This window comes from Manis javanica, chromosome 8 (assembly GCF_040802235.1).
Source record: "Manis javanica isolate MJ-LG chromosome 8, MJ_LKY, whole genome shotgun sequence".
Classification (NCBI taxonomy): Eukaryota; Metazoa; Chordata; class Mammalia; order Pholidota; family Manidae; genus Manis; species Manis javanica.
In genome coordinates, this window is record NC_133163.1 from 11,944,811 (window position 1) to 12,055,463 (window position 110,653).

A 110,653-nucleotide genomic window follows, 5' to 3' on the forward strand; every position below is an offset into this window, starting at 1 on the left:
GAAACAGAGGCACAGAAATGTCCACAGCTACCCTGATAGTCTTGCTTCAAAGCCCATGGCTGACTTACCCCAGCTGTGCCTCAAGAATAGCCAGAATGGCTCTTAGGCCACAGCAAGCCTTAGCCACGTTACTGAGCTAGGTACTGTTTACCCGATGTCCACCTTTACCACCCCTTCAAAGGGAAGAGACACCCAGTGGGACAGAAGGTCGGAGCTTCAGCCTCCCCAGCTCGTCCAGTTAGAAACCCTCAGGTTCCCCAGTGTTCTTGTGCTGGATCTGCCCCCATGAACAACTCCTTTCCCCAGGCCACATGCCAGCCTGGTCCCTCCAGGATCCTTACCAGCTCCAGCAGTGCACCTCCTCCAGACAGAGAACTCAGGGGCAGGCTGTGCAGAATGCTCGCAGCTAGGCCCCAGGTCCTACAAGGCAGGGCCTTGACGTCTGGGGAAGAGTCCGCAGTGAGTGGGTGTCCTCAGGCTGGTTCCAGGGAACAGCCTCCCGGCTGATGGTAGAGAGCGGAAACAACAGATGACTCCGTTTTCTGTTACACAGATCATTTCAGCCCACACGATAGCCCCAAGAGGTAAATACGTGACCATTTTTCATCAGCACTAAGGCCCTCCATGAAGAAAAGGGGAAAATGCCACTGGTGAGCGTTTGATGCACAATTTCAAGACTCATCCCACTTTCAGAGGTGTTAAGTGTGAGAACATGTGCTTCTTGGAATGGATGAAATGTGAGTCCCCATTTTACAGGTGCAGAAACCATGACCTTGGTGTACACTATGCACTCAAGGACGCATGGAAAATGAGGGCAAGTGGTTTTGACACACGTTCTGACAAGGAACCCTGCATGCTTCCCACCACATGGCCCTCCTCCCTGAGAAGCGTGCAAGTAGAGGAGTAGGAGGGCCCGCCTTGCAGGCAGGGCCGCAGGTAGATAGGAGGTGTTTACTGTCCATCAGACATTGCCTTGAGCCCCGCTTGGGATCCTAGTTGCAGTGAACTCAGAGAGCAGACAGGAGGGCTTGTTGCTGGGCAGCAGGAATGCTGGAAGGGCAGGGATGAAAGAAAGGACCAAGCCCCAGTGTGGGGAGAGAAGGAGAGTGGAGACCCCCATTCCCAACCCTCCTACTTATCAGCTGGGAAGGCCCTGTCCTGCTTTTCTCTTTGCAAGATCTACAGAAGACTGCGTTGGAGGGGTGAGCAGGCTAAGTTCAACAAGCCTTGTCCTTTTTCTTCAGATTTACTCTAAAGAGGTGTACTATGTCTAGCTGTGACCCTGGCTTCCCTAGGGTCCCTCAGTGATGGAGAGAAAAGGGCAGAGCGGGATGGAGCGGGGGAAAGACGGGGGAGAGCGGCAGGCAAGGAGGCTCCGGGGAGGCCCCGCTGGAGGCCTAACCCAGCTCCCCAGGTCCTGCCAGTCCCGTCTTCATATATGTAACCAAAAACATCCTATCTCCTGAGATTCAATATCTAAAGAATTTTCCAGATCAAGCGCCAGCAAATTCTGACCCAACCTAAACCCTCCTTCTTTCTAGTACTTCGTCACTTCCTCTTTCGATAGGAAACTTTCAGAAATCCAAACTCAACTGGCTCTCCTCTCCTCAGGGCCGGGTTAGGGCTTTTCTTGCAAGAAAAAAAGAAAGTTTGAAAAAGGAATGTGGTGTCCTATTTTGAAAACCAAGGGGAAAGAAAAAGAAAAAAGAAAAAATATCTCTGATCTGGCAACATTTCCATTCTACTTACAATTCCCCAAAGACTCTTGATTTGAGAGAACAGTTAAAACTAAGAATCATTTAGCTGAAGAGTTGTACAGCATTTTGATATTCAAAGGGCTTGTCTGTCTGTCCTTCTTGATCCCACTGACCCTATGATGTAAGCAGAGCAAGTATTATCTACAGTTCGCACTCAGAAAAGCCTAGGTTTAGAGAAAAATGAAAACAACCTAACACTTGTGTGGTTCTCATGATTTTTGTTCTAATGGGGTAGGCGCTCTTTAGTCAGAAAATTTCAAGTTTTAGAAAAACCAGCTCAAACTAGTTTGAACAAACAAACCAAAAAAGGGAATTCACTGGATCATATAAGAAATTCAAGGGGTGGGTTCAGTAGACCTCAAACAGTATCATCATAACTCACTCCCCTCTCTTTCCACCCCTGCTTCTGTTTCCACCTTTAGCTTTATTCTGTGTGTGCTTCATTCTCAAGCAGATTATCCCCCAAGAAGTAGCAAAGAAGCAAAAATGACCACCTCCACCCCCCAGGATTAGATCCCACCAGGGTAGCGGCCCAGTGGAAAGCAAAGTCCTTTCCCACAAGTGTTTCAGTAAGTCTGCTGCTGGGCCTCTCTACCCTGGCCAGAGTCACATTCCCAACTCAGAATCAATCGCTGTGGCTGGAGAATGGTCATTTCCCTTCCAGGCAAATAACATGAGAGCCAGAGGGGTGGGTCCCTCCACGGAAAACCAGGTGCTAACCACAGAAGGGAATGGTCGCTGGGTAGGCAAAAACTACAGAAGTCTATTGCATTCACCATTCTCATTATTCAGTTGGGAAAACTGAAGCAGAGAGGCATGGTCCTGGATCCCAAAGCCAGATCTCAGACTTCAGATCCCGCAGCCTGTTTGCACATAGGTGGAGAGAAATCCATTAACATGCCTTAAAATGGTTAAACTGACAACCTGCTGTTTGGCTCTAAACTTCTACGCATCGTTAGAAATACCCATTCTACCCTGTTTCACGTTGTCTTCCCCCACCTCCCCTGAAAAGCCACAGCGTTGAATTCCCAGGTACACAGTAAGTCAACAGTCAAGCCTCCTCGTGTTCTTTCTTGGGGTTTGCTGGAAGGCCAAGGGAAGGCCATCCAGCCCGCAGCCTCCACTTCTCTTTGCCTTGGCCCTGCCCCATCTGGCTCCCTGGCCAGGAGGAGGTGCTCAATAGTGCTCCCCCGCATCCCCCTTTCTCTGCATCACCCTGCTCTTGGGCACACCTCTCTAATCCATACAGTTCTGACCTATTTGAGAGACTGCTGTGTCTATGTTCCCAAACATATAGCTAGTCGATGCCAGGGACTGTGATTTCCCTTCTCCCTCACGTCAACCAGCCCAGCACCTTGCATACAGTCAGTTTTCAGTGAATGATTCTGACTTGCAATAGCCCCATTTTTGGGGTGACTTGAGGGTTAACATTCATGAGACAGAGAGAGCACAGTGCAACACAGGCATTACTTATTTCTATTTCTAAATTTTCTGATCACAGATTATTCCAGAAGCCACAGACTGTTCCAGAGTGGATGGGAGCAATTTCGTATTACATAGGGCATGAATTCGTCTTAGGGTCATTTTCCTAATCAAAGCATCTTTCAGTTGTTTTAGTGTATTTTTTGGAAAAAAAATTCCAAATGGTGTCCTTTCTTAGCCTAGTTCCTCACAATAAAAAAAAAAAGCCTCTTTTAACCTTTCTTTCCATTCTTTGGGATTCTTATTTTTTCTAAAGATACAGATAAATTAATGCATTTCATTTCCCTCAAATTTTAATATGCTTTCTTTAGATTCTGTCCCCTACTTCAGGGTGACAATAGTTGGACTACACAGGACAGTAAAGATGTATCATCTCCATTGCTCTTTATCTGACTTCTATGTCTAAGGAACAGCTCATCTGCTTAGGTTATTTTGCAGAAGAAAGGGGAATTAATGTTTCCTGACACCCTACATGAGTTTTCAAAAATCTGTGGGATGGTGAGTTTTAATAACTCCAGCTAATTACCCTTTTTAAGATTAGAGGTTAGGTCGAAGCCTTTAAGTTTACCATCATTGAAAATTATTAATAAAATCTATTTATTATTAAGAAATTGTGGTTTCAATATGAAGATACCTCCAGGGTTCAACCATTTATCCAAGAAAGGTTTTCCCCAGTTCAGGTTTGAGGAGATCTATAGTAAATCCATCCAACAAAGGAGTGGTGGTTGCAAGTGCTGAATATTGTGAGTGAGTGGCTTTCCCCTTTGCTGAGAACAGTGGGCTGAATTAATGTAGTATTTGCTTTCTCCCTACGGGGTTATATAATGATAATGAGGAAGGGGAGGCCATGTAGAGGAAGAGAGCCACAGGGACCCAGAAAGCCATTCATTTGCTAGGTCATGCTTTTATTACCTATTCCCCAGTGTCTTGCATCTAAAAAATAGCATGTCATGCCCTAAGCACCACAACATATTTGACTTGGATGACTTAGAATCATAATGTAGAAAAGGACCTTGTACATTATGCAGACTAACCTCACCCCAGGTCCATTTAACAGACAAATAAACTGAGGATCAGAAAGGACCAGAGACTTGGCAGAAGTCCCACAGTAAGTAGCAGTACCAAGCCTCCCAAATCTCCAGTGTTCTTCCTACAGACACTCACCTACTCTCACCACACTCTCCAACAATTTTGGGTGACCAAGGTTGGACAAGACCCAGAATACTAGGGCCAAACCAGGTGTACATGCTCTTAAACGTCTCACCTGAAGCCGTATTTGATATCAGAACTTGTCCAGACTTTACAATCTTTAAAGGATTTAATGGGTCATAGATACAAATGAGATGGGCATTGATGGAACTAACATTGAGCTGTCTACAGAGACAGGAGTCTACTCGTTGAAAGGGTGGACAATGGGAGGGCCATGAAAGCCATGGGCATTCCCTGCAGCCTGCTCCACCGCCCTCCTCGCTTCTCTCCCATCACCTCCTCTGCTGCCGCTCTGCAGTTCTACTGTACACCGGCACTGAAGTTTGCTGAGGAAAGGAGAGTGAGAATTTTCATGTGACATCCAAAACAGTTGCCTTTCAGACTTAGTACTCTCTGAGGCAAGACAAGAATTAGTAAAATTCATGAACTGAACAATGGGAAAAAATCTCTAAAGCAGAGCTGGATTCGAATCTTCCCTTAGTCATTTGCATATACGGTTTTACAAAAATGAAGTCATACCAACTTGTCATTTTAATGTAACATATCTTTCTAAGTCAATATATAGTCTGTCAATCAAAAAATTATAAAATAAGTGCTACCCTCCACTAATAAATCTCCTTCTACTAACAAATCTCCTGGATGTCTAAAAATTTTTTAATTTTAAAATTAAATAGGTGCTAAAAATCCTGTGGTATGAAGACACCATAATTAACTCAACTACTCCGTGTTCATGGATGTCCAGTGTTAAATCAGGTTTGCTATTGAAAAAAAAAATCAGTAATAAAATGCCTAGCCAGGTGCCTGTGATACAGTACCTCCAAATCAGGATCCCTTTCTTCCTCAGTTATTGGTGCCTTCATGACCAGAAAGAGAATTAGAATGGAAGTCAAGGTCAGCAACTGCAAAGCCCCGCTCATTTTGTGCATCTCTGCTTGCTGAGCTCATGGTTTTCCTTCACTTCTGAATGTGCATTTGACATAGTACTTTCCCTACTTTACCTCAAAGGTGGAGATCTCAAAATGTTAAATCTGTCTGGGGCAGTTCTACAGGCAGCAGAAAAATGCTCCCCAAGTGGGGCAGGTGAGGCAGTGTCTTGCCGTGAAAGCATTTAAAAGAGGGGAAGATCACATGGTTCTAGATTAAATACCAGCTTTAGCTGACATTGTTGTCATTTTGAAAAGGGCAGGATGAAACCCTGGAACATACAGACAGATGCTAGTTTCAATCCAATGGACAGAAATACGGAGGTTTCCTTCTCTGAAAGATAGAAAATAATGCTTGTTTTCTGAATACCTTCACATTCACACAACTGATCACTGAGTATCTATTTGTTGAATACTCCCTTCCTGAATACCTATTTATTGCAGCATTAGCACCAGTCTGTGTTTGGAGTCACTCTTTTGAAGTCTAATATATCCTAGTCCAAGAGTGTGGACTTTGGAATACTCAGAAATCTGAATTTGTATCCTGGGTCTAGTTCTCATTTACTAGTGATTGACACCTAGTAAAAAAAGTCTGAGCCTGAGTCTTCACTTCCTCAAATATAAAGTGAGGATGACTTATTAGATCTGGTATAGGCTGCCATGAGGATTAAATAAAAGTAATGCAGGGCAAGTGTGTGATACACCGTGTGTTCAGTATTAGTCCTTTACATTCTGGATCAGCAACTAAATAGAAACATTTTTCCCTCCCTCGTGTATTAAATACTGTATAACCTGCCTTATTACTACAATTTATTTCTGTCATCCATCAAGTTCCATAGGATCACCAATACAACTTAATCGATTAGCTAAACATGCTAATCTCGCCCTCACTTTTCAGGAAACCAAAGGCATGGAATGAAGAATTCGCCCAAGACTTAAGCATGGGTACTTCTTAGGGTGGCTACTGGAGGCTGATGCCTATGGATGAGTTTGAATAGTTGCCACAATAGTTCTGCCTTTTCCCACTGTGAAACATATCTTTAATAATAACTAGCAATAAGGTAATGATGAGTATGGCAGTTCCTAAAAATCTTTTTAAAAATTTTTGTTCTGGCTCCCCTGAGATGGTCGGGATCAAATGTGGTCTCCCAAAATTTTGAGAGAGACAAGCCCTATAGAGGAAGAAGAAAAAAAAAGCAAAAGGAAAAATAAATGTAGATGATTCACATATAAGATGCTGGCATTGGAAGCAAATCCTTGGTACAGTTGGTGGTGGGTAGATAACTGATGTTCTCATTTAGCTGCCCAATGCTGAAGACATTGAACGCCTCTTCTCCAAAGAAAGTGGATTTGTTTTTTGTTTTTTTTAATTGAGTACATAAAGCCAGGTCACTGAAGAACACAGCAATTTACTTGATCGTCAGCTTCTTAGGTGACTTTAGTAATCCTTAGCTCATTCCTTTTAAGGTACACTCTTTTCCAAAAATGAGCCCTATTGCACACTCCAGCCCATATCCTTAGTACCTATGCACTACGGTTTCCAGGCCATTTAACAAGGTGATTACTCTCGTCTGGCCCTCAGATATTAACGTCCTTAAAAAGTGGCATTTTGCCTTCTTGCAACTATGTGCTAGCATCATCACCACCATAATGCATGAGTTCATGAATAAATCTGTATTTCAGGTTATAGAGAAAAACTGGAACCCATCCAACAACTGGGAAGAGCTAAATAAATAATGATACAACTGTAAGAGGAGGTATTTGTAGCCATTAAAAGATGTTTATAAACATGGGAAAATTTTCTCTCAAGGCACAATGAAAAGTTATATACTTTTCAATTACATACATATTTCAATGAAAAAAGATGGAAATAAGGCCAACATACTATAAGTACTATATTTAGTATAGGGCTTTTTCCTGTTTTCTTTATACTTTCTACCCTCTAAAGTTCCTATAATATTCATTTATTACTTATTAGAGAGGATTAAGAAAAGGGGGGGGAAGAGATTGAGAGAAAAATGTTTACTGAATGATGGGCTCTAAGCAAGGTCTTACCAGCAGAAGGAAACAGGACCATCACCACCTTTATTTTAAACATCCCAGGAGTAACTGGAGTCCATTAATTTATTAGTAATGTGGCCCTAAGTCATTACCTTGTTTGGCAGCCAACTTTATATTCAGCTTATAGTCCAATAAAACACTTTTTTTTTAAAGATAGGCTTCTAGGCATTTTCTCTGCATTATATATTTGTGCCATGGGTTTAGAAAGGCAGGTGACCTTGCATTTTCTTAGATTTTATCCATTGTCCAAATTGTGGGGATCCCTGTAGATACTAATTCTGTCTTTTCATACAAGAGCTACCTCTTCCAATGGCAATCATTTGCAAATTTTCTTAACTTGCCACCAATATCTTCAGCCAGAAAATTGATAAAAATGTCAAGTCAGGTTAAGGTGAGGTCAGAGTGTACTAATTCAGACTAGCACATATCCATCAATGAGCCTTTAGAAATAGCTTTGGAAGGGTTAGAAACCCACTTGGCTATACCTTAACCCAACTCCTATCTCTCCCTCTTATCCATAAAGACTTTATGGGAAAATGTTTAGACAGCTTTTTGGAACCAATGTAGAAGCATTCCTGGATAAATAAGATGCTCATGCAACCTGTGAAATTTCTTATTTTTTTGCCCAAGGGATGCCTGTTTTCTGTAACTCTATGGGGAACAGCAAAAAAGCAGCAATAAAGATGAGAAAAGACTCAGTATCTCTAGATTACCACTTTGACCAAATGAGAGTTTGCTACATTTAAATTGGCTTATAAAATGTCTAAAATTAAAAATGTCTTAGATCTACATTAGGTCATATGGTATAAATTCCACTGTTTTAGAGGAAACTGTAATACACAGAAGTTAAAGGCCTCTTGTCTAGAACTAAAAGGGTAAACATACATCTTTTTGTAGATCAAGCGGCACAGTAAATGAGCCCAATTCACTACAATCACTGTGTGATTCTGAGTAAACCACTTAGATCCCACCCCCAGATCCTGCTTTGTCAAAATAGAGGTGATGACAGCCTTTAGGGTTGAAATGAGTAAATGAGGCGATGTATGTGCAAGTAGTGCTGAATTACTAACATGTGTTGAGGGGCTTACTATGTGCTTTACATGGTTCATGTCATTTAATCTCATGTGACCCTAGGAAGTGGTCAATAACCATCCCCATATATTTGTAGTGCTGATATAAAGTAACTGAATCTACACTGAAAGTGGTGGCCTTGGACTCTGAAGTCCTTGACTCAAGAGCCTGTGCTCTTTAACTGCTGCAGCTCCTACTGAGTAGGTATTTGTTGTGTTTTTGCCTCCCAGTATCCATTCTCCCAACCTGTGGTAATAGCCCCTCAAATTCTGTGAAGACTCCCTATCTGCGTTGTGGTAAGACTGACAATCATGGTACCCACCCCTCATCAGAGAGTCAGCATGTAACAAAAGCCACGCAAATGATGGGTTTCTCTTGTGACTTTGTATGTTGAGGGACCCAAATTACATTAATTCCCTTAGTGGTGCCTTGAAAAACTGCCACCTGGATCTCAAGTTATCTAGGGTTACTGTCGGAATAAACTTCCTTTTTTCCTAAGTTAGCCAGAGATGGCTTATTTTGCTCAAAACTAAAGAACTTTAACTGATAATATATCAAAACGGGTACACACTGTAATGACTAAGAACTGGAGAACTAATGATGGACCTTAAGCTTCAGTTTCCTTACCCATAAAAAGGAGTAGTAACAGGGCCCATTCTACCCACAATCACTGTGATTAGATGGGACAATGCCTGTGAAGTACTCGGCACAGTACTTCATAGAAACAGAAAACACTCAGTATCAGCTACTAGAGCTAGGGGTTCAGTTATTTTAAAAAACCACCTGAGCAATTATTCTCATTAGGTGAAACAAATCTATAAAACAGAAATAATTGTGGCCACTGACTCCATTTTCCCACAAGTAGGAAGAAGTTCTCATAATTATTATACAGGTTCCCACACTTGTTACATAACCGGACTCTATCCTGAGCTTACTAAGGGAATCATTTGTCCAGAGGTATGATATTATTCCTCCCACTACAAATTGTTAGGATTGAAGACTGCTGACTGTTTGATAAAAGAACACCTCAATAAAGTGAACCTGGTCCTGACACTCCTAAGACAAGAGTTAAGGGGGTGGATGATCCAAATGATGAACTGACAGGCAACATTTTTTACAAGGACGTTATAAAATAGTATTAACACAGAATTTAACATCTTTAACTGCCAGCGTGTTTAAGCTTAAAGAGCATTTTGGATTATGAATGCTACTGTGTGGCGTCCTTCCACCACACCCATTATTCCCCTCAAGACTGGGTTTCCACCTTCCTTTTCATACTCCCCTCCACTAACCCCACTCCTCAGGGACCATTACTTTGCCTGGCTTTACTAGAGTACAAAGTAATAAGGAAAATATTGTAACAAAAAAACCAAGACAAACACCCAAATACTATACAGTCTTATTCAAAGTAGAAACCTCTGGAATCTATGTTTATTGCTACAGCACCACGTAAACTGGAACAGAACGCCTTTTTGTGGCACTGCCATCTGAGCCAAAGGTGTCCTCTTTAAATACCTACTAGAGGGTTCAGTTGGCAGGTGCTGCCATAGATTGGGGAACGGAAGGAAACTCAGTCCTTGTAGCAGCCGCACACAGAGGGCTTGGAGCAAAGCAGCCAGTCCACGGTCAGGAGGCTGGGTAGTCACAGGGGGAGTGAACAAAAAGTGAACATACTGAGGATTGTGGGAGCCCCATTTTTTTACCATAGGTTAAAGGAGGTACAAAACTGGAAAGAAAGAAGACTAGAATGAACTTTTTAGACTAGAAGTGGAGTTGGGTATCAGAGTGAACTTGTGTTTTATATTAATACAGACGGGGGAATGAGGACACAAGCACAGATGTAGTTCCTACTTGCCCACTGAAAAGACCTCGGAGCAACGACACCATAGTGGCAATGAGCACACTAGCACCCAGATGTCGGTTCTAAATACCATTCTCCACTAAAGTGAAACAAGACTTTTTGGAGAAACGGTTGAATCTAGGCCTGGGGTTGTGGGAAAACACAAGATGGAACCTGGAACATCACATGGTGTCTGAGAGTAAAGAGTGCTCAGTCCCATGGGCACGTGCACCATTGTGGAAAATAGCCAGAAGTTCCTTGAAAAATTAAAACTAGAATTACCATATGACCCAGCAATCCCACTGGATATATATCCAAAAGGACTAAAGTCAGGATCTCAAAGAGATATTTGCACACCCAATGTTCAGTGCAGCATGATTCACAACAACGAAGTGGTGGGTGCAACCAAATGCCCATCAACAGATGAATGGATTAAAAAACGTAGCATTTCCATACAACAAAATACCATGCAGCCTTAAAAAGGAAGGAAATCCTGTCATATGCTACAACATGGATGAACCCTGAGGACATTACGTAAAGTGAAAGAAGCCAGTCACAAAAGAACAAATACTGTATGACTCCACTGATTATCTAGTCAACATCATAGGAACAGCAAGTGGTACAAAGATGGCTACCAGGGGCTGGAGTGATGAGGAGTGAGGGCAGGCAGTGGGGGGGTCAGTGTTCAGTGGGTATAGTTGCAGTGTCGTAAGATGAAAAATTCTAGAAATCTGTTGCACAACAACGTGAATATACTTAACACTCCTGAACTGTATGCTTAAAAATGGTTATGACGGTACAATTGTTATGTGTTTTTACCACGATTAAAAAAGAACTTGAGAACCTGTCACATGAACACAGAAGCCAGTTTGGAGGTGCTCCTCACAGCCAATCTAGGACAACTGCAGCATCAAAATAAATCATGACAGTTTGTAGATTATAGAACAGAATCCGTATTCCATACTGACATAAATAACAAATGAATAAATGAATGAGGGAGAAGAGAAAGTGCTCACACTAATGCCAATTAAATGCAGAAGCAATAGTGTATTTACAAAATCACCATTTGGCAATAACTGACTCAGACAAGAATCATCAATGAATCCTAAAACTAGAAGATGAAAATTTATAAAGAATAGGATATCGATATAGTCTCAAGTAGCTCCCCACAAAATACTTACTTCTCATTAATTAATACAAAATATTCATTAACTTCACAGAAGCCTTACAGACATAACCATAAAAAATAAACATCACCACCAATGGGAAAAACTGATGTTACGACTGCCTCCTGATGATAATGCAGAGAACAGTTTCCCTTCTCTGGTGGTGTTCCTGTCAGAACTTCAACCCTGAATCTAATCAGGAGCAAACATCAAACAACCCAAAGTAAGGGTCATCCTACAAAGTGGCCAGCAGTCTTAAAACAGGTTGAGGTTATAAAAAAACAAGGAAAAACTGAGGAAGTGCTTCAGATCGAAGAAGACTGAAGGGAAAACATAACTCAATGCATGCATTGTTCTGGACCAAACCAAACAGGAACATGTTACTGAAAGGACATTTCTGGAGAAATCAGTAACATCTGAATGGGCTTTGTGGATTAAATGATAGAATTTTAACAAGGTTGGTTTCCTGATTTTGATGGAAGTACTGTAGTTAGGCAGGAGAGTCCTTATTTTCAACAAATACATATTGAAATGTTGAGGGCTAATGGGACATCATAACCACCGCACTGATGAACAAATACTTAAAAAAATATTATGTCTATGTAGATGGAATGATAAGGTAAGTGTGGCAAACGTTCAAGAGAATCTAGGGGAAGGATATACAGGATCTTTTCAAATGTTCTTCTACCACTTCTGTCAGTTTAAAGTTATTTCAAAATAAGTTTAAAAAACCAAGTGTTCTTTCAGCTATTAGGAATTTATTATACTGGCTTTTGTACTACCAGAAAAATCTCTGTTCAGTGGTTTCATTATCTTAGGTAAAACTATTCAAAGGAACAGTTGAAATAAATGAGAGAAACTTTCCTTAATGGCCAATAAAATAGATGATAAAATTCTGCTCAATAGTTAAAAATGCACAATGCACTGAATCTTCCTCATTAAACATTCTTCTTTCTTCCTGCAATAGTTTGCTTCCTTGAAAAAAAATCACAAATATCAGATACTGAAAAATCTTAGGAATATGAATCCTGTACATTAAGGAAAGTTAGCTTTTTCTTGTAACTGACAAGGGATTTACATAAATTCACTGGAGACTTATGTCCTTTGATACTTAATTATGAAAAAATATAACCTGAACCATGACTTACCGATGATTTTGGAAATTAGAGTATCTTTATGATTTCTGGTATATTTGACTACTTTTAATTACAGTCTAATGTTGAATAATTTTTTATTCAACCACTACTTATCTCCTTTGCCTTGAGTGGTAATCTGTTCATTGATATGAAAAGGACAATACCCTTGTGATAAAACTCTAAGAAACCTACAACTAAAGAAAAGTACAGAAGGTGACATTTACCCTTTCTCTCCACCTTTCCTGGCCATCACATAAAATGGAAGTTCTCTCTCATGCCATTTATCTCAAGTAACAGTTGCCAAGTGCCCTTCTTAGAGCACAGAAGCTGAATGTATTACCCTAAGCAAAGTAACATAACTAAGGAACTAAGCAGCCAGCAGTGCAGGAAGAAAAAAAGTTGGAATTTACAGCTTAAAATCTCAGAATGATATGGCTGAGAGGGACTGTAGAATCTTGTTCCACACACATTTTAGTATTGAATGGATTCCACAAGCATTCTACATTCATTTGTTTAGTAATGAATTTAGTACTGAATGATGGATTCTATGAGGCTGGGTTCCAATTCCAACTCTTTCTCTGACTAGCTACGTGGCTCTCAAGCAAATTCCTTCCCTTCCATAGGCTCATTCATTCAATACTAAAATAAATGTGTTGAACTAGATGAATATTACAGTCCCTTCTCAGTCATAGCATTTTAAGATTTTAAGTTGTGAAGTTCATCCTCTTTTTCCCCCGTGGTAGCTTTTTTGCGGAAACTGGTCAGCTGATATGGAAACATGAGGGAACCAGAATAGCAAAAATAATCCTGAAACAGAACAAAATTAGAGGACTCATACTTGCTGATTTCAAAACGTAATACAAAGTTACAATAATCAAGACAATGCAGTACTGACATAAGGACAGAATATACAGAATATTGAAATAGAATTCTGAGTCCAAGAACAAACTCACTGTTTAAGGGCAACTGATTTTTGATAAAGGTGGTAAGAAAATTTGATGAGAAAATAAAGTCTTTTCAACAAACAATGCTGGGACAACTGGATATCCACATGCAAAAGAATAAAATTGGACCCCCTACCTTATATCATATATAAAAAATTAAGTAAAAATGGATCAAAGACTTAAAAATAAGAGCTAAAATTGTAAAACTCTTAGGGAAAAAACAGATAAAATCTTTGTGACCTTGGATGAAGCAATGGTTTCTAAGATACGACAACAATAACACAGGAACCAAAGGCAAAAAACAGGTAAATCAGACTTTATCAAAATGAAAACTTTTGTGTTTCAAAGGACACTATCAAGAAAGAGAATAAACACATGGAATGGGAGAAAATATTTTTAAATCATAACTGATAAGGATTTACTATCCAGGTTATGTTTAAGAAACTCTTATAATTCAACAATAAAAAGATAAATTACCCAACTCAAATACAGGCAAAGGATCTAACAGATATTTCTCCAAAGAAACGGCCAATAAGGACAGAAAAGATTTTCAACATCATTAGTCATTAGGGAAATGCAAATCAAAACCACAATGAAATACTTTTCACACACACTAGGATGCTTAAAATAAAGATGGTGAGTAAGAAGCGTTGCCAAGGACATGGAGAAATTGGAACCCTCATACACTGCTAGGGGGAATGTAGAATAGTGCAACCCTTTTGGAAAACATTGTGGCACTTTCTCAAAAGGTTACACAGAGTTACCATATGATCCAGCAACTCTACTCTTCAGTATAAGTCCATGAAACCTGCAAACATATGTCCATATAAAAGACTTGTACACGATGTTCGCAGCAGCATTATTCACAATAACCAAAAAGTGGAAAGAACCCAAATGTCCACCAACTGATAAATAGATAAACAAAATGTGGTATAGCTACATAATGGAATATTACTCAGCCATATAAAGAATACTGATATATGCTACAGCACTAATGGATCTTGAAAATATATAAAGTGAAAGAAGTCATACAAAAGGCAATATATTATATGCTTCTATTTTTATAAAATATCCAAAATGGGCAAATTAATAGAAACAGGAAATAGATTAATGGTTGCCTGGAGCTAGGAAGAAGAGAGAATGGGGAGTGACTGCTAATGGGTACATAGTTTCTTTTTTGGAGTGATGACAGTATTCTGGAATTAGATAGTGGGTTGCACAACTCAGTAAATATACTAAAAAAACAATGAACTATACCTTTTAAAAGACTGAATTTTATGGTATGTGAATCAGATCTCAACTTTTAAAAACGGCAATGACCTTCTTTAGAAAATTTTTTTCCTCACTTATGCTTCAGACCACCTACTGGTTCAGAAAAGTCTGCAGTGATATATGACATTTATAAGCCCACTACAACAGATACCATAGCAAAATTTATTTTTAATCAAATTATTTACAGCTATCAGCTGACAGTCCACTTATATTTATTTTGCTTCTAAATAGTAAAGATCTGAAAGTTCCTCTGAATTTATGATTTATCCCATAGTCCTTTTTTAAACTTACATTTTTCTTAAGCAACTGAAGCTAAACAAATGCCTTTATTTAGAAATTTTAGTGATATTGTCATTTAGAAAACAGAGAAAAGCATTGCACCTGCAATGACATTAGTTAGCACAGCCATCTTGTTGAAGTACTTTAAGATTTAATTCCTGTTCATAGTTCATAGGCTATTCAAGAAACAATTTTTCAGTATCGGTATTACAATGCAGTATGTATCACCAGATGCTTTAAGCCATGAAACAAATGCAGACTTTCTTTCTCTTGGAATACAAATAGGATTCTAGATTTACTCTATTCAGTAATGAGAGTTTCAGTGAAATTTCTTCAAAGCTCTACAAAGAAAACATTTTCTCTAACTTCATTTTCCATAACATTGTTTTGTATGCCTAGTTTTCAGCATCGGAAGGCTGTAAACTTTGCCTTAGCCCTATAATCCACAATAAAAGCTTTGTAAGCATCTGGAAAAGAATGAAATATTAATTCTAGTCTGATATCACTGGGTTGTAGTATACATGGTTCCATTTAAGTTAAACAAAAAGACTGATCGTCCTAAAAATGCTAAGTGTTAAAAACAGGGCTTAAATATTTAAGACATAAACATCAAGGACTGCCATCATTCAGCTATATTCTAAAAAAACATCAACAGATTCCAATAGGGTGACATGATTTTCATTTTTAAGTTCAATGAAGGTTGCATATATTCAGTTTTTACTCTCACAGAAGTGGTTTATACTGTATAAGGGCTGCTAGCCTCAAGAAAATTATGAACACAGAAAAGATGACTTTATCCAACTTCAGTATTATTTTTGTACAAATGTGTATAAAATCTAACTACTGCTTGGACAATCTAAGGGGAGAGCAAGCCTAAGAGGTGAAAACACTTATACTTTTAATTAAATTATGCCGTTACCTTATAAAAGGTGAGGTCCAACATTTGTTTCCTTAATCAACAGCACCAAACAGTTTCCAATACGGTACCCTAGCTGAGAGTCAAGATGCATCTAAAATGTATGAAGAACTAATAAGACTAACACATCACGAAGTTATGTCTATTCATATGTGGTTTATAATTCAAACTGACGAACAGATCTTCATAAAACAAGAAATAGAAATAAAAACTCATTTCTGAACCAAATGTGCACTATGTCACAGTAGAGTAAATCGCTAGGACATAGGGGCATGGAGTAGATATGCTCCATGTGAAGACAACTGCATATTAGAATTGAAAAGAAGAGTTGTATCACATACTCTTTGTTCTTTAAATAGATAAGCCTCAAAAAAATGTTTTATGTTTTTTTTACAGCACATCTTTTGCAAATAATTCTCACTTTTCATTCCAGAAAATTTTTTAAAGTTTGCAAGAAGTCATGCAAACATATTTCTCTAAGGCCATGAACTGGTTTCCTAAATTGCATTGCTTTATTCAAGTAAAAAGCCCTTCTGTAAGGGGTCTGTAAAGGGGACCTGTCACCTTCAACTCTTGGGCCTGTGCCCTTGTCAGGGGCTTCAGTGCTCTGAAAAAGCCCAAAGGTACATATGCTCATTTGAGCATTAGCAAAATGGTCTTTATTTACATTTTTTAAAAATCTAGCACATGTTAAATTATTTTGGAAATTCTTTTTGTATGTTACAAAACAGAAAAACAAAAGGTTAGAATAAGATAATCCTTTTTTCTTAGAAAGGTCAAACAGGTATTTCCTGACATCAAGTCCTTCATACAATGGCATACTGTTCATATAAAAGGTCTCTTATCCTATAAAAATCTTGACAAAGGCATCCTTCTAATCCAATGCGTCCAGTTTCCGTCTAGAAACCAAGTTAAAAAAAAAAGTTATTTAGTACATTTTCTACTCATTAATATGCAGACATAATAACTAAAATATATTAACGAGATTATTTTATGATTGGTCCAGAAATGGGTTGCTCTGATTCACAGAATATGGATATAACATTCAAGTCATGAATTTTATAGACATGCCAGGATTCAAATAATAAAGTTTATAATAAAATTGTATCATTTCTTTGAGTCACTTTTACAAGCCTTCAAGGTCATCATTATGAATATAAATTACTGATCTTCAGTTTGTGAGATTACCAATCCAGAATTACAGTATTCGAAATGACAAAACATCAGAAGCATTTGCTCAGTTCAGTCCTTATTAAAAACATACTTACTCTACGGACTGCTACTTGATTGTTGCAAACAAGTACACCTCCTACAAATTCAGCTTGAATCCCCTCCCGTAAAAGAACTTGTTTGAAGTCTGACAGTCTTGGTTCATTCATAAAAACTGATTGATGTCCAGGAACCTTAGATAAGGTTAAAGGGGAAAGAATAACTTCAAAAAAACCCACGAGACACACAGTTGTATAGAATAAAGTGAAATAACACATGATATTGAAGATATTTTCTATTACTCTGTGACGTCCTTTGACAGATTATTTTAAGAGTGGGTTATCACATTCCAAGTTGTTATTCTGGATTTTACCTCATTATTTAACATTACAAAGCCCTTCACATTTTCTGAATGTTTCAAAAATCAATTTTGTTAGTCATACCTCCTAATAACATAGAGACTTTGGTAATGTTATGCTCTTCAGTCACGCACTTGCCTGAGGAGGTCACCTAGAGTGCCAGTAGGTAGAACTGAACCAAAAATTCATTTTCCAGATCCTCTGCTTAGTTCAGAGGATAATTCTCTGATGCTACTTTCACTTTTCCTCGCCACTTCAGGCAAATGCAATGGATGCCATGGGCTTCAGAATCATAAAGGCAAGTGGTTCAACTTAATGCCGCTACTCTGAAATTGCTTGGAAGAGTGCTAGCTCTTCAAAAGAAAAAGATTCTAATTCTTCCTCCTAATTTCAAGAGTAGTACTAGAAGGGGATCCAGTGATAGAGGCTGTCTCTCTAGTTGGTACTACACCGACAGGCTTGAAGACATCACGTGACATGCAGGCAGGACTCCTAAGTTTTAGTATCACAGTAAGTTAATCACCTGCAATCTTTGCCAATTAACTAGATATCTCCTGAGAACATCTATATCTAGACTAGAATTACATCTATACTTAATAAAAGATTTATAATCATATCAAAACCAAATGAGATTTAAACTGAAATTGACAACAAAAATGGAATATAAGAGTAAGATGTTCTTAGAAAAGTATAAATTTCATGATTGAAAGCAGGTAGGTGATCCTCACAGATCATCAAACTTAGTATTTAAAGACCCATACTGAAGAAACAAATCATGAAACAATTACGTATCTTACAAATTTGCTAAAAGTTTCCTTTAAACCGTTATTCCCTAGCTGTATAGGACACACACACACACACACACACACACATGCACACACATAAACATCTTAAGTAATCTTCTTAAAAACTCTGAAGGGCTACATGACCCATATTTTAAATGGTTAAACACAAAAAAGGAAAATTCGAAGGATGAAAAATTAAGGGAGAGAGAAGCAGCACAGGTTTGTTTGTTTTTTTTACCTCATGAGGTGGCAAGGGTTCCAAAGTAGGAATGACCTCACTTTCTTCACCTGTTTCTTTCTCGTCATCTCCAAACAGACTTTTCATGGCCTTCTGTTGTGCTATGACGCTAGAATCTGAAGGAGCGTCCACTGGCATTTCTGAGTCTTCTCCATCATCCTTTAGTTCTCCTTCTTCTAAAATAACTCCTGTGTCTACTTTAGAGACCCTCATGTCTAAGACACCATCTATCCAAGCTAACTCGGCATCTTTGGCCTTACAAAACTGAAGGGAGCTGACAAGTGAGTCTTTTAATCTCACCTAGATTGATACAAAGGGGAGGGAGAGAAATAAAACCCAAAGAGCATAAATTAACAAACAAAACCTACTAGTATCATCTTCAAACTCCAGTAATGTATATTAAAATTTGAAAATCTTTCACTCATCTGATCTTCACCATGACCAGTAATGACCTAATGCCCTCTAAGACCATTAGGGCCCTTGTCTACTTTGCAAAGTAAAGGTTCTTAACCCTGACAGCACATTGGGATCACATGGCTATTTTGTGTGTATGTGTGTGTGTGTCAAAGAAATCCTTTATTTCTTGTTTTCTGGACAGTACCAAATGCATAACATCTTGTCTGAAGGATAACTTACACAACTGAACGGGCCTGAAATCTATCTTAGCAATTACATAGGTCTATAGTTTTTTTTATTTTTATTTTTTATTAAGGTATGATTGATACACACTCTCATGAAGGTTTCACATGAAAAAACAATGTGTTTACGACATTCACCCACACCACCAAGTCCCTACCCATACCCCAATGCAGTCACTGTCCATCAGTGCAGCAAGATGCCACAGATCCACTATGTCCCTTCTCTGTGCTACACTGTTCTCCCCGTGATCCCCCACACCATGTGTACTAAACATAATACCCCTCAGTCCCCTTCTCCCTCCCTCCCACCTGTCCTCCCACACCCCTCCCCTTTGGTAACCACTAGTTCATTCTTGGAGTCTCTGAGTCTGCTGTCATTTTGTTCCTTCAGTTTTGCTTCATGGTTATACTCCACAATGAGGGAAATCATTTGGCATTTGTCTTTCTCTGCCTGGCTTATTTCACTGAGCATAATGTCCTCCAGCTCCATCAATGTGGTTGCAAATGGTAGGATTTGTTCCTTTCTCTTATGGCTGAATAGTATTCCATTGTGTATATGTACCACATCTTCTTTATCCATTCATCTACTGATAGACACTTAGGTTGCTTCCATATCTTGGCTATTGTAAAAAGTGCTGTGATAAACATAGGGGTGCATATGTCTTTTTGAATCTGAGAAGTTGTATTCTTTGGGTATATTCCGAGAAGTGGGATTCTGGGGTCAAATGGTATTTCTATTTTGAGTTTTTTGAGGAACCTCCATATTGCTTTCCACAATGGTTGAACTAGCTTACATTCCCACCAGCAGTGTAGGAGGGTTCCCCTTTCTCTGCATCCTCGCCAGCATTTGTTGTTCTTAGTCTTTTTGATGCTGGCCATCCTTACTGGTGTGAGGTGATGTCTCATTGTGGTTTTAATTTGCATTTCCCTGATGATTAGTGATGTGGAGCATCTTTTCATGTGCCTGTTGGCCATCTGAATTTCTTCTTTGGAGAACTGTCTCTTCATATCCTCTGCCCATTTGTTAATCAGGTTATTTGCTTTTTGGGTGTTGAGGTGTGTAAGTTCTTTATATATTTTGGATGTTAACCCCTTGTCGGATATGTCATTTACAAATATATTCTCCCATACTGTAGGATGCCTTTTCATTTTGTTGATGATGTCCTTTGTCACATGGCTTTTTTTAAAAAGAAAAAAATTACTGCCACGGTCCACCTCTAGTGGTTCTAACTGGCAGGACTAAGGTCAGAGCATTGAGGGCCCCTGATGCCCCCAAAGCTGACCGGGTGATTCTCATGTGCAGCTGAGGCTGAGAACTACAGATAAGTTTCATCCTCTAGTCCTGCTGCTGCTGCTTGAGTCCTGAGCTGCTCGTGACGTCCTCGACACACCATGCGGTTTCATACATCCATGTTCTTGGGATGCTGCTTCCTCCTGCTCTGCCCAGAATGATTTTTCTGCCTGGTGAATTCCAATCCATTTTTTCCAAATAAATGTTGACACCACCCCTTCCTTAACTGATATCCCCTTCCACTAATGGGTAAGAGTTCATCTCTGTGCTATTCCTGTTTTCTCTAACTACCTCCACTTTTTTAAATTAGGAATAGAATCTGGACATCTGTGAATTTTTTTTTTTAATTTTTGAATTCTTCAGTACTCACTATTCCCCTCACCTCTGTACTTCTGCAAACGTTCCCTCTGCCTTGGAACACCCTCCTTCTCTTTCCTACCCGATGTACCACCATGACAACCTGGCTAAACACCTCTTAGGATTTGGCTTTGTGATTACTTTCTCTGGGAAATCTCTAAACCTCCAAGTTTGGGTTGGGAATTCCCTCTTTATACTCTCAAAACACCCTGTATTTTCTCTATCAGAGGTATAACATATGATAACTGCCATTTCCTTGTTATAAGCCCCATACACTACAAGATCTGCTTATCTTTTTTTTTTTTGGTATCACTAATCTACAATTACATGAGCAACATTATGGTTACTAGACTCGCCCCATCATCAAGTCCCCACCACATACCCATTACAGTCACTGTCCATCAGCATAGTAAGATGCTATGGAATCACTACTTGTCTTCTCTGTGTTGTACAACCCTCCCCGTGCGCCCCACTACATTGTGTCTGCTAATAGTAATGCCCCTTTTTTCCCCTTATCCCTCGCTTCCCACCCATCCTCCCCAGTCCCTTTCCCTTTGGCAACTGTTAGTCCATTCTTGGGTTCTGTGATTCTGCTGCTGTTTTGTTCCTTCAGTTTTTTTCTTTGTTCTTATACTCCACAGATGAGAGAAATCATTTGATAATTGTCTTTCTCCACCTGGCTTATTTCACTAAGCATAATACTCTCTAACTCCATACATGTTGCTGCAAATGGTAGGATTTGTTTTCTTCTTATGGCTGAATAATATTCCATTGTGTATATGTACATCTTCTTTATCCATTCATCTACTGATGGACACTTAAGCTGCTTCCATTTCTTGGCTATTGTGAATAGTGCTGTGATAAACATAGGGGTGCATCTGTCTTTTTCAAACTGGGCTGCTGCATTCTTAGGGTAAATTCCTAGGAGTGGAATTCCTGGGTCAAATGGTATTTCTATTTTGAGCTTTTTGAGGAATCTCTATGCTGCTTTCCACAATGGTTGAACTAGTTTACATTCCCACCAGCAGTGTAGGAGGGTTCCCCTTTCTCCACAACCTCACCAACATTTGTTGTTGTTTGTCTTTTGGATGGTGGCCATCCTTTCTGGTGTGAGGTGATATCTCATTGTGGTTTTAATTTGCATTTCCCTGATGATTAGTGATGTGGAGCATCTTTTCATGTGCCTATTGGCCATCTGAATTTCTTCTTTGGAGAACTGTCTCTTCATATCCTCTGCCCATTTTTTAATTGGATTATTTGCTTTTTGTTTGTTGAGGTGTGTGAGCTCTTTATATATTTTGGATATCAACCCTTTATCAGATCTGTCATTTATCAAATATTCTTCCATATTGTAGGATGCCTTTTTGTTCTATTGATGGTGTCCTTTGCTGTACAGAAGCTTTTCAGCTTGATGTAGTCCCACTTGTTAATTTTTGCTTTTGTTTCCCTTGCCCAGGGAGATATGTTCATGAAGAAGTCGCTCATGTTTATGTCCAAGAGATTTTTGCCTATGCTTTTTTCTAAGAGTTTTATGGTTTCATAACTTACATTCAGGTCTTTGATCCATTTTGAATTTACTTTTGTGTATGGGGTTAGACAGTGATCCAGTTTCATGCTCTTACATGTAGCTATCCAGTTTTGCCAAGATCTGCTTATCTCATAAGGCGAGGGACCATGTCTGCCTTACTCACCCCTGTATTCCTAATGCATCTGTCCTAACCTGCAACAGAAAGCACTTATTTCATGTCCCAGATGCCAGCATACTTACCTGGTAGATGTGAGTCTCACTAGTGGCATCGACTGTCTCATGCAGCTTTGGCATATACACTTTAATATCTTTCCCACCAAATGCACGGCAGCACTCTGCAAGATCCTGACTGGCCTCCGGTGGTCCATGGACAATAATCAACTGTCGTGGCTTCATCTGATTAATGATCTTTTTAATGGAATCCCCATCAGAGCGTCCTTCATAGTCTATGTAAGTAACCCTAGCTCTGTAATTACACATGATTATTCAAGCTTACTTTTCTGGTAAATTAATTCTACAACTAAGCTTATAATGGCTTTTATCATCAGGAAAGAAATGTGTACCATACATAAAATGAGGATTTGAGGAATACACATGTTACACTGTTAGTATGTTATTTCGGGGACAGAGATGATGGATTATTTAATAGATATTATTAGAAAAAATGGCTCACTACCTAAAGAAAAATAAAATTGGACCCTGACCTAATGCCATACATCTTAGCAGGTAAGGAAAAGCCATAAGAGAGATATGCAAGGGTCTAAATTTAACAGAATAACATATAAGACTTATCTTTGTGACCAGGGACAGGGAGGATTTAAAAACCTCAAAGACCATAGTGGTAAATATTTTCTAATTTCATTACATTCAAAATTAAAGATTTATTAAAATGAAGTAGACCAGGGATAACTCTTACAAACAAAACAGAAAGAGAAGGAACATTTGCACTGTCTAAAACCAACCAGGGATAATATCCAGAATATGCAATGAACTCCTACAAACCAGTAACAAAAGGGGAGCAAGCCCTAAAGAAAAATACACAAAGGAAAACAAAGAAAACAAGCATTTGAAGAGAGAATCGAATTTAAGCAGACTTACACCTATTAGACTGGAAAACATCATTATAGAGTCAGATAATGCCAAATGTTATGAGGAAACAGGGATGAAGAAACCTCCTGCCCTGCTAGTGAAAATACAAAATGATGCAGCTATACTGGAGAGAATTTTGTGATAATGTTAATATGCATTACTTAGACATTAGGCTCAAGAATATATACTAAATGATATCACTGGACAAAGAAACCACTTTGCTCTCTAATGACTTAAAAAAATTCCAAAATAATTATTTATTAACTGTACTAAGATAAGGAAAAAATGGTTTCACAATTACTTCAGATCACAATAGCATTAAGATGTTAAGGCACTAGAGATGTTGAAGTCAAGGGATGTATTTTATGAAACAACCACTTGGAAAAATTATACTTGTGAACTGCACAAGTTCACCTGTGACTAGACTACTAAAAAGACCAGATAGAATGTTTCTTCACATATATGTACAATTTAATGTTTAACCCCCTCCTCACTACTAAATCAATTACTTTGGCATTCAAATATCACTAATAAACAGAAAATATCACCCTACTTTACAAATCTTCACAAATTTTAAAAGCACACTTACTAAAGGATATTCAGAAATTCATGTTTGAAACAATATAAATTATATAGTTCAAGTGCTTGAAATTTTATCTTGTAATCTATTTTCAAAATGTAATGAAAGTACTTACTTTATTTCAATAGACTCTGTGGCAGATATACACTTTGTAGGAACATCAGATAAATCCTGATCCATCGGTTCATCTCCATTTGTCAAGCCAGATTCTAATTTACTTTTTTCTTCTTCAGTAGCTTGAAGTTCTGGCACTAAGAAATCCTCTGGTCTAAATAGTAAGTCTCCAATTAGAAGTAATAACAAAAAAGCCAATATCATGTAACACATACAATAGGTAGATGGCATAGTTCTGGACTCCTCATGTATCTCAAGACTTAAATATACATTCAATCCAAAGTCAGTGCAGTTTCGTAATATCAGTCATCAGCTTACTGCACATATTATGTTCTTCATGACTATTAAAGGATGCTCTTTAAAACACACCATGTAGTCTAGTGAGAAGGCCTTAAACAGATCATTAGATTTTAGTAGCTATCAAAAGTACTAATACAACCTGGCCCTGCACTTGCTTCAATAACTCTTTTTCTGAATTTCTATGCTTTCCCTTGCCAATTTTCAGTTCTTATAAATCTCAAGGCCTCTGATTTCCCTAAGATCCCCAATTACTCCATCCCTGCCCAAAGAAAGCAGATGACTCTCCCTCTGCACATTACCAAGAAGACTGAGATACAAAATTATTAGCTCCCTCAAAAGCCTTCATCTATATTTCAACAAAGTGAACACAACTATCTTCCCATTTTTACTCTCAATCAGAGAGAGTTGTATGTTAAATTAAAAAACAAACTTTTAAAAATGCTCTAATCAGATGTGGTACATATACAGAATGGAATATTATTCAGCCATAAAAAGAAAAGAAATCCTGCCATTTACAGCAATATGCATTGATCCAGAGGGTATTAAGCTCAGTGAAATAAGCCAGGTGGAGAAGGACAAATACTAAATGATTTCTCTCATTTGTGGAGTATTAAAAAAAAGCAAAACAGAAGGAACAAAACAGCAGTAGACTCACAGACACAGAGAAGGGACTAGTGGTTACCAAACAGGAGGGGTCAGGGAGGGTAGGTGGGGAGGGAGAAGGGGATTAAGGGGCACTATACTTCGCAATCACAACATAGGTAGGTCACTGGGATTATAGTACAGCACAGAGAATACAATTCATGACTCTATAACATTACACTACGTTGCTAGACAGTGACTGCAATGGAGGGGGTAAGGCCTTGATAATATGGGTGAATGCTGAACCACTGTGTTGTGTAGTGTATATGAAACCATCATAAGACTGTGCATCAATGATACTTTAATAAAAAACAAAAAGTTCTAACCTCCTATAATTGTCTAGGCCTCAGCCCCAAATCCACACTCCTGAAAATCCAGGCCTTTGTTACCCAAAACCGTGATTGCTGCAGCAGCTTCTCAGCCCCTGGAATCCAGTATCTCCTATGTCATTATAGCAGTAGCAGTGGCAGCCACTTTTAAGTACATTTACCATGAGTCAGGTTCTATGCTCAGTGGCTTAAAAACACTACCAAGTTTAATTCTTCTTCCCATTTTTTCAGACAAGGAAATTGAAGCTAAAAAACACTGTCCCTGTGCTAAACACATTGGCCACTAACTAAGTAGAATCGTAAACAAACTGACCAGTGCTATTCAGATTGTTACTTTTCCTCTCTTCTAGAAGGCCAAGTAGACAGTGGGATTTTCCTAATTAAGTCCAAGAATGACCTAAGTCCACTATAAGCTCAAGACTGCATTTTGGAAGTACACAGACAGTACAAGAGAAGGACCTAAGCGTTGGGGAGGCAAGAAAGAAACAGGGAAGTTTCTGGTAGTTTGTGAGGCCAGATTCAACAACCTGGAAACTGGAAGGGAAAACACATATAAGGGCATGACATGAAAAAGCTGAACAGAAGGAAACTGAGAACGCTGGTACCACCAAGAGTGGAGAACGCATACTGCCATTACAGAAATACAAAGAAATGGACCAGAAAAGTAGAGAAAACCAGATCATGAAGGACATCATGTGCTTAGACTGTGCTAAGACATTTGACATTCACCCAGAAAGCAACAGGAACGCTGAAGGATCTTTACGTAGGCTAGTAATGTTTACGAATTTGTGATTAGAACATGAGCTATCAGTCGTTTTTCCAATAGTGAGTACAGAGTTCGTAGATTTTCCAGTTCCCCTCAAGCTATCTCATACTTCTCCTGTAACTAAAACATGTATGCAACACTGTTTGTGGTATAACCTATTTCCCGAACTTAACACAATCACCATCCATCAAAAATTCTTCCTATCCTGTGCCTTTCTTCAATGCATGTCTCTTACTTCTCTTTTTAAGTGGGGAAAAAAGTCTTGATCATCTTCTTAAACGTTTCACATACTTAAGTAATAAAAGTACCAGTTTTCCTAAAATGTTAGTTCTCTAGCTGTTCCTCAACCTTTCTATTTTTAAGTTTCAAACTACAGGTCTCCTCTATCTATCAAGCTGAGGAATTGATAAACTGACAAAGTACATGATACCCAGAAAGGGCAAGTTTACTGAGCTCAAACAATACAGTTAGTTATACACAAAACACATAGGCTAAGCTGTAAGAAAAGAAAGCTTGGTTTGCTCACATACTTGATAATTTCTCCATATTCATCCCATTTGATTCTTTCTTCTGGGGCAGGAAACATAGGATAGGACTTTTTAGCCTGTTTGAAGAAACTCCCTTTACGACTCCCTTCACCTTTCATCATCAGGTCATGCTTAGTTTTATGAGCCGATGGCTGGTCAATATCTTCTTCAACGTCACTCTCATCACTGGAATCTATATCTGCCCTAAGAGGATTTTGGAATAGATTAAGGTCATAAAGACCCAAAAAGATTTTTAATGCTTATAAAATTAACTGAACTGATTCAACAGTAATATAGTAATCAGTATTACTAGATTGATATTTTATAAAACACAGCATTAACTGTCAGTTAATAAATATATATTAATATTAGGACTGAAAGAATTTGGCATTCTAGCACCATTTGAAAGATGCTAACAAAAGCAATGAAGTTAAAAGAAAACTCAAGCATTTTCATTTCAACATTTTTGTCTTAGAAAGTTTTTTTCAAATTACATATATAAACTTCTCATATGTCTGAAAATAACTCACTCTTTTGACTGCTCAAGTTTTTTAGCAGCTTCTTTTTTTAGTTTCTCTTTTTCCAAGTATTCTTCAAGTTCTTTCCCTTCAAGCTTCACACGCTTCCTTAACTAAAGAAAAATAACAGACGAAAGAAAATATTATATAAATTTTTTTTTTGGTTACAGCAATGGGGTGTGAGATATGCCACATCTCTAAACTAATTCATCATCTTTAAATTTTCCTCTGAAATTATTCATTTCCATTATATGCAGTTACAGATCCTATTTAGATTAGTACTAAAATTGAGCTGTCACATATCTGGGATAAGTTTAATTTAAATCAAACTGGTTAAAAATCACCAAACAGGAAAACAAAATACAGATGATTTGTAGTGAGGTCTACACATGATGTAAAACTCAGAAGTCATAAAGGAAAGATGGATCAACATGGCAACATAAAAAAAAAACTCTTTGACATTTTAAATCTCATAAATTAAGAGAAATGGAGAGAGTGATTTGTAGTACTATGTGATTATCAGTAGCTACTTTTTCCTAAGTGCTCTTTCAAACAAGTAAAGAAAAAAATCAACAAATCAAAAAGAAAATAAACATTTAAGCAATTGACAAAACCGAAAACAGTAACAACAGCTATCAAAAGATGTCTAGCTTCACTAGTAATTTTTGAACAAGGCAAAAATTTTTAATGCCATACTATTTTTTAATCTGAGATTGGCAATGCTAATTACTATATGGAGAAAGGATACCTTCAACCACTATCTAAAAGAAAATTAGCACTATGTTAGAAGGCAATTTTGTCAACATCCAAACATGAAAATGTGCTTGTCATTTGACACAGCATTTCTACTTCTAGGGATTTATCCTTCTGCAATGATTACACAAATATGAGGGGGCAGGAAGGACATTGCAGCAACTTTTGTAACAGTAAAAAGGTGGATACAATTTTAAATCGATTAACATAGAATAATGAAATCAGAAAGTCTCAAACTTTTTGATCTCAGGACTGCCTTAGACTCAAAATTACTGAGAACACTGTTTTCTTTTTGTAGGTTACAGGTATTACTATTTACCATATCAGAAATTAGAAGTGAGAAATTTTTAGAATATTTATCTGTTCATTAAAAAATAAAATGATTACATGGTAACATTAGCATTTTTTTATAAAAGATAGTTGTATTTTCTCCAAAGTGGAAAAAAAAATTAGCAGGAATTATGGCATTACTTTATATTTTGCAAGTCTCTATAATGCCTATAGCTCAATATGACAGTTGGATTCTCACACCTGCTTCTGCTTTCAATCTCTTGCAAGATGCTGCTTTGGTTAAAGTACATGAAGAGACTCCAGCCTCATACAAATAAATGTACAGATGGAAAAGGGAAAAATATTTAAATAGGCTTTTCATGAATATTCTTTCTTAATATTGAATTACAACTCAAAAAGTAGTGTTTCTTAAAGGTTAGTTGTAACATGGAATCTGAAACCATACCAGTAACTTTTTGTACTCTTATTAAATTTATTGATTTATCTTATACTTTGAATGGATGTTTTATTTGTGCATTATTTCATAACTACATGCATTGGTCATTTGGAAGTATTGGTTCACCAAGTTATACAGATCTTACAAATGTTGACAATATTTAAATAATCACATTTACAAATATCACCATCAATCCCATCAGCAAAGTCTTAAGTTGTCAATCTGATAGTGATGGGTATAAATTTTCCAAAATGCTAATTTTCACTTGAAAATCTGAATTTTATCAGATTTAAGTAACAAATGCTATGAATTGTTTTCTTAGAATGACAAGTTCAATTTATTCACTTTTGAGAAAACATCTGCAAAATATTCAGGTTAGAATAACTATGTCATTATTTCAAGTAAAGGTGGTATTCTAAGGAAAAAAAGTGGCTAGTTTAACACACAACTCAATTATACAAGTGGTTTCCTTTGAGACAAACATACGTCAGTATACAACACCAAGAGGTTTATGCATATTTCCCATCTTGCCACCCAGACTATTTAAAAAACATTTTACTTGTAAGATTTAACGAAATTAATTACTTCCACTGCTTCAACAAGAACATTCTTAAGTGAAATTGACATTTTTGGAACTACAAGTGCATGGTGATGAAAATGCAGTGACTACTAGGACAATGTGGGGCCACTGTTGATTTATGCTAAGGCACCGGCACTTTACCCACCATTGCTTTCACTCAGCAATACAAATTAGGCATGGTGAAAAAGCAAATAACATCCTATTATTATTACGAAAAATAGTTTTGACCTTGTAGACTGCCTGAAAGGGTCTTAGGGACTTCCCCAGGGGCCCTCACATGATACTGTTGAGAACCACTTGATTAAATAATCACAGCACATATGTGCAGTGTATTATAAAAACACTAAAAAGTATTCATTTATTCAAAAATACTTGAATCTCTATGATATATCAAGTACTATGTAAGGTGAATGTGTATCTACTTACACTGTTCAAACTATGTGGAAAATTTGGTCCCATTTCTTTGAAAAAAAAAAATCATATGGCTATTTGCCTGTGACTAGGAAAAAAAATATCCAACATTCATTCTCTAAAAAATGTCAACAGTCATGACAACTAAATGCAATGTGTAATCCTGGATGGGATCCCAAACAAAACATGAAAGGGAAATCAGAGGCGGTTGGGGCAACCAGCAAAAGTTGAATGGGGGTGAGTGGATGAAATGGTAGTCTAGTATCGGTGCTTATTTCCATATGTCAATAGATGTACCATGGTTTCCAGGAGTGTCCTTGTCTTCAGGTAACAAACACTGCTTGCTGTGTTTAGAAGTAATGATGGAATATCTGCAGCCTCCTTCCAAAGAGTTGAGAAAAAATATCTAATATTGTGGTTGTGTGTACATAGAGAAGTGATAAGGCAAATCCAGTGAAATGTTAACAACTTGGGAATCTGGGTATCCTATTTTTACTTCAAAATTATTTCAAAATAAGAAGTAACAACAAGAACAAAATTAAACCAAAATCAAGTGATTCTACTATATAAAATAAATTAGTGATTTACATGTTTTTTTCTGGCATCCCACACATGCCTCATAGCTAACTTGAAAGTAAATTCCATTTAGAAAAGTGTCATTATGTTCCTGTGTTAGCAACTTAAACAGATTCCTACCTACAAATAAATTTTAACACATTTACCCCTTGATTTAGTTTATGCTTGTTGCATTAATAAATTTTGCTCTCCATTTTTTAAGATATATCCATTTTATATTTAAGACATCTAAAAGTAATGGCTATACTCAGAGACAGATTTCTAGAATAATCAACCCTAAGATATTTTCCTTCCTACCACTGTATTACATCCAGAGATTTGGAGATTGTGGTTAAGTATGACCACAGGAGTGGACAGCATTATCATGGGAAGGGATGGCTAAGGTGGAGTAAAGGAAAAGATCATTAAGAAATAAGGAACTAAGGGAGCCAAGGAATTGGACAGATCATATACATGGATGCTAAAGTCATCAAGGAAGCAGCCCTGAGTATGAGTATACAGAAAGACGATGAACAAGCATCTAAAGTCAACAAGAATCAGTAAATGTCAGAAATAAGGAGAGGTTGCTGTATTGTCAAGTCTGATGGCATGAACTACAGAGGGAAAACAAATGGCTTGAAAGCTGTAATACAGAAAAAGGACACGTACCTCACCCAAAGTCCATGAAATGTGGAAGAGAAAAAAGAAGCAAAGGAATACCTACTTCAAAGGGCAAGGAAAAATGTGAACCTTTCAGAGAGATTGAGAGTTTGTGTGACACACACACACACACACACACACACACACACACACACACACACACTCACACTCACAAACCTACCTCTTCTGGGTATCATGGAAGGGTTTCAGCTCCAGAATGAGAATTTCCAGTTTAAGGAAGTCTGCAATTTGTGCTGTTAAAGTCTCTCTACTGTTATTCTGATAGCGATCTTGTTTTATTTTTGGTCACCAGTTTTTATAAACATCATGCATAATGTATCCCCCAAACAGTTTTATGATAAAGTTCACCTACAAACACTTACCTCTATTTCTGTAATTTTTTCAGAAGGATTATCAATTAAGAAACGCGCTAAAGTCCCAGGAGTAGTTCTGTAAGTTAGAATGATTGAGTTTTTAGGGTCCTGACACCACTGAATAAAGAGATCCCTTGAAAATCCACATTCCAAGTCAGGCTGGCTGGCAAGCACGACTTTAGGGCTAGGCACTCGAGCCAAGTCAGAAAGACCGTGACAGAGAGAGAGATGGCGAAACTGAAATGGATTATTTCTTTTGTCTTCAAAACATCTCATCAATTTATCACTCATCCATTCTACCTAATATGGGGGGGAAGGTGACAACAATTAGAAAATACTGTTTTGTAACTTCAATGTATTCTACAATAGTCAAGGAGTTGAAGTTTTATCTTGCTTTAAGTCTTTTTCCTACCAGTAGTTGCTTAAATTTGTACCATTTTGACAAGCAGCTTATTTTCTGTTTCTGTTTCCCACTAGATCCTCCCATCCCAATGCTCATCTCATTCTGCATAATGTTTCAGTTCTAAGTCACCTTAAATCTTATTGAGAAGGCAGCGTCTAAGTTCTAAATGAATGTTACCTCAGAGGTTGCTTTTTCAAGGAAAAAGAGCTTTAAAGGAAGAGAAAAATGAATTGTACCATTTATATCCCATGAGGTAGGTTCTACTTTTGTCCCCACTTTACAGACTGTGATGCTGAGCATTTGAGAAACAATTTGCCTAATCTATAAAATGGGGACAGAACAGAACTACTTCATAGAGTATATAAGGATTTGATGAATGCATGTAAACATACAGAACAGTAAGTGGTTAGCTTTTATCTTTATTATTATTGTTATTATTTGCATTATAACCATCAACCTCTTCAACAGGAAAATAAATACAAAGAGCAATTAAGACCTTGTTTTCCGAAAGCCTAATCTTTGTAGCAAACTTCTTTATTACAAATGATAATATAAAAACAAACCTGGGACTTAGAAAACTCCACCACATTATAACTGACATTATTTAGGAGTGCCAATGAGTAAACACCCAATCCCGCATCTTTAGTTCTCCAAATTTGATCAAGGAGTTGAGCAAGTTCCAAAACTCTGCCTGCAGTGTCCACTGCTATTAGTACATTTCCATCACCTCGAAGTGTTTCCAGGACATTTGCTAGAAAACAGGAATTTAAAATCTCTATACAACATTACAATACTTTGTTACAAAATTAAAGGTAATTTTATCTTCATGTTTTTACTATAGACTTTAACTTATACATAAGCAATTACTAGGCCAAGTACAAAATAAAAAAATTTGACTCAGGTTATTACAACTACTCTTTATGCTATGAATATATCCCCACAAGATGCAAAAATAATGCCATTAACTCAATTTTTTTCATTGAAAAATTATAAATCTATGATTTTCAACCTTTTTCACCCACAGTATACATAGAAAATGGTATCTGTACAGTACATTGGGAAAATTGGGTGAGCATGCCAAATTCAACTAGCCTGAGGTTTGCAGGTCACTCTGATCTCACCTGTCCACCCCAGTGAACTTTAAAATAAATAATTCCCACATTATGGGACACACACACACATCTGTACATTATATTCATACACATGAATTTTGTATGTATGCATGCCTGTAAAATAAAATATAGATTATATTCCTTCTTCCAACAAAGGTATCTTTATAAATAGATTTCCATGCTCTAGATGAAAATCTGCTTGGAAATATTTAGTAAAACCAAACTTTAACAAAAACAAGAACTGAGAACCTTAAAGGTAGTGTAACAGCACAAGAGTTGTATTTTTTAAGCAGATAGATGAAGGCAGTGGTTTTAAAGATGTTTAAAAGTAGAATCCAATTTTCCCTGTTGAAATCCCATGTAGCTTATAAAAAAAAGAATACAAAGTAAAGCAGCTCAAGCCAAAGCAGAAACCCCAGGGATACCCCAAGGGCACCTCTTCTGAGCCAAGACTACAAGATTAGAATGTAAAACCAGGGGCCTATTTGTACCTTCATTTATCTCCTATGCTCATTTTTCTTTTAGAACATAAATGTTTTTCTATTAGATTTATAAGAGCTCTTTATATATTTTGGTGTCCCCTAGACATACACCAGTAGGAGCCAGGGAGACCTAGCTATGTGCTGAGTGGCAGGGAGAAGCCAATCTTTATATCTATCCCACAAAAGCTAAATTCAAACCAACTAAAGCATTTTTTTGTACAAAATATTTATACGGCTACGTAATATTTTTTCAAAAATACTAGTTAGCCAATCACTTAGGACAAGAAAAGTGTTAAACGAAACAGAAGAAACAGTAATTCCTACTACCATGCACTTGCACAGCTCTTTAATCAGGATATTATATAATACATACTCAGAAGTTGCTCATCTCTCTGTTTTCTCCTCGGCTGCACATATGTAGCATTAAATGAATCTGTGATAAGTAGGGAGGGTCGGCTTAGCATTTCCAGGGAACATCCATTTAAGTGACTATAACAAAGTTGAAGAAGAATATTTAATATCACTTCAAATAAATAATAGCTTATCTCACCTAAAATATAAGGGTTTTTTCCTGTTGATCATTGATAAAATCTAGCAAATTCAGAAAGAATGAAAGAAAAGATCTCCCAGAATACCATCACTCAGAGAAAATGATATATTTTGTTGTACACCCTAAGCATATAAATTTTTCCATGCATATATCTGGTTATGTATTTTACAAAGAGTATGCCTACATACTCAGTTCTATTTCCTAGTTTTCCCCATGACATTAAAATTGTTTTCTAAATCTAATTTTTAACAAATGTAACAGCTTTCTATTGTGTCTGTACTATATTTATTACCTTTATTGATATTTACTTTTTTTGCCATTATAAAAAAAATCCTCTCAAGAACATTTTTGCAAAAAGCTTCAAGTGCATTTCTGATTGTTTCTTAGATCACATTCCTAGAAATGTATTTACTGTAATATTACAATATTGCTAAACGGCTCTCCAGAAAGGTTTAACAGAAAGATCTCCCCTTTCCAAAAAGATTCCACCCAACTTACTAACTCACTAAATATTTCCAGAAGAATACTACCATTTAAAAATAATTTTAATAGTATTTAATTTAAAAAATCATTATCATTTAAATTTTCTCTTTTTTGACTTTGTAACTTTGGTCCATTTTGCAACAAGTGTCTTTTTGATTAATACCTGGTCTCTGGTTAACTTGCTACAAATACCTTCCCTTAGTTTTACTGGTGTTTCAATCTATCATTTCAGTGATTGTGAACCCTTCTCTAAGGAAATCTATCAAAGTTTCCATTTGTAACTTGGTCCATTGCCTTAAGCTTATGGTCTTTTCCAAGCCAAGAGTCTGGATTCACCAATAATGTTTTGTTTTCTATTTAATTCTCAATTCATCCAAAATTTGTTATGCGGTAAAAAAGACACAAACTGACATTCTTCCCAAAATGTTTGAATTTACTTAAATACCGTCTACTCAAATATCCATCCTTTCTTCATTAACCTGTTAGTGTAAAAGGCTAGTGTACAATTAATCTGTTAGTATAAGAGCTTAGTATAAAATTCAATTTATTAGTCTTAAATATTTTTTAATGTAAGACACAATAGATCTTGAGGCTACTTTTATCTAATAAAACACAGCTATGAACTTAACATACAGAATTATCAAAGTCTATGTGAGATTAAACACCATGATTTTACAGTAATGCTGTGAGTACAAAATAAAGTATTTAAAATTATAGTTACTGTGTCCCCTTTTAAAGGGTGTCTGATTTTAAATATAGTTATGTTACACTGTAATTCCTGACTGTGCCACAAAATTCAAAAGTAGAAAGACACAAAAGAATAAAAATCCACCCACAAAGTTTCTTGAAATAGCAGGTCAAAAGCATATAAAATATAACTTGATGTACAAAAATGATTCCCTTTACAACATCTTCAGGGAGGTATTGGTTTTATAGAGTGGATATTTACAAGTAAATTTGTAAATATCTTTTATCACCTGAGTCAAACTTTTCCCTAACAACACAAATAATTATGCAATTTTGAAAACATTCACTATTTGATGTTTTTAAATTGCTCCACATTTGTGGTTAAAAAAATAACTGTTTCTAATTTTCCCTCTAAAGAAAGAAAGAACATTTTGATTAACTTTTGTCTTGCTGTACCTACATCTCCCTCTTGTGGTTAAAGTCAACTGCATAAACAATCTCTTCTTCTCCATCCTTGACTATTTTCCATATTGTTCCACCTATCATATGACCAGCTGGCAGAGGTGTGATAGACAAGCCATGTCCTTTACCTATATTAACAAGATAATGACAACACTCAGATTTTTTTTTACAACCCTAAAGAAAGGTTATTTATTTGTAAGATAACAGTTGCAATGACACAAAATTCAAAAATAAAAAGACACAGTGATGACTGTAATGGGGTTTGTGGGGGGGACTTGGGGTAGGGGAGAGCCTAGTAAACATAATGTTCTTCAAAAAAATAAAAATATATATAAGAAAAAAAAATTAAACTAAGGTACACTTACCAAGACAAAAAAAAAAAAAGTCACACAGTGAAAATACAAGTCTCACTCTCCTGTTCCCCAGCTATTTATTCCATTCCCTCGGTAAAGACGAAACACTCCCGTCACTTTATTATAAATTATCACAGATATATTTGTGATTATAAACAGAAATATATACAGATTGGACACTATTACTTACTGTGAAATAATAAATTTTAATATTTATACCATATACACAACTATCCAGTGTCTCCATTCTGGCTAACCTCTAAACTGACAGAACATTTCAAACTGCATTATAGTAAAAAAATTTATCTATAGAAAAATTAAGAACAAGCAAAACTGTTTGAAACCACTGTTAATTTCTGGCTACATCTTCAGAGTCCATTGTTGCCCCATTTTTTTAGTTCAAAGGTTCATATTTGTGAAACCATTAATCCAAATCTCTCTATACTTGATAAATATATGCTTAATATATGCCTTCCAGACCTAATTAAATAATAAACTTTTTACTGTCCTATTCCAGAATTCAGTTTCTATTACATTGCCAAAGCACTTCATTTCCCCCAGCCCCTCATCCACTACACTTAGTCATCTGGGCCTCTTCATCTCCTCACCCTAACTGCACTCCTAGGAGGGTCTGGCCACACTACCTTAGTGCATTAGACAGTGAACAATATGAATAAGTCTTCCCCAAGTGAAATGTGACAAGGCCTGAACTATTAACATTTTTATTAGTATTAATATTTAGACTGGCATATTTTCATATCTAAACGACTTGGTGGAAGTGTAGAGTTCCATATCAGAAAATAGTAATTTTTTATTCTTCAGACCATGGTGCCTAAAATTTTTACTACAAATTCCCCTTGCACTTTTCAGTAGGTTTAACCCTACCAATCCAATTGTTTACTACTAGAAACGTTTTTTACCTTTCAAGTTCACAATCTGAGAGAATTTTAACTGTTGTATTTTATCAAAGGCTGCATCCACATCATCTAATGTAAAGAGTGTGAAATCTTCTGTATTGTGTCGAGACTAAAAGAGTAACACAAATAAAAGGTTAAAAATTATCACTGCAGGAGTATAAAAAGTTTTCTTTAATTGCTTAAGTTACCTGATAAAGATCATACATGAACATCTGTCCCATTTTATAAACAGGGATGGTTGCATAGATAGCACAGTTCAGACCCAACTTTCCAACAGCATACGGGAGGGCACCCAGATGGAGAGGGTCGGGGTGAGAAAGCAGTACTGCATCTATCTGGTGAACGTGCCTACGAGAACACAACCAGAAGGACAACTTCTCAGACCTTGCTTTTAAGGTTAAAGGCAGGATACTCAAAATTAATTAGCCAATTCTGATTCCACTGCGTCTTCTGAATTGAAGAGTAGGCTGGGGTTAAAGAACAAAACTAAGAGCTAAAATTATGGTATGTAGGAATTCAATGATTACTACCTCTGTCCTGCATATGTATCAAAATGATGGTATACATTGCATGCAATTATATGATATCTAGATACATTTTAAAAAGAAGAGAAAGTAATAGACATCACACAAGCTAATTTCATGTGGCTACCTTGTGTATTAGAACTTAGCTTGGAATATCAGAAATTGTTAAGGACAGCATATTTAAACAGCCACTTATTTATTATGGGTTTTTGCCTCAGCTTTTTAACATGGGGACTGAGAGCACATTCATTATAGTAAAATGTCAATCAATGAAGCACATGCTCTGACAAAAGAAATGAACTAGAAAAAAATTTTTTTGCTGCAAGTTCTAAGTTTTTAAAATGTTTGAGTTCTCGTTGCTTCCATAATTCATTCAGTACTGCAAACATAACTGAATTTTTCTTTGATGTACAAGTATCCTTTTATAACTCATGGTCATCAATCTGAGTACTAATTCTCAATGTCTAGCATCAAAAGATAAAGATAGTAAGCTAATGTGATCTGACTGCACAACTTTCACATGGGAGGTTATTCCTTTCTTCAAATTCTTATAAACGTAATCTTTCCTAAAATAAGGGTGCAAAAATTTTTACTGAGATTCACTGGTCAAGTAACAATTAACTTAAGATTTTGCTGAACTTCAATAAATACAATTTATAAAGCAATCAAAACTTTATAAGTGATAAGGGTCACTATCTGACTCTTGGGCCTAAGTAAAATTACATGTTTTACTATAAATTAGAGGAAAAAAACAAACATCAAAACAGTATGACAGTATAGAAAAGAGAAACTAATTTAATAAAAGTCTAGAAATATGAAAAGTAACTTACTTCCTCAGGGAATCTATAATATCCATAGAAAAGTGCTCATCCCAGCCACAGTCCAACAAAAACCTAAACTCATCAACTTGTAGAAGATAACAAAGAGCAGACTCTTCTTGAACCCCAGAGAGGGTAGTTAATTTGATAATGGATGTCATATTTTTGGTCCAATAACAACAATCCAAAGTTTCTTTCAAAAGAGATAAAAACATGTAATTAAACATAAAAGTAGAACCTAACATACATCATAGATAAATTAACTAAAGTTAAATATTTCCAAGTGGGCAGAAATTCCATAAACATGTAAAGCAAACATTTTAAGGACACATTTCCATCATCATAAGGTTTGAAAGTACAAACATGATCTTACATACTCTTGTTTACAAGTGAGTCTTTCACGGGCTCTGCAGTGTGGCTGAATAAAAAGTAGTAGACTTTAGAATCACAGTCCTAGATGTGAATCTACTCCTACATGATTCTGGGCAAACTAACCTTTCTTCACTTATGCATCCCAGTCTGTAGAACATGAATATTAATATGTACATAAAAAAGATGTTGGAAGATTTCAAATAAGGTATAAAATTACCTAGAAGAGAGACTATTAAGTTCCTCAATAAATAAATGTATACTGAGTTAATGAACCCATCATCAAGGTGAATTTGCTCCCCTGTATTTTGCTCTGTGATGGCAGTGATTACACCGCAGTACAATTCTTCATTTATATGTCTTTCTCTGTTAGACCAGTCATCCTTGAGAATCTGATAAAAAAGTATAGATCCTTCCTTTTCCCCTCCAGTCCTCAAAAAAACAAAACAAATAGGCTCATTATGTATATATATATATATATATACGCAGAAATTCACATACTTTTCAGAGGCGTTAATGTTAAGAACCCTTAAACTAGAATGTGAGCAACTAAAGAATAGGGGTAGGATCTTATGCTTGCAATTCCTAAAAGGAACTTAATGCAAAATAGGTACTCAAGATATACTGGATGGTTTTCTTTTGGGATGCCTACTACATATTATTTCAAGAAGATATAACATGAACACATATACTGGGGTTTAGGACTTAGAACTGAGTGCTATTAAACAGATATAATAAAAAAAATTCACTAGCAAAATAAGGTTACACAGCAACACTTCATATCTTAGCTCCTTAAAATAGATTGGCATTCCCTGTCTAACTAGGCAAGTAGACAAGGTCACTGCATACCTGACGATCTCTGGCCATCTGCCCCAGGTAATATCACAGACTAAGGCAAACTGCCCATCTTTCATGACAGATTTTCAGGAGGCCAATCCCACCACATCTCCCATCCTTGTTCTCCTCAGTCACAGCCAAAGATCCAAGACTGCTGCGTTATCCCCTATTATTGTGTCTCTCTCCTAGTTGGACCCAGTCTCCTAGCTCTTCTCCCTCCCAAACCCTTCCAGCTTGCCCTCTGGAACTCTGATTATACTCATCTGTAACTCTAACCTCTTGCTTGAAGGTTCTCTTCACCTGCTTATCTTCAAGGAAACCTGGCTTTTCTCAAACGACATGGTTTCTACCACAGTCTTTTCTTCTCTTGTGTTCCCTGTACCTCAAAAGCAGGAAGTCAGCCTTCCTTGCTCCTCACTAGGGCTTCTAACCCATGTTTTCCCCTTCCTCCTTCAGGTACTCCAGTCCTGTTAAAGCTCATGCCACCCAGCTAGCACACTATAAGTGCCCCCATTTCCTGCTCGTTGCTGGCATCTATTAATCTGACCTCATTCAAGGACTTTAGTTGCTAATTCAGTCTTCCTCTCAGTAACTGCAATCCTGACCTCACAGTTTCTTGATTTTCTCAACTCCACTCACTTTCACTTCACTTCAGCCACCCATCACCAGGTCATACCCTAGACCTCATCACTACCAATTAGCTGTGCCACTGTCAAAATTTCACTTGCAAGCACCTCTCTCACTGCCACCCTACTTACTCTAATATTCCCACTGCAAAAATCCTATCTCTAATCCGCTGACCACGTTTTATCTATTCATGACCCCCTCTGGTCTCCATTCATGTCCTAACTACCAATCCTTGGTCCACCATGATTATTTTGCAAACACTCTCAAGTATCTTGCTGCTCTAGTCCTTCTCTGTCCTAGTCTGGCAAAACCCCAATCAATGACTTCGCCTATTCCATCAGCTGAATGTTGCTAGAGGAAAAAAAACAACTATACAACTCTTTAAATTCATTGCCAAAGATCTTAAACAGAAACTAGGTGCTACCTATGAATCCTGTTTCTCTTAGTAAGCTGACTCTGCATCTCTGTGACTATTATTTCACATCTCTTCTGCTCAAGCATCATGCAGTCCTTCCCTCCACCCTATTCTTGGCTGATTATCTCACCTCATTCTTCAATTAGAAAATAAAAGTCATCAGGCATTAACTCCTCATTTTTCCAATGCCATGTCTATTAACCTATTTGCATGTACACTGTTATGTCTCCTATTGTACGGAATACAGAGCCGTGTTCTCATCTAAGACTACTCCCCAGGTGTGCTCTGGGTCCCATTCTCATTTCCCTTCTGCGGGACTCAACCTATTCACTCATTCCCTCCTTTCTCTGCATCATCAATGTATCACTGATTGACCATTCCTATTAGCATACAAAAATACTATAGAATCCCCCAACTTAAAATAAGCCTCTCTTAATTCTACAATGCCCTGCAACCACATCATTTCTCTGCTTCCCTTCACAGCAAAATTTCTCAGAATACTTGTCCACAAATGTGTCCCCCCTTTCTCACTTCCCATTCACACTACCAAATCCGGCAACTTTCTCCACTGTACCACTGAAAGAGCGTTCATCAAGGTCACTGACAAACCTCCATACAACTTAAGCCAATGGACATTTCTCTGGCCTCAACTTACCAGAAATCGAAACAGCATTTGATAAAATTAACTGCTCCATCCTCCCTGAAACACCCTCCTCCCCCTGCTTCTGTGTCAACCCTCTCCTGGTTTTCCTTGTATCTAACCGGCCACTCCTCAATCTCCTTTGTTGTTTACTGGTTCTTCTAAATGTGGCAGTGCTTTTAAGCAGGATATTCTTTTTAGGTAATCTCATCCAGTTCCACAGCTGTAAATATCATCTGGCCTTGGATGCATCATCCTTGATTCCTTCCCTTGGTTTTCCACATTAAATCCATCAGTAAGTACTGCATTTTTACCTCCATTACATTTCTCAAATTCCCTTCCATCTCCAGTCACCAAGATCTCTAGTCTGTGTATTTTCTCTGCATGAAATTTATTCTCAGAGATGGTTTTCTGACCACCGTGAAGTCCTTCCCTACCTCCATTACACGCGATGACACCATTCTACTTCACTCAAAACACTCAGTGCTTCTACACTGGCTGTTTATTTACTTGCTCTGCCTGACCCCTTCTCTCCTAACCCACACACTAGAATATGGACTCTGTTGGAAAAAATGACCTTGTCTATTTTGATCACAGTTATATTCCACTGCCTCCACCGTGCCCAACACATAGTGATGGTCAATAAATGCTTCGTAAGTGAGTGAAGCATGGCTAGTTTTGAATGAGCTTAGTGCCCTTATCACACCATTAACAGTTACCTATTTACATGCACTTCCTCTTGGTTTGGGGAGCTCTCCCAGTGCAGGACTAGGCTGATCCATTTTGGCATCCTCACTGTATTAGCACATGTCTTGCCCACTGTGGTTGTTCAATAAATAGTTGTCAAAACAAGTTAAACTTTAAAATATATTGACTTAGCATATTCCCATTTGTAAGGTATGAGATGTACAAACATATTAATTCTTTACTGATGAAAAAATGTTCGTAAGTACACTTTTGGAAAGGATCTAAGGAATTCTGCCTGCTAAAAAGCTTCCTGCACCAAAATTATATTAGTGACCTAATAAAAACTCTTTTTCTACTCAAAGCTACCCTAACTTCCACTTTATTTAGAGAATAAAGTGAAAATACAAACTATCTTGCAGATAGAATTGAATGAGTTCACGTTAAAATTTTTTGCAGAACCAGTTTCAGTGGATGAAAAGGTATTTTTCTTACAATTGCTTGTAACATACTGAAGTTGTGTCTTTCATTAGCCATTCATTACTTACTGATATCTCAGTTGTATACAGGATGAAACACCATGAATTCAACGGAAGAGTTCTTTATATATCTGAAAAATAAAGAAGTAAGTCTCATGAATGTGGTATGATTTACTTCTGTTTTTAATCATGGTGGTTAACTTCTGTGTCTTGCTTTAAGATGAACACCTTGAGCAGAAGCAAGAAGTATAATACATGGTCCTTTTTAAAAAAAGAAACTTGTCATAATTTTAGGAATCTTAAGCTCACATAACAGAAATAGGTATAATAAAAAACAAAAATAAATAATAATGTACCAAACTGGTTATTAACAGGGACTGAAAATATGCACTTTAGGAAATAAGATTTTTTAATTGACATCGGCTTCTATTACTGAGAATCCTAAGAGGTGGGATATTAAATTACTTGTTAAGGATTGGTAGAACCTGGGCAGAGAGACACAATGACTATTCAAAGTATTTCAAAACGGGAATAACATGATCAAAGGCACAAAACAAAAACTTACACAGTACCAGTGATAAAACTAGACTGGCACACTTTCATGTAGCCAAAAATGCAAAAAAAAAAAAAAGGCTAATGAATAGAAAAGGGCCAGATAAAGGTCTTGGAAACTTTGGACCTAATTCTACAGGCAACAGAGAAATATTTTAAGATTCATTATCAAGTAAGATGATGACGTGATACAGGCAATTCTGTATTTTAGGAAAATCAGCTGATATGTATAATTGATAAGATATAGAAAGTGGAGATAAAAAAGGAGATTTAGCAGACCACTTCCTCCTTTCAACTTCGCTGTTTCTATTTTGAGACTCAATTCCTTTAGCCTCAAATATGCTTTATGACTGCAACATGAATTGGTTAGTCATTATCTAAGTAGCCAAAGTTTAAAACTACATGTTCAATTCCTTCCTTTACTTCTTGCATGGTCTGCTAGCAACTCTTATTTTCCCCTCAGAATGCCTTGCTCATCTGGTGCTCCCTTTCCATTCCTTCTTCCAGCACCTTGATGCAGGGCCTCATTACTTTACAACTGGGTTTCTCTGCCTCCAGCCTTTCCTCCCTTCATCTCAACCTAATTATTCCTGCGAGGTTAATGTACAGAAATATCCCTGCGCATATTATCCCTCGCTCAGAAGTCTCTGAAGGCATCTGCTTGAAAAACACAAAAAACAAAAACCTGAATGCTTAAATGGCAACAGAAGATGCCAGGAAACTGTGCTAACATCTCCGTTGGCCATCATCCGAAGGCCCTCCTCACTAACTCCTCTATCATTAGCCTGGACGGCAGGAGCTCTCTCCAACAAAAACATAAGGCAAGCCGCAAATGTAACTGGGAATTTTTCATAGCCCCACTGAAAAGCTTTACAGGGGAAATTAATTTCAACATATTTTATTTAACCCAACATATCCAAAATATTACTTCAACACATAATTATTTTAAAACTGAGACATTTTGCTTTTTCATAAAGTCTTTGAAAACCCGTGTACATTTTATATACACAGCACATCTCAATTCAATCAAACCACAATTTCAAGCATTCAACAGCGACGTATAACCTGTGCCTACTGTAAAAGCATGGGTCTAGACTCTAAAATCAATGCTTTGGACTGTAGAGTATTGGGCTCTGCTGCTCCTGAAGTGTGGGTTGGCACCATTCTATTTGTATGTACATGTTTTGATTTTAATGGTATCACCAACCGTTTAGTCTCATCAACTAAAAACTCCTCTGAAGTCACTGTCCACAAAATTGGCTACCACCACCAGAATCCTACTTGGCATTTCCGGCTAACATCCTTTACTATCCTACCTCAACGGAGGCTCTCATTACCTTACCTGAATGACTGCAATTTCCTCTCATCTAGTTTTCCTGTTCCAGGTCGGTCCTTCATACAACTGTCAGAGAGACTATCCTAAAAGACACATTACTCCTGGCCTCTTCCTGGTGTAAGGTATGCACTGGCTTCCTGCTAACTACTGATTGAGCAAAATCTAAACTCCTTAGCTGGGTATCAACCTGTCTCTTGCCTCACCAACCACTTGCACTGCCTGCTCAAGCGCCACCTATTTTCCCACTCTCCCTAAGTATGCTGAAACTTCTCAAGTCTCCACATCCCTGTACTGCATGGGAGAATGACTCTCTCACGAGTCTAGTACATTCCTTTTGACCCTTCAGGACACAGTTCAAACATTTTCTCCTTTACAAAACTTCTTTGGTGTCCTCAGGCAGTTTTCACCTAGCACAAATTGGGCAGAATACTACTTGTTGAATAGATGTTGAATGTATAAGCTAAGCTAAGAGTAAAAGCCATCATATTTGCATCGTCAATACCAAGCATAACCACCCAATGCAACATAAATATGTACTGAACAAAGGACTGAACCCTACCTATTCCGTAAATCCCTTCAGGGCGGTTATTCTGATCCATAGTACTGCATTTCCATTATCACAATTGTTCTCTCAATAATGACCTTGTATGTTTATGACAACTAAGGGGAACTATGCAAAATCCAAGAGCAAACGAAGGAGTCTGAGTTGGCCCTCGAGCCGAGTGCGAGAAGTTCCTGCCTGGTCAGTTCAGGCAGAGCAGCGGTTCCCTAACAAGATAAAAGGGGTTGTAAGATAAAAAACTAGGGGATGGCCAATTGGTAAATTAGGTTCGCCTGGTCACAGGAGGTCAGACTTGCCGGGGCTGTCTAGTCTGACCTCCTATTCACTGAACAGCAAGTAAAACAGAGTGATGGTGGGCGCTCGAGGGCGAAAGGGGCTGGGGGGCGGGAGGCGCGGAGCGCCGAGACTATTTTAATAAAGCAGAGTGATATCTTACAGGTTTTTGGAGTCGATATAAAAGGACGCCTGCTTTGTGCCCACTGCTTCATGGCCTCGTGGTCTCTACCCCCAAACGATGGGAAGACCGCGATCAAGGAGGCTGGGAACACAGCAGTCACGAGGCCAGGGAGCCAGGGCTGGCGTCAGATCAGCTCCTCCAGCGCCAAGAGACTGAAAGGGCAGCGGAAACAGCAAAAAGGAGGGAAGGCGAGCACGGGAGTACGTCGTACGGACTGCCACCACACCGGGAGCGCGGGACCCGGGAAGAAGTCACTTCTCCTTCCCGCTCGGAGAACTTGTCAGGACCGACCGGGGCAGTCACTCCCGAAGTCCGGCAGCACGCCCCCGGCGGAGGCTGGGTGGGAGCTGGGGCCAGGCTCCCCCTGAGCGCCGAGCGCGCCCCTCCCCCGTCCGAAGGCTCGCTCCTTTCCTCCGCCCTCACTTGCCTCGTCAGTACGCCCCCAACGCCGTCCACTGCCCTTTCCAAACCCTAGCCGAGTCCAGGTTCTAGAGCGAGAGAAGCTGGTGCTCGCTCAGCGGCAGCCGTGACAATCAGCCAACCGAAGTTCCTCAATGGTGGCCGCCATTTTGAAACCGGAGGGGCACGGCGGAGGCGGGGAAGACCCGGGGTGATACCATCTCGGGGGGAGAAGACGAAGCTCTAGGAAGGAGATGAGGGTTACACCAACAAATTTCGTCATCTGGGGCCGAAGCTTTATTTTAAATAGTGTCTGACGTGTGAAAGCTAAAATAAATATGAGCAGAGTCAAATGTGACAGGGAAAAAGCTGGATGGTGTTCCGGCGCCACCCCTCTCTTCGAACGGGCGCGGCGAATGGTGGGTTCCGAGGCCGCAGCTTCCGCCGGCGTCGGGGGCTGGGCTCGCAGCTGCCCTTGGTCTTCGGGTCGTGGTCGGTGCCGAAGCCGTAGGTGGGTCCAGGGCTCGGGGCGGCCGAGGCGCCGCCGGTTACCACTGTGCAGGCGGGGAGGGTCCATCTCTTGGAAGGCCCTCGGCGGTGGCGGGGAGTGAGGACGAAGGGGGAGGATGTCTGGGCCGGAGCGTCCTGCTTCCCGAAGCTTCCTTGCGAGGGAGACGGGAAACAGGCGTAAGGGTATCTCCCCGTGGACCGCTGGCTCAGGTTTCCCGCTTGGCGGCTTTTGGAAAGGGTACTCGAGGGCTGTCATACTAGAAAACGTCTTTAGATGTCACCCAGTGACCACCCTCTGGCCGGACTGGAGAGGGTTCCAGCTGGGATCAACTCCTAGGCCGAAGCCGGAAGGGGCTGCTGCTCCGCGAGCATCTCGGATTCGTCCACGTTTGTCTTCTGGGTCCTCGCTGCTCAGCATTTGAAGCCAGCCTTGCTCTCGACTAAATCTCTTGAGCTGGCAGTTCCTCAAATTAGGCACTTTTTAAAAAGCGCTTGGTTTCTAGGATGCATTATGTCATTAAGACACGGTTCCAGACCTCAAGGAGTCCAGTTTTTCCCTGCGTCCAGCGCTGTTTTTTCATAGGTTAAACAGACACTCTTTGAGGAATACAAAGAAAGTGCTCTGGGAACCAGGGAGTAGAACTTCTGTAAATGTTCATCTGTGTTTTTCCAACGTGAATTCAGAATGACTTACAAAAATACAAAATACAGCTTTCTTTTTAGAAGTTAAGCAAAAAATTGGGTTGAAGAAAAAGTAGTGTTAGGAAAAATCCGATAAAGCCAGGAGTGAGGTTATTCTAAATGTGTACCTCTGTAGATACTGTAAGAGACAGGAAAGCACAAAGAGTTTGGGACCAAGGAGCCCGGCTGCCTTGAGTATTAATCCCAGCTCTGCCACTTACTACATCTGTGACCTTAGGCAAGTTGGTCGTCCTGCATTTCCGCATCTGAAAAAAATATGCCCCTATATTGGGGACATTGGTTAATTCATGTACAATATTGTGAAGATTATAGTTGATTATGAAAAGCATGCCAGACAGTGCTACAAGAGTCAGCTTTTTCTAATGGTAGGCAAAAAAACTTCAACATTTTGGTGTCAAGGTTTTCATAATCAGTTATGTGATTCCTTGAGTCCATAAGATAAACAGTTTGGTTTTCTTTTCAGGAGTACTGTAGCTACTCCGTTCTGAAGTAAATGAAAAGTTTTTCTTGAGTCTTCATAGAAAGACACTAATAATGTGAACATCGCCTTCTGGGCACCCATGTGAATGTCATCCTTTTCCAAACCTAGGCTTATTGCACTGGCGCCTGTCCCAGGTCCTCACTGCCCGTTGCCCATCAAATAAATACCCCTATGTTAAACAAGAGCCTGTTGACACTCTCTCTCCTAATCCATTCTTCTAGGAAATCATTCTACCTCACTTGTTATGTCTGTAAATCTGTCCTCCCTGGTCATCCACTTGAAATGAAATACATAGGACAAATTATGTTCTGTGCCTCTGTTTCCAAAGTCAGTTAAATATAAATTGTACAATTATAATATGAAATGCCTCTGGGACTAAGATTTGTCATTAATCAGGCTTCCATCATAGTGGTTGAATCCCGCTTGACTCTGAATGTACAGAATCCTTTTATCTATTAGTCCCACTGTCTTTACCTGTAGAGTCTCTGAAGGAACCTATATGCAGCAGGAGCCTCAGGGGCTTGTCTCATCACAAAATTACCTTAGCTGATGGCCCTTTGAATGGGTGCCAACGGTTATGGCTTATAGCTCACAGGTGGCCATGGGACTATTTGGAACAATCTTGGACTGAGAGTCAGCGAGTACTTTGTTGTTGGTTAAATACAAACAGTATCTAACACTTGGACTGAGGGTCAGACTTGACACCTCTTAAGAAATTTGAGTCTGTTAAGAACAGATGGCAGAATAGATGGCCACTGGACTTCCTTCCACAAATATCTATATTGTCTCGTATTTTGCAGTCCTCTCAAAGTTACGTTATTTGATTAAGGCATGCATTGTTATTCCCAAACTTGGTTCAAGTTTATAAAACAAGTAGCTAACTTGGTGGGCACTTGGTCAGATTGACAAAAAGTACCTGTTTATCAGAAAGTACTTACAGATCTAAATGCAAGTAATGTCACTTAAGAAAGGCATTTTCTTAAGTGAATGCCTTAAGAGAACTGCCATCTTTTAGGACATAAGGTAAAATTGGTTACATTTACATCTATATAAATACATATTCAAGACTGATTTGGATCAAATCAGCTGAGGTGTTCTTTCAACTACAGATTTTTCCAGTGCAAGGACTGGAGGGAGTTGTAGTTTGAAAAAGGCTCTCCAGGTGATTTTAATGTGTGGTCAAGTTTGAGAATTCCAGCTGTAGACAGTGGAGTAAAACTTAAAACTAATTGGTGACAGATTGTAAGTAATATATTTTAAATATCTCATTTACTAACGTTTTCCAGTCAACAATACTCAGACTGAACCTGCTGTGTGTAATATGACACTTTATGAAATAGTAGTGTATAGTAATTCTGTGGCTTTCTAAGGCCATTTCCTAACCCAGTGCCTTTAGAAAGTGAATGATTAAAGTTTGAGAATGAAGGAATTAGAATGTGTAAGTGTTAAGAACCAGTGTCTCAGAAGGAGAGGCAAGAATCTAGTCTACATAATCCTAGTACAATTTAGTGCTAAGCACTTTTGTTGAGAGTAATGAATTCTCTTTTTAGGATGTTGTCTTTTCAGCCATTGTATATGATTTATTCATTTTAGATTGCTGTGCACATAGATATATTTTGAGTTCATCTTTAGGTACAAACTTACAGAAAACTGACAAACCATGTTTTTATTGAACTAGTGTAAATTTATTGTATATATGGTTACTTATATTCTTCCTCCTCTGCCTTTTGGAAACTCTTAGAACTTGAAAGCTCTTAAGTACCATAAATATTTAAGGGAGAGGTCTCTTAGAGAGGCATTTAATATGATAGAAAGATCCAGATCTTTGAAGCTAAGCTGAGTTTGAATTCCAGCTCTACACTTAATGCCTATTTGATTTAGCTCTTATCTGTACAATTAGGATAATCATAATTATATTGTATGTACTACATGCATATTTCATATCATACATATATAAATAGGTTGGTTCTGTTATCTAGTAGTCATTCTATAAAAGTTCCTTCCTCCACATCTTTTATAGAGTCATTTTATTATAGAGTCACATAATTCAGATTTATTGTGACATTGATTACAGTTTTTTTTTAATTTCTCTCATATCTTCTCATTTCCTTTCAAAAATTAGTTTCAGCTTTGTGCAGTGGCAGTATAATAGCCAGTGAGGTTTATCCGAAGCATGATTATTACTAATAGAAAAATTAGTTTTCAATAATTTTAGCTTTAAAGAATTATGCTTCTGGCAAGATAGTATTGTATCTGTTTTAGCATTGTGAGAGGTTCTAAAAATATTTTACACATATATAGGTTTTAAATCAATAGGAGGGTGTAAATACGCAGCTATTGCAGGTAGAGCTTATCATTTATATATAATCTTATGAAGGTTTCACATGAGCAACATTGTGGTTACTACATTCACCCGTATTATCAAGTCTCCCTCACACACCTCATTGCAGTCACTGTCCATCAGCCTAGTAAAATGTTATAGAGTCATTACTTGTCTTTGTACCATACTGCCTTCTCCATAACCCCCCTACATTATGTGTGCTAATCATAATGCCCCTTAATCCTCTTCTCCCACCCTCCCCACCTCCTTCCCTTTGTTAACTGCTAGTCTCTTGTAGTGTGTGAATCTGCTGCTGTTTTGTTCCTTCAGCTTTGCTTTGTTGTTATACTCCACAAACGAGGGAAATCATTTGGTACTTGTCTTTCTCTGTGCAGGTAGAACTTTATACTCTCCATTTGTCTATAGTATGTTGTACCAGATCACTGGTGGAGCTAGAAAAAAGTTAAACTGACTTTACCGCCAGTGTAATTTTTATATTAATCATCATGTATAAAAATAATCCTAAGTAGATTTTAAGTAGCATACTACATTGTGATGGCAAGCAAATTTGAAGAAGCTTATTATGCTTTTAACATCTATCTCCTCACCTATAACTAGGGTTATCTTGCTGTTTGAGATGCAATTTAAAAAACATTATTGTACCAAAAAATAAAAAAGATATTACTGATAACCTTTTTTTTTTTTTTTTTTAGCACTAAAGATGAACTTAATTCAGATTGTGCGTGACCACTGGGTACATATACTTGTTCCTATGGGATTTGTTGTTGGATGTTATCTAGACAGAAAGAATGATGAAAAGCTAACTGCCTTCCGAAACAAGAGTGTATTATTTAAAAGGTTAGATTGTGCATTTTTTTAAACCCATAATTGGCTGGCTCTTGGAAGTATTCTTAGTATCATATGTGCCAAAAAAAACCAATGGGTAACCCTTTCACCCCCCACCCCACCCCTTTAAATTATACTATTTTGTAGTCTTGTTGTTTCTTTAATTCTTGGATAGAACTGTATGATTACCTTTGGAATGTAAACAAGTCTTTCATTTATGAGCAGGCTATTTCAGATCTTTGAAAGTTGTCGCCCCCCAACCCTTTCTAAACATTTTTTTTCAATTCAGGCTCCATTTTAATAATAGGAACAAAAGTTTTAAACTAGCTCACCGAAGTGTACTCTCTATATAACTTTCACTTAATCATAACCACTGTCTTACTTAAGCCATGGTATAGCTGAAATAAATGCTACTAATGGTGACGTGGTGCTGTGTTCTTAGCAACACTGCCTAACAGCTTTAGACTTAGTGGTTGAGTGATAAGAAAAGTAATTGTTGAGTGACCATGGCAGCTGCCTTGTCCCATTATCTCTGGAGATGACTCCTTTGGCAGCAGAGGGTTGAGAGTTAGCAGGATAAGGTATTGGTGTATCTGCCACTGTGTGTATAGCTGTGTAAGAAGAAGCTCAAGGGACAAGAGACTTGAGTACCAGCTACAGGCAGTAAAGGAGGTTTATAGTCAGGGGTTTCAAGAAAGATAGTATGAGCTGGAAAAGGTTTAGAAAACATTAAATGAACTCATGAAGAGGATAGTATCTTTCATATAGAGTAAGAAATTATAGTTCTGGAAAAATGAGGAGATGGTAAATGTTTGAAATGAGAATAGGATGAGTATATTGAATTTAATACAACAATTTTTAGTGAATCAGTTTAATAGAATATAAAATACTGAATTCATATTCTTCTAACCTTCTTTTCATCCCCTCAGAAAAATTGAATTCACTCTCCTTTACTTCCTTTTTCCTTTCCACACAGGGAATTGAGACCCAATGAAGAAGTCACCTGGAAGTAAAGGCTGTGATTAAATTGCAGAATGTTAACATTTTTTAAATTATGAGAGAAATAAAAACATACTCATTAATTTGAAGTGTGATTCTTTTTATGCTGAAGTAATATTTCACATCAAGTAACAGACACACTTAGCTGAAAAAATACTTATTGGGTACCTGATTGTGTACAGTTATGTTAAATTTACAATTAGCATTTAGTTTTTTTTTTTTCTTATTTCAGAACACAATTCTATTAAGTCATATAGACAATTTTTTCCTCTACCTTTTTTGGAAAAATTTCAAACCATGTGCTTCAAAGGAGCTTTAAAAGGGTAACAATTTTAATGACCTTGGGTTTGACTAAGATTTCTTAAATATAACACAAAGCATGAACTAGTTTTAAAAATCAAATTGTACCTTACTGAAATTAAAAACTTTGGCTTTTCAAAAAAATGGTTAAGAAAGTGAAAATGCAGCCCCAGACTGGGAGAAAATATTTGCAATACATATACACAACAAAGAACTTGCATCTAGAATGTGTAAACAACTCTTAATAAGACAACCCAAATTTTTAAATGAGCAAAAAAGGTTTTAATAGTTGACCAAGAAAGATACAAGGATGGCAAATAAACACATGAAAAGATGTTCAACATCAGTAGTCATTAGGAAAGTACAAATTAAAACCACAATGAATACCACTACACTCCTATTAAAAATGGTTAAAATTTAAAAGACTGATCTTACCAAGTGTTGACAAGGGTATAGAGCAACTGGAACTCACTGTTGGCAGGAATGTAAAGTAGCTACCATTTGTACTACTTTGGAAATGAGTTTAGCAGAGGCAAGGTACACATTCTACTCAAGTATTTATCCAAGAGAAATGAAAGCATGTGTTCACACAAAGACTTCCACATGAATGTTCATAGCAGTTGTATTTATAATAGGAAAAGTAGAGATAACCCAAGTGTATCAACAAATGAGTAAATTGTGTTAAATCCATATACTAGAATACTACTTAGCAATAAAAAGAAATGATGTATTGATACCTTGATGAATTTCAAATTATCTTGAATGAAAAGCCAAAGAACACATACTATATGATTCCATTTATATAAAAGATTAGAAATTGCGAACTATAGTAACAGCAGTTCTGTGGTTGCAATCTCACTTAACAAAATTTCAATGAAGTAAAATACTGGAAAGTTGAGTTACTCAAAATGACTGGACGTCTACTGGAAGTGCATCCAAATGGTCTACTCCAGGAACTCTTTCTTGATTAGCTTAGTAACCTTCAGAATTGTAACTTTTCTGTGTCAATCAGTCAGAATTTATGCATTTATTCACTGCTTTGTACCAACCTTGATGATAAGACTAAGACTCCTCTGACCCTAAAAAGCTCATAGTCTAGCAGCAAAGAAAAGTAAGTCCAGTATGGTGTGATGAATGCATTAATATATAAGCATGGGATGGTGTAAAGGACTTTGCCTCAGAGGACTTCCTGGAAATCAAGGGAAGTAGCTGGTGTGACTAGAGTCTGATGTAACAAGTAGGGGGAATTCAGGAAGACAAAGCTGGTTATGCTTGGTCCAGATCCCAAGGTGCTTTTTAAGCCAGCAATGAGAAGGCAATGAGAAACCACAAAGAATTTTTAGTAGAGTAGGATTTGTGTAATACTTAAAAATCCTCCCAATATAAAGCTCTGTGATGGTAGGACTGTGTGATGGTTATGCCAGTGTCTGACACATAGTAGAACTCTTGGTTAATTGACAGAAAAATGAAATTTGCATTTTGGGAGATAATTGACAGCACTGAGAATTGAACAAAATGAAAGTGGAAACAGACCAATTCAGAGACCCTCCAAATGGACTACACAAGAAACCAAGAGGGCTTGAACTAAGCAGTAGCAATAAAGAAAGGGGAGAGAGGAATGAATACACAGCATTTGAGAACTGCTTGAAAGAAGGTGGAGGTGGAAGCATTGCAGGAAAGAATCAAGAATGATTCCCAGACACCTGGCTTCATTTATTTGAAAGACGTCAACTACCAGATACACAAAAAATAAGATACAGCCCTACCATGAAGACATTCATAGGATACTAGTGGACATCTATGATTAAGCTAACATGATACTGAGTAAAAGGCATCATGTATGACAGAGGAAAGTATGGGAGCTCAGAGGAGAGATGGACTTCTAAATTGGAGAGAAGGGAATGTTTCCTGGAGAGTATGATCATTGAGTTTGCAAGGACAGAACGAGGTATCTTACAAATACCAAGTGGAGTTACCAGAATAAGGAATGCAGCAAATCTAACACCCAAATCACACATAACTTCAGTGACAAAGCCAAAATCAGAATTTGTATTCTGACTCCCAGGCACTGATCTTTTTGCTTTAGGATGCTTGCTATTAGTCACATGCTCAATAGGTTGGAAAGGCCTAATAAAAGATTACAATTAATTTGACATCATTAAATATTGCCAGGCACTGTTCTAGGTGACAAGGATTTAACAGTGAACAGAACAGCGAGGTCCTTTGAGGTAGTGTACATCCTAGTAAGCAATTCATCACTGTAGAGAGTTGAATTATGTCCTTCCAAAAATTAAGTCCACCTAGACCAGAAACCTTATTTGGAAATAGAATCTTTGCCAATGCCATTCAAGTTTTCAATGTGAAATCACCCTAGATTAGGATGAGATGTAAATCCAATCACTGGTATCTTGTAAAAGAGGAGATGACACAGATGTAGAAGGAAGAAGGCCATGATAAAGATAGAAGCAGAGATTGGGGTTACACAGCCAAAAACCAACTAACACTTGGAGCCACCAGCAGCTGGAAGTAAGGAAGAATTATGCCCTAGAGACTTTGGAGCATAGCCCTGCGAACACCTTGGTTTCAGACTTCTGGCCCCAAGATTGCTGAGAGAATAAACTTCTGTTGTTTCAAGCCATGATGTTCATAGTAATTTGCTACAACAGCCCTACGAAATGAATACAATCACATATTTTTTCTGAATAAGTAATACATTGATATAGCCCAAAAATCAAGGAATAAAATGAAAAGTCTCTCCCATCCCTGTCTCTTATTTGCCTAGGTCCCTTCCCATCTCAAACAGGTAATTTCTGGTTTTCCCATATGTTCCTCTAGTAATACACACACACACAAAAAAAAATATGTTTCTCTACAGGGACACACTTTCTTTAAGAAAATAAATCAGAAAAGCTGGTTTCATGTTTTTTCACTTCACAAGACAATGATTTGTTTCCCCCGTTAGGCCACAGTTAACAGACTTCCGCAGCAGGACTGTGGACTGTGCACGGAGATGTTCAATAAATAGTAACCAAGTCCTCCCGTGGAGCACCTGGCCCTCACTGTCAGTCTCTGTTCTCTTACCTCCTGCTAGCCCTTCCGTTCCTCTGAGTTTGCACTCGCCATTGGGCTCCCGTAACCCAGTTTAGTGGACTCTTGTAAGTCCTTATGTTGCTGGACCTCTTGGCAGCAACTGATCTTGACTGCTCCTTGAAACATTCCCTTCCCAGGACTCCCATAATGTTACTTTCCTGCTTTTCCTCCCTTGTCCTCTACTATTTTCTTTCTACTCTAAAGGTTTTGCACTAGATCCTCTTCTCAATCTCTTGATTTTCCCCTAGATGATTTTATTCACTCCTGTGGTTTCAGTTACCTTTTTTATGCCAACAACTTCCCTTTCTACAGCAAAACCAAGCCTCCTGAACTCCAGGCCATTACTCAATATAATTACTTGCTGTCTCACAGGTTATTTCAGATTCAAAATCTTTGATATAGAAACTTTTCCCAAAACCTCACTCCCCCCTCATTATTACCTATCTCAGGTGACTTTATCATTCTTGCCACAGTAACTGCCCAAGGCAGAAACCCAGAAGTCAACCCTAACACTTCTGTATCCTTCACTCCCCATGCTCTCACCAAGTTCTGTGGAGTCCCCTATGCTTAATTATACCTTAAAATAGTGTTCTCTCTCCATCTCCTCGTCACTACTCTGGTCCAAACACCATTATCTCTCAAGATTTCTTCAACAGTAGTGCTCTCTTCTGTGGCAGAGTGATCATTCCAAAATGCAAATCTGATCATGTTGCTTTCATTTTTAAAGACTTCATATGGCTCACCCCTGCCTTTAAGAAGCACTCCTTCCTTAACGTGCAAGACCTGGTCCTACCGTATTCCTTCAGCTTCACTTTACTGGACTTCTCACTTCCTCTACTAATGTTTCCTCTTCGGGGACGTAACGCACTAGTAGCAGGTGTCTGGTTTGGGCCCCAGCACAGTAACTTACTAGTTGCTTTGGACACAGTGCTACTCTTAAACTCTATGCCTCAGTTCCCTCATGCATAAAATACAGATAATAACAATACTTACATCAAAGGTTGCTGTATTAAATTCCTTAATATATGCAAAGTACTTAAAAGTATACCTGTCTTACAGTAAGCCCTAGCTAAAACATTAACATTTTTACACAAGTGCTAGGTATTGGGGGATGAATAATGCTTTTTTTTAATGAGGCTTTCAGTAGGAGAGGAAGAAAATGATATTAAGTAATTATATGTAGATATGCTAAATGGAAAGTACAAAGTAACGTGGAAAACAAGAAGAACGAAGAACCCAGCGAGTCCTTATTCAGACCCCCAGAAGCCTAAGAATCCATAGCAATGGGTGGGCAGCAGAAGAGATCCTCCATGCGCCAGGGGGCGCTGCAGCACCTCCAGCTTGCCAGAGGAAAAGAGCCGGGAGGACGCTCCACAAAGGTCCCGCGTTCCCTCGTCAACCACCCCGACGCTCACTCGCTCTTCGCTCCACGTGGCTCTTTTCCTAGGGGGTGATTGGTCTGCGCGAGCCGACCCGAGGCGGGGCGGGGCGGGGCAGGGTGGGCGGAGGGGGGTGGGGCCGAGGGGCGGATCTGGAGGGGGCTGACTCGGCGCGGGCCCGTGGGCTCCAGACAAATAAACATGGAGTCCATCTTCCACGAGAAAGTGAGTGCGTTCGGAGGGGAGCTGTCTGCGGCGCGGTGGCGGGCGTGGGGTGCGGTGTAGCCGCCTTCCGGAGGGCTGGGTGGGGCCCGAGTCGCCCCCCTCCCGGCGGGAAGAGCTTTACCCGGAGGGGAGTTTTCACCAACAACCCCCCAATTCCCCGGACCCTCAGCCCCAGAGGCCCGTGCCCGAGGCGCCCGAGGAGCCCAGGGCCCGGCACCTTGCGGGGGCGGGGAGGGCGTGAGGGCAGGGCCCCGGGAGCCTCCCGGCGCGGGAAAGGGGGTGGCACCGAGTGGGTTAGCTTTGCGCTGCTCCACCTTCCGTGGGATTCCTCTGCAGTCCCTTCCCCCCCACGGCCTCTAGGGTCTAGCTAGTCACCTCTCGGACACCTCCTTTGACCCTTCCCAGCTCAATCCATCTCACTCCCCCAGTCCTACCTTCGGCAGAATTAAGTTTTACTTCTGTGGGCTCTTCAGTTCTGTATTGCAGTCTCCCATACACTGAGGTCTGTGAGGCTGTGTTCAAGTCCTCCTGCCCTAGGTCCGTGAGCCCCTCAAGTGCAGGGACCTTGGCTGGTACCATGCAGGGCCTGACACTTGGGGAAGTTAGTTAGGTAACCCCGTGCGCTCCTAAACAGGGAAGTCGTCACAAGAGTTTTTGTTATGGGATGTTACGGTTTCGTTTCTTTAGGTAGTTGCATCTTTCTGGATCTGGAGGCCAAGCTTTCTTATTCAGTATTAAGACTGGACTGGAATTACTTTGTGCGGTCGCCTAGTCTGTTTTGATTCTTAGATGACCACGAACTCGAAGATACTATTTGTGGCCTGTGAAGAAACTCGTCTTTTCTCACGTACAATTAATCAAGTCATTTGGGCGTGAGTGAAACCTTCCTCAAGACAACTTTGCCACGACATGTGATGTTTCATAATACAGTAGTTCCATGTTTAGAAAAGGTTACGGGTGAGGCTATTTAGTAAGAGCACAAGGGTTTTGTTAAATACTAATAAATGATTGTCCATTTAAAAATTAACGCATCTGACAAATAAAGCAATCAAAGGAAAAAGGCAGGATATACATCTAAACAAATTGTTAAATAGAATGCTTTTCTTTACGGAAAACATTTCAGAAAGTTTGGGCACTAGAATAGACTGATTTTTATATGTGGGGGAGAAGGATTCCCATAGTTAACACTAATCTTCTGACTTGATTGACATAATTTATGAATCTTGGACAAGACAAATTTAGTTGCTTGGCTAAGGAGGTTGGATGAAGAGAACCCTGCCCTTACATATCTTTATTACTAATTTCCAAAAGTTTTGGTATAGAACCAGATGCTTCAACACCCCTTTTGAGAATTACATATATTTTAACAATATTGACTGTTACCTAGTTTGGATAGATTTCAGTGAAGGTAACTACTAAACCACGAGATCAAAAGAAGCTGGACTCTATCCTAATGAAAATCTTACCCATAGGAAGTCACTCAATCATCAGCATGTGTGAAAGCTTAAAGATACTTCAGGAATACATTTACACCCTTATCATCAATTTATATGTACTTCTTGAAGGAAGACTTTTTAAGTTCTTCAGGCATATTTAAAGACTATGCAAAGTGCCTATAACCATAGGGCCCATTGTTAAATCTTGTATGCAGTCCATTCTGGGAATATTAGGCTTTATATGCCATTTTCCAGTATACTCTTCCTTCCCCATATTCATTTAACCCCTGCTTAAGTCCTGGGTTTGGAGAGCCAGGAAACAAACTCTGGCCCTAAGGAAGCTATGTATGTGGAATACCTGCCTACAAAGGGCCTTGCGTCCAATTTGTCTTGGAATGTTGGTTTCCCCATTTTCAGAGTTGCCAATTCAGTGTCCTTTGTTAGGTCAGAATATCAATTTAACAGGTGTTCAGTGATCTATCCCCAGTGCCTAGGATAGTGTCTACCACATAGTGCTCAATAAATACTTGAATGAATCAAGAGTTCCTTGAGCACCAAAGATATGTATAGAGTGTTCATCTAAAGTAAACGATCTTTATGTAAACATTTTAGGTCATATATGATATCTCACATGTTCTTGTTTATGTGTTTTTCCCAGCCATCTAAAAATGTAAAAACCATTGTTAGCTATTGAAGCAGGTTGCATTTGATCCATGGGCTAAAGTTTGCAACCTCAAAATTATACCCTAATACTGAATGGCCACTAACTGCTTAGTTTTTTTGTGTATTGTCTGTAATTCTGTTCCTGCTTTCTGTCTATTTGTCATCACTTCTGTTGCAGACCTTTGCTCCTGGTGCTGTCACTGTGCCATCTGATTCGGTACTTTTAATGTAATGTAAACTGAGAATGATAACCAAACTTGTTGGGATTATATTTTAAATTACTGAAAATACTGAAAAGATCCTAAGTGTTGACTTTATGACATTCATTATGCCCTTCAGTGATTGCTGGTTCTCAGCCATCTTCGGAACATTTGAGGTTTAGGACTAACCAAATTTCACAAAAGTGGCTCAAGGAAGTGGTAATAGCACAGACCTGAAACCTCTGGCTGGATTTGAATCCCAGCTCTCTGTCATTTACTACCTGTATGATGCTGGGCAAGTTAGTATCTCTTCTCTGGTTTCCTCCTCTCTGTGTGGCCTCACAGTTAGAAGTGCTTAGAATGCCACCTGCTGGGCAAGTTAGTATCTCTTCTCTGGTTTCCTCCTCTCTGTGTGGCCTCACAGAAGTGCTTAGAATGCCACCTAGCACATGGTGTTATAGAAGTGCTGGCCATGGTTGTTACTCAGATGCTTGTGTTTGCTTCTGCTTGTTCTCATAATGAGGGGTGGGACCTTGTGATCGCTGAGAGGAAATGAGGCAGTGCTGCTCTGTTGATCGTGGCCCCAGCGACGCCATTTCTGAGCACGCCCTTAGGTTTATGCCTGGTTTCTGGTGTAGTCAGTAGTGTCACTGGGAATTTGAAGTAGTTGCAGGTTGGTTCTGAAGACTTTGAGGACAATGAGGGAATGATTTGGTTGCAGTTACCCTTTGTGATTTTGTAAAACATCTTGGAAAAACGGAAGATTCAATTTGTTCATCCTTTGATCCCAATACAATGAAGTCTGGGCCTTAACTCATGGAATATCAGTACCACTGAACTTGGACTACAGCAAAGTGAACTTCTATCCAACTTTGGTTAAAGCTTGATGAGAAAGAGGTAGCTGGGAGTTGGGGAGCATAATCTTAGGTGGGGCCATTGTAAAATTTTGGGGATCTGTGTTGAATCTGATTCATCTTATGACTTTAAAAAGTGGTTGTAAATTCCTTAATATTCTTTCCTATGTAACAATACAGTTTTACTTAGGCAAGGTTGATTTTAAGGGCTTATTTTTCATGTTAAACTAATTTTTATAGAGAAAAATATTACATAAAATATTTGGATCCATTACTTCTCTATATGGCATTAAATATGGTGACCATAGCTTGAGAGCCCCAAACTGAGACATGTAGCCTGACAGCTGGGCAGAAATTTGCATTAGAACTGTTCCCAGAAAAATCCGTATCTGGTACCATATTAGGCAGCTCTCAATGTGTAGAATAGCTGTATCTTAAGACATTTAACTGTATCTCAACAAAGGTTTTTTTTGTATCATTAATTTACAGTTACATGAGGAACATTATGTTTACTAGACTCCACCCTTCACCAAGTCCCCCCCAAAAACCCCATTACAGTCACTCACTGTCCATCAGTGTAGTAAGATTCTGTAGAGTCACTACTTGTCTTCTCTGTGTTGCACAGCCCTCCCTGTGCCTCCCCCCACATTATACCTGCTAATCATAATGACCTCTTGCTTTCCCCCCACCCCCCTTCTCCCTCCCTTCCCACCCATCCTCCCCAGTCCCTTTCCTATTGGTAACTGTTAGTCCATTCTTGGGTTCTGTGATTCTGCAGATGTTTTTTTCCTTCAGTTTTTGCTTTGTTGTTATACTCCACACATGAGTGAAATCATTTGGTACTTGTCTTTCTCCACCTGGCTTATTTCACTGAGCATAATACCCTCTAGCTCCATAGATGTTGTTGCAAATGGTAGAATTTGTTTTTTACTGTATTGTAAACTGAGAATGATAACCAAACTTGTTGGAGTTATATTTTCCCAGATATGGAGATGATCATATGGCTGAATAATATTCCATTGTGTATATGTACCACATCTTCTTTATCCATTCATCTACTGATGGACACTCAGGTTGCTTCCATTTCTTGGCTATTGTGAATAGTGCTGTGATAAACATAGGGGTGCATCTGTCTTTTTCAAACTGGGCTGCTGTATTCTCAGGGTAAATTCCTAGAAGTGGAATTTCTGGGTCAAATGGTATTTCTATTATGAGCTTTTTTGAGGAACCTCCATACTGCTTTCCACAATGGTTGAACTAATTTACATTCCCACCATCAGTGTTGGAGGGTTCCCCTTTCTCCACAACCTCACCAACATTTGTTGTTGTTTGTCTTTTGGATGGTGGCGATCCTTCCTGGTGTGCAGTGATATCTCATTGTGGTGTTAATTTGCATTTCTCTGTTGACTAGCAATGTGGAGCATCTTTTCATGTATCTGTTGGCCATCTGAATTTCTTCCTTGGAGAACTGTCTGTTCAGCTCCTCTGCCCATTTTTTTATTGGATTATTTGCTTTTTGTTTGTTGAGGTGCGTGAGCTCTTTATATATTTTGGATGTCAACCCTTTATCGGATCTGTCATTTATGAATATATTCTCCCATACTGTAGGATGTCTTTTTGTTCTGTTGATGGTGTCCTTTGCTGTACAGAAGCTTTTCAGCTTAATATTGTCCCACTTGTTCATTTTTGCTTTTGTTTTCCTTGCCCGTTCATGAAGAAGTTGCTCATGTTTATGTCTAAGAGATTTTTATGGTTTCATGACTTACGTTCAGGTCTTTGATCCATTTCGAATTTACTTTTGTGTATGGGGTTAGACAATGATCCAGTTTCATTCTCTTACATGTAGCTGTCCAGTTTTGCCAACACCAATTGTTGAAGAGGCTGTCATTTCCCCATTGTATGTCCATGGCTCCTTTATTGTATATTAATTGACCATGTATGTTTGGGTTTATGTCTGGAGTCTCTATTCTGTCCCACTGGTCTGTGGGTCTGTTCTTGTGCCAGTACCAAATTGTCTTGATTACTGTGGCTTTGTAGTAGAGCTTGAAGTTGGGGAGCAAGATCCCCCCCACTTTATTATTCCTTCTCAGGATTGCTGTGGCTATTTGGGGTCTTTGGAGGTTCCATATGAATTTTAGAACTATTTGTTCCAGTTTGTTAAAGAATGCTGTTGGTAATTTGATAGGGATTGTATTGAATCTGTAGATTGCTTTGGGCAGGATGGCAATTTTGACAATATTAATTCTTCGTAGCCAAGAGAGCATGGGATGAGTTTCCATTTGTTAGTGTCCTCATTAATTTCTCTTAAGAGTATCTTGTAGTTTTCAGGGTATAATAGGTCTTTCACTTCCTTGGTTAGCTTTATTCCTAGGTATTTTATTCTTTTTGATGCAATTGTGAATGAAATTGTTTTCCTGATTTCTCTTTCTGTTAGTTCATTGTTGGTGTACAGGAAAGCCACAGGTTTCTGTGTATTAATTTTGTATCCTGCAACTTTGCTGAATTCCAGTATTGGTTCTAGTAGTTTTGGAGTGGAGTCTTTAGGGTTTTTTATGTACAATATCATGTCATCTGCAAATAGTGACAGTTTGACTTCTTCTTTACCAATCTGGATGCCTTGTATTTCATTGTTTTGTCTGATTGCCGTGGCTAGGAGCTCCACTATTATGTTGAATAACAGTGGGGAGAGTGGACATCCTGTCTTGTTCCTGATCTTAGAGGAAAAGCTTTCAGCTTCTCGCTGTTAAATATGATGTTGGCTGTGGGTTTATCATATATGGCCTTTATTATGTTGAGCTACTTGCCCTCTATAACCGTTTTGTTGAAAGTTTTTATCATGAATGGGTCTTGAATTTTGTCAAATGGTTTTTCAGCATCTATGGAGATGATCATGTGGTTTTTGTCCTTTTTGTTTATGTGGTGGATGATGTTGATGGATTTTCAAATGTTGTACCATCCTTGCATACCTGAGATGATTCCCAGTTGGTCATGGTGTATGATCCTTTTGATGTATTTTTGAATTCCATTTGCTAATATTTTGTTGAGTATTTTTGCATCTATGTTCATCAGGGATATTGGTCTGTAATTTTCTTTTTTTGTGGTGTCTTTGCCTGGTTTTGGTATTAAGGTGATGCTGGCTTCATAGAATGAGTTTGGGAGTATTCCCTCCTCTTCTATTTTTGGAAAACTTTAAGGAGAATGAGTATCATGTCTTCTCTATATGTCTGATAAAATTCAGAGTTGAGCCATCTGGCCCAGGGGTTTTGCTCTTTGGTAGTTTTTTGATTACCGCTTCAATTTAGTTGCTGGTAATTGGTCTGTTTAGATATTCTATTTCTTTCCTGGTCAGTCTTGGAATGTTGTATTTTTCTAGGAAGTTTTCCATTTCTTCTAGGTTTTCCAGCTTGTTAGTATATAGGTTTTCATAGTATTCTCTAATAATTCTTTGTATTTCTGTAGGGTCCGTCATGATTTTCCTTTCTCGTTTCTGATTCTGTTGATGGGTGTTGATTCTCTTTTTCTCTTAATACGTCTGGCTAGAGGCTTATCTATTTTGTTTATTTTCTCAAAGAACCAGTTCTTGGTTTCATTGATTTTTTTTCTATTGTTTTGTTCTTCTCAATTTTATTTATTTATTCTCTGATCTTTATTATGTCCCTTCTTCTGCTGACTTTAGGCCTCATTTGTTCTTCTTTTTCCAATTTCAATAATTGTGACTTTTGACTATTCATTTGGGATTGTTCTTCCTTCTTTAAATAGGCCTGGATTGCTATATACTCTCCTCTTAGAACTGCTTTTGCTGCATCCCGCAGAAGTTGGGGCTTTGTGCTGTTGTCATTTGTCTCCATATACTGCTTGATATCTATTTTAATTTGGTCGTTGATCCATTGATTATTTAGGAGCATGTTGTTACGCCTCCATGTGTTTGTGAGCCTTTTTGCTTTCTTTGTACAATTTATTTCTAGTTTTATCCCTTTGTGATCCAAGAAGTTGGTTTTTAGGATTTCATTCTTTTGAATTTACTGAAGCTCTTTTTGTGGCCTAGTATGTGGTCTATTCTGGAAAATGTTCCATGTGCACTTCAGAAGAATATGTATCCTGCTGCTTTTGGGTGTAGAGTTCTGCACATGTCTATTAGGTCCATCTGTTCTAGTGTGTTGTTCAGTGCCTCTGTGTCCTTACTTATTTTCTGTCTGGTGGATCTGTCCTTTGGAGTGAATGGTGTGTTGAGGTCTCTTAAAATGTGTGCATTGCATTCTATTTCCCCCTTTAATTCTGTTAGTATTTGTTTCACATATGTTGGTGCTCCTGTATTGGGTGCATATATATTTATAATGGTTATATCCTCTTGTTGGACTGAGCCCTTTATCATTATATAGTGGCCTTCTTTATCTCTTGTTACTTTCTTTGTTTTGAAGTCTATTTTGTCTGATATTAGTACTGCAACCCCTGCTTTCTTCTCGCTGTTGTTTGCCTGAAATATCTTTTTCCATCCCTTGACTTTTAGTCTGTGTATGTCTTTTGGTTTGAGCTGAGTCTCTTGTAAGCAGCATAGAGATGGGTCTTGCTTTTTTATCCATTCATTACTCTGTGTCTTTTAAATGGTGCATTCAGTCCATTTACATTTAGGGTGATTATTGAAAGATATGTACTTATTGCCATTACAGGCTTTATATTCGTCATTACCAAAGGTTCAAGGTTAGCTTCTTTACTATCTAACTGTCTAACTTAACTCATTTTTGAGCTATTATAAACACTGTCTGATGATTCTTTATTTCTCTCCCTTCTTATTCCTCCTCCTCCATTCTGTATATGTTAGGTGTTTTATTCTGTGCTCTTTTGTGTTTCCTTTGACTGCTTTTGTGATTAGTTGATTTTATTTTTTGCCTTTAGTTAGTATTTGGTTGGTCTGCTTTCTTTGCTGTGATTGTATTTTCTCTGGTGATATCTGTTTAGCCTTATGAGGGCTTCCATCTAGAGCAGTCCCTCTAAAATACCCTGTAGAGGTGGTTTGTGGGAGGCAAATTCCCTTAACTTTTCCTTGTCTGGGAATTGTTTAATCCCTCCTTCGTACTTAAATGCTAATCGTGCTGGATACGGCATCCTTGGTTCACGGCCCTTTGGTTTCATTACATTAAATATATCATGCCATTCTCTTCTGGCCTGAAAGGTTTCTGTTGAGAAGTCTGATGATAGTGTGATGGCTTTTCCTTTGTAGGTGACCTTTTTTCTTTCTCTGACTGCCTTTAATACTCTGTCCTTGTCCTTGATCTTTGCCATTTTAATTATTATGTGTCTTGGTGTTGTCCTCCTTGGGTCTCTTGTGTTGGGAGTTCTGTGTGCTTCCATCTGGTGGATCTGAGAGAGTATTTCCTCCCCCAGTTTGGGGAAGTTTTCAGCAAATATTTGTTCAAATACACTTTCTATCCCTTTTTCTCTGTCTTCTTCTGTTACCCTTATAATGCGAATATTGTTCCGTTTGGATTGGTCACACAGTTCTCTTAATATTCTTTCATTCCTGGAGATCCTTTTATCTCTCTCTGCCTCAGCTCTTCTGTGTTCCTGTTCTCTGATTTCTATTCCAGTAACGGCCTCTTGCAACTCATCCAGTCTGCTCTTAAGTCCTTCCAGAGATTGTTTTATTTCTGTATTCTCCCTCCCAACTTTATCTGTTAGCTCTTGCATATTTCTCTGCAGGTCCATCAGCATGATTATGACCTTTATTTTGAATTCTTTTTCAGGAAGATTGGTTAAATCTATCTCCTCAGGCTCCTTCTCAGGGGTTGTCTGTGTGATTCTGGTCTTGATCAAATTGTTCTGCCTTTTCATGGCGATAGAGGTAGTCATGGGCATTTGATGCATGTGTCAGCTAGGAGAACTAAGTTCCTTCTTGCTTGCTTGTCGCCTTCCTTTCCTGTGAGAACAGCGACCCCTAGCAGCTTGTGCTGGGCAGCTGCGCGCCGACGGGGCTTCTGAGTCTGGCCCGGGCCGCTGCGGAGGAGGCTGTGGGCAGTTGCTGTGGGCGTGGCCGCTCTCCGGCTGCTCCTCTGCTATGGCGGGACCGCGCCGGAGGGGAAATGGACAGGAGGCTGTTTATTGCTGTGAGGGGCCTCAGAGCTGTGCTGCCTCCCAGAGGGTTAGAGTGCCTGTAGTTCCTGGGGATTCCCAGCTGCTGGGTTGAGTGTGCCAGGATGCTTCTGTGAGGCCCCTGTCCTTTTAAGACTTTCAAAAAGCACTTGCTTTTCTTTTGTCCCAGGGGTGCCGGCTGCAGGGACCCACTCGCAGATTTTACTGTTCCATTTCCCTAATATCCAGCACACCACACACTGTGTGTCTGCGCTCCTGGTATGGATGACTAGGGTTGTGTATTTAGCAGTCCTGGGCTCCCACTCCCTTCCTGCTCCAAGTCCTTTCCTCCCACTGGGGAGCTGGTGTGGGGGGGTGTGCTCAGATCCCACCCGGCTGCGGCTTGTATCTTACCCCCTTCGTGAGGTGCTGGGTTCTTGCAGGTGTGTATGTAGTCTGGCTGTTGTACTGTATCTTCTGGTCTTTTAGGAATAGTTGTATTTGTTGTATTTTCAAAAATATATATGGTTTTGGGAGGAGATTTCTGCTGCCCTACCTATGCTGCCATCTTGACCCCTCCCCAGATTCAGCAAAGGCTTTTTTGTTGTTTGAATTTTTTATTAAGTATAACACAAGTAGGAGCACACAAATCATAATAGGACAGCTCAACGACATCTCACAAAGTGAATGGGCATATGTAAATAATGCTTAGATCAAGTAGCAGAACATTTCCCTATATCCTGTTAGCCCCCTATGCCCTTTTTCAGATACTAACTCACCCTCCACCCCATCTCCACTCCTGTGCAATCCTGAATTCTAACATCATAGATAAGTTTTGCCCATTTTTCTGTCCTTGTTAATGGAATTGTACAGTATGAGCTCTTTTGAGTCTTTCACTTCACATTGAAAGATTGATCCATATTATTACAGGTAGTTTAATTCATTCCCATTGTTACGTAGTATTCCTTTGTGATATAACATAATTCATCCATTTTACTCTGAAGGGCATTTGGGTAGTTTCCAGTCTGGGTGTCATTATGATTAGTGCTTCTGTGAACATTGTTATACATGTCTTCTGATGAATGTATGTTTGCATTTCTGTTGTTTGCATTATCTACGTAGCAGTGGAATTGCCAGATCATAGGGTGGCTATATGTTAAGCTTAAGTAGCTACTCCATACAGTTTTCCAAAGTGGTTATATTAATTTGTACTTCCACCAGTAGCCTATGATTGTTTTATGTCTCTAATCCTCTGCAATGTTTTAGCCATTCTGGAGAGTGTGTAGTAATATTTAAAATATTAAATAGTAAAAAAATGTGGTTTTAATATACTCTTTCCTGATGGGCTGCGAAGTTGAACACCGTTTGTGTATTTTAGCCATCTGGCTATCCTGTTGTGAATACTTGTTTCTCTTACCTGTTTTTCAGTAGTATATAAATAGGATGTTTGTGTAGCCCTTCTGCTATTCATTGAGAATTGGCTTCTGCCAGTAGGAATACTGTAGAAGGAAAAAGAGTTGAAAACAAGACCTCTCTCACCATTGTGGCAGTGACTTGAGTGACAGCTGGTGTCTTCTTTAGCTTCAGGCAAATTACTCCATACCGAAATTTGAAGATAAACCTATATCAGCCCTGTGTCACACTCAGACTGTCTCAATGCTGCCTTTCTATGGCATTATATACATATACCCTATATCTTTTCAGCAGTGGAATTTTCTTGCTTGAAAACTAATTCATCAGGAAAACTTGCCAAGTATTGCTCTTAGGGGTCACCATCTATTGTGTAATATAGCCCAGAACAAATTGCACAAAGTCAGACAGGCTAGGTTAAGGAATAGACTTTTTTGGGGAAAGGGAAAACTTAGAGGGCCAGGGTTAGCAGGAGAAGAAAGTGTTCTTACATCTACCATCATCCCACAGAAAGGCAAACTTGGTGTTGATATTCACAGGGAAGGGTCTCATTATTCATTCAATTGTATTCTATTGAAAATGGGTACAAGACCCTTGAGTCTCCATTTTTACAGGTCAGGCATGGGAAAGTAGCACTGTTGTGGGGAGAGGGGTAAAAAGCAGGCTGCTTGGTGCCAGGCAGCCTGGATTTGGATTTAGGGTATCAGTTGTATGAGAAAGTCACCTGCCCAGCTGCTGCAGACCCTGAATTCCGTGTGAAGTTGTACTCCCACCCTCCCACCCCGCTATGAATGGACGCCAGTGATCCCATGGGGAGCTGAGCTTCCATGCAGCCCCTTGCTGGCTTGTCCGGAAATGAGCTCCAGTGGTGGTTTTTGGACACTTTGGCTGACTGTACCACCCTGCGCATACGTTATCTGTGAGGTTCCCTGAAGAGAATTTTGGCACTGTAGTTACAAATCTTCCTTAGCATCAAACAGATTTTTTCTTACCTATATCAGTTCTTGATTTTCATTTGTTTTCTTCATTTGGATTTGAATTCCATGAACAAGCATTTAGATCGGGTCAAGATTATTGTGTTAACAGAGCAAACGTTCTAGGGATTAAAATTCCCTTTCAGCATTAGTAATTTGCCATGGAATCTCCAAAGATGTGTTTATTTTGGTACGTACTATGAGGGAGACTAAGTGTTTTTACAGAATAGTTTTTAGTAAAATAGGAGATTTTGTATATTTGATAGATGCTAGATAATGTTTAAAATACATGATTCTTAAAGGCTGTGTTAAGATAACAATTAAATTCCTGTTTAGGGGATGATGCTGTACAAAATCTGTTTAACAAATCACATTTGAATCTTTGTTTTGGAAATACCAGCAAGAAGGCTCACTCTGTGCTCAGCATTGCTTGAATAATCTGTTGCAAGGAGAATATTTCAGCCCTGTGGAATTATCTTCAATTGCACATCAGCTTGATGAAGAAGAGAGGATGAGGATGGCAGAAGGAGGAGTTACCAGTGAAGACTATCGCACGTTTTTACAGGTATTGGTTTTAAACTTACAGAGTCATGTTTTTAAAAAAATGTGGATATTGCTGAGAAAAGAATGAACTATTCCTACGGGGATCTGACTTGTTAATTATAACTTTGCTCTTGGGAAATGCACAGGATGTTATTTTAAATATGCACACTAATGACAATTTTATCCTTCTCTCCCCACCCTCAACCTCCACCTCAATTACCTGTCCAAATTCCACAGCAGCCTTCTGGAAATATGGATGACAGTGGTTTTTTCTCTATTCAAGTAAGTAGTGACAAGCATGTACAAAGTGTTGTTTATGTCCCAGGCACTGTTAAGCTGAGTATCTTTTCACAGCCTTTCATAGTCACTGTCATGATGTAACCTTCAGAAATTCCTCCAATAGACTGTGTGTCTAACAGAGTAAGACTATAGAGTGCTAGATTTTCATATAGATAAATATGAAAGTTAGGATTATAAAATCTTCAATTTAGAGTAAAGCTTTTTGAAAAGAGAGTATTTAACTTGCATTTTGTGCTAATAACCAGGTAGTTCCAGTAAGTCAGTGTTTTCAACTTACTATCTCTTGTGTAAATTTGACACAGTGCAACACCTCACTACCTTCCATTTAAATCAGCTTACCTGGATTGGATTGGATTACTATGGTCTATGGCTTTATTTATTTTTTCTTTTTTTAAACTTTTAGCTCCTCTTGAATTCTATGAATGAGTGTACTTGTGGAATTCTTTTATCTTACCTGTGGGTCTTTTATTCTGTTTGTAACACTTCAGAGGGGTATCCAGAGTTCTTTCAGAACCTCTTTTGAGGGATCTGTTTCTGCGAATTCTCTGTGTGCATTCCCCTTGTCCTGCCACCTGGACTTCCCATTCACCAGTGTTTCCACCCAGTGCTTCACTGTGGACATTGTGGGTAACAGGCCCGTATTAGAGGCCCGAGCCAAGTCCCTACTTGCTGTTTCCCAGCTGTGTGGTGCTGCCGTTGGTGCCAATGCACTTCCCTGCCACACTGCATTCACTATTGTCTGCTAGGACCTGGCTTGGTTGCTGTGTTGGGGGCTGTCTTAGAGGCTAGATAGTGAATTTTCAGAAATTTCCCTTTTTTTCCAGTTTGAATTGAAATAATCAGATTTATCTTTTGTTTTGTTTTTTTTCCACAAAGTACAAACTCGTGATAATAGAAGTTTAAAATCTATGAAAGCTTCAGTTTAAATCTCCAGAAAGAACTCTTTTTAAAAGACATAAAATCATTTTAATGACGGATCACTTAGTGAATAGAATATAACTTTTCTAAAGCAGGACCCATAGCAACCAAATTATCGCATGTAGTGGACTAGTTACTGGATAGGATGGATATAACTCTTGGTTTTTGAGGCAGTTTTATCTAGGAGTTGTGTAATTCTCCAGAATGTTGCAGAAACCTAGTGGAAAAAGTACTGTTAATGCTATTTGTGTGTTATTTATGGATTTAGTGATGTATCTGTACACACACACACACTTTTAAAACAATAGCCTTCTGGAGAATTTATATATGAAATACAATTGTTCATTCAACCAACATGGCTACACTACTTAAATTTGGAATTGAAGGGTTTTGCTCATGAAAAGTTGCTATTATTTTAACAGGTGATAAGCAATGCCCTGAAAGTTTGGGGTTTAGAACTAATCCTGTTCAACAGTCCGGAGTACCAGAGGCTCAGAGTCGATCCCATGTAAGATTTCATTTTGCTTTTCTTACATTTCCTAAATTTGATTTTTAAAGTTATAATTTTTCAAAGAAGGAAAATATGTTTTGAATGCTTTTGTTTTGGTGTTCCCTGTTTCATTCCCTCAGATTTTCCTATTTCACCTTTTGTGGATGTCCATGAACATCTGCCTACTGAGCCTTTCTGACACCTCAGTGTCTGGCAGACATAGCTGATCCTTGAATGGCGTGAGATGCCATCATTTTTGCATGGCATCGCTAATCTGCAGAAAGAGGCATACTGTTTTGTAATTTTTTAAAAGTCAGTGATACTTAACTGTAAACATCCTGAATGATAACTTTGTATAATATTTGCCATTGGACAAACTAAATGAATATGAGTACTGTTTCAAATTAATATTGTGTATGTACTTTTTTCATTTTCTAGAAATGAAAGATCATTTATATGCAATTATAAAGAACACTGGTTTACAGTTAGAAAATTAGGAAAACAGGTAATGTTTCTTCTTCCCTTTTTTTCCTCATTCTGCACTCCATTTGCAACTAAAATGTAAGGAATTCATGCCTTGAATTCACCAGTAATGTGTGTTATGGCATGATTTTGATCTTGGTAGGTAGAAATTTGCTATTTTAAAAGATAGTATTAGTTTCCTTTAGAGGTTTATTTGTGACAATCATAAACAATTTAACTGTATTATAAGGAAAATTCTTTAGTTAAGACAATACAAGCATGGCTACTTTTAAGTGGTTTGTATGTTAAAGAAATTCTGTCAGTAAACCATTACTTTTACAGATTTGTATTTATCACAGTAGTGTCACACAACCTGAAATAGTGTCCACCATGAATAAAAGTTTTCAACTGTGTTTGCTTTAGCATAACAAGATTTTTCACATTCCAAAATGCCATGTAATATATACATCTACACAATATGATTGCCATTAAAAAAAAACATGGAATATGTCTTAAGCAATCCTTTCTTTTTTATTTATTAAAGTATCATTGATATACAGTCATATGTTGGTTTTAAATATACAACACAGTGCTTCAACAGTTATTCATATTATTAAATCCTCACCCCCTCTAATGCAGTTACTATCTATCAGTGTAGTAAGATTTACAGAATTGTTGGCTGTATATTCTCCATGCTGTACTACCATCCCCATGACCAACTTACATTGTGATGAACCTTTCTTAAGATCAAGAAATGTAGCTAAACTGTTATTTTTAGAAATAATTGCCAGTTATCTTTGTATACATAGTACCATTTTGAAACAGAATTCTTTAAAATCTTTTTTATTATAATTTTGAATCTTTAAAGGAGAGTTACTGAAAATGGCTAATACAGTAAAAAGAAGTGAACTATTGATACACATAACATGGATAAATGTCAAAATGATTATGCTGAATGAAAGAAGGTAGACACAGGCTACTACATGCTGTATGGCTCTCCATTTATATAGAAGTCTAGAAAATGAAAACTAGTCACAGTGACAAAACAGATGGAGGAGCAGTAGTTGCCCTGGGAGGAGGAGACAAAGACTGAAAGGATTATAAGGGGTATGGGAAACTTGGCAGTGGGGAATATGGTCACTCTTTTGGTTTTGGTGATGGTTTCATGGGAGTATACTTAAGTTAGAACTTTTCAAATAATACTCTTTAAATATGTGCAGTTTATTATATGTCAATTATACCTCAATGGAGCTGTTTTCAAAACTAAAATAATAAAAAGCAAAAAAAAATGAAATCAAGAAAGAATACATTGAATTAAATCTATAAAAAGTAAATCAAAACCCAAAACCTGCTATTATATTTTAATTCAGCTGCCTAGGCCTTCATCTTAGATAGTTATTTCTTATGTCCCTCCTGAGGAGCTGAGATCAAGTAGGAAGGTGTGGTGCAGTACAGACTGACCCAAGTAGGAATCAACTCAGCAGTAAAACCAGGGCAGGACTTTGCTGAGATGATTTAAACTCTGGGTTTTATTTATAGCTTTAAAAAATCATGACCAAGTGTTTGCAGATGATATGATATGGTACATAAAAAACCCTAAAGAATCCACTCCAAAACTACTAGATCTAATATGTGAATTGAGCAAAGTTGCAGGATACAAAATTAATACACAGAAATCTGTTGCATTCCTATACACTAATGATGAAGTAGCAGAAAGAGAAATCAGGAAAACAATTCCATTCACAATTGCATCAAAAAGAATAAAATACCTAGGAATAAACCTAACCAAGGAAGTGAAAGACTTATACTCTGAAAACAAAAGACACTCATGAGAGAAATTAAAGAAAAAAACCAATAAATGGAAACACATCCCGTGCTCATGGATTGGAAGAATTAATATTGTCAAAATGGCCATCCTGCCTAAAGCAATCTACAGATTCAATGCAATCCCTATCAAAATACCAACAGCATTCTTCAATGAACAAGAGCAAATAGTTCTAAAATTCATACGGGACCATAAAAGACCCCGAATGCCCAAAGCAATCCTGAGAAGGAAGAATAAAGCAGGGGGCTATTACGTTCCCCAACTTTAAGTTCTACTGCAAAGCTACAATAATCAAGACAATTGGTACTGGCACAAGAACAGACCCACAGACCAATGGAACAGGCTAGAGAGCCCAGATATAAACCCAAGCATATATGGTCAATTAATATCCAATAAAGGAGCCATGGATATGCAATGGGGGAATGACAGCCTCTTCAACAACTGGTGTTGACAAAACTGGACAGCTACATGTGAGAGAATGAAACTGGATTATTGTCTAACCCCATACACAAAAGTAAACTCAAAATGGATCAAAGACCTGAATGTAAGTCATAGGCAAAAATCTCTTGAATATAAACATGAGCAACTTTTTACTGAATGCATCTCCTCAAGCAAGGGAAACAATAAAAAATGAACACATGGGATTACATCATGCTAAAAAGCTTCTGTACAGCAAAGAACACCATCAGCAGAACAAAAAGTCATCCTACAGTATGGGAGAATGTATTTGTAAATGACATATCTGACAAGAGGTTAACATCCAAAATATATAAAGAACTCACATGCCTCAATACCCAAAAAAGCAAATAACCCGCTTAACAAATGGACACAGGATATGAACAGACACTTCTCCAAAGAAGAAATTCAATGGCCAACAAGCACATGAAAAGATGCTCCACATCGCTAATTATCAGGGAAATGCAAATTATAACCACAGTGAAATATCATCTCACACCAGTTTGGATGGCCAACATAGAAAAGACTAGGAGCAACAAGTGCTCATGAGGATGTGAGAGGGGGAACCCTCCTACACTGCTGGTGGGAATGTACACTAGTTCAACCACTGTGGAAAGCAATATGGAGGTTCCTCAAAAAACTCAAAGTAGAAATAACATTTGACCCAAGGAATTTCACTTCTAGGAATTTATCAAGAGAATGTAGGATCCCAGTTTCAAGAAGACATATGCACCACTATGTTTATCGCAGCACTATTTACAACAGCCAAGAAATGGAAGCAACCTAAGTGCCCATCAGTAGATGAATGGAAAAAGAAGATGTGGTACATATACACAATGAAATATTATTCAGGCACAAGAAGAAAACAAGTCCTACCATTTGCAACAACATGGAGGGAACTAGAAGGTATTATGCTCAGTGAAATAAGCCAGGCAGAGAAAGACAAGTACCAAATGATTGCACTCATCTGTGGAGCATAAGAACAAAGCAAAAACTGAAGAAACAAAACAGCAGCAGACTCACAGAACCCAAGAATGGACAGTTACCAAAGGGAAAGGGACTGGGGAGGGTGGGTGGGAAGGGAGGGAGAAGGCGAATAAAGGCATTAACATTAGCACACATAACGTAGGTGGGGCACGGGGAAGGCAGTATAGCACAGAGAAGACAAGTAGTGACTCTATAGCATCTTACTACGCTGATGGACAGTGACTAATGGGCTATTTGGTGGGGACTTGATAATGGGGGGAATCTAGTAACTACAATGTTGCCCATGTGGTTTTATATTAATTATACCAATATAAAAAAGAAATCAAAACCAAGTATTTGTCTGTATAAAGTAATCACTGGAGATGTTTAAGATCTAATGTCATAGATTCCAAAAGTTCCTTTGTATTTGATTTGCATAGAAACTTACTATTTTGAAAGTTTTTGAAATTTTAGTTCTTCAAAATAGAAACTTCACATTTTAAATTACCTTATCTTTGGCAAATATAGGAAATGTCAAACTTTGTCTTATCTTTGGCTCAAATTCATACTTCTGTTTAAAATTGTAGTTTTTACTGTAGACTCTTTTGTCTGAGGTCCCTGTGTAATGAAAAAGATGACTGAAAAAAACATTATCATCTCTGTCAAAATCCAGGAAAAGTAGTTGCTCATGATGCTGACAGTAATTTTTGAAACTTTCAAATCTTGTGAGTTAAATTAGGACTCCTATGTAGTTGTGACTAAGTGATGTTAATTACATGCAGTAGTGGCTTTGGGACCTTTTTGAAATGAGTTGGTGAGTACATACTCCTTTCCTAGAATGTCTGCCTTTCTCACAATTGAAATCTCTTGACCAAAACTTAGCAGTCACATCAATATAATGTGATTAGATTAGAGTTTACTGATACTTTGAGGGGGGAAAAAAAGAATTTTTGCTATCAATAAGACACTTTTGTGTAGTCATTATCTATCAATGTATTTTGGGGGGAGGGATTTCCAGTTATGGCTCAAGGCCAACTTTTATTTTTATAAAAGCAATTAGTAATAATAAATCTACAGCATTCTATTTCAGGTTTTTAAGATCACATTATTTAATTACTTTAAAATGCACTTTGACATGTTTCCAGTATTTAGACAGTTTTACTAAGTTTAGATGGGTTATATCTTTCCTTATTATGTGATATTTTAGTTGTAATGTACACTAACTTAAACATTGACAATTTTTTTCCAGTGGTTCAACTTGAATTCTCTCTTGACGGGTCCAGAATTAATATCAGACACATACCTTGCACTTTTCTTGGCTCAGTTACAACAGGAAGGTAAAGACTGAACATTTTATAATGTATCTTTCAAAGTATCTAAATGAAACTAGCTCATGAGAAGAGAGTGTAACAGTGTTCTGTGGCAGTAGCAGTGAGATCATCTTTACGTGGTTCCCAAAGTGAACATTAGCCAATTTGGATGGTATTGTTGAGTCCGAGGTCTCACTGATGCCTGGCACTCTCCCAGTGTGCTGCTGCCTTTGCGGCCCGCGTGTCAAGGCTCCTCCTCCTCGCCCCACAGACAAACAGGGTCAGGGAGCAGGATGGGTGTTCTTGTTTTCCTCGCTCCTTCTAGGCCACTGTTCTTCCTAAACACTCTAGCTCCTTGAAATATACGCCACTGGATGAAATTCTCCTTGGTCTTTGGCAGTCATCTGTGATCCTCCTCTTAGGATTTTGAGATTTGACTCACTGTCTTTTATTTCAAGTCTTTTCATCATTCCTAGTGATTTCTACATCAAAAACCAATCCAATCCAATACCTTGTTTCTTACGTCCAAAGATAATTTTCTTCTCACTTCTCTTGTCATTTCTGATAACCATACCACTTTCAAATCCCACTTACAAGCATCCTACTCTGAGTGTTGCCTGCTATCTTTATACCATATTTTCTCTATTTTTCCCATTCCAACAATTTTTTAATTAAAAGGTCATTGCTGTACAATCTTATGTTGGTTTCAAATATACAACACAGTGTTCAACAGTTATCCATAATATTAAATCTTCACTCCCCTCTAGTGCAGTCACTATCTATCAATGTAGTAAGATGTTACAAAATCATTTACTGTATTCTCCATGCTATACTACTGTCCTCATAACCAAATTATATTGTGATTGCAAATTTTTGTGACCGTTTATCCCCATCTCCTGACCGCCCCCACCCCCCTTCCCAAACCATCCCCCTTGGTAACCACTAGTTCCTTCTAGATGTCTATGAGTCCACTCCGGTTTTGTTCCTTCTGTTTGCTTTGTTTTTATACTCTACATGTAAGTGAAATCATGTGATACTTGTTTTTTCTCCACCTGGCTTATTTCACTGAGCATAATACCCTCAAGATACATTCATGTTGTTGCAAATGGAAGGATTTCTTCTTATGGCTGAATAATACTCCATTGTGTATATGTACCACATCTTCTTTTATCCATTCATCTATTGATGGACACTTAGGTTGCTTCTATATCTTGGATATTGCAAATAGTGCAGCAATAAACATAGGGATGCATTTGTCTTTTTGAATAAGGGATCTTGTTTTCTTCAGGTAATTCCTAGGAGTGGAGTTACTGAGTCAAACGGCATTTCTATTTTTAGTTTTTTGAGGAACCTCCTTATTGCTTTCCACGAGGTTGAATCAATATACATTCCCACAATGGTGTAGGAGGGTTCTCCTTTCTCTGCATCTTTGCCAGCATTTGTTGTTTCTTGTCTTTTGGATGGTGGCCATCCTAACTGGTGTGAGGTGATATCTCACTGGTTTTCATTTGCATTTTCTTGCTGATTAGCAATGGGGAGCATCTTTTCATGTGCCCATTGGCCACCAGTAATTCCTTCTTTGGCGAAGTTTCTGTCAGGTCCTCTGCCCATTTCTTAATCGGGTTATTTGTTTTTTGGGTGTTGAAGTATATGATTTCTTTATATATTTTGGCTGTTAACTCTTTATCAGATGAGTCATTTATGAATATACTATAAATATATTCTTCCATACTGTAGGGTGCCTTTTTGTTCTGCTAATGGTGTCCTTTGCTGTAAAGAAGCTTTTTAGTTTGATATAGCCCGACTCGTTCATTTTTTATTTTGTTTCCCTTGCTTGAGATGTGTCCAGGAATAAGTTGCTCATGCTTATATTCAAGAGATTATTTTTGCCTACATTTCCTCCTGTGAGTTTTATGGCTTCATGACTAACATTCAGGTCTTTGATCAATTTCAAGTTTCCTTTTGTGTATGGAGTCAGACAATAATCCAGTTTCATTCTCTTCCATGGAGCTGTGCAGTTTTGCCAACACCAGTTGTCAAAGAGGCTGTCTTTTCCCCATTGTATATTCATTGGCTCCTTTATCATATATTAATTGACCATATATGTGTGGGTTTATATCTGGGCTCTCTATTCTGTTCCATTGATCTATAGATCTGTTCTTGTGCTTGTACCAAATTATCTTGATTACTGTGGCTTTATAGTAGAACTTGAAGTTAGGGAGCATAATACCCCCAGCTTTGTTCTTCTTTCTTAGGATTCCTTTGGCTATTGAGAGTCTTTTGTGGTTCCATATGAATTTTAGAATTATTTGTTCTAGTTCATTAAAGAATGCTGTTGGTATTTTGATAGGGATTGCACTGCATCTGTAGATTGCTTTAGGCAGGGTGGCCATTTTGGCAATATTAATTCTTCCTATCCATGAGCACAGGATAGATTTCCATTTATTGTTGTCTACTTTGATCTCTCATGAGTGTCTTACAGTTTTTAGAGTAAAGGACTTCACTTTCTGGTTAGATTTATTCCCACATATTTTATTCTCTTTGATGTAATTGTAAATGGAGTTGTTTTCCTGATTTCTCTTTCTGTTATTTGTTCATTTTTCATTGTTAGTATACAGGAATGCAACAGATTTCTGTGTATTTTGTATCCTGCAACTTTGCTGAATTCAGTTATTCTAATAGTTTTTTGGTGGAGTCTTTAGGGTTTTCTATGTATAATATAATGTTGTCTGCAAAGAGTGACAGTTTAACTTCTTTAACAATCTGGATGCCTTTTATTTCTTCGTGTTGTCTGATTGCCGTGGCTAGGACCTCCAGTACAATGTTGAACAAAAGTGGTGAAAGGGCATCCTTGTCTTGTTCCCCATCTCAGAGGAAAAGCTTTCAGCTTTCACTGTTAAGTATGATGTTCGCTGTGGGTTTGTCATGTATGGTCTTTATTATATTGAGGTATGTACCCTCTGTGCCCATTTTGTTGAGAGTTTTTATTGTGAATGAATGTTGCATTTTGTCAAATGCTTTTTCAGCATCTCTTGAGATGATCATGTGATTTTTGTCCTCCTTTTTGTTGATGTGTATATGTTGATTGATTTTTGAATATTGTACCATCTTTGCATCCCGTGATAGGTGATCTTTTTGATGTATTTTTTAATTGGGTTTGCTAATATTTTGTCAAGGATTTTTGCATCTATATTCATCAGGGATATTGGTCTGTAATTTTCCTTTTCTGTAGTGTTTTTTGCCTGGTTTTGGTATTAGAGTGATGCTGGCCTCATAGAATGAATTTGGAAGTATTCTCTCCTTTTCTACTCTTTGGAATACTTTAACAAGGATGGGTATTAGCTCTTCTTTATTTTTATTTTTATTTATTTTTTATTTTGGTATCATTAACATACAATCACATGAGCAACATTATGGTTACTAGATTCCCCCATTACCAAGTTCCCACCACATACTCCATTACAGTCACTGTCCATCAGCGTAGTAGAATGTTATAGAGTCACTACTTGTCTTCTCTGTGCTATACTGCCTTCCCCATGCCCCCCCATGTTATGTGTGCTAATCGTAATGCTCCTTATTCCCCTTCTCCTTCCCTTCCCACTCACCCTCCCCAGTCCCTTTCCCTTTGGTAACTGTTAGTCCGTTCTTGGGTTCTGTGAGTCTGCTGCTGTTTTGTTCCTTCAGTATTAGCTCTTCTTTAAATGTTTGATAAAATTCAAAAAGATTGAAATTGTGAAGCTGTGAAGCCATCAGGACCCGGGGTTTTGTTTTTAGGTGGTTTTTTGATTACCAATTCAATTTCATTTCTGGTAATTGGTCTGTTCAGATTCTCTGTTTCTTCCTAGGTCAGTCTTGGAAGGTTATATTTTTCTAGAAAGTTGTCTATTTCTTTTAGGTTGTCCAATTTATGGGCATATAATTTTTCATAGTATTCTCTAATAATTCTTTATATTTCTGTGTTGTCTGTTGTGATTATTCCTTCCTTTCTGATTTTGTTTATGTATGTACACTCTCTTTTTTTCTTGATAAGTCTGGCTTGAGGTTTATCTATTTCTTTTATTTTCTCAATGAACCAGCTCCTGGTTTCATTTTTTTTTTCTATTGTTTTATTCTCTATTTATTTCTGCTTTGATGTTATTATGTCCCTCTTACAAGTAACTTTGGGCTTCATTTGTTCTTCTTTTTCTTGTTTCTTTAATTGTGAGTTTATACTGTTTATTTGGGATTGTTCTTGTTTTTTGAAGTATGCCTGTATTGCTGTGTACTTTCCTCCTAGAACTGCCCTCACTGCATCCCACAGGTTTTGGGCTGTTGAGTTGTTTTCATTTGTCTCCATGTATCGCTTGATTTCTGTTTTAATTTGGTCATTGATCCATTGATTATTTAGAAGCATGTTGTTTAGCTTCCATGTGTTTGTAGACTTTTTGTTTTCTTTGTGTAATTTATTTCTAGTTTTATACCATTGTGATTTGAGAAGTTGCTTGATACAATTTCAATCTTCTTGAATTTATTGAGGTTCTCTTTGTGGCCTAGTTTGTGATCTATACTGGAAAATGTTCCATGTACACTTGAGAAGAATGTCTATCCTGCTGCTTTTGGGTGGAACGTTCTACAGATATCTGTTAAGTCCAACTGATCTAATATATTGTTCAGTGCCTCTGTTTCCTTACTTATTTTTTGTCTGATTGTTCTGTCTATTGAAGTGAGGGGTTTGTTAGTCTCCTAAAATGAATGTGTTGCAGTCTGTTTCCCCCTCTAATTCTGTTAGTATTTGTTTTACATATTTAGGTGTTCGTATACTGGGTGCATAGGTCTTTATAATAGTTATAGCCTCTTGTTGGACTGACCCTTTGTCATTCTATAATGTCCCTCTTTGTATCTTGCTACTCTCTTTGTTTTGAAATCTGTTTTGTCTGATAACTACTACTGCTTTTCTCCCTGTTATTTGCATGAACTATTTTTTTCCATCTCTTCACTTTAGTCTATGTCTTTGGGTCTGAAGTGAGTCTGTTGAAGGTAGTGTATAGATCTTGTGGGGTCTTGTTTTTTTTTATCTATTCTGCCACTTTATGTCTTTAGCTTGGTACATTCAGTCCATTTGCTTTTAAGGTGATTGTTGATAGATATGTACTTATTGCCATTTCATTAATTGTTTTCTGGTTGTTTTTATGTCTCCTTGCTGTTTTTCTTCTCATACTCTTTTGTTATTTGATGGATTTCTTTAGTGTTGTGATTAGATTGTTCTTTCTTTTTTGTGTGTGTGTGTATCTGTTGTAGGCTTTAGTTTTGTGGCTACCAAAGGTTCAAAGATAGCTTCCTTCCTATCCAATAATCTATCTTCAGTTGCTGATTACTCTCTTTAAAACACAATTTAGAAGTAATTTTTTTTTCTTTCTTCTTCCTCCTCCTCCTCCACACTTTATGCATTAGCTGTTGTATTCTGCACTTCTTGGGTATCCCTTGACTGATTTTGTGAGTATTTGATTTAATTTCATACTTGATTGGTAGTTAATTGGTCTACTACCTTTACTGTGGGTTTATTTTCACTGGTGAAAGCTATTTAGTCTTAGGAACATTTCCATCTATAGAAATCCCTTTAATATATCCTGTAGAGCTGTCTTAGTGGTAGTAAATTCCTTCAACTTTTGTGTATCTGAAAGTTGTTTAACCCCTGTTTCAAATTTAAATGATAGTCTTGCCAAGTAGAGGATCCTTGGTTGGAGGTCCTTCTGTTTCAATACATTAAGTATATCATGTCATTTCCTTCTGGTCTGTAAATTTTCTACTGAGAAGTCTGCTGATAGCCTGATGGGGTTTCCTTTATAAGTAATCTTTTTTCTCTCTCTGGCTTTTTTTGGTACTCTCTCCTTGTCCTTGATCTTTCCCATTTTAATTATCATATGTCTTGGTGTTGTCTTTCTGGGGTTCCTTTTGTTAGGGGCTTTCTGTACTTCTATGACCTGAGTCTATTTCTGTCCCCAATCTGGGGAAGTTTTCAACAACTATTTCCTCAAAGAGACTTTCTATCCCTTTGTCTCCCCCTTTTCCTTCTGGTACCCCTATAATCGAATATTATTCTGTTTGGATTTGTCACACAGCTCTCTTATTATTATTTCATTCCTAGGGATCCTTTTTTTCCTCTGTTTTTTGGTTTCATTTTTTTCTTGTTCCGTAATTTCATATTTTTTACAGCTTTAACCTGTGATAATCTGCTATTCAATCCTTCCAGTGTATGTTTGATTTCAGATACCGTTTTCCTCAGCTCTGAGTGGCTCTTTTGCACATCTTCTATCTTTTTGTTGAAGTCCTCCCTGAGATCTGGAATATTTTTCTATAGATCCATGAGCATGTTTATGATTTTCATTTTGAAATCTTTATCAAGAAGATTGGTGATTGCTGTTTCATTCAGCATTCTTTCTGATGTTTTGTCTTGTAGTTTTGTTTGGAACATATTCCTCTGCCTCCTCATTTTGCCAGGGTTTCTGTGTTTCTTCCTTTGGAGTAATAGCTTTATGGAGGAGGCACCCTATAGTGCCCAGAAGCTCAAGACTCTTTACTTTGGGGTGTGGGAGCCCCAGCTGTTGGTGTGCAGTAGCCAGGGCCACCTCTCTGTCTGGCTTATAGTGGTTTGATTTTAGGCAGTTTGCTTCAGCTGTGCCTTTCTGATTAGTGCAGAAGTCTGCTGAAGTAGCTGTGGGCTGGGCTGCCCTCTGCCTGGCCAGCAGCAATGGCAGGGGCCACAGGTGCACAGGGCCTGGTGCCTGCAGGGAGGAAGGAGCTTCCCAGGCATCTCCCTGGTTGGAGAAAGCTAGGAGAGCCTCCCTGACAGCAAAATCTGACACTGTTGCTGGGCCACATGGGTTGTTTGCCGGCTGTGCATACAAGGAGGAGTCTTGGGGCTGTGTTGCCAGCAAGGTGGTTGGAGTATCTGGGGCTCTTGAGAGTTCCTGATCCATTGGGCCAAGGGTGGACTGGGAGGTATCATCCACCTGCCCTTTCTCCTGAAAAGAGAGCTCCATCCAACACTCACCCCCGTGGGACCCTCCTGCTGCTGGGAGATCTTTCAGACTGCCCACCTTGCTTTTGTCTGGGTGGGGGGTGGTGGGGAGTGGCAGGGCCAGGGTGTTGGAACATGCCTGTTCTCCAGAGCAGCTGGAATCTCAGCCTTCCCAAGTGTTCTGCCTGTCTTTGTTGTCCAGACCCACTAATCACCAGAGCACCATGTATGTGAGCTTGTTTTCCCAGAGCAGATCTCCAGGGCCAGATGTTCAGTGATTCTCGGCTCCTATCCTCTCTTTCTCCATTCCTCTTTCTCCCACCTGTGGGCTGGGGTGGGGGGAGGGCTTGGGTCCCACCAGATCTTGGCTTTGCCACTTTACCCTTTTCTGTGAGGTCTTTTCTTCTTCCCCAGGTGTGGGTAGTGAGTTGTGTGTCTTCAGGTCATTTTCAGGTTTAGTTGTATTTGCTGTACTTTCTTCTTTCATGTGTTTTTGGGAGGAGGATTACTCCTTGCCTTCCTACTCTGCCATCTTTTTCCATGATTTCCCCCACACCAACCATTTTTTAAACCCTACCCAGAGTGAAAACATTCCCTTGGATCCTTACTTCCTGTCTTATCCTGCTGCTTTTCTATAGCCCATCATTATAATCCCTCATTTGCATTCTTCAACTCCTTTCTCCTTGCTACCATCATACTTTCATGACAAAATCCCAACCCTGGTTGAATCCAAATCTTGGGCTTGTCCACTCCTGTAGCAGAGCAACTGAACATGGCTGAGTAATAACATAAAATGTGATTCTTTATATTGCTTTAAACTTATAATCACAAACTTCAAATGAGCCTTTGTTCTTATAGTAAGCTCACTTAACTACTCTCCAAGATGATTATGTCACAACCTGTCTCTTCAGACCCCTCCCTGATGCCTAATTTATGGCCTGCCTTAATATTCTACTAAAAAACAGAAGCAGTTGAGAGAGAACTTCCTCATCTTCCTACAAACAAATCTACCAAATTACCTATTTTCTTCCTATGCTTTGAGTCTATTAAAATAGATAAATTGTCCCCCATTCCTAAGACCAACCTCTGCCTGCACTTTGGGGCCAGATCCCAGCTCCTCTCACCTACTCAAGATCTTGGCTCCTGCTTTTGTCTCTCCTTTCTTGGGTCTGACCAGTTACCCTGACTTTTCTGTATTATTTCTATTAGCAGAGAATAAACTCTTTATCTTCATTGATTAAAAAGAAAAAGCCTCTCTTAACTCCAGGGAAGTCCAGCTGCTTCCCATTTTTATTTTCCCCTCTAGTGTATCATCTACTGTTTATGAAATCATTCCAGTCACACTATCATAACCAGTGTGAAGAACCCTATTCGCAGTATCACCAATGGTCTCCATGTTTGGCAGTGCCAGTATTCAATCCTCAGTCTTTTTATTTGACCTCATCTTATGTAAGGGTATAGTTAATTATAGCCTCCTTTAAACAAAACTTTCTTTCTGAAAATTATTTCAAACAAATACAAACTTAGAGAAAATAATGTGATGAACTCTCATGTATCCTTCACCCAGCTTCTACAATTATCGCACGACCAGTCTTGCTTTATCCATACCATACCAGCTTCCTTCCCCTGTTTATTATGAGCAAATACTCAACATCTTACATTTTCTCTGTTTTTTTTTAAGTAAAATCCTTAAAAGCAGGACTCTTTAAAAAGTGTCCTTTTTTATATAGCCCCAATACCATAAATACACCTAAAAAATTTAACCATAATGCTTTAGTAACATCAAATACCATTTCAATATTCAAATCTCTAATCTCTTTGATTGTCTCTTATGCTCTTTACAGTTTAACCAGGTCAAAATAAGGTATACTGATTGTGTTAGATTGATATGTCACTTAAGTCTAACTATAGGTTTCCTTATTATTTTTTCCTTGATTTTTTTGAAGATACAGGGTTATTTGTTCTTTCCCCAATTATGAATTTTGCTGATTACATCTTTATTTTCCTCTGAGCCCCGGATACCCAGTGGAGTGGTCCTTAGATTTAGAGGCTTGATCAGATTCAGATTGATGTTGGGGGAACAGTGGGAAACTTCAGATGGTGTGGCACTTGATGTCTGGTTCTCTTCTGTTTTGTGATTTGAGTAGCTATAGATCAATGCCTAGATCCATTATTTCATTAAGGATTGCAAAATTATGGTATTTGATTCGTGTCATTACAAAATTTATCAGCTGGAATACTTACATACAAACAAACTTTTCCCTCATCAGTTATTTGGTAATCCTGAAATAGAGTTCACATGGGAAAAGCAGGATAAATATTTATTTCCTTTTATCAGTTTTTAAAATGAATTGGTTTCATTGTGTCCATCCTCCAATGGTAGCCAGTTAGTTTGGGGTTTTTTGTTTATTTGTTTGCTTTACTGAAGTGTCACTGTAAACCAATCCATTAAAACATAGTTCATGTGTTTTAGGCCATTGTAATTACTATTGTTATTAATACTCAAACGGTCCCATCTTGGACCAGGGGGGATCCTTTAGAAGCTGACTCCCAAATTTCAGAAATGACCACTGTAGCCTTTCAAGGCTTTCTTTCTCATATGACATCTTATTCAAGCTTTTCTTGTATATTTCTTCACCTTTTAGTAATGTTGCCTAGAGGTCAGTCTGGGCACTGATGTGCTTATTGCCACTGGGTTGGTCATGTTGTTCCTTCCAACTCACTGTAGGTTTATAGTGTTTCTGCTTCTTTGATTTTATAAAGTGACCCAGCGTTCAGTCCTTCGACGATTTCTTGATTACGTACTGTCTTAATACTTTAAATATATCTAAATAAAATATATGTGCTCATAAGTCCTAAACTTTTATCCTGCCTAGAGATCTACCCTGAACACGTAACTCTTAACTTTGACCAATCTCCACTTGGGGAATCCAGAAAGAATCGTAAACTGAGCATGACTACAGAAGACTGATTTTTCCCTCCTCATGCATGCTATCCCTCATGTTTTCCATTTCAGTAAGGATCACTCCTCTTGTACTCTGGTTCCTATATATATTATATTGGTAAAGCAGCCCAGAGTGCTTTTTCAAAAATGTAATGCTTATTATGGGATACCCTCACTCTTCACCCCTCAGTGTCTCCTCAGCACACTTACAATGAAATCCAAAGTCTTGAATAAGACCAATGACATATACCAAAGTTTAAGAGAAATTTATGGTAGAAAAGCTTAAATTGCTTAGAATAACTTAGGTATAGCCCACCCACACTCAATTTTTGTGTAGATTATCCAGTTTAGAAAACTGGCTTTCTAGAATCATATTTATAAACAATTTAACGGGATCAGTGTAATTCTTTTAAAATAAGAACCATGTCTTCAACATCTTGACTAGATTTGGGGTGTTGGCTTCTCAGCTCCTGTTTTTAACTGGGGGGTGGTTGTGTGTGTCAGGTTTGGGGAGGGAGTACAGCTGTTTCCACAGATGAGTCATTTTACTCTTAATTCATATTATTACACACATTATTTGGGTCCTTGCAACATCTCTTAATGAAGGTACCAGTATTATCTGTTTTAACAATTGGAGAAACCAAGATATAGATGGGTAGGTGATTTACTAGAGACCGTGCAACTAGGAATTCTGAATGCTAGGATTAAAACCCTGGCAGTCTGACTCCAAATTCCTTATTCTTAGTCCTTTACGCTGCCTCTGTTAACATTTTAATGAGTAGCCTACTTAGTCCAGCACTGTTTTCATAGGCCCTTTCAGATGTGGTTCATTTATTTCTCATAGTCACTCTGTGAGGTGGCTCTTCCCTTTTGCAGATGAAAAAAGTGAGACTTTAAAAGAAGTTTACCCTAGGCCACCCTGCCTGTAAGTGTAAGAACGTTGTTTGAACCTAGGTCTTTCTGGCTCTATGGCTGGAATTCTTCCAACTCCACTGTCCTTTTTAATTGACTTTGAATCTCTTACTAGCTGTTTTAGTTTATTTTTGCCTTTTTTTTAGGTTATTCTATATTTGTTGTTAAGGGTGACCTGCCAGATTGTGAAGCTGACCAACTCCTGCAGATGATCAGGGTCCAACAGATGCATCGACCAAAACTTATTGGAGAAGAATTAGCACAATTAAAAGAACAGAGGTAAAATTAAGCCTGCAGTATGGAATAAATGATAGTATTTCATTACAAGAATTAAATTTTTCATGCTTACATTGACTGTGTCATCCTTTCTATTGTTGATGTTTTTAGACCTTTGTATTTTAGTGAAGTTTATTGGATCAAATTTGAATCAACTCTTTGAACTACTTAAATAATTTAACTTAGATTCTCAGCACAACATAACTTTTTATTAATAGGCCTTATCTGCCAGAGAATGTATAAGTTTTTTGTTTTTGTTTTATTTTCTTATTAAGGTATCATTGATATACAGTCTTACGCTCAGGTTTCACATGAGCAACAGTTTGGTTACTACATTCCCCCTGTTATCAAGTCCCCACCACTTACCCCATTACAGTCACTGTCCATCAGCATAGTAAGATGCTATAGAGTCACTACTTGTCTTCTCTGTGCCATAATATACTTCCTTCCCCATGCCCCCCCTATATTATGTGTGCTAATCATAAAACCCCTTAATCCCCTTATCCCTCACTTTCCTCTCATTCTCCCCAACCCCTTTCCCTTTGGTAACTGTTAACCCATTCTAGGGTTCTGTGACTCGGCTGCTATTTTGTTCCTTCAGTTTTTGCTTTGTTGTTATACTCCACAGATGAGTGAAATCATTTGGTACTTGTCTTTCTCCACCTGGCTTATTTCACTGAGCATAATACCCTCTAGCTCCATCTATGTTGTTGCAAATGGTAGGATCTGTTTTCTTCTTATGGCTGAATAATATTCCATTGTGTATGTGCACCACCTCTTCTTTATCCATTCATCTACTGATGGACACATAGGTTGCTTCCATATCTTGGTTATTGTAAATAGTGCTATGATAAACATAGTAGGGGTGCATATGTCTCTTTGAATCTGTGATCCTATTTTCTTAGGGTAAATTCCTCGGAGTGGAATTCCTGGGTCAAATGGTATTTCTATTTTTAGTTTTTTGAGGAATCTCCATATTGCTTTCCACAATGGTTGAACTAATTTACATTCCCACCAGCAGTGTAGGAGGGTTCCCCTTTCTCTGCATCCTCATCAGCATTTGTTGTTGCTTGTCTTTTTGATGTTGACCATCCTAACTGGTGTGAGGTGATATCTCATTATGGTTTTAATTTGCATTTTTCTGATGATCAGCGATGTGGAGCAGCTTCTCATGTTCCTGTTGGCATCTGAATTTCTTTGGAGAAGTGTCTGCTTAGATCCTCTGCCCATTTTTTTTAATAGGGTTATTTGCTTTTTGGGTGTTGAGGCATGTAAGCTCTTTATATATTTTGAATTTTAATCCCTTATCAGATGGGTCATTTATGAATATATTCTCCCATACTGTAGGATGCCTTTTTGTTCTGCTGTAGTGTCCTTTGCTGTATGGAAGCTTTTTAGTTTGATGTAGTCCCACTTGTTCATTTTTGTTTTTGTTCCCTTTGCCCGAGGAGATGTGTTGAGGAAAAAGTTGCTCATGTTTGTATTCAAGAGAGTTTTGCCTGTTTTCTTCTAAGAGTTTTATGGTTTCATGACTTACATACAGGTCTTTGATCCATTTCGAGTTTACTTTTGTGTATGGAGGTAGACAGTAATCCTGTTTCATTCTCTTACATGTAGCTGTCCAGTTTTGCCAACACCAGTTGTTGAAGAGGCTATCATTTCCCCATTGTATGTCCATTGCTCCTTTTTCATCTATGAATTGACCATATATGCTTGGGTTTATATCTGGGCTCTATATTATATTCCATTGATCTATGGGTCTGTTCTTGTGCCAGTACCAAATTGTCTTGATTACTATAGCTTTGTAGTAGAGCTTGAAGTTGAGGAGCATAATCCTCCCCCAATTTAGTCTCCCTTCTAAGGATTGTTTTGTCTATTTGGGGATATTTTGTGGTTCCATATGATTTAGAACTATTTATTCTAGTTCATTGAAGAATGCCGTTGATATTTTGAAAGGGATCACATTGAATCTGTAGTGTGCTTTAGGCAAGATGGCCATTTTGACAATATTAATTCTTCCTACCCAAGAGTATGGGATGTATTTCCGTTTATTAGTGTCCTCTTTAATTTCTCTCAAGAGTATCTTATAGTTTTCAGGGTATAGGTCTTTAAGTTTCTATCATAGAATCTTTGGTTTATAAATGTCTTTATATCTAAAATAGAGACTGGTCTGCAATTATAATCAGTGCTTTTGTTCTTTAGAGTCCAAAAAACAGATCTAGAACAAGTCTTAGAAGCAAATGATGGGTCAGGCATGTTAGACGAAGATGAGGAAGATTTGCAGAGGGCTTTGGCACTAAGTCGCCAAGAAATTGACATGGAAGACGAAGAAGCAGATCTCCGCAGGGCTATTCAGCTCAGTATGCAAGGTATAGACATTCTGACATGTACTTTTATTTGTTGTTGAAAAATTAATTCAGTTTATCCTTAGTTATCCTGGAAGTTAATTGTACTGTTAATAGAAGTTCCTGGACAATTATTGCAGAAACAATGGTGATGTACAGTGACTATTATTTTTTAGCTTTCCTTTAAGGTAAATTACTTGACAACCTATATTACGTTAGGACTAGTTATATTTTTATTTCTGGTTATTCCATTTGGTTATAATGTACTAACACAGCAATAAACTGAGGTTAGTCTTTGTGGGGTAAAATGGGGAGGACACTCACTAAGACCAGCTATCTTACACATGTATGCTGTTGGACCCAAAGGAGGCCTAGACAGAGAATATAAATAGATTTTACAAAAACTAATACTTAATGGCTATACAGCTTAACAGCTGGAGCCCACTTAGATGGGCCCCCTTTTAGAGTGTTATAAGTTGAGGAGAGTAAAGACAGGTCCCCGGGAGAATGCAGGTACAGGGAAATGTCTAGGACACAGCTTAAAGTGACTTAACTTAAAAGTGTAGGGGGGTTTGAGGGTTTTCTTTGTTTTTTTTTTTTTAATCTTATTAGGGTGAATTTGACTTCTACTTTTGAATAGAATTACTCAGTTGAATTCCTTAAGTATGTAGAGAAAATTGAGGTTCAATTATGAAGATTGTCCTTTTTATCCTTTATTTTATCTTGAACTTCTCTCAAGCATCCTAGCATATCTCTTGAGTATTCCATATATGATATGCAATCCCACTAATTAAAGTCCTGTTGGATCAGACCAATAATGGACAGACAACAGCTTTTATAATTTCAGATACTTTTGTATATTTCACTCTTCTTCCCACTTTATTTTACAATTTATGCAGAATCTGTGGTTGGTACAATTATTAAGTGAGAATACGGAAACATACATAAGTTATTGTGGTCTCCAAATGTTTGAGGATAGAGGAATACAGAGAATGGGTTTGTTTGTTTTATGATCATCCACATTTAGGTTGTTTCTAGGAATGCTGTGCCTTTGAAGATACAGATTTTCTAATCAGTTAAAGAGAGCACACAAGTATGGTGTCAGTGGCTCTTCCTACCAGGTGGCTTGTTAGACTTACATCCTTACATCCACTACATCACAGAAGGATGGCAGCTTGGTTGCTATGCACACAGGTTAGATTTGAATGGCTCTATTCAGGCTTTCCCTGGAGACTTTCAGAGCCTTTCCTATGTTTACAGAATAGTAGCAGAATATTTTTAAGAAGAAACTTTTTAAAAGCTTGCTCAAGTAAGTATAAACATATCATTGTTTGAATTGGTAAATAAAATGATTGTTTTTCATACTGTTTTCTTTTGTTTTCAGGTAGTTCCAGAAATACATCGCAAGATATTCCACAAACATCAAGTACACCTCTTACTTCAGAAGAGCTACGGAAGAGAAGAGAAGCCTACTTTGAAAAGTAAAGTAGTTGGTACAATGTTAAAGTCGCATATTTAATATTTACTTTTTCTATTTTGTGTATTTGTAAACATTTAGCTTTGGCTTAAACTATTTATTTTAGGGTTCTCTCCTTTGAAGAGTCTATTCATTACCTGATTTTTGTGAACATATGAATGCATTTTTAAAAAATTTACAGCACATAAATAATGAAATGTAGTTTTAGGGCACCTTTGCCCCAGTACTAATTAAATTTACCTGAAATATAGTGAAGGGAACTCTGTAGAACTTCAGTCATCAAAAGAAAATGGAATTGGGTCAAAGCAAGAATAATGCCAAATGATCCCCTGAATATGCTTCCTGTTTACCTGACCGACCGTGCAGAGTTCTTCTGTCAATTAACAGGAAAAACAGCATTTGCAGCAGGGAAGCACACTCCCAAATAGAAGGTGGTGCTGAATTGCTCTGCTCATTGCCACTTGAGGGCAGGTACTATAGGCCTGTCATCATCAGGGACATGAGGGCAAACCATAAATCTAAATCATCAGTTTCTAAAACCTAGTTTGTGCCCAGCTTTTATAAATGCTCTCAAAATAGAAAATAATAAATCACCCTTTCTAGTACCTATCATTCACAAGTCTTCCTTTTTTCTTCTTTTAATGATAATACTCCATCTTAAAGGTTACTTGGTGTATGCTAGGTATTCAGATACTCTGATCCTAAGTCAGAAACCAAAAGTCAGTGGCTGAATCTGGCCTGTTAATTTAATTCAATCAATTCTAACATGCACATATTTTCACATTTCAACATTTCTGTAGTTGAGAAGCATCTTAAACCATAATTAGCAGCATTTTAGTGGTACCTAAAATATTGGAGCATTTTACATTTGATGGTGTAATGAAGATTATGTTTACCTTGTTTTCTGTTTGTTTTTTTTAAGTCACAACTCAGAAGTATATGAAGGAAGGTTCTGATCAACTGACATCCTCTTAATGTGAGATATTTCCAGTCTTTATTCAGTGATAGATGCATAGATGTAATTACATATAAAATTTCAAAATAGTGCTTATTAGTGCCTTTCACTTAAAAATTTTTTTTTCATTTCAGAATATATATATATATATTTTTTTTAAAATTCATTTTGTTATCATTAATCTACAATTACATGAAGAACATTATGTTTACTAGACTTCCCCCTTCACCAAGTCCCCCCGACAAACCCCATTACAGTCACTGTCCATCAGCTTAGTAAGATGCTGTAGAATCAGTACTTGTCTTCTCTGTGTTACATATCCCTCCCCAATCCCCCCTCCCACATTATACATGCTAATCGTAAGGCCCCCTTCCTTTTTCCCCGCCCTTATCCCTCCCTTCCCACCCATCCTCCCCAGTCCCTTTCCCTTTGATAACTATTAGTCCATTCTTGGGTTCTGTGATTCTGCTGCTGTTTTGTTCCTTCAGTTTTTCTTTGTTCTTATACTCCACATATGGGTGAAATTATTTGGTACTTGTCTTTCTCCGCCTGGCTTATTTCACTAAGCATAATACCCTCTAGCTCCATCCATGTTGTTGCAAATGGTAGGACTTGTTTTCTTCTTATGGCTGAATAATATTCCACTGTGTATATGTACCACATCTTCTTTATCCATTCATCTACTGATGGGCACTTAGGTTGCTTCCATTTCTTGGCTATTGTAAATAGTGCTGCGATAAACATAGGGGTGCATCTGTCTTTTTCAAACTGGGCTGCTACATTCTTAGGGTAAATTCGTAGAAGTGGAATTCCTGGGTCAAATGGTATTTCTATTTTGAGCTTTCTGAGGGACCTCCATACTGTTTTCCACAATGGTTGAACTAATGTACATTCCCACCAGCAATGTGGGAGGGTTCCCCTTTCTCCACAACCTTACCAACATTTGTTGTTGTTTGTCTTTTGGATGGTGGCCATCCTCCTGGTGTGCTGTGATATCTCATTGTGGTTTTAATTTGCATTTCTCTGTTAACTAGCAATGTGGAGCATCTTTTCATGTGTCTGTTGGCCATCTGAATTTCTTCCTTGGAGAACTGTCTGTCCATCACCTCTGCCCATTTTTTAATTGGATTATTTGCTTTTTGTTTGTTGAGGTGTGTGAGCTCTTTATATATTTTGAATATTGACCCTTTATCAGATCTGTCATTTATGAATATATTCTCCCATACTGTAGGCTACCTTTTTGTTCTATTGATGGTGTCCTTTGCTGTACAGAAGCTTTTCAGCTTGATATAGTCCCACTTGCTCATTTTTTGCTTTTGTTTTCCTTGCCCAGGGAGATATGTTCATGAAGAAGTTGCTAATGTTTATGTCCAAGAGATTTTTGCCTATGTTTTTTTCTAGGAGTTCTATGGTTTTATGACTTACATTCAGGTCTTTGATCCACTTCAAATTTATTTTTGTGTATGGGGTTAGACAATGATCCAGTTTCATTCTCTTACATGTAGCTGTCCAGTTTTGCCAGCACCATCTGTTGAAGAGACTGTCATTTCCCCAATGTATGTCTACGACTCCTTTATCATATATTAATTGACCATATATGTTTGGGTTTCCAGCATGTTGTTAAGCCTACATGTGTTTGTGGGCCTTTTTGCTTTCTTTGTACAATTTAGTTCTAGTTTTATACCTTTGTAGTCTGAGAAGTTGGTTGGTAGAATTTCAGTCTTTTGGAATTTACTGAGGCTCTTTTTGTGGCCTAGTATGTGGTCTATTCTGGAGAATGTTCCATGTGCACTTGAGAAGAATGTGTAGCCTGTTGCTTTTGGATGTAGAGTTCTATAGATATCTATTAGGTCCATCTGTTCTAGTGTGTTGTTCAGTGCCTCTGTGTCCTTACTTATTTTCTGTCTGGTGGATCTGTTCTTTGGAGTGAATGGTGTGTTGACATGTCCCAAAATGAATACATTGCATTCTATTTCTCCTCTAGTTCTGTTTGTATTTGTTTCACATATGCTGGTGCTCCTGTGTTGTGTGCATATATATTTTTAATGGTTGTATCCTCTTGTTGGACTGAGCACATTATCATTATGTAATGTCCATCTTTACCTCTTGTTACTTTCGTTGTTTTGAAGTCTATTTTGTCTGATACTAGTACTGCAACACCTGCTTTTTTCTCCCTGTTGTTTGCATGAAATATCCTTTTCCATTCCTTGACTTTTAGTCTGTGTATGTCTTTGGGTTTGAGGTGAGTCTCTTGTAAGCAGCATATAGATGGGTCTTGTTTTTTTATCCATTCAGTGACTCTGTGTCTTTTGATTGGTGCATTCAGTGCATTTACATTTAGGGTGATTATTGATAGGTATGTACTTATTGCCATTGCAGGCTTTCGATTCATGGTTACCAAAGGTTCAAGGTTAATTTTCTTACTATCTAAGAGTCTAACTTAACTCACTTAGTATGCTGTTACAAACACAATCTAAAGGTTCTTTTCTGTTTCTCCTTTTTCTTCCTCCTCCATTCTTTATATATTAGGTATCATATTCTGTACTTTTTGTTTATCCCTTGATTGACTTTCAGGATAGTTCATTTAATTTTGCATTTGCTTAGTAATTAACTGTTCCACTTTACTGTGGTTTTATTACCTCTGGTGACAGCTATTCAACCTTAGGAACACTTCCATCTATAGCAGTCCCTCCAAAATAGACTGTAGGGATGGTTTGTGGGAGGTAAATTCTCTCAGCTTTTGCTTATCTGGAAATTGTTTAATCCCTCCTTCAAATTTAAATGATAATCTTGCTGGATTAAGTTATCTTGGTTCCAGGCCCTTCTGCTTCATGGCATTAAATACATTATGCACTCCCTTCTGGCCTGTAAGGTTTCTGCTGAGAAGTCTGATGTTAGCCTGATGGGCTTTCCTTTGTATGTGATCTTATTTCTCTCTCTGGCCGCTTTTAACAGTCTGTCCTTATCCTTGATCTTTTCCATTTTAATTACTGTGTCTTGGTGTTGTCTTCCTTGGTTCCCTTGTGTTGGGAGATCCGTGGATCTCCATGGCCTGAGAGACTATCTCCTTCCCCCCACTGGGGAAGTTTTCAGCAAATACCTCCTCAGAGACACTTTCTATCCCTTTCTCTCTCTTCTTCTTCTTCTGGTATCCCTATAATGCGAATATTGTTCAGTTTGGATTGGTCACACAGTTCTGTCAGTAATCTTTCATTCTTAGAGATCCTTTTTTCTCTCTGTGCCTCAGCTTCTTTGTATTCCTCTTCTCTAGTTTCTATTTCATTTATCATCTCCTCCACCGTATCCAGCCTGCTTTTAATACCCTCCATCGTGTTCTTCAACGATTGAATCTCCGACCTGAATTCATTCCTGAGTGCTTGGATGTCTTTCCGTACTTCCATTAGCATGTTGATAATTTTTATTTTGAACTCCCTTTCAGGAAGAGTCATGAGGTCCATATCATTTAAATCTGTCTCGGGAATTGTATTAATAATTTTACTCTGGACCAGGTTTCTTTGGCGTTTGATATTTGTATATGGCACCGTCTAGTGTCCAGAGGCTCTATTCTGGAGCTGCTCAGCCCCTGAAGCAATTTCGGGGGTCGCAGGGGAGCGGTATTGGTGCCTGGGGGGAGGAAAGAGCTGTTCCCCACTTCCCAGCTGCTGTGCCTGTCTCCACTGCCTGAGCCAGTGGGCCAGGCACACAGGTATAAGTTTTTGTCCCAGAGCAGCTGGATATGGGTCCCTGCTTTCCACAAGTGGCCGTAATCTCAGTCTCCCCAGGAACTCTGCCTGTCCCAGCTTTCCAACCCCGTAATCAGAAGAGTATGATGAAAGCACCATGAAATGTAGGTACGTCCTCCCAGCGCAGATCTCCGGAGCTAGGTATTCAGCAGTCCCCAGCCTTCCACTCCCTCCCTGCTCAGTTTCTCTTCCTCCCGCCCGTGAGCTGGGGCAGGGGAGGGGCTCGGGTTCCGCAGAGCCACAGCTCTGGTACATTACCCCATTCGGTGAGGTCTGCTCTTTTCTCCAGGTGTGTGCAGTCTGGCGCTGTCCTCTTTACTGTTGCTCTCTCAGGATTAGTTGCGCCTGCTATATTTTCTAATTGTATCCAGTTTTAGGAGGAAGCCTCTGTCTCTCCTCTCATGCTGCCATCTTTAATCCTCTCTCCATTTTAAAATTTTTAAGTTAGCTGTTTTATTTTTTAATTTTGGTAAACTTAAAATTTGTATGAAAACAGAGAAACCAGCACAGTGAACCCCTATTTACTTATTCTCTAAATTTAACAAATATTAGCACATGGCTAATCGTGTTTTTTATGCCCCATCTCGCATGCTTTCCACCCTCCTACCTGTAAGCCGGGATTATTTTGTAACAAATCTAAATCATATCGTTTCATCCATAGTTATTTTGGTATGTCTCTCTAAAATATATGGACTTTTTAAACAGCCAAATGCTATTGTCACACATTAATATTAATAATTATGACATAATTATTAATGCCAACACTCTAGTATCAAATATCTAGTGTTAAAAATAACTTAGAACTAAATTTAAAAAAACTAATACTCCAGAAAATTTAGGATATAAGAAAATATAATCCTGCTGTCCTTGCGTAGCTGATCTTAGTGTTTTGGAACATTCTTATTGTCACACAGACACATATGTTTTATGTTAGTTGTGCTCATTTCCCCAAGATAGTAAATATTCTTTGTAATAGGCTACATGATATTTCATAAAATGAATGTTTGTATCATAATTTATGAACCTTTTGATTTTTGCTAGTATAATTAATAGTGCAATGAATAGTCCTTGTTCTGACTCTATGCCTCAAATCTTGCATCATTTCTACTAATTATTCTGAGGATGTCAGATGGAGTTAAAGAATATAAACATTTTTTAGGCATTGGTACAGATTTCTAAATTGCTGTCCAGGACAGTTTGCAAATAGTATTTCACCGTGCTCATTTCACACTTGTTTTTTTGCCAGAATAAAATGGTTCAGACAGACATACTTTATAGAGAAACTACAAAATTTTTAAGTAGGTCTAAGAAAAAGAAAGTACTTCTAAAGTATAAAAATGAGTCCCTTTTATTTAAAAAGTGTTTGTAGATTTTTTAAATTAAAAATGGGAAACCTGCAATAAATTAAAGTTGATAGTAGAAAGGATAATGCAGTAATATTCCGTAAAGACTGAGTAAATTAGAACAAGCACAGTGCCAGCAGTAACCAATGCCAGTGTTCAGTCCACCTTGTACCTTTTAAAATGTTTGAGCCGTCAGGCTTTTCCTGATTGGAAGGAAGGTGTGTAGTGATGGTTTCTAGCTTCAGCTTTTGATCTTCTGCCTTCAAGTTTGACTTTGAAAATACTGGTGGAAACAAGAGAACTGGAGAATATTTTATAGTCACGTGTTGCTGAGAGGAATTAAGAGCTAATTTTTTGGTGTTTTCTTTAACATTGTCTAGCATTCAAAACCTTGTAGGTCTCATAAGTAAAGGAGCTGGGAAACTAATATTTGCCTTCCACTAGAATTCCTGATTCTAGGGAAGCCTAGATGGGTCCTTGTGTCTCTAGATTCTGTCCTTGGGAACTTGGTTCTAAGGTTATCAAGCTAACTCTTTCTTCCCTCTGACTGACCCTCTCCTAACTGACTCATGCCAACTTGTTCATTCAAATTTAGTGTTGTTTATTTCTGTACAGTATTTGAAGCTTCATATTTAATGCAGTAACCACAATATTCATACATCAAGCATAAAAATACTGTTAAAAATATACCTGTTAAAAGGTCATAGTTTATGAGTTGTGAAATATTTTCATAGACATGATATTTTTTTCCTAGTAGTAATTTCCAAATCCTTTTTAACTATCGTAAAACTCCAAGCAAAACTCTCCTGTGTTAGCAGTGTCACTGCAAAACCTGCTTTAACTCACGTTATGAGCATCAAATTAGACAATGTGTATGAAACTGTTTTGTAAACTGTAAAGTATTCTAGGTATGTTTTTAGCGTTATTAATGTCTACTCCAGGTGTTGCTCTGAAATGATGGAGATTCATTCTTTCTGTCACTAAAAAATTGTTTCCCAGCAAAGAGGGAAAAAGATACTGTTTACATGGTGGATTGCTATGATTTTTTGATTGCTTAATACTTGACCCACGACTTCAGTTTATTGGGGTTCAATTTAAGAGACAGAAACTACTAGAGGTGTTTTGAGCAGAAAGTACTTAGTACAGAAATTAGGGATTAAAGTCTTAGGAACAGCTGGAGGTACAGGCTCTGGGCCAGGCCTCCAGGATCCCAAGGACCAATTTGTTGGGAGAGCAACAGCCACTGCCTCAGTTAGGATGGTGGGGAATCAGGATATCAAGTCTAAGAACACACTGCTGTAGCGGTGGCCCTAAAAGCAGGATGCTGTCACCACAGGTACCCAGACTTGGGACCATGAAGGCTAGCCCCCACAGTAACTGCCATGAAGCAGAATTCTGGGGTTGGCATTTGTCAGCAGACTTAACCAAAGCAGCAGGAAGATGGCTGTAGCTCACTTCTGTCTTTTAAATATCATACAAGTGCTTCACTGGCTGCCCAAATTCTAGCTAGAAAGCAAGGTAAGACATGTTTTTTTTTTTGCTTTCCAACCTCTGTCATACTGAAAGCACATTAGAAAGGCACAGTGGGAATGGATGCTGATTGCTACTTGAACATATTCCATCGCATAGTGTCATCACTTATGAAAGGTGTCAAAATTGTTTCAATTTATGTACTTTTCACTTTCCATAGGTTAAAGTAGAATACAGAGTATCCCACTGAAGTTGTCTCACCTATCACTCCCTTACATTCTGACACACTTTTTTGGCTGTAAGGAGAGGGCCTGGAGATGTACCTAATGTATTTCCCTGTACATCAGTGTGGTACATACACATCATAGCCTTCCTTGTGCTCTGTTCCAGAATTGGGATACTAATGGGAATATACTGACTATGTGTACATCATAAGCTCATGTAAATGTCAATATGCTGTTGCAAAGACCAACAGAGAGAAACTGCAATTCCCACTGGTTGAATTTTCTTTGTTGCTCATATTTAAAACATAAGACTAAGAGGAACCCTAAAAAAAAGGCTATTCTATTAATAGTATTGCTGGTAATTTTAAAGTTCTGGCTACTTTAAAAATCTTCTGTACATTTATTGAAAGCTATGGCTTCTCAGATTGTCAGCTATTTAAAAGTTCTGTAATTTTCAGCATATATATATATATATATGTATATATCTGAAATAACCTTGAATTTACATAAAAACAGAATTAGTTCACAGAACTCCTTATACTCATCACCAAGATTCCCCAGTTGTGAACATTTCTGAACCATTTGAGAATAACTTCCATTAAGCTCTCAATACTTAAGTATATATTTTCTAAGTACAAGGACACTCCACATATTTTCCTCATAGTTATCATGTTTAAATGTTTTAAAATGTGGATTTTTATGACAGTTTTTCCTTTTGAATAAAATACAGGGAGAACTGATTTTAATGCAGTAGATATCACTGAAACTTGATAATGCATAGTTATTTCCATTTCCTTTCATACATCATGTATTTGGTGAATGCCTATTATGTGACAGGCAGTTTTAGGCACTGGGGAAACAAGTTTTGTTCTATTGTTAGCTTACACTAAAGAAGGAGATAGACAAAGAGAAGAAAATCAGGTGGTGATAAGATTAAATGAAGTGATGAGGGAGAATGCCAGAGGGCTCCTTTAGGTGAGGTGGTCAGGAAAGTTATCTCTGAGGAAGTAGTGAAGCTCAGATGTGAATGACGAGAAGAATTCTGCCAACCAGCCATGGGGAGACCATGTTAACTTGCATGATATTTTAAGATGCTTTATCTTCTTCAAAGGTGCTTATTTTCAGTGACTTCCAATAATATTAAGGATCTATAAACCAACACATTTGTATAAAGTAGCTACCAGTGAATTATTTTGTATATGTATTGTTTTGTGGTGAAAACACCCACTATTAATTTGTGTGATTAATTCAAGCTTTGTTATCTAGGTTTCTTAGGTTCAGCACTGTCATACTTTCAAGTAATACGTACCAGATGGCTCCTGCGATTTTTTGTGGTGTTCACACCAATGACTCTTATTTTGTGAAACTATTTGTTTTCCATGTGAATAGTTCTTCTCATGGCATATTTATTCTTAGGGTTTATTTTTATAATGTTAATTCTCCTGCATGTTGCAGGCAGCAGCAGCGGGACCCGCCAGGACAGCCTTCACACCCATGTGAAAAGCCAACGACAAGTTCAGGGGCCCTCAGCGGTGATCCAGGTATACCTCTCTGACCGTACATCATGCTTGTTACCTGCACAGTCTGACACAGCCTCCTTGTGATTTCAGCTTTACAGGTTTTGTTTTTCTCCTCTCTTCAATTGTATGGAAACTCTTGAATGATTTTGTCATCTACTACAATTGTAAATTGTAAAATTTTCTAGTTTAAGGAGCAGGCCAACTAGAGCACTCAACGACTGTTTGCTTTAAAATTATACATAATACTTGCAGCTTCATAGTGAGTAGTTCATTCTCCAAAAGTTCCTCAGGGATAATGAATATTAGAAAGTGGAAAATAAATACATTTTACCACCAGGAACACTAAAAACACCTGAGTGTAGTGTAAATAACAACAGCAAGTCTAGAGTTACTTATCAACCCTTGTGTTTAATAGGTCTTAAACGTTGGCCAATTACTGGTAGTAGAAGTTGAGTGAAAAAGAAACTGTATAAGACAAAGGACTTATAAGCAGAACATGTAAACAGCTCTTAAAACTGAAATAAAACTCAAATGAGTGAGGGATTTGAATAGACAGTCCACCAGATAAAATACATGGGTGATAAGTAAGCACAAAAAAATATGCTCACCATCATGAGCCATCATTAGGGAAAGGCTAACTGAAACCACAATGAGATGCCATTATAGAACTCTAATAATGGCTTAATACAAGATATTCATCAACAGATAAATGAATAAAGAAGATGTGGTACATATACACAATGGAATATTATTCAGCCATAAAAAGAAAACCATGGATGGATCTAGAGGGTACTGTGCTCAGTGAAACAAGCCAGGCAGAGAAAGACAAATACATATGATTTCACATATTTGTGGAAAGTAAAAACAAAGCAAAATAGAAGGAATGAAACAGCAGTAGACTCATAGACACTGAGAAGTGACTAGTGGTTACTAAGGGGGAGGGCTTGGGGTGGGTGAGGGGGATAAAGGGGCACAAAAATTCGCAATCACAATAAAAGTTGGTCACAGGGATGGTAGTACAGCATGGAGAATGTGGTCAGTGACTCTGTAACATCTTTCTACATTGATAGGTAGTAACTGCAATAGAGAGGGTGAGGATTTAATAATATGGGTAACTGTTGAACCACTGTGTTGTACATTTGAAACCAATATAAGATTGTATATCTACGATCCTCCAATAAAAAAATTGTTTTAATTAAAAAAAATAATGACTTAATAAAAAAGGAAAACTAACAATACCAAAATGCTGGCAAGAATCAGAACAACTGGGACTATTGTTGTTAGTAGGAATGTAAAATGATACAGCAACTTTGGAAAACAGTATAGTATTTCCTGATAAATTTAAATGTGCACTTAACAGTGTGATGCAGTTGTCACACTCCTAGGATGTAACCAAGACAAAAAGAAGACAAGTTCCAACAAAAACTTGAATGTGAATACTTACAGCAGCTTTATTCATAATTGCCAAAAACTGGAAACTACCTTTAAATGCTGTCCTCCAGCTGGTGAGTGGATGTGCAAACTGTGGTACATCCAAACAATGGACTCCTGTTTAAAGGAACAAACTGACACTCTTCCGTACTCCTGACTAACAATCCTGGACATTTGTGTAAGATGAACAGAAGAGAAACCTGAATGGTAAAAAGAGGACACACCATCTAGGAAGCTCAGGACCAGGCAACAACACAGTGGTGTGTAGACTTGGTTTTCGTTTGCCTCATGTATCCTGGACCTGGTACTGGAGAAGCCATGGGTTCAGACCAAGTAAAAAGGGACCGTCTAGCAAGATAAAAACTTTAGAGGATAATTAATCCAGCCAAACATGACTGGGTAAATAAACTGGTCCTGCTGCCACCCACCCTGCCAAGTGGGAACCTAGACTTGAATCCCTACCTGGCAGTAAAGAGGTGCACCCTCCCTTTTCCCTGGCCAGCATGGTGTTAGAGAAAGCCAAGGCGTGAGCTGGGAGTTTCATTCCCTTCAGAAGACAGTGAGACCTCCTTTCCCATGGAGTCTCTGGTCATCGGGAGCCTTGACTTCTATCAAGGAATGAGGAGGCATCCCTCTAACTTCTCACCTGGATGGTGTCAGAGGGGGCCTAGTGGAGAATCAGGACTGTCACTGATTAGAGGTAGTAACAACACCATCCCCCTGGTGTCAGTGAGAAGCAGTAACAAGGTATTCCTACCCTTTCTAGGCAGAGATTTCAAGGGAGGACAGTGGGAAGCCAGAAGTCCGTGTGTTCAGCAATGGTGATCACACCATCTTTTCCTGTCTGGAAGCAGCAAGGCAGTACCTTTTCCTCCTCCAGAGCTGTGTCAGGAGAGGCCTGCTAAAGGAGAAAATTTAAATAAGAATCACAGTCTTGTAACATAATAGCCAAAATGTTTGGGATTTAATCAAAATCTTTGCATACCAAAAGCCAGGAAAATTTCAACCTGAATGAGAAAAGACAGTAGACACTATCATGGAGATGACATGGATGTCAGAATTATCTGACAAGGATTTTTACTGCAGTCCTCGTAACAATGCTACAGTGAACAATTATGAACATGCTTGAAATAAATGAAAAAATAGAAAGCCTTAGGACAGAAATAGAAAATATAAAGAAAAATCAAATGGAAAATTTAGAACTGAAACATAACAATAACTGAAATTTAAAACTCAGTGGAGGTACCTGACAAGTAAATGAGGGACAGAGGGAAGAACCAGTGAACTTGAAAACAGAACAGTAGAAATTACCCATTCTGAGCAACAAAGAGAATTAGACTGGAAAAAATTAACAGAGCCTCAGAGACCTGTGGGACTATAATAAAAGATCTACTATATGTGCCATGGGAGTCCCACGAGATGAGAAACAGGGTGGGTCTGAAAAATACTTGGAGAAATAATGACTGAAAATTCCCCAAATCTGGCCAAAGATGTAAACCTACAGATTCAAGAAGCTGAGTGAACCTCAAATAGGCTGAAAGTCAATGAAATCCATACCAGGACACATCATAATATAACTTCTGAAAACTGAAGACAAGAAAAAAAAATCTTGAAACCAGCTAAGAGCACCTCATCTATAGCAATTTGCATGACAGTAGATTTCTTTTTAAAAAAAATTTTTTTACTAAGGTATGACTGATATACACTCCTACGGAGGTTTCACATGAAAAAACAATGTGGCTACTACATCCACCCATATTATCAAGTCCCACCTGTACCCCACTGCAGTCAGACAGTAGATTTCTTATCTGAAATCATGGAGGACAGTAGGGAGTGGTACCACATTGTTCAAGTGTTAAAAGAATTTTCAACCCAGAATTCTATATCCAGAGAAAATTTCCTTCTGGAAAAAAGAGAAAAATTAAAGAATTTTTCACCAGCAGACCTACCCTAAAATAAGAGTCAAAGGAAATTCTCTAAACAGAAATAGTAAGAGTTAATTTTGGAAAAAAAGAACACTAGAAAGAGTGAAAATGTGGGTAAACATGGTAGCCTTTCTTTTTGAGTTCTAAATTATGTTTGATGACGATTGGGGTTTTAGTGGGGGGGGGAAGCATTTAAGGCAGTTATGAACAGGAAGAATAAAGTGATGTAAGGAAGGTTTCTACATTTCATGAACCGGTACAGTAGCCACTCTTGAAAATATTTCTTTAAACACTGAACATACAACCATACAACCCAGCAGTTAACACTCCTGGGCATTTATCTCAGAGAAATGAAAACTTAACCATCCATGCAAAAATCTCTACACGAATTTTTATAACAGTCTTATTTGTCAAAATCAAGACCTGGAAACAACCAAAATGGCCTACCGTAAGTGAATGGTTAAACAAACTGTAGTACAGCCATCCCGTGGAATACCACTCTGGATTCAAAAGAAACCAACTGCTGATAAATATGGCAACTTAATGAATCTCAAGGGCATTATACTAAGTGCAAAAAAAAAAAAAAAACTCAGATGGTCTCATACTGTATGATACTATTTGCATGACATAAAATTGGAGGGATGGAGAACAAATGGGTGGTTGCCTGCAGTTAGGGAAGGTTAGGGGAAATGAAGTAGGTATGAATGTGAAGGAATACCAGGAGGGAGCTCCTTGTGGTCCTTGAACAGTTTGCTCTCTTGTGGTTGGTGGTGATTACAGAAAGCTATAGGTGTGACAAAATGATACAGTGCTACATGTAACATTGTACCAATGGCAATATTCAGGTTTTGGTGTGAGCAGTAGTTTATGTAAGATTTAACTACTGGGTGATATTGAGCTGAAGTGTACCTAGGAACTCTCTGAACTATCTTTACAACTTCCTGTGAATAATTAACTTCAAAAGAAAATATGTCTTTGAAAGTAATTAATTGTTGATATACACCAAAAAGTTAAATCTTCTTTCACTTCGCACATTGTATGTGTTCTGAAATACAAAACAAATGCCTTGTGCTAAGTTAAAGAAGCCTAGCTAAAAGGGCTACATACATGTGATTCAATTTATGTCGATTTGCAGGAAAGGCAAAACTGTACGGCAGAGAACAAACATATCAGTGGTTGCTTAGGATTAGGAGTTGGGGACTGACCACAAAGGGGCAGCATGAGGGAATTTTAGAGGGCAATGGGACGGTTCTGTATCTGGTTGGTAATTGTGGTTATACAACTATGCATTTATCAAAACTTAGAGAACTTACATAAGAGTGAATTTTACCATATGCAAATTTTTTTTTAAGTGTGGCAGGCAAAAATTCATTTTCTAAGAGTTTACCTTTTGGTGACTTTGAGAATTTTCCAGAAATTTCTAAGAAATACGTCTGTTTTCTTTCCCAACAGGGGATCCTATGAGTGAAGAAGACATGCTTCAGGCAGCTGTGACCATGTCATTAGAAACTGTTAGAAATAATTTCATAACAGAAGGAAAAAAATAATACCTTTTGCGAATCATTTAGATATTCATACTTTCCAACATTATCCTTTGTTATTACAGCATAAGGGTCCATTTTGGTAATGTCAAAGAGAATAATGTTCCATAGAGGAATAAGGCTCTTAGGTGGTTTGCAACAAAAAAGATGAGAAAACGGGAAAATGTATCAGTTGTAGGAGTAAATAATGATCTTCCAAACACTAGCCAAAGAGGCATTTAGCAATTAAATAAATTTAAAATAGTTTTCTAAATGTTCCTTTTTCTTTTTTGAGTGTGCAATATCAAACATGTCTAAAATTAGGGCATTTTTCTTGAATCTTTTTACAGACCAACTAATTAGCTCTTGCCACAGAACTTTTCCCATACATTGTGTTTTCTTTGCCTCCCTTCTTGGTAGGTAATTTGGCTCACTTTTGTCATCTAACAGTTGCTTTTATTTCTCATGACCTTTTTCGGTTAGTGTATCTTCCCTGTTGATAATGGTAACGGTTCCATGTTCTCCCTCCAGCTGTGTATTGTGCACTTGGATGTTTCTCGTGTTATTTTCTCTGCTACTTGGGTCTCATTTTTTTACAACTCTTATGAAAAGATGGTAATCTTTCTGAGGTTTTGCTTTTTAAGCCCTCTAAAGATGGGATCATTATTTCATGGTTCTGGTGCATTTATTAAACTCTGAAATCAGCCCTGCACAAGTATTTGAGAATAAATGAGAATTTTTTAAATGTGTGGGCACATCCTTTCCCAGATGCTTTATGAATATCTTCTCAGTTATGTCAGAACTTCACAGCTTTATTGTAACCCTCTTCCCTGCACTTATTCCCTTTCTTCTCCAGCTGAGAAAAAGAGAAGCATAGTATGCAAGCAAGTTTCCTTCTGAGACTTAACATATGATACCCACAATGAATGTATGAAAGACAAAATTTGGCCTTCAATTTTAGTAGCAGTTTCATTTTATTTTTCCTCTTGCGACTGGGGCTGTCCATTCTGTTTACAGTTGAGTCATGGAATGTAGATGTCTGCTTCTGCTGTCCATCTTTTAGTAGGTATAGGTTGCTGGAGATGATGAACACAAAAATAATTTCCTAACAAAAACATATAAATTTATACAGTGATTCGGCATTTGCATTATGTATGGCTTAAGAATTATAGAAGCCACACAGTACTTGATGTGTCTGTAAATAAGAAAGTCTTTAGTTTTGATAAACCTTCTTTAATTGGGATGCATAGTTTCTTGCTGGGTCAGTAGTGAGATGATTTAGGTTAAATTAACCATGTCTCTGAAATGGGCAGTTTAGATTCTGTCACTTATTCCCTATCCCTCTTTCTCCATCCCATCTTGAAGCCCTTTTGAATGTTGAATTGTTCATAAGCTAAAATTTAAGAAATTTCAGCCAACAATTCAGAAAATTAAAGTATGGTGTGTTGCCATACCTGGTGTATGGCTGCATGCATTTTATCAGGGAAATTTTGATGTAGGATTTATTGCTGAGTTGAGAAGAGATGAGAAAATGCCTTTTATGATTACAAAATAGCTTTTTTTGGATAGAGACATATTTTTAGTCACTATTTTGTGCCAAATAAACTTTTCTGATATTTCCCTTATATAAAATTAGACAGTTTTACTTTAAAATCTAAAGTTTTCTTTTGACAATTGAAAATGTTTCAGAATTGTAAAACTCTTGAACTTCATGGCATGTTAGAGTTTAGTGCTATTCCCTCAAGATTTACAAACCAAAATATTTTAAGACTGCACATCTCTAATTATTTTCCATAGATATTTGACTTTTACCTTTTCCCATTGAAAAGTTGTATTAAGTTTTTCATACATTTGACTTGATGAGCTACCAAATATAAAAATGAGAAAGTGAATGTGCATTTGAAAGTTTTAACCTTGGGAGTTTCTATATAAAATTGTTATACACCCTTGTTAAAGCGCTTAAGGGAATATGGCATATTGCCTTCATTTGTTAGGGATTTTTTTAAAGCAGAGCTGAGCACACACTGGATATATTTGAAAGTGTTTATTTAGTTTGTTGTGGTATGTTACATATGGTAGGCAGATCCCTAATTACTAGTGAACTGCCATCTTGTTAGGATTGGCTTATATTTAATTGAACATTTATATTATATTTCTTAATTGTCCAGTATAAAAAGATGCCAGTGCTCATAACCACAGTATCAGAAAATTTGAAACTTAACACAAAGCTATAGTTTACACATCAGGAACTGCTGTTTACATAAACCACTTGCAAGAAAGAAACAACAAAACTCACAACAACTGTCCTGCTAAGAACTTTATGTAAAGATTTCCATTCTGTTTTACCAATTGGGAACACTTTAATGTTTAATATTTAAACTATTGGTATCATTTTTCTAATGTATAATTTGTGTTACCAGGATAAAATATATACAGTGGTGATGCTAATGTTAAAATTTAAACAAACTTTGGAAATACCACTTTAATATTTTGAGATATCATAGATTTAATAAGTGGTTATGTTTTAAAAACTCAGAACAGTTAACCTCTGATCTAAAACCATTGATAAACATTTTTACAGTAACATACAAATATTTCAGTAATGTAAATTGAAAAGACTGCTGCAGGTAAACTATAGTTCAACCTTAAGATCTTGTAATTTACAATTCACAGAGTATTTAAGAAGGTGCTTTTTTTTTTCATTAAAAATTTATTTTTCCTAAGACTTTATTCATGCCAAAGTTAATGAGGAAAAAAGCTCAAAACTAGTTGAGGATCATTATAGGCAAAACTACCAATACTCTATATTACTTTATTTAATATTAAGTTTAATAAAGTAAAGTTTATTCCTGTCAGAGCCTAAATCATGTTTTTAATGTCTGCATGTTTGATACTATTTTTAAATAATATCATGCTAGTGCCAAGATTTACTAAATGTTTTTAAATTGTCCCATTGGACCTGTGCAAATTTAAAAGATATAGTGCATAAGCAAAATATAATGATTAGCGAGATATCTTCAGTTGAAACATATTTCTTGATGTTTTAAATTCTTAAGAGGAGTCAATAATTAGTATTGATGACTTCCTGTTAAAAATTTTCTCTGCAATTGAAGAGCCCTGTGGCGCTATTTTTAAAGTAAACTGTTCTTCTATGTGGGCCCTGACAAGTACAGAGATGTTATATATGTGATTTTAATTAAGAAAAACCAGATTGGATCGACTTATCATTTCAGCAGTGTAAATCGTTTTTCATATTTTTTAAATAAAAACTTTCCTTCATTCCTGGTCCCTTTATAACTAGCATTTTTGTGAAGGAAATGAACAGCTTATTTTGTTTATTAAAGTCTTATACATCAATATTTTTGTTGCATTGTTCTTCCATGAATGAAAATAATATTGACATGGTTTGATAATTTTTGAATTGTGATTTTTTTTAATTTGAAGAAAACCTTTGCTATTTTTATTTTTGTCTAAAATGGTCTGGCATTTTAAGAACTAGTGCTAGTAACATTTCTAAATTTACAGTAATTGGCATGTTTAATAATAGTGCATCAATAAATATTTTTAGACTGGATTCATAGACAAGGAGTGGGAAGCAGTAGTGAAATATATATGGGAATTACTGATTTGTTTAGGAAGTATTTCAGTTGTCTCTTGCATAATTCGAAGGTGAATGTTCCCAGGCTTTTTTTTTAATACTTTTTTTTGGAAAGAGGAAACCTTACAACTTATATTTGAATGTGATTGTCTAATTTCTACAACACTGGACTACTGGAAATAATTTTTTAAAAGTCACTGTTCTGTATAAAAAAATTATTTGAAATTGAAATACAAAAAACATCTTAAATAAAAAGATTGTCTTTTGGCCATGACACAAGTACACTGTGACAGCGCGGTCTGCTCAGGACCCAGCTCTGCAGCCCTTGTGTGTGTGCCCTTCTGAGTTCTGTTACTGTTAGACACACAGGACTCCTGTCTGGTCGTTGGAGAAGCCGGGCTTCCAAAGCACTGTTGCACACTGACAATGGAGATGTTCAATGAGTCGTATTTTAAATATAAAAGATTATTAAAGATGTTTGCTTTTTTATTTCTGTTGTGTTTTTTGTTAATTCATAACCTTGCTAGTGAAAGTATGATTGGAGGACTAGCAGCCTCTTCACCATGGAAAGCAGTTCAGAAATGGACTTTCAGGCCATGCTCCGACCTACAGCATCAGAACCTGCATTTTTTAATATGAGCCCTGGGAAGTTCAAGTGCAGAGTGGAGCTTTGAGAAGCACTGTATATGGACTGCGGTGGTGAGTAAACCAGGCCAGGCGAGCCCAATAACTTCCAGTAACTGCTGCCAGAGGGCCCGTTAGTACTGGGTCCTCTGATCTTTTCTAATAGAACCTAAGAATTTCACATTGGTATTTGGAATCTGATTTTTAAGTGTTAGCTCAATTGTTTTTACCCTGAGGGCCAAAGTACATTAGTAACAACTTTCAAGAGTGCTGTTTTTCTCTCATTGTATCCAGCTGTGGACACTGGAATCCACCAGGACTGACAGGATTATAGAATCCTCAGATTTTATAATTATGGTACTGTGTCCATTTTAGCCTTAATTAGGGTTGGGCGCATTTTGAAACAAAATCAGATTGATTATGTGGACTTTTTAGGACAACTTCATAGCATAGTGCTAGGAAGGACCAATTTATTGAATTTGGATGCCACCAAATGAGTCTGATACCAACATTAATCTGTGGGGTCCATGAAAAAATAGTTGATTTGAAGACCTATTTTATGTTAGCTAAAAACTATGGAAGGGTATGTGGAGTGGTCCTTATCCTGAAGATTTGCATGTTCTAGGACACATTTAACTGTTTTGTGCCTATGTCACCAAATGCTCGAAGTTCATTTTATAAGTAATTTGGGTCCAGCCAACCTCTTCAGCCTATCCTCTCGACATTCCCCCTTTACACGTGGTCCTGGCAGACCTTCAAGCCAGGCCCTTTACCACTTCCAGGCTGTAACACCCCTCGCCCTATTTCTTCTGCCCTTTACTCTCCCTACCCCTAAAGTTCACTGGCCATCCCATGCTATTTAGACTCTTTGGACTACCACCCTTTGCTATATCCTGTTCTCTCCCAAGTTTGTTCCAGTTCTTGTGTCACCTTTTGTTTCATGGGCTGGTAGAAAATTCCTATGTCATTCACTCACTCAAGAAAGCATTTGAGCACTTGCCATGTGCCAGGCATGGTCCTGGATTCCTGGAACAGGACCAGGAGCAAGACACTGCTCTCATGGTGCTTACATTCTGGTTTGCTGTTAGGTAAAGGAAACATTTTAAGTCAACAAACATGACTTCCTGACACACAAAGATCTCTGCTTGTTCCGTGAGGTAGGAAGATGAACAGGATGATGGGACAGAGTGTGACCAGGACGGCGGGCCCCTTGAGTCTGGGTTCAAGAAAAGCTCTGCAGAGGTGACATTCAAACAGACACCTGAAAATTGATTAGGCAGTAATGCCAAGGTGTGGTGCCATATATGTGCCTGCAGAAACAGCAAGCACTAGGACTCTGAGGTGGGGTTGGGGTGGTGCTTGTCTCAAGAAACAGAGAAAAGGCTGAAGAGGCTGGCAGGTGGATGAACAAAAGAAACTGAAAGGCAGGCAAGATGTTATCCTGTAAGGTTTTATAAATAAAGAACTTTATTATACCAAGCAGTCTGGCTCCATTTTCTAGAATATTCCCAAGCCTTAAAAAAAAAAATATTTAAAAAGACCCATTTTAACTATGTCCCCCAAAGTGCCCACCAGTGTCCACTTTAAGCAACCCCCAAAATGGTTGAGTTTCTAACACTGAAGATACTGTTTCACCTGCCTCAGATCAGAGTTTTAGCAAGACTTTTGTTCCCCACTTGTGCATTTTGTTTTTCTTCCTGTTAAATCTGTGCAATTGTTTTCATCACTGTCAGACAACCATAGCTCAGTTTTGAGAACTTAGCATCATATTTTGGTGGTTAATCCACATCATCAAAGATTAATAACTGGCTATCTCCCAGTGTGCCCCTCCTGTCTTTCTCATCAACTTTTAGGTGAGGACATCATCATATCATGTACACTTTTGTGCAGTAACAGCTGCTCACTTGACTTTTGGCTTCACTGATTTTGAATTCAGCTTTCCCAAAACCTCTTAGCCGCTTCACTCCAATTACCTTAAAAGTGAATCTTCACTATTGTCAACATGCCTTTATACGAAATAACATAAATACTGGAAAAGATGCCACATTATTATTTGATATGATTATTTGGTATTTGATATGTTGGTATGT

The 110,653-nt window shown here is 38.0% G+C and overlaps 3 protein-coding genes and 1 non-coding gene across 16 annotated transcripts; 3 read left to right on the forward strand and 1 right to left on the reverse strand.

Moving 5' to 3' along the window:
* Nucleotides 1-15,009: 15,009 nt before the first annotated feature.
* On the reverse strand, nt 15,010-45,734 carry CPSF2 (cleavage and polyadenylation specific factor 2). Of its 2 annotated transcripts, none has more exons than XM_073241950.1 (16): nt 45,563-45,734; nt 42,298-42,359; nt 38,190-38,370; nt 37,024-37,183; nt 36,839-36,944; nt 35,564-35,693; nt 33,757-33,872; nt 32,353-32,540; nt 31,396-31,686; nt 27,339-27,439; nt 26,812-27,012; nt 24,246-24,398; nt 22,702-22,927; nt 18,648-18,947; nt 17,325-17,459; nt 15,010-16,955 (listed from the first exon to the last, which is right to left on the reverse strand). In XM_073241950.1, exons 3-16 carry the CDS (start codon nt 38,336-38,338, stop codon nt 16,863-16,865), a joined length of 2,349 nt encoding a protein of 782 aa, XP_073098051.1. In that variant the 5' UTR covers nt 38,339-38,370; nt 42,298-42,359; nt 45,563-45,734; the 3' UTR covers nt 15,010-16,862. The 2 variants fall into 2 exon arrangements, with proteins under 2 accessions (XP_073098051.1, XP_073098052.1); XM_073241951.1 differs by lacking the exon at nt 45,563-45,734 and adding an exon at nt 45,115-45,249.
* A 156-nt stretch (nt 45,735-45,890) lies between these two features.
* Nucleotides 45,891-51,475, forward strand: NDUFB1 (NADH:ubiquinone oxidoreductase subunit B1). 2 transcript variants are annotated; one of them, XM_036991699.2, is made up of 3 exons: nt 45,891-46,045; nt 50,261-50,405; nt 51,370-51,475. In XM_036991699.2, exons 2-3 carry the CDS (start codon nt 50,269-50,271, stop codon nt 51,404-51,406), a joined length of 174 nt encoding a protein of 57 aa, XP_036847594.1. In that variant the 5' UTR covers nt 45,891-46,045; nt 50,261-50,268; the 3' UTR covers nt 51,407-51,475. The 2 variants fall into 2 exon arrangements, with proteins under 2 accessions (XP_036847594.1, XP_073098053.1); XM_073241952.1 differs by lacking the exon at nt 45,891-46,045 and adding an exon at nt 46,387-46,391 and having other exon boundaries at nt 50,258-50,405.
* LOC118967200 (U4 spliceosomal RNA) lies at nt 49,354-49,491 on the forward strand. The gene has a single exon (XR_005054093.1). It is a non-coding gene; the product is annotated as a U4 spliceosomal RNA (small nuclear RNA).
* A 4,826-nt stretch (nt 51,476-56,301) lies between the features above and the next one.
* Nucleotides 56,302-108,428, forward strand: ATXN3 (ataxin 3). 11 transcript variants are annotated; one of them, XM_073241956.1, is made up of 12 exons: nt 56,302-56,386; nt 57,074-57,258; nt 68,390-68,554; nt 68,770-68,814; nt 70,173-70,258; nt 70,679-70,745; nt 75,199-75,286; nt 86,259-86,391; nt 88,591-88,757; nt 90,118-90,214; nt 99,401-99,486; nt 104,274-108,428. In XM_073241956.1, exons 3-12 carry the CDS (start codon nt 68,501-68,503, stop codon nt 104,366-104,368), a joined length of 918 nt encoding a protein of 305 aa, XP_073098057.1. In that variant the 5' UTR covers nt 56,302-56,386; nt 57,074-57,258; nt 68,390-68,500; the 3' UTR covers nt 104,369-108,428. The 11 variants fall into 11 exon arrangements, 10 of the variants coding, with proteins under 10 accessions (XP_073098057.1, XP_073098061.1, XP_073098054.1 ...); XR_012133715.1 differs by lacking the exon at nt 57,074-57,258 and adding an exon at nt 91,133-91,186 and having other exon boundaries at nt 56,305-56,386; nt 104,274-104,323; XM_073241953.1 differs by lacking the exon at nt 57,074-57,258 and having other exon boundaries at nt 56,305-56,386.
* Nucleotides 108,429-110,653: the final 2,225 nt, after the last annotated feature.

Bases quoted from the DNA above. Each gene is read 5' to 3' on its own strand.
- CPSF2 (XM_073241950.1), bottom strand. From the start codon at position 38,338: ATGACATCCATTATCAAATTAACTACCCTCTCTGGGGTTCAAGAAGAG. The intron at 37,184-38,189 runs GTAAGTTACTTT...GTGTTCTCGTAG, and splicing joins ATTATAGATTCCCTGAGGAA to GCACGTTCACCAGATAGATG. The intron at 36,945-37,023 runs GTAACTTAAGCA...TTACTCTTTTAG, and splicing joins TCATGTATGATCTTTATCAG to TCTCGACACAATACAGAAGA.
- NDUFB1 (XM_036991699.2), top strand. From the start codon at position 50,269: ATGAACTTAATTCAGATTGTGCGTGACCACTGGGTACATATACTTGTT. The intron at 50,406-51,369 runs GTTAGATTGTGC...CTTTCCACACAG, and splicing joins AAGAGTGTATTATTTAAAAG to GGAATTGAGACCCAATGAAG.
- ATXN3 (XM_073241953.1), top strand. From the start codon at position 56,363: ATGGAGTCCATCTTCCACGAGAAA. The intron at 56,387-68,389 runs GTGAGTGCGTTC...TGGAAATACCAG, and splicing joins AGTCCATCTTCCACGAGAAA to CAAGAAGGCTCACTCTGTGC. The intron at 88,758-90,117 runs GTATAGACATTC...TTTTGTTTTCAG, and splicing joins TATTCAGCTCAGTATGCAAG to GTAGTTCCAGAAATACATCG.